This window comes from Diprion similis, chromosome 8 (genome assembly GCF_021155765.1).
Source record: "Diprion similis isolate iyDipSimi1 chromosome 8, iyDipSimi1.1, whole genome shotgun sequence".
NCBI classification, from domain to species: Eukaryota; Metazoa; Arthropoda; class Insecta; order Hymenoptera; family Diprionidae; genus Diprion; species Diprion similis.
Genome location: NC_060112.1, coordinates 27,285,741 through 27,397,500, shown reverse-complemented (window position 1 = coordinate 27,397,500; position 111,760 = coordinate 27,285,741). Strand labels below are relative to the sequence as shown.

At 39.7% G+C, this 111,760-nt stretch overlaps 4 protein-coding genes across 10 annotated transcripts; 2 read left to right on the top strand and 2 right to left on the bottom strand.

Annotated features, from left to right (window-relative positions):
- Nucleotides 1-13,381: 13,381 nt before the first annotated feature.
- Nucleotides 13,382-18,367, top strand: LOC124409894 (importin-13). Its single transcript, XM_046887838.1, has 7 exons — nucleotides 13,382-13,797; nucleotides 13,876-14,040; nucleotides 14,237-14,386; nucleotides 14,982-15,238; nucleotides 15,314-16,983; nucleotides 17,066-17,212; nucleotides 17,590-18,367. The coding sequence occupies exons 1-7, from the start codon at nucleotides 13,657-13,659 to the stop codon at nucleotides 17,838-17,840; spliced, it is 2,781 nt and encodes a 926-aa protein (XP_046743794.1). The 5' UTR covers nucleotides 13,382-13,656; the 3' UTR covers nucleotides 17,841-18,367.
- Nucleotides 18,368-19,691: 1,324 nt separating this feature from the next.
- Nucleotides 19,692-36,403, bottom strand: LOC124409893 (5'-3' exoribonuclease 1). 3 transcript variants are annotated; one of them, XM_046887835.1, is made up of 20 exons: nucleotides 36,185-36,403; nucleotides 34,382-34,822; nucleotides 33,761-34,208; nucleotides 33,340-33,590; nucleotides 32,201-32,334; nucleotides 31,326-31,708; nucleotides 30,085-30,380; nucleotides 29,678-29,952; nucleotides 29,311-29,587; nucleotides 28,934-29,209; nucleotides 28,034-28,197; nucleotides 27,543-27,934; nucleotides 26,804-27,207; nucleotides 25,972-26,073; nucleotides 25,812-25,898; nucleotides 25,658-25,678; nucleotides 24,134-24,283; nucleotides 23,626-23,859; nucleotides 23,074-23,547; nucleotides 19,692-20,008 (listed from the first exon to the last, which is right to left on the bottom strand). In XM_046887835.1, the coding sequence occupies exons 1-20, from the start codon at nucleotides 36,257-36,259 to the stop codon at nucleotides 19,847-19,849; spliced, it is 5,046 nt and encodes a 1,681-aa protein (XP_046743791.1). In that variant the 5' UTR covers nucleotides 36,260-36,403; the 3' UTR covers nucleotides 19,692-19,846. The 3 variants fall into 3 exon arrangements, with proteins under 3 accessions (XP_046743791.1, XP_046743792.1, XP_046743793.1); XM_046887836.1 differs by lacking the exon at nucleotides 25,658-25,678; XM_046887837.1 differs by lacking the exons at nucleotides 24,134-24,283; nucleotides 25,658-25,678.
- A 477-nt stretch (nucleotides 36,404-36,880) lies between these two features.
- On the top strand, nucleotides 36,881-42,218 carry LOC124409895 (WD repeat-containing protein 74). Of its 2 annotated transcripts, none has more exons than XM_046887841.1 (8): nucleotides 36,881-37,011; nucleotides 37,808-37,955; nucleotides 38,048-38,143; nucleotides 39,370-39,676; nucleotides 39,755-39,855; nucleotides 40,686-40,887; nucleotides 41,707-42,009; nucleotides 42,091-42,218. In XM_046887841.1, the coding sequence occupies exons 1-8, from the start codon at nucleotides 36,954-36,956 to the stop codon at nucleotides 42,163-42,165; spliced, it is 1,290 nt and encodes a 429-aa protein (XP_046743797.1). In that variant the 5' UTR covers nucleotides 36,881-36,953; the 3' UTR covers nucleotides 42,166-42,218. The 2 variants fall into 2 exon arrangements, with proteins under 2 accessions (XP_046743797.1, XP_046743796.1); XM_046887840.1 differs by having other exon boundaries at nucleotides 39,349-39,676.
- A 2,875-nt stretch (nucleotides 42,219-45,093) lies between these two features.
- LOC124409825 (dentin sialophosphoprotein) lies at nucleotides 45,094-110,826 on the bottom strand. 4 transcript variants are annotated; one of them, XM_046887701.1, is made up of 17 exons: nucleotides 110,186-110,826; nucleotides 109,209-109,447; nucleotides 98,949-99,788; nucleotides 98,130-98,668; nucleotides 93,433-93,526; nucleotides 92,642-92,970; nucleotides 92,208-92,450; nucleotides 79,606-79,642; nucleotides 64,508-64,641; nucleotides 63,302-63,350; nucleotides 53,054-53,191; nucleotides 50,698-50,850; nucleotides 49,890-50,068; nucleotides 47,144-47,347; nucleotides 46,895-47,041; nucleotides 46,705-46,798; nucleotides 45,094-45,999 (listed from the first exon to the last, which is right to left on the bottom strand). In XM_046887701.1, exons 3-17 carry the CDS (start codon nucleotides 99,775-99,777, stop codon nucleotides 45,680-45,682), a joined length of 3,489 nt encoding a protein of 1,162 aa, XP_046743657.1. In that variant the 5' UTR covers nucleotides 99,778-99,788; nucleotides 109,209-109,447; nucleotides 110,186-110,826; the 3' UTR covers nucleotides 45,094-45,679. The 4 variants fall into 4 exon arrangements, with proteins under 4 accessions (XP_046743657.1, XP_046743658.1, XP_046743656.1 ...); XM_046887702.1 differs by having other exon boundaries at nucleotides 109,209-109,316; XM_046887700.1 differs by lacking the exon at nucleotides 110,186-110,826 and having other exon boundaries at nucleotides 109,209-109,703.
- Between the last annotated feature and the right edge of the window lie 934 nt (nucleotides 110,827-111,760).

Below are 111,760 nucleotides of genomic sequence, written 5' to 3'. Positions count from 1 at the left end.
CCTAACCTAACCTAACCTAACCTAACCTAACCTAACCTACTCTGGAGCGTCGGAAATTTTCAAAGTTTTTTTCGAAATTTTCGTCACGGGGAGAAGTGTTTTCTAGGCGTTTCGGGCGATTCTGAGACGACCCAGGGTAACTTTCGAAGACGTTTTTTTTATTTTTGTACCTGTTCCAAAAATTTCAAAATATCAGTGAAAAAATCTGAGAAAATTCTGAAAAATTGGGCAAGCTGTCGCGGTCAAAAAACTTGATATCAAGTACCCCTGAAAAGTGTACGGTTTTGGAACTATAGATGTGCATTGTGGTTTCGGGGAGCCGAACCCTTCCTAACCTCTCGGCCGCCGTAGAATCCGGAAGCCGAACTTATTCCAACCTTCCGGGTGCCGCGACCACCTTTCGCGTTGTTCGTACCCCCGTGTGTGTTGTGGTTTCGGGGAGCCGAACCCTTCCTAACCTCTCGGCCGCCGTAGAATCCGGAAGCCGAACTTATTCCAACCTTCCGGGTGCCGCGACCACCTTTCGCGTTGTTCGTACCCCCGTGTGTGTTGTGGTTTCGGGGAGCCGAACCCTTCCTAACCTCTCGGCCGCCGCAGAATCCGGAAGCCGAACATATTCCAACCGTCCGGAATCCAACGTCTCGGAGGGCCGAACTTGTCCTAACTTTTCTGAAATCGATCCGATCGACTTGAAATTTGAATTACCGCGGGTCCCCGCTTGATTATGGCCATCTAAACGCGATGGTGGTGTCGAATCGGAAGTCGGTCGCCGGGAAAGCGGAAACGCCGGCTGTAAAATCCGAACCGTGAGATTTAGCGACATGCTTCTGAGGAGGTTTTTTCACCGCGATGACCGCACTGGTCCCCTGGAATTTTTTCGGAATTTTTCGGGGCGATTTTGAAGTTTTTGAGTTGGGCGGTGGAATTAGGAAAAAAAAAAAAAAAGTTCCCGACAAATAGGTACCGATCGGCTCAGAATCGTCCAAAACGCCCAGAAAACAAGTCTCTGGGTGACTAATTTTTTTTTCGAAATTCGATAAATTTCAAAGTTTTTTGGGTCGTGCGTTCAAAAAAAAAAAAAAAAGTTCCCGCGAAATAGGTACAGATCGTCTCAGAATCGTTCGAAACGCGTAGAAAACAAGTCTCTGGGTAACATTTTTTTTTTCAAAATTCGAAAAATTTCAAAGTTTTTGGGGTTGTGCGTTCAAAAAAAAAAAAAAAAGTTCCCGCGCGATAGGTACAGATCGGCTCAGAATCGTTCGAAACGCGTAGAAAACAAGTCTCTGGGTAACATTTTTTTTTTTGAAAATTCGAAAAATTTCAAAGTTTTTGGGGTTGTGCGTTCAAAAAAAAAAAAAAAGTTCCCGCGAAATAGGTACAGATCGGCTCAGAATCGTTCGAAACGCGTAGAAAACAAGTCTCTAGGAAACATTTTTTTTTTTCAAAATTCGAAAAATTTCAAAGTTTTTGGGGTTGTGCGTTCGAAAAAAAAAAAAAAAGTTCCCGCGACATAGGTACAGATCGGCTCAGAATCGTTTGAAACGCCTAAAAAACAAGTTTCTGTGTGACGAAAATTTCGGAAAAAAACTTAGAAAATTTCCGTTGTTTCCGACATAGGTTAGGTTAGGTGCAAAATAATTTTCAAAAATTCATATCTCCTGAACCGTTCTACGGAGAGGGTTCGTTGAGGGCTCGTTTTGTTCGATAAATCAAGCTCTACCAAGTTCATGTCTGGACCAATTAGGTCCAGCGACGGTTCCCCCCCCACGCCCCCCGCGGGGGGGGTTGTAAGGGGGGGTGTCAGTCTGACATCGGAAACGGGTGCGCAGAACTTTTATGCGTCCGACCATCACTTTTTGAGTTGGGTCGGGTCAGGTTAGGTGGGTGATATTTTTCGAAAAACGCCTATCTTTTGAACCAATCTACGGAGAGGGTTGGTTAGGGGCTCATTTTTTTCGATAAATCAAGGGCTGAAAAGTTCATGCCAGGACCAAATAGGTCCAGCAACCGTTCCCCCCCCCACCCCCCCCGGGGGGGGTCAAATGTGGGAGGGGGGAGGGGGCCGTGGGGGACATAACGGGCGGGGGGATCCTGCACCCGACCCACCCACCCCCCCTCGCCCCCCCCCATTTTTGCCCCCCCCCCCCCTCAAAATCTCAAAAACGGCCCGGTAGATTTTGGAATAATTAGCGGCATTGGAAAGAGCGGAAAAAATCCGAAAAAGTTCACTCAAAAACCGGAAGTCGACCGGTGGTCACGGCTATAACCTAACCTAACCTAACCTAACCTAACCTAACCTAACCTAACCTAACCTAACCTAACCTAACCTAACCTAACCTAACCTAACCTAACCTAACCTAACCTAACCTAACCTAACCTAACCTAACCTAACCTAACCTAACCTAACCTAACCTAACCTAACCTAACCTAACCTAACCTAACCTAACCTAACCTAACCTAACCTAACCTAACCTAACCTAACCTAACCTAACCTAACCTACTCTGGAGCTTCGAAAATTTTCAAAGTTTTTTTCGAAATTTTTGTCACGGGGAGAAGTGTTTTCTAGGCGTTTCGGGCGATTCTGAGACGACCTAGGGTAACTTTCGAAGACGTTTTTTTTATTTTTGTACCTGTTCCAAAAATTTCAAAATATCAGTGAAAAAATCTAAGAAAATTCTGAAAAATTGGGCAAGCTGTCGCGGTCAAAAAACTTGATCACAAGTACCCCTGTAAAGTGTACGGTTTTGGAACTATAGATGTGCATTGTGGTTTCGGGGAGCCGAACCCTTCCTAACCTCTCGGCCGCCGTAGAATCCGGAAGCCGAACTTATTCCAACCTTCCGGGTGCCGCGACCACCTTTCGCGTTGTTCGTACCCTCGTGTGTGTTGTGGTTTCGGGAAGCCGAACCCTTTCTCACCTTCCGGCCGCCGCAGAATCCGGAAGCCGAACATATTCCAACCGTCCGGAATCCAACGTCTCGGAGGGCCGAACTTGTCCTAACTTTTCTGAAATCGATCCGATCGACTTGAAATTTGAATTACCGCGGGTCCCCGCTTGATTATGGCCATCTAAACGCGATGGTGGTGTCGAATCGGAAGTCGGTCGCCGGGAAAGCGGAAACGCCGGCTGTAAAATCCGAACCGTGAGATTTAGCGACATGCTTCTGAGGAGGTTTTTTCACCGCGATGACCGCACTGGTTCACTGGAATTTTTTCGGAATTTTCCGGGGCGATTTTGAAGTTTTTGAGTTGGGCGGTGGAATTCGGAAAAAAAAAAAAAAAAGTCTCGACAAATAGGTACCGATCGGCTCAGAATCGTCCAAAACGCCCAGAAAACAAGTCTCTGGGTAACATTTTTTTTTCGAAATTCGATAAATTTCAAAGTTTTTTGGGTCGTGCGTTCAAAAAAAAAAAAAAAAAGGTACCCGCCAAATAGGTACAGATCGGCTCAGAATCGTTCGAAACGCGTAGAAAACAAGTCTCTGAGTAACATTTTTTTTTTTCAAAATTCGAAAAATTTCAAAGTTTTTGGGGTTGTGCGTTCAAAAAAAAAAAAAAAAGTTCCCGCGAAATAGGTACAGATCGGCTCAGAATCGTTTGAAACGCCTAAAAAACAAGTTTCTGTGTAACGAAAATTTCGGAAAAAAACTTAGAAAATTTCCGTTGTTTCCGACATAGGTTAGGTTAGGTGCGAAATAATTTTCAAAAATTCATATCTCCTGAACCGTTCTACGGAGAGGGTTCGTTGAGGGCTCGTTTTGTTCGATAAATCAAGCTCTACCAAGTTCATGTCTGGACCAATTAGGTCCAGCGACGGTTCCCCCCCCCACGCCCCCCGCGGGGGGGGTTTTGAGGGGGGGTGTCAGTCTGACATCGGAAACGGGTGCGCAGAATTTTTATGCGTCCGACCATCACTTTTTGAGTTAGGTCGGGTCAGGTTAGGTGGGTGATATTTTTCGAAAAACGCCTATCTTTTGAACCAATCTACGGAGAGGGTTGGTTAGGGGCTCATTTTTTTCGATAAATCAAGGGCTGAAAAGTTCATGCCAGGACCAAATAGGTCCAGCAACCGTTCCCCCCCCCACCCCCCCCGGGGGGGGGTCAAATGAGGGAGGGGGGAGGGGGCCGTGGGGGACATGACGGGCGGGGGGATCCTGCACCCGACCCACCTACCCCCCCTCGCCCCCCCCCCCATTTTTGCCCCCCCCCCCCTCAAAATCTCAAAAACGGCCCGATAGATTTTGGAAAAAATAGCGGCATCGGAAAGAGCGGAAAAAATCCGAAAAAGTTCACTCAAAAACCGAAAGTCCACCGATGGCAACGGCTATAACCTAACCTAACCTAACCTAACCTAACCTAACCTAACCTAACCTAACCTAACCTAACCTAACCTAACCTAACCTAACCTACTCTGGAGCGTCGGAAATTTTCAAAGTTTTTTTCGAAATTTTCGTCACGGGGAGAAGTGTTTTCTAGGCGTTTCGGGCGATTCTGAGACGACCCAGGGTAACTTTCGAAGACGTTTTTTTTATTTTTGTACCTGTTCCAAAAATTTCAAAATATCAGTGAAAAAATCTGAGAAAATTCTGAAAAATTGGGCAAGCTGTCGCGGTCAAAAAACTTGATATCAAGTACCCCTGAAAAGTGTACGGTTTTGGAACTATAGATGTGCATTGTGGTTTCGGGGAGCCGAACCCTTCCTAACCTCTCGGCCGCCGTAGAATCCGGAAGCCGAACTTATTCCAACCTTCCGGGTGCCGCGACCACCTTTCGCGTTGTTCGTACCCCCGTGTGTGTTGTGGTTTCGGGGAGCCGAACCCTTCCTAACCTCTCGGCCGCCGTAGAATCCGGAAGCCGAACTTATTCCAACCTTCCGGGTGCCGCGACCACCTTTCGCGTTGTTCGTACCCCCGTGTGTGTTGTGGTTTCGGGGAGCCGAACCCTTCCTAACCTCTCGGCCGCCGCAGAATCCGGAAGCCGAACATATTCCAACCGTCCGGAATCCAACGTCTCGGAGGGCCGAACTTGTCCTAACTTTTCTGAAATCGATCCGATCGACTTGAAATTTGAATTACCGCGGGTCCCCGCTTGATTATGGCCATCTAAACGCGATGGTGGTGTCGAATCGGAAGTCGGTCGCCGGGAAAGCGGAAACGCCGGCTGTAAAATCCGAACCGTGAGATTTAGCGACATGCTTCTGAGGAGGTTTTTTCACCGCGATGACCGCACTGGTCCCCTGGAATTTTTTCGGAATTTTTCGGGGCGATTTTGAAGTTTTTGAGTTGGGCGGTGGAATTAGGAAAAAAAAAAAAAAAGTTCCCGACAAATAGGTACCGATCGGCTCAGAATCGTCCAAAACGCCCAGAAAACAAGTCTCTGGGTGACTAATTTTTTTTTCGAAATTCGATAAATTTCAAAGTTTTTTGGGTCGTGCGTTCAAAAAAAAAAAAAAAAGTTCCCGCGAAATAGGTACAGATCGTCTCAGAATCGTTCGAAACGCGTAGAAAACAAGTCTCTGGGTAACATTTTTTTTTTCAAAATTCGAAAAATTTCAAAGTTTTTGGGGTTGTGCGTTCAAAAAAAAAAAAAAAAGTTCCCGCGCGATAGGTACAGATCGGCTCAGAATCGTTCGAAACGCGTAGAAAACAAGTCTCTGGGTAACATTTTTTTTTTTGAAAATTCGAAAAATTTCAAAGTTTTTGGGGTTGTGCGTTCAAAAAAAAAAAAAAAGTTCCCGCGAAATAGGTACAGATCGGCTCAGAATCGTTCGAAACGCGTAGAAAACAAGTCTCTAGGAAACATTTTTTTTTTTCAAAATTCGAAAAATTTCAAAGTTTTTGGGGTTGTGCGTTCGAAAAAAAAAAAAAAAGTTCCCGCGACATAGGTACAGATCGGCTCAGAATCGTTTGAAACGCCTAAAAAACAAGTTTCTGTGTGACGAAAATTTCGGAAAAAAACTTAGAAAATTTCCGTTGTTTCCGACATAGGTTAGGTTAGGTGCAAAATAATTTTCAAAAATTCATATCTCCTGAACCGTTCTACGGAGAGGGTTCGTTGAGGGCTCGTTTTGTTCGATAAATCAAGCTCTACCAAGTTCATGTCTGGACCAATTAGGTCCAGCGACGGTTCCCCCCCCACGCCCCCCGCGGGGGGGGTTGTAAGGGGGGGTGTCAGTCTGACATCGGAAACGGGTGCGCAGAACTTTTATGCGTCCGACCATCACTTTTTGAGTTGGGTCGGGTCAGGTTAGGTGGGTGATATTTTTCGAAAAACGCCTATCTTTTGAACCAATCTACGGAGAGGGTTGGTTAGGGGCTCATTTTTTTCGATAAATCAAGGGCTGAAAAGTTCATGCCAGGACCAAATAGGTCCAGCAACCGTTCCCCCCCCCACCCCCCCCGGGGGGGGTCAAATGTGGGAGGGGGGAGGGGGCCGTGGGGGACATAACGGGCGGGGGGATCCTGCACCCGACCCACCCACCCCCCCTCGCCCCCCCCCATTTTTGCCCCCCCCCCCCTCAAAATCTCAAAAACGGCCCGGTAGATTTTGGAATAATTAGCGGCATTGGAAAGAGCGGAAAAAATCCGAAAAAGTTCACTCAAAAACCGGAAGTCGACCGGTGGTCACGGCTATAACCTAACCTAACCTAACCTAACCTAACCTAACCTAACCTAACCTAACCTAACCTAACCTAACCTAACCTAACCTAACCTAACCTAACCTAACCTAACCTAACCTAACCTAACCTAACCTAACCTAACCTAACCTAACCTAACCTAACCTAACCTAACCTAACCTAACCTAACCTAACCTAACCTAACCTAACCTACTCTAGAGCGTCGGAAATTTTCAAAGTTTTTTTCGAAATTTTCGTCACGGGGAGAAGTGTTTTCTAGGCGTTTTAGGCGATTCTGAGACGACCCAGGGTAACTTTCGAAGACGTTTTTTTCATTTTTGTACCTGTTCCAAAAATTTCAAAATATCAGTGAAAAAATCTGAGAAAATTCTGAAAAATTGGGCAAGCTGTCGCGGTCAAAAAACTTAATATCAAGTACCCCTGAAAAGTGTACGGTTTTGGAACTATAGATGTGCATTGTGGTTTCGGGGAGCCGAACCCTTCCTAACCTCTCGGCCGCCGTAGAATCCGGAAGCCGAACTTATTCCAACCTTCCGGGTGCCGCGACCACCTTTCGCGTTGTTCGTACCCCCGTGTGTGTTGTGGTTTCGGGGAGCCGAACCCTTCCTAACCTCTCGGCCGCCGTAGAATCCGGAAGCCGAACTTATTCCAACCTTCCGGGTGCCGCGACCACCTTTCGCGTTGTTCGTACCCCCGTGTGTGTTGTGGTTTCGGGGAGCCGAACCCTTCCTAACCTCTCGGCCGCCGTAGAATCCGGAAGCCGAACTTATTCCAACCTTCCGGGTGCCGCGACCACCTTTCGCGTTGTTCGTACCCTCGTGTGTGTTGTGGTTTCGGGAAGCCGAACCCTTTCTCACCTTCCGGCCGCCGCAGAATCCGGAAGCCGAACATATTCCAACCGTCCGGAATCCAATGTCTCGGAGGGCCGAACTTGTCCTAACTTTTCTGAAATCGATCCGATTGACTTGAAATTTGAATTACCGCGGGTCCCCGCTGGATTATGGCCATCTAAACGCGATGGTGGTGTCGAATCGGAAGTCGGTCGCCGGGAAAGCGGAAACGCCGGCTGTAAAATCCGAACCGTGAGATTTAGCGACATGCTTCCAAGGAGGTTTTTTCACCGCGATGACCGCTCTGGTCCCCTGGAATTTTTTCGGAATTTTCCGGGGCGATTTTGAAGTTTTTGAGTTGGGCGGTGGAATTAGGAAGAAAAAAAAAAAAAAGTTCCCGCGAAATAGGTACAGATCGGCTCAGAATCGTTCGAAACGCGTAGAAAACAAGTCTCTGGTTAACATTTTTTTTTTGAAAATTCGAAAAATTTCAAAGTTTTTGGGGTTGTGCGTTCAAAAAAAAAAAAAAAAGTTCCCGCGAGATAGGTACAGATCGGCTCAGAATCGTTCGAAACGCGTAGAAAACAAGTCTCTGAGTAACATTTTTTTTTTTCAAAATTCGAAAAATTTCAAAGTTTTTGGGGTTGTGCGTTCAAAAAAAAAAAAAAAAGTTCCCGCGAAATAGGTACAGATCGGCTCAGAATCGTTTGAAACGCCTAAAAAACAAGTTTCTGTGTGACGAAAATTTCGAAAAAAAACTTAGAAAATTTCCGTTGTTTCCGACATAGGTTAGGTTAGGTGCGAAATAATTTTCAAAAATTCATATCTCCTGAACCGTTCTACGGAGAGGGTTCGTTGAGGGCTCGTTTTGTTCGATAAATCAAGCTCTACCAAGTTCATGTCTGGACCAATTAGGTCCAGCGACGGTTCCCCCCCCACGCCCCCCGCGGGGGGGGTTTTGAGGGGGGGTGTCAGTCTGACATCGGAAACGGGTGCGCAGAACTTTTATGCGTCCGACCATCACTTTTTGAGTTGGGTCGGGTCAGGTTAGGTGGGTGATATTTTTCGAAAAACGCCTATCTTTTGAACCAATCTACGGAGAGGGTTGGTTAGGGGCTCATTTTTTTCGATAAATCAAGGGCTGAAAAGTTCATGCCAGGACCAAATAGGTCCAGCAACCGTTCCCCCCCCACCCCCCCCGGGGGGGGTCAAATGGGGGAGGGGGGAGGGGGCCGTGGGGGACATAACGGGCGGGGGGATCCTGCACCCGACCCACCCACCCCCCCTCGCCCCCCCCCATTTTTGCCCCCCCCCCCCCCTCAAAATCTCAAAAACGGCCCGGTAGATTTTGGAATAATTAGCGGCATTGGAAAGAGCGGAAAAAATCCGAAAAAGTTCACTCAAAAACCGGAAGTCGACCGGTGGTCACGGCTATAACCTAACCTAACCTAACCTAACCTAACCTAACCTAACCTAACCTAACCTAACCTAACCTAACCTAACCTAACCTAACCTAACCTAACCTAACCTAACCTAACCTAACCTAACCTAACCTAACCTAACCTAACCTAACCTAACCTAACCTAACCTAACCTAACCTAACCTAACCTAACCTAACCTAAACCTGACCTAAACCTGACCTAAACCTGACCTAAACCTGACCTAAACCTGACCTAAACCTGACCTAAACCTTGCAACAATTTTCGAATGATAATAAATCCAAAAAATAGAAAGAAATAATCAAAAGACAAATATACGGAGGGGTTGATGAAAATGTGTGTTGGCAATTATTCATTCATTTATCAAAACATATTTTTAAGAAGACCTCACAATATGTGGAAAGAAAATGGTCACTGCTCGTCGCAAGCCCACCAACCGGACTTGTTAGTCCAACGAAGCACACATAGACGGCACAAAATGTATCAATTGTAGACCAAAGATAAATAATATAAAATCGGACAATAGTCGTAGAAATGTCAATTAATGTCTAGCGATCAAACGGAGATGAATGAATAAATTTGTATAATATTGAAGTCAGAGCGGTCATCATGGATTCTTAGTTGTGGGTGAAAATAACGTGATTTTACCAATTCTTTTCTGGAAAAGTGTCGTTGTCAATGAGTGGTTTTTTTTTATTGTTACCTGGCCAGGATTTACATTACATTATCACTCGTCCGAAAGTTACCACTACTCACACACCTACTCTATTCTTCGAGATTCGTAGGCATACTGCTTCATCCGCTGTTCTGTTCGATCCTTATACAGGGTGTCCCAGACTAAAGTGTAAAAATTAATAGGGGTTGTAGAGGAGGTCGAACTGAGTGAATTAACCCACAGAACATGTGGTCTCCGAAGTCGCGTCCGCGAGATACGACCAGTCAGAAAAGTCTCGCTAAACGCCGGCATTTAGGCAATCAAGCACACACACCGCCGGCAAAATTCAATGTCAGGAGTGTTTCTGTTTGAAACTCGTGAATTTGAACGCGTTATGTTTCGCGTTGATAGTCAAACGCGCATCAACAAGACCGCTAACCGCTGCCTGATGTACATTCGGTTGCCTACACGTCGGCGCTTAGCAGGTCTTTTTTGACCGGTCGTATCTCGCAAACGCGACTTTGGAGACCACATGTTCTTCCGTTTAATTCACTCAGTTCAACCTCCTCTACAACCCCTATCAATTCTTGCACTTTAGTCTGGAACACCCTGTATACAGTCTGTTTACTATATTCGTAATATACTACATCATCAAAACCTGACCTCAACCTGACCGGCGATTGAATTCGTCGACCGAAGGTGATATCTCTACACTTATTATGGCCGACGTGATTTTGATCCGACTCGGACTAACCTGAATGATTGATTTTCAACTCTGGGCTGCGACTATTTTGGGAAAGCTATCATGATTTCAACCTCATGATGCCATACTTCCAGAAAGGCTCTCCTTATGCAAACTTGTGCCTGCCATTAACATATTATTGTTTTTCGTACTCACGTTCGTGTTGTGCCTCAACCCCAGCTGGGTTGGTGGAGTCCCTGAGCTCAATTCAACCTTCTATGGGTCACTGTCACGGATGTCCGAACTTGTATTAAACATATGCGAGCCACGGCCACCGCCGCCGTTTTTTTTTTGCACCCACCTGTGTGTTAGCGTTTCGGAAAGCAGAACTCACTACACACTATACACATTCGAGTTTGCTTTATTTCGACTGTTGTTTATATTCTCTGAGCCCTGCGTTCCGACTAGGTGCTTCAAGACCCCGCTGACCTGGCATGTCATATATATATTTCTAGCCGTCAGAAGCGAGGTAATTAGATGAAACGCCATTACGAATCCTGCGAGAACGGAAGCACGAATCTCACTCGGAAAAATTTTTAATTGAAGCTTGAATAAAAGTGTACGTGGCTAACTGACTCACTGGTCATGCAAATCGCTGATAATTTTGTTAATAAAGAATAATGAAGTGAATAAAATCACGCAACAACAAACATGGCCGATCGGAGCTACCGCATGTTGAATATTCACTGATTGCACTGTTTCACAACTTATTTCACTCTCGCCAGATAGTTAGCCACGTACAAAAGCACTCACTTTATTCGGGAAAACTTATACTATCAGTTGTTTTTTTTGTAAATATGGCACAATTCGTAACGGCGATTTTCATGTGACAGCAGCCCGTTCATGGCCCACAAGAAGTATGTCTGGATCTGTAACTGATATCATTGGTTGGATCTAACAGAACAAGCCAATGAAATCAGCAGTGTTATTTTACCGTTTTATATTCAGACGCGCTGCACGTACTTATGGCGTCACGATTTGATATTTTCAAGTCAGTTCAGCGGCGCCTTAAAGGACATTTCTTTACCGCGGTGGCTGGATTTGTCTTCTGGATGTTTTGAAACTTTTTAGGGCGATTTTGGATCGATTCGCCTTTGGAGTGTCACTGTCGTGGAATAACCGAGCTTATTCTGACCTTCCTGGTGCCGCGGTCACCTCTCGCGGTTTCCCTACTGTGACATATGCGGCGGAAAGCGAACCGAATCTCTCGTGACGACGCATCCGTTTGCCGGGCTCCTCGCTCCGAACTTGGTTGCTCACTACTCGTGCTCGCTTTTCCCCCACCCAATCAGCCGCACGCTGCACGCTTACAACGCCACACGGGCACAGCGCAGACGCTCAGAACTAACTCCGCAGCAGCGCTCCGCTCGGAAAGCTGCCAGACTAGAGTACCTGACGCTTGGCCACGGTCTTACACACAGTTCTGGAAACTTATATGCTGGGAGCCACGATTATTCGTGTCGCTTAGCAAGGGCAAATTCGATTCTAGCGGCACCACCAGTTGTCGCTGCGGTTTAGTTACCAGGATAACAATAACCTCAATAAATACGATGAGTGAGCGAATACCACGGTCTGTCTGGACCCCCCCGGCCCTGCCTCGGCTGTTAAGCTGATAAGATCGCAGCGAACCCAGTGGTGACTAGTGAACTATCAACACGGCTTCAATAAGCGACCTACCCCCTCCAATGGAGTTTCCAGACCTGTATGTAAGACCGTGCGCTTGGCTTACCCCTTATTGTGCGTACGGGGCCCCGACCGTCTTCTCGCACCCGGCACTAATAAATCCCATAGCACAGCATACCAACCTAGTTTTAATTTTCAGAATAAGGGGAAGAAATGCGTTGTTGTGGGGTAATGCTTGAGGAGAGGATTTCACACCCCTACCGCTACCGATCTGAATAAATACGAGCACCCAGCGATCATTCACTCTCTTGGTTTTTATCTCCAGTAACAACTAGTACTCGCAGTAGATCCTTGCGGTAAAACCCTCTAGCACTTGCATTCCAACGACGAATCTCTGCCCGATTCATTGTCCAATTTTATATTATCAAAACTGTTCATTCATATTCTGTGTGTTTAATCAAAATATATTCCATTTTAAACCAATTCCAAATCTAAATTCAATGTTCATTTAAAACAAGTTCCTTCATCACACCTATCCAACGGTTCCAGGAGAAGCAATCTTACGAAAGGTAAAGAAAAACTTCATTCTAATAATTTACAACAATTTTCAACTCCCCGTTAATACCCATAATTATGCGAACTCGATCAAGTTGTCCATTTCACTTCAGTGATTAATCGATATTGGCGACCCACAACTACTGATTGTATGTATGTATGTACAGTAATGTTCATCGATGCATGCACTGTGGCTAACTTTATTTTTTCAACTTTTGTTTCTTTTCTACTCGTATTTTATGTGTCCATGCCCGGTGAAACAGTCGACAGGAGAAGTGGGAAAAACCACGACGACAGCCTCTCGGCGCTGTCATCCATGTAACCTCTGAGATCGCGAGGGCACGAATAACCTCTTTCACAAAGTGCATAAGCCGTCAATTTAAGATTCGACGAATGTATAAATATGATAAAATTAAATATTTATACTTAAAATGACGGGTTATGCACTTTGTGAAAGAGGTTATTCGTGCCCTCGCGATCTCAGAGGTTACATGGATGACAGCGCTGAGAGGCTGTCGTCGTGGTTTCTCCCATTTCTCCTGTGCAACTGTTTCACCGGCCATAGGCACATAAAATACGAGTAGAAAAGAAACAAAAGCTGAAAAAATAAAGTTAGCCACAGTGCATGCATCGATGAACATTACTGTACATACGTCCCAGTTCATTTCGCGACTACGATTCGAATCTAACTCGTAAACTAGTCCGGAATTGACCGTTAGAACGTCACATCTGGCAGAACTTTCGCAATAACCTCTAGTGGCAAACTTGGGGAATTTTCGTGGAGTGTCGCTCCGACGTCACACATAGATGGAAAGCGCCCGTAGCCTCTCTCCGAAATAGGAACGTATGCGTACATTGTAGACTGAGCCTAAAGGCCTAAAAAAAGAGGACGAAGCAGATGGGTTAAGTTAGATTAGGTTAACCTTTGGTATGACTCGGGCATACTTAGAGAGTATTTCCGTATCGTCAAAAACAATGCGTACTAAATACAGTTTAGTAACTACCGGAGCATCTGTCACCCTTTGCTGATGATGATGTACAATTGTTACAGAAGTCTCTTTCAACTTTCCCACAATCTAGAATAAGCCAAATCATAACCGCTAATGTAGGGTGCGATTTTCATTGTAAATAATCAGGAACCTGTCATCCGAAGTTGGGCTGCAATTGCTGTGAAATGGATCGTGCGCTCACGGTGGAAGAGGCTGTAAAGCGATTTTACGCTACTGGAACCAGTGAAACTCATTCGTGGCTCTTACAGATACAGGCATCTTTCGAGGCTTGGAGTTTTGTTTGGGACTTGATCGAACCAACCAAGGTGAATATATACATAACAGAACTTCCTTGCGTGTCATCAAATACCATATGTATCAATGTACTACATCCAATGATCCAGAGCTGGGAAGTACAATGTTTTGGCGCAACAACCCTCTACTCAAAACTTACTAAACAATGGGATCAGGTTCCAAAAAACGAATACCTGGTATTGAAGGATCGCCTGCTTGATTGCATCAAAAACACAGAAGCCCCGATATTAGTGCTTTCCAAACTGTGCCAAGCGGTAAGAGCCTTCCGTTATACCCAAGAGATCGTTCTATAACTTGTATCACCGGTGATAAAGATAGGACCCGTCACGTAGTTCTATGAAGAAGCAGCTTCAAATGAAAACTCCCTTTCATCGCTGGTGATAATGTTCTAATCTAAAGAGCAACTTTTGTTGAATAAGGATCATTCAACAATATATTTAATGACTTTAGCTGGCCGTGGTTCTCATTAATATTCAAGCATCGGAGGAAGGAAGAAAAGATGATAAAAGCTTGGTTGAAGATGTAGTCAGCAGTTTGTCTTGTGATACTCCTTTAATGTTGGATCTCCTACTACGAGTTCTTTCCGCACTTCCTGTAGAGGTAAGTATTGAACACGTTAATCAGCAGCCAGAGTTATCAGCCGTGCATGCCAAAGTAAAATATTGCAACACAGTTTTTCACCAACAACTCTTCAAAAGCACTGACTTTCCACCGAACACTTTTCTCTTTACCCTCTCTTCTATTGAGGACTGTGGATGCAGAATGATTTCCCATATAATTCAGATATTCTCTCTACATTTGCTGCCTTGACATAGAGGTATAGGATACGATGTACAGTGATACACATAGATTTCTCAAAATACAACTAGTTGTATTACTGATAGAGCCTGACGATTGACCCTAGCCGAAGCAGAAAAATTACATTCATTATATCAAATTGTAGAAAATACGTTACTCCTCTGTTTCAATAACCGGCAATTGTAAGAAGAGTGCATATTTACACAAGTACCGAAATCAAGCTTACATCGTTGCATCGTGGTGGCATGATTTCCAATCAGCTCTACTTTTCCAAGCACGTGTGCTGAGCCAGATTATAAGTATTCATGATTCTCTTGTGTAAGTAGGTACGATTCTTTCTGCATAATACTGTATCGTATGCCGACAATTTCATTCTGTGTTTTTCCATTTCTGTCAGTTTGAAAATTGTCACGGTACGACAAGGACAAAGATTAGGCAAGGACTCATAGCCAGTTGGCAAAGAGTTGCCCTGCTACTTCTAGATGTATTTTCCAACTTGGATCACGGTGTAGCTGGGAGGAACGACCAAAAGATATTTCTCCTTGCACTGGAATGCGCATTGTCTTGGTTGAAACTGGGTGAGATTCCTCTCGAAGCAACGAGTCATTTATTCAAGCATTTTCTACAAGCTGCCTTACATTATGCACCACGGAGGTACGGCGTCGTTTGATACATCATATACACTATGATAACAGTTCGTTCAAAATTTACATTCTCATATTTTTCTAGGGAAATTGATCTGGAAGCCAGTAGTGGATGGGAGGTTGTTCAAGAATGTTTAAATTTGACACTGAGAAACCCGGATTTAATCAGTAGGCCTGTTTTGTTGTGGGAATGGACTGAGGGGTTGATATGGTCGATGCGTCAGGAATGCGGTCAAGCTTTCTATGATATACTTGGAACATTTGGTAATGCGCACAGTAGGACGTTTCTCTTGGCGTTGAGCGGAGAAGGTGACGAAAAAAAGAAATGGGCTGCAAAGGAGCTGGTTGAGCTGTTACTAGAATGTTCAGAGCTGCCTGGTCGATATCCCACGGATGAAAGAAGCAGCTGTATACCATTTGGGTTCTGGTACAGTTTGCAGGACGACTTCTACATCCTGGATCCACCGGTTGAAACTCGGGCATTGCTGGCTTTGAAACCGGTATACGCCCGTCTCGCCCAGGCTTTATTGCGTAAAGCTACGCTTCCGTTGACAGCGGCGGAAGCCGGGGACGAAGACGACAGAGAGCTTCTCAGATGTTACCGACAAGATGCCGCCGATACACTGACCTGCTGCTACAACGTACTGGGCGTGGAACTGCTAGAGCTACTAGGTCAGAGGCTGAGTCAACCTCAGAATAATTTCGAAGAATGGAATCAAGTTGAATCCACACTGCATGCTTTCAAAGCTTTGTCGAACAGCATCGAGTCTCAGGAGAGGCGCTATATACCTCCTCTCCTCCACATTGTCTTGTCAGAAATACCCTATCACAGATATCCCGGCGAAGTACTTTCTAGTGCTTGTATGGCGATCAGTGCTTATGCAGAATGGATAGGAGAGCATGCCGACCCTTGGCTGGAAGGCTGCTTAAGACTAATCTCTTTGGGATTAGCTCAGGGTCCCGTTACCGCTACGTCAGCTAGCATGGCGTTAAAAGACTTGGCTCGAGAATGCGGCCCGCACCTAGCGCCGTTGGCTCCTTCGGTACTCGAAACTATTGGGTGCACATTGCCTAACGTACCACCGGGGGGTTGCGTAGGTCTTCGATTAATGTTTGCTGCTGGGAAATTGTTGAACTCGTTACCTTCAACGGATCTTCAATTACAACATCTTGATTCTACCCTTGGTCCCTGCGTGAGGCGATTGCACGAGTTATTACAGCTGCCACCGTCCAAGGCTCGAAATTCCGTTGTTAATCAATTGAAAATGGCGACAACCTTGTTCTCGACATTGGAGGGACATGTCGGTAAAGCAGTGCTAGACGGGTTGGTGCCGTTATTCAATCAGATTGTTACAGACAACGAATGGGGAAAAGATTACATGACTCTGGAAGCTATGCACATTTGTGTGCAAAGATCGTTGTCATCCCTCCCTCACCCGAAAGCTGAGGCACGCCCTATACTATTGCTACTCACTACCTCTTACAAGACGACACCTCACCCGGCGGCTCTAAATTTATTACGTCAGTTAATTTTATTATTAGCCAGAGATTCTTGCAGCATCGTCGCACCAGTTTTTGCTGAATTAAACGGTTACACTTTAAATGGAGTTGCCGCAATCCAAGCAGCTGGAGGTAACTTGTCTGATCTGTCGGATTTGCTGCAGGCGTATCTTGTTCTGCTTGCGCAAATATGCAAAAAAACTTCTCGATTGCTACTCGCCATCCCGCAACAAATTCCTGAAACCTTACGATGCGGTGAGCAAATATTTGATACCCATGAACTTGCGCAGTAGGGGGAGTTTGTTCCAAAGATACATTGAAATTAATACTATTGCAGGAATTGCATGCTTGTCTCTTCCTGAGGTGGGAATCGCCAAGGCTGCAGGGAGTTTTCTTAGTCATGCGATTGGACAATGCCCACATTTAAAAACGTTCATCGAGACCTTTGGTCAGGAGCTAGTTTGTACGATTCTACGTTGCGTTGGTACGAGGATCAACTGTTTTTTATTACTTAAACTATTATCCAGCCATTCAAATAGTGCGGTTTTTATCGCTCCCACCAGTTCACTCATTATCGATATGCAAACCGGTCTGAACAATAATTACTCGAGGTGATGAAAACACTTAACCCAACAAATGAAATACTCCGGGACAAGTCATCTAATTTCATTATTCAATTGTATGTTACACAATTTATCATGGTTTTTTGACCTACTAGGCACTAGATGCTGTTTGAAATGAGCCTAATATGAGGATGTACATACCCCTCCGCCTGCCATCATTATCATTATCATCATCATCATGTAACAACATACATGATTTTTAATCAGCGGGTTAATAATCATTCATTCTATACGGCAGGTGGAGAAGTCGCACGCTGTAGCCTGGAGCCTCACGCAGAAGTTCTTCTAGTATTATGTACATATTACAACGAATGGACTACCCGGTGGCTTCGAGTGGCTTTATCGAATGCAAGCTCACCTCCAGTTAGCCAAGAACGAAAGGATATGTTCATACGGGATGTGTTGCGCGTTCGTCGCAGTAAAGAACGCCTATGCAACATACTGAAAGACTTTGGTTTGGTTTGTCGCCAATCGACTCCTGGATTGTGATTCAATCGAGCTTGAAGTCATTTCATTTCAAACTGTCATACAGCAACTAAAGTGTAAGAATGATCAGTAAAATTGAGATTATTGTCATTGTTATAAGATGTTGTATCTGCTGAGTCAAATTGAGACATCATTTGGATCTGTTTGCCTGTGAGATTGGACAAGTTGTTTCCACGCATCATTTCTGTTCCATTTAACTCGGAGGCGTGGATGAATTCTAGTACCTGACTCATAAATATGTTCAGAATAATGACTTCTTATCCAGCGATTACAGCATCGGGTATTCAATTAGCCTGACCAATTTGACAGTTATACATACATTACCCTAATTAACTTATATAAACGATGAAAAGTTATCTGGTGATATGTATCTTTACACAATTATAGGATGCAGCCAAGTACTTGGGCGAGTGAATAGATATGTTTTGGTTGTGCTATCCTGTTGGAAAAAAAAAATGTTGTGACCAGCTATAATTATATCTGTACGCCCAAGGGATATATTTTGCAAATATACTAAATAGTCAATATTAGCCCCTGATTTCATGATTTTTACTTAAAAAATTGATCCAATTACACAAATACCATTGCTTGCTGAGCGTGACCCAGTCTTTTCTAAGGCCAAGGGCAATAGAATCATGGACCAAAGCCATGTAATTACCGTTGGTTGTACAGTAAAATATGGGTACTTGGGGTGAACATTTTCATCAATTTTCCAAGTAAATGGTACTGTAGAAGTCATTCCTGCTAAACCCAATTTGACAAAAGAAATTTCTGACCTGCCACGGTCCTCCATTGCGATTGCAGTGAATATAAAGTAATGTCCGCGATCGGCGAGCCAGGGTGGAAAAAAAGTTAAGAGATCCCTTTTCATGCTGGAAAATGAATTGTTAGTAATGAATTTGTATGATCAGCACTAATCGTCATCTGCAGAACGACTGTAAGTGGGATGAGATTTCTTTTTGAACTCGAACTGCATGGGTAGAACGGATTTCAGCTACGTCGATTCTCTGCCTCTGTACAAGAGAGACATATGTTCGTTCGATATTTCAAACAAATTCAATGACAACAGCTACAACGTTAATTATCAGGCTAGCGATCAATCAACTTTTTTCGTTATGCATAAATTGCAGAACAGTTTCCTCCATAAGTATCGGTCAGTCAGATACAATTATGTATCAGACGGCTTTCCATTTGATTCGCGAATATCTCAAACTGTCTGACAATGTTTAACAACTGAAAAAAATTGCAAATCGTTCAACTGACATAGTAAGTACAAACAATTGGATTCAACAATTCCCATTTCAATGGTTGCGTATAATTGTTGTATCATGTGCGCACCGTTATTATTGTTGCCAATTGTTGCTCCAAGATTTTTCGAATATGTGTATGAAAAAGAATCATTCAAATTACTATGAACAGATCTTAAGTATTTTCACATTGTCACTAATAAGCTGGAGACTGAATCTAATTTAAATAGGGCTAGTGCCTTAGCCAATAAAAATAGCAGGTGAATTAACCTCCACAACTCTTCCATATCCCTATTTAAGAGCCAAACTGCTGCGAACATTTTTGCGTATTGCTAAACGATTTTTGTGACATAGCCACCGTAATCTTGCTGTGTTACCTTAATAAACTCTGATTTTTAAATTTTGTTAATATACTTATAAAAAGGGGTTGCATGTGAATGATTAAATCAATTTAAAAATTAATTAAAATTAATTAATAAGGATTTAGCATGAATCATATACTGATACTTTTATATACACTTTGGATAACCGAATACTGAAGTACGAGTGACCTGAATAACTTAAGGGAGCGTCTTACCTTACTTTTAAGACATTCTTAAAAACCAAATATTGTAAAGTATTATTAATTGTTCGACAGAAGAAATCTGACATACAATTCATGTAAATAATTCAATATATTTTGTCTTACAACTATACACACGATGAATGAGTCCTAAAGAATTGAACTGCTTCTCGGCATCTGTCGCTTGTGTATTATTTCCGTTATTTTGATGCGGCTCCATTAGCAACTGAAACAGAGCCAAAATTGGCAGCGATTCGCGATCTCCTCTGCTTTGCCGATTTTTGTTGATGTTTCGGTTGATTCTGAAGCCCATTTTGTATATTTTGTGGCTTCGGAGTGTCTGTTGTTTTTGATCCGGTTACCTGGATTGAGAAAGTTCAATGCATGAAAAGCACCAATTACAAGAGAACATTCACGGTAGAAAAGGGAAATGCGCATCAAAGCTGCTTATGTTTGAATCGTCCACAAAATGTGATTATAGGCTCTCCAGGGGGGGAGGGGGAGGGGGAGGGGGGGGGGATCATTTTGGGTAGTCATGAAGCCATGAATTAACGATCATAATCCACAGTCGACACGGTAGTTTATGGAGCACCAAGGGCAACTACAAATTTTTTTGCGTCTTGTCTGATGATGACACTTAAACGGTAGATGAAGGTTTCTTTCTCGTCACAATTTCGCCGAACATATGGTAAACCTGTGTAAAAAATTTAGACCACCAACGGAATTGTATGGTCAAACTACGATAGCAAACATTTCGATACCAAAGGGTTAGATTTCGATTTAGCATTTAAATTTATCGAAAACGGTTTCAACATTTTTCAAAACTACACTCCCAAACGTCTTCCTACCTACGAGGGAAGACGACAATGTTCACTCTAAATGCAAGTAAATAACCTCCTTGCAACCCACAGTATGCACTACAGTTTGCCTTTGGTGATATTGGCATTGAATCAGTTAAATTGGGGCAAACCATTTTTAACAATTCCTTGAACTGCAGGACAGTTACTCTTGTTTGATACCTTCATGTGCATCATGTATTTAAGGATTGACTGGCCAAAATACTTTCTGGACCTGGCAATGACCCTCACCTTTTTCAATTCTATTTCCCTCTTTAATATGTTATAGGATGCCAAAGAACTTAGGGTTCGAGAAATTTCTATTGTCTCTATATATAAAGGAACAAGTACAATCAACGCACAGCCCAAACCCCTTGACATAGAAAATTGAAATTTAGGATGCATATTTACCTCGGAACATAAGGACCCACTAAGAAGCGATTTTTAGAAATTAGAACCCTAAGGGGGTGAAAAGTGGTTAAACGTGATTTTTAAGGATTCGAAGATATCTCCGCACACAGATGAGACATCGACTTGATTATTGATTCAAACAGTTCATAATATAAATACCTAAAAAGTGCTTTCTGCGTTCTCAGAAATTCAGACAATAAGGGATGGAAAAGCAGGTGATCGTGATTTCAACGGGGGGTGGAAAACCGTTAAACGTGATTCTTAAGGATTCGTGGATATCTCCACAACCCGATCAGATATCGATTCGGTTGTTGCTTCAAACCGTTCATAATATAAATACCTCATAAGTACTTCTAGCGTTTTTTTAGATTCGGCTCATAAGGGGGTGGGAAGGGGTTAAACGTTCCTATTGTAATGGATTCATCGATATCTCCGAGACACGATGAGATATTGACTTAGTATTTGGTTCAAACGGGTTCTTATCTCCATACCTTAATAAAAGTACTTGTAGCGTTTTTAGAAATTTGACACTCAAGGGGGTGAAAAAAGGGTTAGATATTATTTTTTTAGAATTAATTGATATATCCACAGCGAATTTTTAAATGATATCATATGTTGCTTTCCTCGATTCACAAAAAAAAAAATTAGACTGATTACTTTATCATAACAATGAGAAAAAAAAAAGATTCTTAGGAGGGTTAAACTGGAAATACTTTACATCAAGGATATACTTGAGTTCACTGTGGTATGCACATAAAAGCAACGGATAATGATTTTCATATCGTAGAAGAATATATATTACTAACACGAATTTAAACAAAGACAAATGATGATTACATAAATAAAACAATCTTCGAGGCGCGAAGCGCCGACCCGGGGTTGGCGCGTGAAGCGCGCAGGGGCGAAGCCCCTAGTATGGTATATAAAGACGTAAACAACCAAAGAATAAGAACAATGAAGTATCAAGACAATATGAGAATAGTGACAAACAGCAAGCTATACACAGAGAAGCTGAAATCAAGACAACAAGCAGATCATACTGTACAATAAACGAAATCTTGGTAGATTTACGAAATAGTAGCATTCAGAAATTAAGAATTGAACTCAAGAAGCTGGTACTCGAAGAAGGTAGGGATTATTGTGACAACATAATCAAATGAATGCACACATGTTCAGATACCCGTTACTGTACTATGCACAAACAAATAGTAACAAAACATCACATTTGTATTTGATTGGATGGAGAGCGAGGAAGTAGGACGGGACCTCTGTACTTTCCCTGCAACTCTCTTCTACCTCCCAAACAATACGAATAAAAATATTACATTATGTAGTAACACTAGTAAGAGTATAACATTAACTACAATACGATACCGAAAACCAAAATCCGCTGATATACGCAATAGATCTATAAGTGGAATTGAGAATATTGTAAGAAGAGAGAGAGAGAGAGAAAGCGTGTAATAACCCTACACTCGACCCAACTGAACTAGTAACCGCTCGATTAATGAAATCACTGTTGGCCATTATTAATTTTCGTAGTATTGACCAAGTGAATTCTTTCTGAAAAAATAAAGAGAACAGAATTGACCTTAGAGCGAATATGTTTTTTTTTTTTTGGGAGATACTAGCAAATCAATATGAAATAATAGATTCCAACAAAACCGGAGGAGGGACTGAAAAAATTAACAGCAAAAAGTCTTTCATTGTGATTGGAAAATGAACCGTAAAATTCCCACGCTAGAGGTTTTCCTTTCTTGGCTGATTATCTTTTTTGTCCATCTATTAACGGGATAAAAAATTTTTTCCCTTGTAATTATCAATTTGTTGTATCTTCCAGAGGAAATGCACGCCCATCCTCGCTCTGGGATCGAAATTTTTCTTTACACACTGAAAGCATGCTATGTAATTTTTACAAAAGTTCATTATTGCTATCAGTGATTTTGGTGATTGACTGACTACTACAATGCTCATTTCTTTTTTGGAATGTAATACGCAGCTGATGATGTCTTTTGTGACACCTTGAAATATACCAAGAGGAGAATGGAATTAAAAATGATGACGGTCATGGGGAGATTGAGATAGCCTGGAACGCTCTGCGTATTTGCCTAGAAAATTGTTTTTGTTGCTGGCAAAATACTAAATTACACAAATATTTAATAATAAATACTGTATCGAACCTTTGACGTGGATCCGTCACTAGTTTCAGTTTCTGTCCTCTCTTGTTGCTTGCGGTGCAAGTTGTCAATCAAATTTGCAGTAGCAGTAAAATTTTTTGGGTTTGCATTGCGATGTTGTTTCTGTGCTTGTAGCGGTACAAAAGCGGCACTTTTTCTCTGCTCAGACTTGTTGTTTTCTGTTCTCCAATTCTTAGAACTACTTCCAGTACCGGGATGAGATCTTTGCTGAGGTCTTGTCTGAGAAAAAGTTTGCAACAAACTCGAATTGTTTGAATTTTGCGGTACATTTGAACTACCATTGAATACGCTCATAAACGGATTCGGCACCATCATCGGCGGCATCGGAGGTGGACCATTTATGATTGGCCGAATATTTTGTGGATGTATTGCCCTGTGACGAGTGTTGTACCACTGCTGAGGAGGTGTAGGTAATATATTGACACCTGGGTCTGGTATATTGTTCATTTCCAATTCCTGAAATGGAATCATAATTTTTCGTTAGAAATTACGATTGGCTCTGAGTTTTCCTTTCATTGTTAATGTTTCACTGACCGTATACGCTCTCTTAGCAGCACTTTCAGCGGCCAGTTCCCTGGTCTGACTGAACTCACCACCAAACGTTCTTCCATCGGGTAAGAAGATACGGGCACAAACGAAGTTAGTGTCTTTATTGGGTGAATAACTGTAGCGAGGCATACCCATGCCTTTTAGTTGAAAGTATGTCAACAGTTGCGAACAATAGGATACTGTGTTCGATTTTTTAGTATTTTCCACTTGCCTGGCATGCTATAAGAAGCAGTTATATTTTCAATCTGTTGCTAATACCTGATAGAAAATTCAAATTCTGACATTGAAAAGAAATCTTTATATCTATGCAGGTTTTAGTTTTTAAACATTTTTGGTTTGTATTCTTTGGTACTTGATTACGAGAAGGCATTGCTTCAGATGATGTTTATAAGAGAGTCTTATATTTGTTCACAATTTTAATAATTTCAAGTTCAGACATAAATGCAAAGATTTCATTAAATGACAAACGTGTTGGGTGTATACCGAAACGTACATCGAATAACTGCTGTACCAGAGGTGGAGCGTCTGTAGATTTAGATAATTGTGGGAATGCAGGAGGTTTGTTGGATGATGCAGTATTGTTTTGCGAATTATCATCTGAGATTTTTAACATCGCTTTCAAAAAAGCACTGGGATCTTGAGGCTGTCGTACATAATCATTATTGTTAGAGAATTGGTATTGTTACCTAAAAAAGAAACTAAGAACTATGCTATGTCACAGGGTTTTCCACCATGTAACATCATGTGTTCGGGTTTAAAAGGCCGAACTTTGTTTCCGTGTACACTCTGCTGTATCTGTGAAGAGATGCGACACCTCGAATTCCGAGTGTTGTTGAAGCGTACCTTAATGAATTTGTTAGTATTGGAGAACTTCTGGAACTGACATACGGCGCATCGAATACCGCATCCACCGATATCTGACCCTGGCCATTTTCAATTTCCTTGCTCATTTTTCACTACACTCTACGAGGTGGAAGAAATACTCGACGTTGTTGCCAGTCTTGCATCCAATACAGTTTTTACAATACAAATTTTTCGAATTTGACAATATTAGCTGATAAACACATTTACGAGTGTCTCGCTTCACCTAATTGAACGCCAAATGCGGTTTACAGATTTGAAAACTCTAATAATTGTTATAATAAAAGTCAAGACTACTTCTGTTTTCAAATTTAGTCTTTGGCTGTCGCATGCATGTCTGGTATTCCATACTCAACCCAAGGATATGCTTAAAATCAACAGGCCTTAAAACCTAGTTCCGAGATTATTTAGACATCACTGTGAATGGAATTAACTTTCGAAGATACTTAAACTTTTCTCCAATCTCACCGGGGCAATTTCAGAAAACATATAGTCAAAGATCTAGCACTGATCGCAATCGCAACAGTTCAAAAATGCACCGATCACATTTATCATGGTTCAAAATAGTGTTTTATTGTATTTCACGAAAGTGTTTCGTTATTCTACTTATTTTAGAACTTTCACGTTCTCTTTATGAGATACTCTTGTTTATCAGGTCTAGAATTGTAGTGGTGTTACATTGAAAAATCTAAGGTATGATAGAAACAATAATAATAATACGAGTAATAAATAGTAGAGAATAAAAACAGATAATATTTGACTTTAAACAGAAAGCGAAAATTAAATCGGAATGGCATGAAGTTTTGAAAATTTGCTCGAGATATGAAAATCTACCTAGTGCTCTGGCGTGGATGATTATATCAAAGGTGCAAAAGGTGATATGTTGACGAGGATAATTTGTGACAATTCAAGTAAAACTGATTTTGGTGTGAAAGTTTGTGATTGAAAAAAAAATTGAAAATCGAACAAATTTAATAAAAACGGTAACAACAGACACGACGATGGAGAAATTGAAAAAAAAATTGTGACGTCTATTTAGAACAATATTGCGGTATAAAGAAATCTAGAGAAGTGGCAGCTTGGGTAAGATTTGGAGCGAAGTTGAGCGCATCTTGTGAAGCCGCTCACACGGCACTAATTAAGTTTTAGTATTTACCCAAGTATGAGCTTCCCTTGGCTGCTTGAGTGGCAAACAGAAATGGTTAGATTTTTCACTTACTTTGACGAATTTTATATATACCGTTAGTTGCCAATCTTCAACGAATAGAGAAAATTTGTATACAGAGCTTATAGAAGAAAATCAAACCCACCGAATTGGTCACAGTACTTGGTGTTTCCTTCGATTCACTATTCGGTGTCATTGGTAATTTCTGCTGACTGTTTGAACCACTGGACTTCTAAATAGGCGCATATCACTGATAAGATATTTGAGTGGTATCGTTAACAGTTGCACCTCGCGACAAAACTTACCTGTAACCGATGTAACTCGTTCCACAGTGCTTGAAACTCTGATGATCTTTCTAAAGATTGTCTTTTACCATCCTGTACAATCTGTGCTGTTTCATTTCCAACCTGTGTGCAATACGAATATAGGTGTGAATCTACATGTATAGTATCTATGAGCTTTTAACAACGATTGTAATGAAATTATTCTGGTTTCAAAAATTATAATCCAGTTTAAATATTGAACTCAGATTGAATGTTCTGAGCGACAGAATTCAACTTGCAATGGTAATTAAGAGCTTCTCACGGTTATTGACAAAAATTTTAGTGAAAAAAAAAACAATAAAAGTTTTCCTGTCAAATGTACAAATCTGTGTTAAAAGATGGAATGTCCAAATTTGCTCAAGTGTATATTTTGAACAGAGGTGGTACGATTTCCCACAACAAAGCCGGCATTGATCAATGAACATTACAGCTGACAACCTAACACCCGAAGCAGGAACACAAGTAGCCAGTATGATATTTACACGCAATGTCTGAACTATGGGAAAGGAGATGGGAGCGCTAACTCAGAATTGTCAAGAGACGTTAAATGCCTTCCAGCTGAACGTCAATTTTAGAACATTGGATACGAAATTGGGCAAGCTCAAAGTGCATCACTGACACAGGGACGACTGCTAGCACGACACGGGTAAAATGATAGTAATTCTCCGGAAGGTCCAGCTATGCGAGTACAGCGGATCCTGCGAGTGGTAAAAATATCTGACCCACATTCGATCCAACTTCAATGCAGAAGCTTGAAATCATGTTCCTAATCATTTCATACAGTTACTATACAATAAGCATCTATATTTCATACCTTAGAATTTGATTGTTCCTGTGATATCGCTCTGCGTACTTTGGTCTGAGTGTTGACATTGTCCTGGATATTTGGTTCAGCAATAATTTGGTGATTGAGTTGTGTTTGATCATTGTTTTTTTTCATTATTCTCATCGGCGATACAGGAAACTGCATTTGACCCTTGACAAATGCCGGGGCAAAGCCACCCTGGCTGTTGAAAGAGGCAAAGGCACTGGTATTCGAACGAGAGGTCTGTTTTTTGGAATTCGAGGGCGACCTCCATGATAATGGCTCAGATGTGTCTACATTTGATTTGCCTGACTTGACATTCTCAGCTCGGAAACCGTGGGACAAGTTTATGAAGTCTGAAGGAGCTAGTCTATAACCGCGATTGGCTGAGCACATGTTCAAAGATAAGCCTCCTGGAATCACAATCATTAAAACGCACCTAAATTAGGTATATTGAAAGGTGAAAAGGCTTCTTATTCAGACCGGGTCATCGTGTCCAAAGTGCCTTTGGGAACCTGTAGTAAACAAACCGGCGGAATCTGGTGTGGGTGGTCAAAATGCTTCGGCGAGCTTGCCGTGCTAATATTATTATTACAGCAAATACCCAATCCGCGTCTCGCAGCTTGTTTACAACAGCCCCTGTGGAGACTTTACACAAAATGACATGGTGTACGTGCAAAGTGACACATGCCTATGTCTGAAATAACGAGGATAACGCATTTTGTGAAACGACGGATGCAAATCTTACCTACGAATGCCTTGTCGAATACAATGTCGTACATTGAATCGGAAATTTTTTCTGTTCTTTGTATCGCAACAATTGTACCTCTATATCCAAGGGGTACGGTGAAACTTTCTCTGACACTGACAATCCTGTCATAAATTTTATGTCGAGCAGTTTCATCCGGAGGAAAGTTACCCATGTGAAGACTAGGCTTGAACAACAAATGTGGCTTGACTTGCATCATCACGGTCTTCCCGTTGGGAGCAGTTTTCTGGGATTCAATAAACGCATCCACCACTCTTTCTATTTCTTCAACATCTTCAAAATCCAGACTCTCGGTTCCGCAGCTGCAGCTTTCGACATTGTAAAACGGTTGTTCCTTCAACCAAGATGATACAGCATTCACCGTCATAGACCTACATTACATTGATAATTATATATTTTAGGTACAGCGAATGGTGTCCTTAATTCTTCTGAAATTGGAAATTGATAAATTTTTCAAAAACCCATCTCACTCTGGTTCTGTAAACAACTCATCCTCATGGTAGATGTCATTCGTCACGTTACTTGCCAGTTTTTCAAATAACAAAGGAAATTGTCGCATGTAAGCACGTATCAAGTCGACAGCCTTTGTACTGTATAACCACTGACCGTTAACTTTTTTCGTATAACCTGGCACCTAGAACAAAATTGGCAAGAGTTACAGAAATCGCGTTGAAATAAAAAATTCTCATGAATACAGCGTGTAATGCTGATTGCGAGTGCAGGATAAAATTTTTGCACAACAGAGATCAAGAGAAAATATTAATTTTTCTCTACTGAAGATAGCGTTGAAGAAACAGTTTTTCTCATTGTAATTCATAGATACAACTACAATCGGACCTCTCGGATATGGTGAAAGCCTTTGACCATGATATCCGATCGTACTCTAATCGAGGTCCGACTGTATACTGTATGATTCCTTCGCCATGCTCCGTTATCCACTCAAATTTATATTAGATCAGTCTATTAAAAACTAGTAACTGCACGATTGCTAGTTATTATCACTCACGAAAAGACTTGATTAATTTTTCCAAGACTGGTTATTCTTACAGTCTCTATTTCTATGGTAATTTTTTGTTCGTACAGCTAACCGGAATTAACTGCATTATGCACAGGGTTCATACCCATGTACTCAGTAAATAGGTAAATGAACAAATAAATAAATGTTGAAAAATGCAATGATTCGTATAATCGTATAGTATAAATGATTGTGTGTGACCAGCATCTGGAAATGCGCTATTTATCTACTGCAGTGAATTCAAAGGTCGAGAGGCTGAAGTGATTTGAAAAATCAACCGTTCGATACTTCAAAGTCAGTTTTCAATAGTTTGAAGGTAAATTTATCGGTTTATTATCAAACTTGAATGAAGTACCTCTTCATTTTTCTTGTTAAATTTCAAGTTGAGTCCCAAGTTACGCTTTGGATTTTCTAATTGCTCTCTTGGCCCTTGCATGACGTAGATAGAACCAGTGATGCGGCTCAGCAGGTGGCTATTAATTCCCAGTCTTTGAGCCGCTATACTACCGTGCATATAGCGCGATTTCGCGTCCGATTGTGATTGCTTTAACAAATCCAAGTTTGGCTCCTCAGTAATCCACATGGCTAACTTGACTCGGCCGGTTTTCGTACTAGTACCACCTTCCGAAACCTATTTGATAGTAACAATTTAATACCAACTGGTCATCTGAAGGGAGATGGAGTTATCGAAACTCGTTATGGCTTCATTTCATCGTAGCATTTTCAGCCTACCTCGCCCATAGCTCCGTAATGCGGGTGTCCCAGCATAAAACATATGCTCTTTGGTGTAAATATTTCACCAATGTTTTTGTACTGTACAAAGCTAGCATCGTGTACGGTTATATCACCAACGGTTGCCTGAAGCGCAAAGGTTGAGGGTATGTCGCTCCATTGTTTTTCCAACGACAATTTTCCTTGAGTGCCAAAAATATATCGTCTACCGGTCATCAAGCACGCATGCACTAAAACATCCGTCTCTCCTACATCAATTCCCAACCGATTCATGTAACTACAAAAGATACGATTAATGATACGTTGCGAATTAAAATAATAGTACAGGCAATGAGTATATAATACGTATCCCGAGTGCTGAACTTACTTCTCGCTAATCGCCCTCTTTGACTGGTTCCATTGGACAGAAAGAGGCCCCCTCATCTCTTCTTTTACTATAGTTTCATTTCGATCAGCTGACAAAGTGTATTTCACCTCACGATCAGATACAGCGACAACACGTGCCTCGACCAAATGCGGCCAAGAAACAAAAATACTCGTTCCTAATATTTTGCCGGCCAGGTCAGCCAAGTTCTGTTCAACGGATGGCACGATTTGTAGTATCATATTTTCACTTCGTGACGCTTGTTCGAAAACTTTCACCTAGAACAGGAATACCGTTTATTCGGACACATTGTGTATGACATAACAAGTATGATTTATCGTGTATTAATAAAGTGATTTCTATCAGATTTTCTTTTCACACGAAAAGCTCAAGCGGAAGGTTTTTAGTACCTTGGCTTTGCGTAATTCAGCTGTGTGTTTAATGTGCTTCAACGTTGGAAATCCTGGGAAGTAAACATCCAGTCTTATGCCGGGACATAATCCCTTTACCAATTGTTCTCTCCGTACAATGATATCTTCCCACTTGATCAGTTCAAGCTTTGCGTGGTTCGTAGACAATTTAGGAAAATACTGAGGAGCTTCGTATGAACCCAAATTTTCTGTGGTATGGTAATAAACGTACATCGGCCCATGGGAATTTCTTTGTTTTTCTTCAGATGTTAGCTTAGCGTAACACGGCTCCATTGCTGTTTTAACATTTTGAAATTTTTCATTTATTGATGTATTGAAAATTATTCAATCATTTATTTTTAATTTTATTCGATATATCCAACAAAATTATGCTTTTGAACCTGCAACTGTAAGATTGTCGTTTGCAAGTTTGGTTCACTCGAGAAATGCTATCGATAGCAATACATTTACTACATGGTTCTATAGTCAAAGTGGAGAATGAAGTTGTTAACGGCATAAAATGAACCTATCTGGAGGTAAAATCCTAATGGGAATTAGTATGTATTTGAACTGAAGGGTACATTGCAGCAAAGATTTTTGTTATGCAGCATCTACAGAGGCTCGGTAATTTGGCTTTGCAAATAATAGATGTTGAAATGCCCAATGGTTCAATCAAATTCAATGGTTTTCGTGGTTGCAAGGTTGACATACAAAAATTGAAGACCCTCGCTACAATTCCATTATTTTAAACTTGTGGGGTAATTAAATTGGATTATAATCTAAATCGCACAAACTGCAGAGCTATCGGCGAGCTGTGTACGTTTTCGTTCAGCGGTCAGAGTATTGTCGATTTTCAAGCTACACACATTTGCAGGATCCACTTTTTGACCATCACATTATACATTATAAGCAGTGTGCTAATGCAAGACTTGATGACCATCAAAGCTGTCAGCTTTTGTTGTAATTTCCTCCAACGTCATATTGCCTACTGTGAACAGTTGTTCCACAGACTCCTTCAGGTCACTTGAGATTGCAACTAGACCCTTGGGGTCCGATTCGACAAACATTTACAGCATCCCTGTGACTTATATTTCTAAAAAATTTCTCGTACCGCCCGTTTTGCATACAAATACGACATTGAATAATAATGACGTTTATCATTGTATATTCAATGTATCGGCTGAATAATTGGACCATGGATAATATTGTTACGTTCGGAGTATAGGAGGGTTTTTGATTACCTTCCAATAAATTTGTTTCTTCGATGAATGGAATAAGAACGACGGCCTCCCACTCCTGACGTTTGCCATTCAAGTCAGTTTTGAATTCAGCTGGATAATAATCTATGATTGGTGACTGTTCGCCGATCATTAACGATTCAAAGGGTTTTGGTAGTAATGATCTACTGGCTGCTGGCAATACTGCCAATAGCTGTTGAAAAGGTAGAAACGGTCGGCCCATGTCAAATTCCAATTTCAAATCTTTAAAACCTTTTATATCGGAAATATATGGCGCATAGTGATGTGGATAATACCACGACCAACTGCAACACCCGTTGTAATAATAATTCAGATTCCACTGAATTGCTCTAACGTAACATTCAGCCTGCGATTTCAATACATTCCTGAAATATTACAAGTCATTTATTCATCATGGTCATACGCCTCAATTGATGCAAAATGATCATTGATATTGATATAACAAGGGGTCCTAATAGAGTTACCCTATAGAGTTTACAGACCGACGACAACCTGCTGAGCAGGAATAATGAAACGCAACTTTTTTGTGAGTGGCACCTAATTTATTAAAACCCGTCAATATGAACACTCGATCAATGTAGAAGAATAGATGTTCTACGCAACTGTCGATAACAGAGTGCAATATGTCAAGATCTTTCATCAAGTTCGTATTCTTCTGTTCATCTAATTATTAAATTATAATTAAAAATAATGTAATCTGTCGTTCGATAATCGTATCATATGTCGCAATAAACTGTTATTCTGAAAAATTTTTAAGATAGTCGAATATAAGCATAGAGCTCAGAGTTAGTGCGGCGTCGAGAAATTATTATTAATCACCAGCAAATTTGTATTTCCAAATAAACAGATATACGTACGCGTCGACATTTTCATATTCCAACTTGTTCATATAATAGTCACGCTTGTGTTGGATAAATTCCATGTTATAAACGTCGCTATCAGAATCTTCATCCAAGTCTAATGGTTCTTCTTCATCGGAATGGCCCAAAAACTGTTTGACAATACATTTACAATCAACAGATGAAAGAAATAATATTCCTTTAATAATTACGAACCATCACCCATTTTCATCCCTATCAGGTATTTTATACTATTAATAGATATAAGTCTCGAAGCCAAGCCAACAGCAACTGTGCAATTGGGTTGGTTTCTTAGCAAAGGTGATAGAAATGCTTTTTACGTCCAGCCTGTTACCACGGCACATGCCTACGTTTTTTGTGGGGGAAAGCTATTTTTGTCTGCAGTCTGCTTAATTGTCTATTGTGATTCTTATTACAGCTGATTTGACACGCTTTCGAGCTATTATACTTACATTTCTACCTGACTTCAATGCGGTACTAAAAAACATAGTAATATGTTGTATCTTTCAAGTATTCCACCCATTTTCAATTTCTTTGTTTTCGCTTCTAAGATAGCCTGAAAATATGCGCAGCATATCACCCAAGTAACAAAGCCAAGTCATTCTTTGATTAGTGGGTACAAAAGGGGAAAAAACATCTAAATTAACAAAAGAAATTTAAAAATTCCTATTTTCATTTTCAAAAAGTTTTAGTAGCCACTGAACAAAACATAATCCCACTTTGTCACTCGGGGTATATATTAAGCATATCTTTAGCCTATCTTCGGCGAAAACAAAGAATCTCAAAATGGGTAGACTACTTGAAAAAACGAATATACAACTTTCAACAGCGTTTTTTAATACCTGTACGTAAAAAAGCACATGATATTTCACCAAATCTCACAGGGTTTACTTGTTAGAACCTAGCGTAAACGAGCCAGCTAGAAATGAATTCTGCTATTTTATAACAAGACCCTAAAGGTCAGTCCAATGTGATGGGGGAACAAAATATACGCTCGGACCAAATGTACAACAGTATTCTATGCAGTTACTCGTATGAAATTCCTGTGATGAAACACAGGAAAAAGCAAAACTGCATTCTTTATAATAATTAGCACCAATTTGCGATTGCACGTTCTAAGAACAGTTGTCACATACCATATCGTCCGTAGATTTAATCAAATCTTGCAAATCCTTATTTGCCAGATTTTTTGATGACACTTCTGACACATCTTCGGAATTGTGATAAGTGTGCCTTTCCGTTTCATTTGGTCTCCGACCGGTCTTGGATTCAAAATACTTTAAGTCTGCATAATGCTCTGCAAATTGCTCGATATCCACCCGACTTAGACGTTCCATGAATTTTTCAAAGCGATCCAATTTCAAAGTACCGCCCTCGTTTATGTACCCTGCAAGACATTGCATTGTTGTATCAGTAGATATGATTAAAGAAGCTTGATTACGATTGATTATTAGATCGGTCATAGACGATGAGGTCAATCAAGGGAACTGAAAATTTAATATCATATTGAGATAAACAATAGTTAAATTCACTGGTTAACAGAATTATTGAACCAACCATCCAGAGTAGGCAGCACTTCCATGTAGGCCAGGTATAAAATCGGCAGGGCACCGTTAGCGATATGTAAATTTGGCAAATTTGGAATAAAATCGTTTCCAACCAGGAAACCCATTAGTACCCAGTCGTCGATAATTTTCTCAATGTCATAGTCAAATGAAAGTTTATCCTTAAGCGAAGAAAACTCATGTTCTATATATTCTCGCATTACTGACAAATGAAGAAGAAAAAATGTGGTTTCCTCAGGCGTGGACACTCGCTTCTGTTTACTTCCAAACTTTATTTCTTCCCTTAGCAGGGAGAAATGAGGTTCGTGTGTGCACAGACCCAGCATTATAAGATCAGCATCCAAACCGTACAAGCAGTGCCTTGTATTACTGTCATAATTCGATTGAGATTTCATATATCTGATGTAATCCATGATTTTGTGCTCTCCTTCGCCTGGTGTCTGGAATAAATTTTTAGGTGAGGAAATATTAGATCTTGTCAAGAGAAGACAGAAAATCATAAGAATTCCAACTGAAAATATTTCAGCACAATTGCACTATACTATATGGATTATTTATTCGACATGATATCTGGTATGAAAATTTGTAGAAAAAGCTAGTAGTATACAGTAACCTCGTGTCCGCTCAGTATCACTTTGCATTTCTGCCAAAGTTTGTCCGTTGTTATTTTGTAAGTGACAAAATATTTAAGTTGCTCGTTAAGACGTGTCATGAATACGGTTCCTGGTGTTATGCAATTGGAGTCAAATCTTGCCTCCTTGGGAAGAACTTCGCCCTTTTCCTTCGCTTTGGCTTCTAAGACCTCAGCTTCTTTAGCCGAGCGAAATCTACGGCCCCTTTGTTGATTCATCTTAGCACGTGGCGCTACACCATCGACCGCCATAAAAAATAGCTTTTGTGGTTGAATCATGTGAAACAATATTTCAATGTAATGAAATATGTCCCGAAATATTTTTTCCTCCGATATACGAAAGTGGGGATCAAAATCATTCGGATGAGAACATATGTGAATAATGCCATTCATATCCAAGTACAAATTGTCATACTCAGGAATCTGAAAATTGAAAGCAATTGTTATAATATCAAGTCCTTTTTTGGTGAAACTGTAGTGTGTTTTCTTAGGTTAAACCCTGGATTGCCGACATCTCTACCAGAGTAAAATTTGAAACCTAGTATATTCCTGTCCAAGGACAATAAGTTGCAGCCATTCGTGGAATAAATTACATCACATCTGTTCTGCGTCTTCTTTACTCATCTCAGAGTACTTATGAAAATACCCGATTATAGGTGTAACATGATTTACTGACGAAAGCAATTACAAATTTCAGTGGTTTAATGTCTCGGAGCAATTTGGAAGTATCTCATGAATGAGCATTTAATTGCTATCAACTCGTTGTAGTTGGAGACAAATTTGTTATTCATTACGCTAAAATCAAACTGTAAGGATCTTGTGTCCGATACTTATAGTAGTATTTATTTTTTATTGAATCAAATTGTTATTTCTCGAAATTATTAATGGAGGATTATGATGAAAGTTGGATTTTTTGTATTTTCACGTTTACCTTTATAGTATAAAAATTTGTGAAGATTCGTATGATACAAAAAAAATTTGACCAGCGATAAAATTGTACATGCAAGGAATGTTTCAAAAAAACTCATTCTTCAAAGAACTGCGGCTTTACATTTCATGCACGTAAATTTTCGTCTTAGAAGGCTAATGCCATTTTTGTGGAATTCATACATATATTAGCCAATTAACATCTAAATTATATTAGACAACATAATATTTAATTTGAAAGTTCAGAATGACTTCAAAAAAGTTGCGTTTGTAACATATCTTTTACTTTATTACATGTCGCTGAATTTTTATCATCTCTCAGTTTGTAGAACATAGATTTTTCTACAATATTCATCGCTACGTTAATATTACGAAACTTCAACCTCACAAATCTGTAATATGCCTGATACAAACTTAATAGCTTCGATTATGAGTGACAGATTCTGTTGCAAAGGTACTCTAGGGTCTGCAGAGTATTCGATCGCTGCGATAGATTTCAAGCAATACGAACTTTCACATGACTGGAGTCAACAGCGATGTCTGATACATGAATCGTTATCGTGTGCAAGTGTCAGACCAATTTATTGAACCATGTATTGTAATGTATTTGTAATCTCGGCATTTGGATATGGTGTAGAATGAACTGATCATTAGTATGTGAAAATAAAGACCGAAACAATTTTTTTGGAAAATAGGCTCCTTAAAAAGAAGACTTACGATATTTGTGACAGCACGAGAACAGCTATGTCTCATTCATTTCGTTCGAGAGATAATAAGTATACATGTATAGATGTGGTTCAATATTGTGATTTCGTAAGAGCATCATAAACGAACAATTATAAACTTGTATGTACACACCTGATATTCCCTGACAACCTCGCTGAGACATGGATATCTTTCACTCATATACCTGAAGAATTTTGGTACGCCCATTTTTATACCTTACGAGGTACTAAATTAGTATCAATCGTGAACTTTCAGCTAGTGGACTTGAATATCACTTTAATGGTTCATATAAATGTATTTTATGTTGATAAAAGTGCAGAAGACGTGGAACATAACCGTGTGTTGACTAAATGCTTACTGTTTGTGAACTGAAGCTGGCTAGGGACTGAGGGTGCGTTCCGAAATTAGCTCTCAGTGCTGTCAACAATCTTTTATCTCTTTTGTGCCGGCGAGTTTGTGGGTCGCTTTGCCTCTGTCCTGGGGAGCTTTGAGCGCTGTAAGCTAATTTCGGAATGCACCCGGTTAGTTGGTACTAATGTTAGGGAATAGTCATAAGCAATGAAACATACGGACGTTCCGGTCGGATGCTATAGCCGCTCTGACGTCACACACTCTTTCCAAGATTCCAACATTGTAACAAGAATTCTCTACAGATTCTAGGGAATTCCAGTGATTGATATGATTTTTTATTCTCCCAATGGATAATATGAGAGAGAAACTTTTTTAGAGAACGAAGCAGTCGTTATAAGCACACCGTATATTCCTTCCACCATGGCGTGTACTGGCGTGTACTGACTACTGTCGAATGGGACAAATACAAGTTTGCTCCACAGTACAAACGAGAGTGACGAACTGATAAGGACTGTTAATTACTGCCAAATTTATACGTGATTTCCTTAGAATGAGCTACAGAGAAGACTTGAACGTTTTCGTTGGCGGAACGACTGGCGCCTTCAAAGGTATCGTCCAAACTACACCCGGGCCATGTTTACCGTAGACTAGGTTAGGATTAGGTTACGTTGGCTGTGATGAGAACATGTTATTAGCAACGTGCCTAAAAGTGGATTGGTTTTAAATAGTAAATGTCACATTAGTGTGCAAAAATGCTATCCATACTTTTTCCAACTAGCGAACACATTTTCTGAATTCTTATGGCTTGCCTCACACGCATTTGACACATTCCCTCGTAAAGTCATACGAACGAAAAAATTTGAAAATTATTGGTTATGCGGACGCATGCTAGCTTTTGATACTCATCTGAAAGACTTTTTATACTCGGCAATAAAATCATTCCAATGGCTATTCATACGGCCTCTTATTATGCTATTGCTAAAGGTATTACAAATTATTGTATCCTGTTTATATGGGAAACAAGAAATATGAACTATGCTGCGGGGTGTGTAGTACCTATAGAAGGTTCCTAAATGTACTAGGTATATGTGACACTGTTTGTGGAAAGCAAATTTGTTACTAGTTTTGTATCACTCGCATCCAGTCATAGAGCCTCTCGTATAAAGTTGTTCCGGTGCGCGAATACTTATCTGACTTCATGGCACAGCTCAAGTACCCCAGTAAACTGCATGGTACACCTTACGAAGGTGAATTTTGACCTAATCAAAGCTATCGAAATTATCTGTTACCATTCATTCATTATGCGTAGTAGACATCATGGGTGACCTTGAATCAGTCAAAAATATACAACTGTAGATGTACATACTACATTTTCAAGTAATCAGTTTCTTATCTTTTTTACAGGGCTGAAAGTTAATGAAAAGACATGTATTACAAAGAACATACAAAGTCTTATAGCTATAACAGATGATCAAGAAATTACAACAATGGCTTGGGGTGATCAGGAAGAAAAAGAAATTTTAATTGGGTGCGGATCAAAAGGAATTCCAAGGTTCGATGTGGGATCATATATAAATTCCAACATGTTTTGACCATCTTGCTAATCATTAGACAATCATTCATTAATTTCTCTTTCATTTGCAGTGTTAAAATATATGATACCGAATACTCGACATTTACAAGTTCGTTTAATTGCGATGGTGGAAAAGGGAAGATCAAAGGAATTTCCCGATTCAATGAGTAAGTTACAGAAAACCAAAGCATGCGTCTAAAATCCATTTCAGTGAAAAACTGTGCACATAAAATAAGTTCATTTCTATTGTAAAAAAAACCACAACCGTCAAAATTTATACAATGCAACTCACTTTTCACAGGCTTTACAGTGGTTTCCCTATTCCTGTAAAAAAAGCGAATTTTTTCCGTCTTACGTACAAATTGAAAATCATTTCCTCCCAAAAATATGCCCCCCCCCTCCCCCCACGCAAGATGATCCCCAGTTGACGGTGTGCATGATTTGAGTCTTTCCATTAATCCTGCGACAAAAACCCAAAAACATTTTGCTTTACACACATGTAGCTATCGTCCGAGGAAGTGAAAAAAAAAAAATGCGGATTCGGTGATGTTTTGAACTCTAAATATTGATTGCTCAAAAAAAATAGATCGTTCTTTTTGTTGTAAACAAAAAAATATCCAACGTATTGCTTTTTTTTTCATCAAAAGTTAGAAGGACGTCGACTGAGCATGCTTTCCAAATTTGAAGGCAAATTGTTGAATAGTTTTTTAGATATCTTGCACACCGTCAACTGGGGATCATCGCGCGTGGAAGAGGGTGGGAGGCGTATTTTTGGGAGGAAATGATTTTTAATTATTTTGTGAATAGATAAAAGATGAATAAATCCACATGTCAAATTTTGTATTGATCCGTTATACAGTTTCTTCATCAAAAAATTAGAAAAAAGCGATAAATTTAGTGAAAAAAAAACACCCCTTAAATTACCTGGGTTGCGCGCTGTGAAGTACGTTTTCACAATGTTCAGTCTACGTGAGTTGCGATGTAAATGAAAAAAAATTTATCTTAATGAATGAAATACACTGATTTTTTAATACCCCACAAAACTTCTTAACATCATCAGGTTACCTTACTTTCTGCGTTGAGTGGACATTCTGCTAGTATCTGAAATTTTATAGAAAACCCATTAAATCTTATAATTGTATAGGTATACAAATCAATGAACAATGATTATTATTCGTAAATGTCCATTGATCGGATTCCCAATTGGATGGTGGAGGAATAAAAGAATTTCGAAATGTTTATAAATAACTAGGATACGTGTAACATTTCCAAACACTATCATGCAAAAAATGTACCACAGAGAAATTCATACCTAACATTTTTATGCAGTACTGACTATACATATGATTCCTAATAATTATCAACATACTGGGGCGCATGATTTTATTTTTAGCGCTGTAATAACAGCAGTTGAAACAGGTCATGTAAAGTTATGGAGATATGACGAGAGTGAACAAATATCTATAAATGCTGGTGAAAACTTGCAGAGAATGAGGCATTCGATCGTGAATCAAAATATAATCGCCACCGGAGGTCGTGAAAATGCTTTAAAATTGTTTGATCTAGAGAAGCAAGAAAAAGTGTTTGTTGAAAAGAATGTTCCACCTGACATATGCCAGTTGCGAATGCCCGTTTGGGTTTCTGATCTAATTTTTTTACCAAACACCAGTTCAGTTGTTACAGCAAGTAAATATGGCCATGTGAGTACATGCTCATTTTACATTATTACTGGCACCTTAGGTTCGAATCTTCCATTTCATACCTCATTGATGTCTTAGGTTCGTTTATACGATCCCAGATCCACCCAGCGAAGACCACTAATAAATCTGGAGATCAAAGATGAGGCTTTGACAACTATCTCTGCCGCTCATAAGGAAAAGTAAGTTTGGAGAATATCCTTTTTCAAGCGCCACATATCTATGATATGAAAGTTGATTTTCCAGCATGATTCATATGAATGTGCAAATAGTTACACACCCGCACATTCAATGCACTGCCCATCGGGAAGAAATAAATGGCATTACCATGTGTGCGAAATATAGGGTGTCTACTGCTTTCTAAATGTCCTTAAGTTTTGAAATTATCCTGGAAAACAAAAATTGCATTCTTAGGATCTGGAAAAATTCTGGGATATTTTGATTTTTCCTGGATAGTTGGCATAATGCATTTTTGTTTGAAAATTGCAACATTTCATTTGTAATACAGGGCCTTGAAAGCGTTAAATTTTAACAGACGGAATGCAATCAACTTGTCCTATCCTTATAATTTCACAAGGAAGCAAAATTAAGGTTTTAGAATTTTTTAGTTATTCGTCCCAGAAACTACTGGAATAGTCCTGGAATCTAAATTCTCGATTACAGTAGACACCCTGTAAATACCGGTTCTATCCCTCACTGAAAAAAAGTAAGACTTCACTTTCGTCAGTTATGATAATCAGCTTAAATTGTGCGAAAATAAGTGTTGGATCTATAAAATTTGATGATTTTACCCTAGCTGCAATTTTCAATAAGAGTTTCACCTTTGGACTGTCGGTATTTTAATAGCTTTATTCCTTTTAGAAAGTCTGAAAATGTTGTGTCTGTATCTTATATATACCATATGTAAAGTTTCGATCAGAGGCAGATACTATATTTAGACTTTCCGGCAGTCTAAAGGTTAACAGAAAACAACCAATAGACATACATGATCATCTGTGTATAATTACTGCAGGCATGTAGTTGTCGGATCTGGAAAAGGAAGAATGAATTTGATCGATCTGCGCAGTCCTGGAAAAATTTTGAATACGTACAAGGGTTTTACTGGTGGAATAACAGATTTAGCTTGCAGTCAATGTCATCCGTTAATAACGAGTGTTAGCCTAGACAGGCACCTACGGATTCACCATTTAGAAACAAAACAACTGCTGAAAGAGGTATGGGAAAACAATTATGGCCATTACCGTAAAACTAAGGATGCCAAGTCCCACAGACACGATGTAGACTTCTGCTCAACTTCTGCTTCACTTACAATTATGCGTCACCCAATATGACACATTTAGAATGATCGAATCAAATTTTATGTAATCAGATGCATTATGAGCTGTCACATCTATGGCATACTTCTACAAGTCTGTAGCGACTCAATCTACTAAGCAATATTTTTTGATGGCACATAGCGTATCTATTCGGTTTAGGAGTAATCTGCAAGGTAGTTATTGAAGTCAATTTCAAACATTACGAAAATGACAGGAAGTTGTAGTTCTTAAAATTAAGTTCAGACATTGGCAATGTAACTCTTGGTGGTGGGCTTTTATTTTGGCTACCAATATTTTCAGCTAGCAATTTGATTTCCCGATACTATGTACTTCACTCTCTGCAACATAGCCCTCAATAGGTGAACAGTTTTTGAGGAAGTATTTATGTGTGACTCGTAATTTTCAGTATATCTTAGATTTGTATTTTGTACTTACCTACATCCCTCACACTATCAGAATTTTTGTTTCAATACTTGCAATTTCTAACCACATTTTATTCTAGACATGATATGCCAAATAGGTCCATAGCATTTGTGTGATATACTTTTGCAAAGAGAACCGAAGAGAATAATTTATGATATTAAATTATTTTGGACAAAATAGCTGATTTTAAGATAATTTCTCACAGAAACAAGCGATGACAACGGTGGAAGAACTATATTCTATTGCAATAATATGTTTGAGCTGTTTGGAAATTGGTCAATTGTTTGTTTACAGGTTTATTTGGTATTTTCATTGAATGCCATGTTATTGCGATCAAACTTTTCGTTAGAAGCCAACAGCCCATTATTGGAAGACCATGTCGAAAATACTAGGCCGATAAGTGGTTCAACTGATCGGCCAACCTTCACAAGTACCGCGACAGAAAATTCTGTCGGGCTACATTCAGAGTACGATGTTGAATATGATGAGATGTTTAACCGTATGCCAATCATTGACAACACAAGTGATGCAAATTTTAGACAAATTAAGAGAAACTACCCATATAAAGAAGAAGCAACCGTCATAGATGATACTTTGGTAACGCAAATACATTTACTTTAAACGATACAATGTCCAAAATATGTCCCACTCTAAGCCAAAAATGGTTTTCTATTTTAGGAGTATGACAGTGGTGGAAATAACCGAAAATCACTTGCAATGAAAAAAATGAGAAGAAAGACGAAAGTTCGTTAAGGAGGAGAATTACCTTACGGTTTTTTTTAAATTAAACAACACACCTTAGCTCTATATAATTGTATGACTCCGTAACCCTGCGTTCGTAAGATACGGAATTAAAACCAGTTCGCATAGCACATCAACTTCACCTTGGTACGTGCCCGAGACAAAGAAACTATTTCATTGGCCAGCGATTACTAGACTAGAATTATGATGAATCTGACAAGACGGAGGGCCTAGACTTGCCCTCCTAGGTTTGATTGATGTTCAACATACATCTAGTACATCGATCGCACTTCAACAGGTGCAAGTCATAGGCCCCACTTTTCAGCTGGTTTTCAGAAAATCGACTATGAACGTTGCTCACGGAGCCCATGGCGCAGCGAGCGAGTAAACCGCGTATACCACATCATGTCCGAGAATATTACTGCAGATAACGCAGGTCTGCAATGAAATCCTCCATTAAAAATGAAATATTGTTGATATAAGGGTTTGTTTTAGTGTGCCGAATCTAGATCTGCTTTCCATTTTTTGCTATCACGTATATATTTCATGTGATTTTTTCATTTTTATTGTTCAAAATTTAGAACTTTTTTTTTTTTTAAATTTTTTTCTCTTTTGCATTGACACTTTTTCTATTTAAATAATATCTGTACATACAAAACCAGTTCGAACTGATAGAACGAAAAAGAAAGATATCGCCTAACCTTGTTCTCACAACAATGCATGGCCCTGCGGAGTTCTCATTGTGACTGCATGTCACGCAGTACAAAAAGAAAGAGAACTACAAAATAAGTAGAATTATACTTATAGATAGGTTTTTTGAAGATTTTAGTATTTAACCTTTCAACTTTATAAAACCTCAAATCTATTACAATTACACACAATAATAAGAACAAAAAAAAAAAAATTTCGGCAGACCAGTGTTATTGCTTCACTTTCTTCTAGATAAATACCCCCCTGATTCATGCAGTAGCACATCAGGATAAGTTTGAGTCAATTACAAATACAAAAGAAGCGGCGAATTAGTATTCGGATCACTATACTATAATAAGGCATACAATGTGTACATATAAATATCGAATAAATTTTTTCGTGTATGATATTTTTACAATCTCGATTTTTTTCCCATTCAAATATTCCTCTTTGTTAGATCCAGCATAATAGCGTTTTTAAATACATAGGTATACATATTTAATTGTAGATGAGTAGAATTGACAGCGATAAAGTATAAAATACCTGCATTGATAATCTCGAGTTAATGCATGAGAGGTGATGAAAATGAAAAATTGGGTTCTTCTTTTCGTCCAAACAATGATTGAACACAGCAGCCGGACATGAAATCACAATCCCGCACTCATGAGACCGAGCGCTAGCTGAGCAACGTTCATTTCATAGCTGATTTTCTGAAAAGCGGGTCCAACGTACCGCTTGCAACCGTTGAAGTGCGATCGATGTACTACGCGTATGTTGAACATTGATCAAATCTGTGAGAACAAGTCAGGGCCCTCCTGGCCCTCCCCTTGTGAGGCTTGATATGCAGGTATATCTTCAGTCAACGTTGCCAGTGAACTATTCAAATGTTGGATATAAAGCAAGAGGATTTAAGATGGTCGCTGTGTTTAACATGCCAGATAACGTTGTCCCGACTGAATCGTCAATACCAAATGTGTTACATTTCATTACCTGTTGTAATCGAAGTACTATTTGTAAGCAATCGATTTCGACATAGTACACTCTTTGTCAGTGACACCGTAATGTTGTATTGTATGCTGGTGCACGACGCCAAGCTATAAAGGTTTTCAACCAACCTGGCCCATGAATTTTACCAGCACTGTACCTTCAATGTAAGTTCACCCGAGTAAAGTTGGTTCAGACCCCTGCCGTTTTAGTGGGTCAGATGTATATGGTTGGCTCTGACAGTCTGTAATCAATCGCAACGGCGAATTGAACAGAAGATACAGCGGGTGCTATTCAACGGCCGTAAGTAAGACGCCAGTGCTGCAAACCTTATTTCTGACCTGGTAGTAGATCACAATCAACTTTGTTGGAGTGAACGTGGAACGTGAGTTCTTGAAAGAAACCGGTAGTCAGAAAAAGGGAAGAGACGAAAAAGAATCGCAAGTCTACTTAGCCAGCTGACAACTATCCATGTATCTACACGGCTTTCTGGTGTTATATTTTCAATCGACTATCGCGGTCAATGCGGCAAGTGGACTTAAAAGAGAAACCGTGTTCTCTCTCTTGTACGTATGTGCTCAAGTTGCAACGATGCGACGATCAGCAACTGAATTGCGCTCGGTTGACGATTCTCCGATTTTGATTCCCACGCGCACATGAATCGCCGTTATCGATCAAGGAAATCAAATAACGGTAGCCAACGGATATTTTCATTTTTCGCCACGGTATTTTGAGAAATTGGAAAAAAAAAGTCGTGTCGGCACGGCGCCGGGATTATTATTAATGACACAACAAGCAATAACGTGCCTGAACTTGTTGGAGATCTAATTAGGGATTGACTTTCACTTTTGATTTCACAACAAATACTAGTAAAAAATTGTTGTACTTGGCGGCTTTATTGATGTTTATAATTTCTGCAATGTCCTACAAAACTGTGTGGCTTACCAGAAGCTCAGAAATTTTCTCAGAATCATTCCAAGTTGCCTGGCTTCTGACATAAGCTTCTAATCATATTTCATTATTTAAATTCATTTCATACTTATTAATATAGTAATTTATAATATATATTTACACATGGTGTTGTTATTCTTTGTTATTGTTATTATTATTATTATTATTGTTATTATTATTATCATCATTATTTGTGTACATGTATTCTAGGGGTATGCAAATAACTTCAAATCACGAACAATTGAAATTTTTCGAACAATTCGATTTTCATTTCAACACCCCGAATATATTCGTACGGTAACATTTTTTTTTTAAAAACCCGTTTCTGACTTTGAAAATCACTCGCGGAAGGCAAAGGTTTGCATTATTTATTAAGTAAACCCTCTCGAAGTATCACAAATTACTAGTGTTTAATTTCTTGTTTTTTCATTTACTTTTACCTCGTACAATCATAATGTTATACAATATTATTATGCATGTCAAATAATCATTTACGGTCTTTTCTAGATGTACAAAACAGTATGCTGATAGTTACAATTGGCGCGAGTTTCAAGCCTAACAGTGAAAATTAATCAAATCATTGAGTGTACGATGATAATTATACTATGTTATAAAATTAAACTCAACTGCCTGATGCGAAATACGAATTGAGTTGTTCAATTGGAATTGGATATAAAACGAATAACTGGACATATTTGTAGAATACATAAGAAACTTCACTCAGACTCTCTGTGATGACTCTCCGGAGAGTAAAGGTGTACCTACATTGTCGCAAAAGCATCGTGATCACTATATTTTTTTTTAGTTAGATATTCCTTGACGAGTGGGTGAGGTTGCTTAGGATGTAGAAAATAATGCTTTACATAAGTTACTTTACAACTCGAGACTAACTAGGATGTCGTTATTCGCCTCCGGAAACTGTTACTTCTCGCCACGTTGGCTCCTGAGATTGGGTTACTAATAAGTGGTCCGAAATATCAGATGCCGTTGGACTGAGCGGGGGGCTAGGTATTCTTCGGGTTACTACTTCTTTTGAAGCAGTAGCTGCTAATGCTGCTGTTACGTTATTATCTGCTTTATCACCCTCCTCGTCTCCCTCGGTTTCCCCATGATCAACGAGCGAGACCTCGGAAGCCGCTAAACTTGGTTCTTTCGACGTTCCAGAATCTTTATCCCGTAAGGACAATGAACTATCCTTGTTACTGCCACCGTCGTCATCGCCTGTGGCAAGCAAGTTGAAAATCTGGTTTAAACTATGCTAACCTATATGATGACTGTAGCTATGCACTTACAGTGGTAAAATACATGTATGTGCACGCAACGCTCTTCGCATCATGCGAATCACGCTTTCATCTTGCAGTCTTACATTTGTACGAAAATTGTATTAGGATACCCAGCTACCATTTACACAGATCCATACGTTCTACAAATATAATTGTGCCTATTTTGTAGACGTGTGTTAGACAAAATTTTGAGCATGAAAATTAAAAATTGTGGCCATTACGGCCATTCGAATATTATGTAACTTGAGAGATTTTATAACAGAACCTTGAATCACTAATAACTATAGACCATATGTAATGTGAATCATTTTTTTCAGAAAATTTTTTGTTACTCCGAAACTATGTAGTATAAAAAAATTTCATCTCGATATTCTGTGAGAAGTTTAGGATAATGTAGGATACCATGAGCCAGAAATAGTCTGCATAGCATGAATCAGCCTTGCTTCGTTAAATAGGGTTTGACAAATGGGTAGAAGAAAATTGAAGAACACACTTAATCACCCGTTCCAATAAATTAGCGGCAATAACTCACCAGAAATTTGATTGGAATAGAGAATTGTACTGTTAGTCAGAACACGCGATGTGTATGAACTTTCATAAGAATTATTGGGGGAAAAAAATTAGGTGAATGAACCATTATTACCACAAGGCCTGAGGACGATGTATAATAAAAGATCAGATAGAGAAATTATACCGATCACTTTATCATCGTCGTCTACAACGACGAGTCGATGGACCTGGAATGAAAGAAATATTCCAATTAGATTTCATATTGTCTACATACATACATACATTACAGTGAGGACTAATTTCAACACAATTCCACTATTTACCTCAGCTCGTACAATTTTTTCCATTACAGTAAATAACGTTTCATCAAGCTTGCAACTCTGCACCCCTTCGAACCACTCGTTTCTGTGTTCATTGGCATCTCGTAACGAAACATCTAGATTATTGTAAGTTTTTTCTGCCGCCAAATTCTGTAATAGAAAGCGATTGTGAGTGATGTTGAAAAATAAAAAGAATCTGGCTAAACTTGAGCAAAATCATGATGGAGTTAAATGTGAAAATAAATTGCTTACTATAACGTCGAACTTGGAATAGATGTTGACTAATTTTCCATCGTTGTCTATGATCGGCAACGCCGATACTCGCCTTTCGACGAACTTCTTGAGCGCTAAGATTATGCTAGTTTCTTCGGTAGCTGTTTCTATGTTCTCAAACGTACCTATCCTGAGCTCTCTCAGTGTTTTATTCATGAAGGAAGGCCGTGGGAGCTCGTGAATCTAGAGCGAAAGTCAGTATAAATTAGACATAAAAATCGTCCTACAGTACTTTATGGCTTTTCATATGATTCCCGATGTACGTATTTACGAGCATGAGAAACGGGTGGAATGCCATAACCTCTAATAGCGAAACACATAACATACAAACAGGGTGTCTCATTTTAATCAATCCAGTCCAATATTTCGAAAACCAAAAGTGTGAGTGAAAAACGTTTCAGACAAAAGTTGTAAGGTTCGAAGGGGAAAGAAGACCACAGTGTCAGATTTTCCGTAAGTGGTCCCGCGAGGGTCAGATGTAGGTCAACTGAGTGTTTTTTTTTTATTTTTTATTTATTTTCTTAGTTGAATAGTATATTTATATTAGTATATTTTTTTATTGACATACAAAAGAACCGCCTAAGCTCGAATGAGCTAGTGACGTTGCTACGGAAGGTTCCTGTCGTACTTGGTTCATGAGTTTTGCATATTAAGCTAAATTCGCAGAAGCGTGCATCTGACCGCGACAGGAACGCTCGCACTGTGGCCCCCGTTTCCCCGTTTTTTCTAAATATTAAAAAAAAATTTCAGTTTTTTCTTTAATTTTCTGAATTATTTAATATTTTAATTTGTATTTTTAATTGTTCAGTTTCAATTTTTATCAATTCCATATTTTCTTATTGCAACTATTTAAAAAAAAATGTTGAGTTCAAGTTTGAAACTTAAAAAATAAAACTTTATTCATAAACCGTATTTACGATAGCAAACAATTGAATTATTAACGCGTTTCACAGTCGGACAATTTGAAACGCGAGCTCAACGGCGCATTGAAGTGCGCGGAAATGTTTTCGAACATTTATTGAAGTGATTTATAATCGTACGTAATTTGCTATCGTAAATGCGGTTTACAAATAAAGTTTTATTTTCAGAATTTCTGACAAAATAAACAAACATTCTTTTAAGAATAGTTGAAATAAGACAATTTTGAATTAATAGAGATTTGAACTAAAAAATTTGAAAAACAAATTTAAAAAATTAAATAATATAGAAAATTAAAGGTAAAACTTGAAAAAAAATCTAAATATTTAGAAAAAAAAGGTAAAAGGGGGTCACACGCGAGCTTTCACGTCGCTGCCCCTGTGGAAGCGGGCCTCTGTGCATCCTGCTTAGATGCCGAACTCATGAACCAAGTACGACAGGAACCTTCCTTGGCAACTTGACTGGTTCGTATCTCATCACCAGTCAATTTTAGGCGGTGCGTTTTGATGTCCTTTCAAATGCCGATGAAAAAAGTATACTGTTCCATTTAAAAAAAAGCCAAGTTGATCTTCATCTAACCTCGGCTGGTTCACTTACGGAAAATCTCACATTCTCGTCTTCTTTCGCCTTTCCAACCTTACAGCTTTTGTCTGAAACATTTTTCACTCACACACTTGGTTTTCGAGATGTTCGACTGGAATAATTAAAATTAGACATTTATTATCGATGGGCTGGTCACTTGAGGAATCATTGAACCATTTCATCCGAAATCAGACAGTGAATCGCTAGAAGTTGCTAGAAATCGCTCGAATCGCATGATTTCTGATTTCTTCACGATTTCTCAAAATGTATACGAAATCATGGGGAATGACCAGAAAAATTAAATGATTTTGGGAATTACTGGAAATCACTCATCCACTTTCCAAGCAAGCAAGCATTTTTATTCATTTATCCGAAGTCTATGTATAAGGTGTCCGTTATTTCCCAAGTTGGCCTTTTTTTTTTAGCTGCCGCCCCATAAAGTTTAAGTTTTTGCCCTAAAAAAATATGATGCGAAAAAAGCTCCTAATATTCATTTTAAACCGTGCATGCCACAATCAGGTTACATTTCCCATTTAAATAACATGGGATTTTTGTACTTTTTGGAATTAATTTTTTATCTTCAAAATAAACAACAATACAGCAACGATCGATGCATATTCTTGTAGGAAATTAAACGCTCGACAAAAAAGGTCTCTTATAATTTTTCGATAAATCTACTAGTTTAAAAGTTATTCGAGGTTAAATTAGCGTTCATGGTGAATTTCATAGTTTTTCAAGTTTTACCATAATTTTCTTTTACATAATCATTAAATTCATAAAGTAATGTTCAAGAAACTATCTAAAACAAGCTTGACAGTTTAAATATCGTAAACAGTACCTTGAAATTAATGTTAAAGCAAGATTTATTATTTTCTTTTTAAAATTTTTTACAACATTTTTGCTAAGCAAGCTAAGGTTGCTCAGTAAAAAGGTTAATGAATAAGAAATAGAAATTGTTAGGGAAATGCGAAGATCACGAGCCAAATAATGTGTCTGTCATATATCTTTCTATATTATAAAATTTGTTGTGGTTGATTGAATCAAACGGTAGATTTGAAATCAGTAGAAATCATACAAAATCGCAGGTAATCTCATTGATTCGGAAATCACAGAAATCGCAGTCGAAATCACAAGAAATCGATTCCTTTTGGAAATCGTTGAGCCGCCGAATTTGCGAGTGACCAGCCCCTCGCCTTTTATTATATATTCACCAATGTATACTCACGTATAGAAAAAGAAACCTGAGTATTCTCTTATGTGTCAGTATATATAGGACGTTTCCAGTGTCAGGATCAATGACGGGCAAACGATGGATCCTGTTCTTGATGAGGGTGCGAATAGCATCGTACAGGGATGCGTCTGGCCCAATGCTGACGAGCGGATGAACTTGATCCTTCAGAACTTCTACGGTAAATGGATTGAATGATTTTGAAGGAATCTCGAAACAGGTTACTTGAAAGTATCACTTTGGTCAATCAGTAATACGCAGTTTGGTGAAAAATTTACCGAATGTTACGTGGAATAACGACAATTCTGGGCCATTTACAATTAATAACTTTTTCACACTTATTAAAGCAATTTCGAGAAATTTTACTGAATTGTTAAACATGGTATAATAGATCACGCGTCTCTTCAAATGTGTTTGACCCTTTCCGTCATGGTGGATCACCGAGTCACCCAGTGACCCACCTTGATCCTATTAGTTTTTGGGTGTTGAAACGTCTTTCCAGCAATTCGAATCAGGTTTTTTAGTCTCCAGGCTTAATGTACCTCCACCTTTGCTTAGAAACTTTATTTCACTCGAAAAATGTGTTAATTCATTTGTTATCAATAAACAATCACCAATAAAATGCTTGTTTTCTGGTAAAAATTCATTTTTACTTTCGAAACGGTACCAAATACTACGAAAGTTTGTTGGATTTTCAAAATTTGAAGTGGCGAATCCAATATGAATATGGTGGACATCAATATGCAGCATATGCAGATATATATATATATATATATATATATATATATATATTTATAACACTTACTTCTCCAAGTATCGAGTTCATGTTCTTCGAGTTCATCCATCGTAACGGATGGACTGGTGTAATACATTTGGAGAATTTTTATGAAATCTGTGATAGTCAGCATTCCTACGAACTCTTGCCGAGAACTGTCCCACAACGGAGCCGCCCTTACACCTGCGGTTCAAGTAATAATTACATTATAACTTACAACTTAATTTTAGTGAAGGTCTCAATAATTAGCTACATACTTTTAATTCTTGACACTGCACAAAATATTAATATACTATACCGGATTTCAGATACTAGAAACGAATTGGAAGAATCGCATTTTGCAACATATTCGTGTACCCATGCATACATATGCGATAATACGATATTCCAGGTACGGTGAGGCTGTTCGATCGGAGAGACGGTGGGATGAATTTAATCAGGTGTCAAAATAATCGGATTTGCAGTGTCTTTATTTTGAATATATATAGCATGATATAATGTAAAATGTTTTGAAAAGAGTCTTCATACTTCACAGAAACAACATACATAAAAGGGGCGGTTTCATACGGCCCATTCCACCAATTATTAGTAAACATTTCGGGGCCAAAATTCCGAATTTTCAGAAATTTTATTATATCATCTTGTAGTAAGTGCTAAGATGCGAAGATTCTGAAACTTTTAGACCTCTGGTTCTTACGGTTGAAGAGAAACATGTTCATAAATTTTTTAACATTGAAAAAATTAATTTCTACATTCAAATTTAGACTTTATCCTTAGCATTGATATAACTTATGATCCAATGAGTTTTAGATCTAGAAAAGTCTGTTGTAGGCTAGATCCTCACCAACCACCAAGCCAAAGAAACATTTTCTTTTTTCAATGTACAATAACTTCGGCTCTAATTTGATATCTTCATCTGGAATGTTTTTTCACATAAAAAACTCAATTTTTCGGAAGATGCTGGATATGGGATGATGGCGGAAGCTACAATTCATTTTATGAAGCACAACATGTTTTTGGTCTCAGCTACAGATTTTTAGTTTATTAACATACGTAACAAAATATATTCATATTATCTGAATTTGTAAAAATATATTTCTGTGCAAAATTAAGGCTGTCCGATTCATCGATTAATCGTAGACTTTGATCATTCGCACGGCCGATTAATGGATATTAATCGGATTTTTCGATCATTATTTTTTTCGATTCATCAATTAATCGAAAAAAAACATATGTTTCGTTTAATGGAAAAAAACGATTGATCGATTAATCGCACAACCCCAACTTGTAGCGAATTACATTTCTAGAAGTGTAAGAGGACGTCATTCTGTTGCAAGTGTGAATAAAGTAAAAATGATATAACGAAATAGAAAAACTGTCCTGCTTTAGAAAATAAATTGTATAACTCCTGCCATAATCTTATTATCAGCATCGCTCGAAAAAATGAGTTTTTGGGTGAAAATTTGCAAGCTTTCAGATAAAAATGTCGAATTTAAGAGTAAGTTCGGGAATATGGAAAAAGCCGGTTTGTTGTAAAGAAACAATTGTTTTTTTTGCCAGTTTGTGTGAGGATCTAGGTTCAAACGGATTCTATAATTGGAGAGAACAGACTGCTCTACATCAAAAGCACCTTAGATTATATTTTTCTTCCGTGATAAGGATACGATTAAAATTCAAATGTGGAAGCTATTATACATGTAATGCATGTGAAATAAACGTCTATTATAGCAGAGAAAACACCGATTGCATGATGATATACAGTAATTATTGAATCTCGACCGGCTCGCCCCCAAATCGGCTCTCCACATAATTAAAAAATAACTTTCTAATTTTTTCAGATTTTGATCTCAACTCAAACCCGTGCCCCAAGAGGGTGAAACCCTTTCAGGGGCACATCAAACCTACCCAACCAATTTAGATGAATTTTGGTAAGGAGGTTATTTTGCGTACCTGATTACGATTCTGAACTCAAAATTTGAAAATTCAAATTGCGGATCCAATATTGTGGACCAGAGTCCTAAAAGTCATTTGATATTTCCATATGGGATCCACCATTGTGGATTTTATAATTTCGAGTTCAGATTCGTAATGAGCGACCCAGAAAACCCGCCTGTACCAAATTTCATCTAAATCCGTTCGGTAGGTTTTATGCGCGCTTGAAAAGCTGGAATGGAATTCACCCTCTTTGGAGGACGGGTTAGAGTTGAGATAAAAATCTGAAAAAATTAGGGGATTATTTTTGAATTATACGGAGCCGAGAAAAATTCAAAAGTGACCTCTTCCAAGGACCACTCTACGGACGTACATCGCATATTGCACAGTAGGTATGTAGTATACTATGCAAAGCGTGAACGATAATAGATGACAGTATTTATCATTAACTCACCATTATAAACCAAAGCGAAGAAGGCCTTTTTAACGAGCAGCTGGGTGTCGAATACAACGAGTTTGGCACTGGTAGGTATCAGGTCGTAACATTTATGAAATTTGAAGAACTTTACAAAGATCTGTGATTCGTCTTCCTCTGAAATCCAAAAGATTTGATAATATAAAGCAATTGACTTTCTCTCATTACGTTGCAACATGTTACGTTTTTATATATTAACGAGCAATGACAGATAATTATGACAATAATGGTCATGCTGATGACGATAATTTGTCTTACACTGCGGAAAGACTGTAATGTAACTTGTGCCGTTATGTTTAACGGAATATAAGTTGGGTGGATTATTCACTATTAGACGCAGTGAACGGATATTTATGCAACACGTGTAATTGTACGCATATACATAATATTATACCTATGTTTATGCATTCGCGGTGCGCGTGGTAAAACTTGAACTTCAACCCGTAATTACATGGCAACCACGTTAGGTGGTGCAAATTTGCACTGGTGTGGTACTACAGGTTGAAAGCAAAAACGTTTCAGGTAAAAGTTTTACGACTTTGCGGGTGGCGTAAAAATTATAATATAAGTTGATACTATCAACAATCTTCAGGACCGCGGTGAGGAGAGGTCAAGAGGACCTTCGATTTCTCGATTGTTACGCTATCGTTCTATCATATACAATCGAAGCTGGATTAGAGACGGATACAGTGGAAGAAAAAATTGAAAACAAAATCCAACCGAATTACCTAAAAAAAACTGTGCATTTATGGCATTTTTTCAACTTCTTCGGGATCCCGTTTGAATTGTTTGGAATACCCAGAGAATTCTCAGGGAGTTCAGTGCGCTTTCTGGAAGGTGGTAATTATTCACTCTCTTTGACACAATTATCCATTATTCTCGTCTCGCGAATAGGTACGACATAAATACAAACTTTCATTTTACGAGAAGCATTTTATTTCCGCGGCCGTGGCAGATCTGATCCTCACGACCGATGCAATAGCGTGGCAAATTACAACAGCTTGTCTGCGCGGTATATAATGCATCGTGATAGCTCTGCTCAGTCGTCTGTGCACACTAACTAAACTACTTGTTGGAGCATTAGAGAGGATACTTTAACTTTTTGGGAAAAAATGTAACGGCTCACTGAAAAATCTAAAATTCTCAGGGATCACCGTGTTTCTTCGCTACGGCGCCGCTGTAAAACTCCCTGAGAATGCCATGGATATTTCATATGCATGTATAATAAGCCCTGTCACAGAATGCTTTGTAAAATGAAATAAGTTGTCTCTATCACCGTACACACGCATTACGAATGTCTCTCAGTAGCTCTGCGATGATATAGTAAAACTGCCTTCGGTTTACCGCGCAAACGATGATACATCCCAGGTCTCAGTTTGCCGCTTTTCATAAAGTGACTTTCTATACCATATTGCAAGGATCTCACTTTACCTTCAGAAGATCCCTATACCGGTGTCAGAGTATACGCACCTAATGTATATTGCGTTTTTCATTTATATACGATACGCACATTTGTAATTACATCCAGCGGCCGCTTAGGGAGCGAGTGACGAGTGGTCGCGTGTTCTCGAAAAGGGCAACAGCTAGTACGCTCTCTAGATAAGTCACAATCCGCAACGACTGAATGCATGGTTTAATGCGCATGCGCTAAAATTCTAGAACAAGAGCAGTTGTTTTCTCAGGACGACCGACATTCGTAAATGCAGATGTCAAAATTTTTTAGGTTACATTCATCGCGGTAACTCTACCAAAATAATACTAGGATGATAAACCATTCGGTCGCCGTCAATTCACTCTCTACGTAGGGGCAACTAGTTTGTCCAGCTTATTTTATCTTATTCTTAATTGGAACGGTGTAGTCGATTTTTTTAAATATTAGAATTGATTTTCATCGGACGGAGATGCGATAATTTGCATCGGCGCATTGCTGCAGTAGGCACAGAGTTTTCGCAAAGTTTCGTATTTACGTATTAGAAGTTTGAACGGCTGTATTAGATCGGGAGAAGACCGGTTCTACACGGATCAGTCCTCCAAGTGAACAATTGTACAAGTTTGTTCCTGCAAGCGGCGACGGTCCTATAGAACTTCGTTTTTGTACATTCGTTTCCGAAGGTTCGTTTCGACCAGCAGCGGCCCTACAACTTTGTTTCTCCAGATTCGTTTCGGAGGAGGAGGATCGATTCCACAGAAATCAGTTCTACAAAATATGTTCTACAGAAGTTTTTTGTAGGAACGAACCTTTGGAAGCGAATCGGGAGAAACGAATTTTTAGGAACGAACTTGTAGAACTGTTGACCTCCAGGACTGATCCGTGTTGGACCGATACCCTCTCATTAGATCGACGAGTCGGAAACACCGAATCGAATGATAACAACGGTTTTCATGCAACCAACTATTTCTTGCTCCGAAGAGGAAGGCATTAATGAACATTACTGTATATCCACTAACAGCAACGCTACGTAGTGGCGAAAATTTTTATATATACATTATATATATACGCGCGCGCGCGCGCGTGTGTGTGTGTGTGTGTGTATGTGTGGATCGATTGCGTGTGCCTACTATTTCGTTGCCGTCTCCAGACCTGTATTCACCATTAGACTTGTGACTGCCAACGGAAACTTTTGCATGTGTTGGCGCCGACGGTGATCGCGTGGCATGGTATGGTATGGTATGGTATGGTATACGTCACATATCGTAGTGGCCACAAGGTATGTTGTTTCCTAACTCATACCTACATATACATATGTATAGTGCCGAAGCAAAGAAGGAATAATGTACCCTTTAGGGATAACGGGGGGAGCTTTTGTCTAATACACTGTTAAATATTCTCCATTCACTATCATGTAACGATTGAGAAAAAAATTACAAAAAAATTTTTTTTTTTTTTTAGGCAATGCGGTTTTTACTCGGCCTTGCACGATCACACTTATAGTATACCTTTGAAGAGAATCCATGCAAGCTCGTCTTCGAGTGGTGGATTCTCTACTTCGAATTCTTTGATCAGGTCCTTCGAGTATACGGGATCGTCGTCTTCCTGACTCCACCATGCACTCGCTACCTGCCTTAACACCGCACGAACACCTTCACTGTCCGAATAATAATGCAGCGCCAGCATTTCTTACCAAATTCATCACTGATCACGTAAAATCCTTTTTATTTCATTAATAAACTTACTTTCCGTGGATGTGTAACTGTATAAGTAATAATCGTCCTAAATATAAACAATCGGTATAATTGGGTAAGGTAATGGATTAATGATTATCGTACGTTACTTTATTATGAATATTATCTGCATGACGTCTCTCATTTCTTACTTTATTATGGTTATTACTATGCTATATGTATACTATACTGTTTCCTCACGCGCACGCTGATATGTAGACCCACGTGCAGTTATTGAATATATATCCCTTACACATTATAGTTTCCCTATTAATATGTATTTTCGAAGAATTTAATTTGCATCCGAGTCAATAGAATTGACATTCTATGCAAACAAAAATGACCTCGAGATATCGGATTGAAAAGTCCAAGTCTTGCAGGCGGTCTGACGCATCAGTCGATTATTTGTGTAAGCAAATGCTGCATAATACATACATACATAAGTGCCACGCCCATCTCTATGCTACTTATAACATTGTAAAGGAGAAGTTGCTGGTAGAAATGTATGATTAATCTGAACCAAACAAACTGTTTTGATTGCTCGATGGTTTGAAACCGCGGCCAAGATAAATCGTACAATGACATTACTACTGTACTCACTTAATCACGTATAGGATATTCTCGAAATTCCCCTAGCGTTTAGTTTACTCAGCTACATTTTAATTAGTTCCGATATAATTTATATATTACTACTTGTAATCAGAGTTGTGAATAATGCATGACTGTATTCATTTCACATTAGATTGCGTAATGCAAAATGAATAACTGCTTCATATGAAATTACAAAAGTAGTGTGTCATGAATTAGTGCTCTATTACAGAAAAAAGTATTGTGTAACGGAATGATTTCCGTTACAAATTACTTTTTTTCATTTGTAATTTGTAATGGACCACTTATCAATTGCACATTACTTTCTTAAATTAGTAATGGATCATGCATCCATTACACATTACTTTTTGCATTTGTAATGGAGCACTTATCCATTACACGCAACTTTTTTTTATTTGTAGTGGAGAACTTATCCCATGCACATTGTTCAATGTAATGGGTAATGCCTGACTTTTACATCACTATCTTCACAACTCTCCCTATAATAGACAAATAAGCCATTTGCAGTAAGGAATTTTGAGTTGACTAATAATTGGGAATTCGATGAACTCGATCGAAGTTAATTAGTGCGTGACCCTCTGATTAACTCGTCGGTTCAAACATCATGTTTCAACAGTCCAATATAGTTTAATCAAATTGATTGTCTTACACGTCCAAGTTTGAAAACTTTTGAGCAGCTAGCCGATAAAGTATCTCGTTAGCGACTTACTCGAATAAAATTAACATATCTCAGTAGATCCAAATTTAGTCTCTATTTAACCTGGGATTCAATCATACATGATTTGTATATGTATGTAGGTTCTGGGTGTCATAGGTTTCCAATAGAAAACACTGTCAAATACCTACTTGACGTTTCGGCCGTTTGAGCCGCCCTCCTCAGAAGCTGATTAAATATATTTATAAAAAATACAAAATTAAACACAAAGTACGACCAGAAAAAAGGAGTTTAGCTGTTCTCCCTGACATGTGTATTCTTAACGTTTTTCTACGTTTCTGCTGTTTTTTCTATTTAGGAACTTGTTATGTTTTGTTTTTTAACCAAGTAAATGAAAATCTCGGATAATTCGAATTTGATATATATTTTTTCAGATTTAAAAAACAGTCAATCGACTCTGCAAGTGTCCATAACACTATCATGTGAATGAAAGAAGTATGATTCCATATTATTGGAATATATAATATATATTGATTGGATAATAATGATTGGAAGTAACCATTGTATCGCCATTGAATCAGTAAAAAGAAATACATATATTTATTTCTAGGCTGGTTTGAAAAAGTCTTCGAGTATTGGTCAGAATTCACTTTCTTACACGTACGATAGACTTCTTAAGTGTACATGCGGTCAATCTGTTGGTGGTAAAATGGATTCTCAGGAGTAAAAACAATTAAAGAATATTTCGCAGCAAGCCCGATTCATCCGCATTTCGAATGAACTGTATTTGGTTAATTCAGGTTTTACCGAACGCAATATTGTTCACAAGTGCCGCATTCATTTAGAGCAAATTTAATTTCAAGCCGAAGCTTGCACCGCAGAGTACCGTGTCTCTACTTTCCTTATTTTTCCATATAATTCGACCGAAAACTTGAGATTTTTGCACTTGGTACATCCGAGTAAGATCGATTATCAGTCACCATCGTTCAAGTGGATCGGAAATAAGATTGCCCACTGCAGCCTTCACCCAATCGTAGCAATACATCGAGCAAATGCGCAGGCGTGTTGTTCAATATAGGCCCAAGTTAGACGTTAGTGCTGCCAACCTTAATACAGCTGACCCGCTAAAACTGGGGAGGTGAGTGAGAATCGACTTTATTCGGGCGTTAGTTCTCTCAATGACTGTAGAACCAAAAAAGTAAATAATACAAGTTAGCATAAAATGTAAACCGGTGGAAGCTCTGCTAATCGGACCCTGTGGTAACCACTCTCTTGGGCCGCTGTTTGTACAGTTTAACCATGACTTGGATCTAACAACTTCCCTTGATGAAATTCCCTTATATGAAATAGGATGATTGTTATTGTTTAATGCGGAATCTCTGGCATATTAAACATATCGAAAAATCACAATGCCACTCTTACTATACGAGATCCGTCTTGACAAGCGAACCGATAGAACGTATCCCGCTCGAGCTCTAATATCCGTACCGCAAGTCAAGTAATATGCTCTAGACATATCAAACTAATTTAAATTATGGACTCTCGATAGCTAACTACAAATAGGTATGTAGCATAAAAATAGTGTCGGTGACTGACGGGTGCGAGATAATGCAAAGAAATCATCTATGCAGTGGCCAGTAATTGCAGGTTATGAACACAGCGAGTGCAATGATACTCTATGACACTCTATGTATATCTTTGCTTCTGCGATATACCAAGAAGTTCCTGTGAAAGAAAATACTCGACAATTACAACTCGTCTAGTTCACATGCGTAGCCAACTTCCTAAAAATGTAACTCTGGTGGGCAGAGAGACCGATGCATGTAGATCACGATGATACAACGTGCGTTTATCCTGGCACTAATTATGACATTCAACTTGGATACATGCGTTAACGTATTACAGGCATGAAACATTATCTAGTCGCCCGAGCAATCAGAGTGACAATTTTGATTTTTTCAAACTTAAAGAGCTAAAAAGGCGTTCAGTTTGGCGAGTGGGAAATCAAAATCGTCGGGTTTGGGCGTACGTGCATGTATGCGAATTACACGCATAGACACCCGCGTAGCTGCGTAGTCTATATACTTTTAACGGTGTAGCGGGTTTAGTATACGTACATCTCGGCTTGTCCCTGCACCCTACGAATTCTGCAATACGTCGCTTTTGCATACAGTACGTATTCGCTGGTATTCGCGTACAAGGTTCATGCTGTATGAGTGTGCATGTACATGCGCATTAGTACGACGCACCGCGCACCGGCGCAAGGCGTAACGCGTACAGTTACAAGTTTTCATCTGGTAAACGGCACGCATGTACGTATAGGTACGTGTTCATACATCCACCCGCCCATGCAGCATACTCAATTCTGATCCGGCACTGTACAGCGTCTTGTCCGTTTAGTTAGGATATCGCCAATGTGTACAGCATACGATATGGTGCTACAGTACTATTACACCTATGCATTGACCAGAGGCACAATGGAGAGATATACGTATAATTATAGGCATGTGCCAAGTACAGGCAATATGTATGTATGTATGTATGTATGACAAGGTAGTGATGAACGGTTCGGCCAGAGTATACATTTATAATACATAATATCGTGTGTGTGTGTGCGCGCGTGCGTGTTGGTAATTGGATACTCTCTCCACCATACTCTTCTCGCTCGTGTTACTATTCGCGTGTATTGGCGGTTGTCGCGGTATTTGACCATTTATCGAAAGTTGTAAATAAGCGAAGGTTCGCACTACATCTGTCACAACTAAGAAGCCTGCAACACGCGGCCGTTATACGTCGGGCACGAAAAGCAAAGCTCCCGGCTGGGCTTGCGAGTTGATCGTGAATGACTGACCGTCCCGACGCTAGGGCGAATAGGTAGACGATCCTCTCTTTTCTTCCACCGAACTCTGCCGAGAATAGCAGCGCAGTAGGCAGAAGCGCGGAGGGTTGCATGCCAAAAAATATATCCCAGCTGTTTAAGCCCCCTCCCCCTCCGCGAAAGTCTCGCTTACTACACCTATAGATTCGTCTGATGCCTAAACGTCCGATGCAGGGTCCAAATGGAGATTCCTTTGCCGAGACGGTTGCCTTACTCTTCGTTAGAAAACGGAAACTTGAATCCGAGTCGATTCAAGTGCCGTCTGCCCGAAGATCTAAACACAGACTGCATCTAATCACAGGAGTAAAATACATGCTGGGTTCCATCACGGATATACGCCACATTATGATAGTGGATTTTCGTCATTAATTGGTACTACGCTGGATGATACAAGTCGTCGTGCAGTAAAATTGTGCAGAGTATACAAGAATTGAAAAAAATTACAATTAACGATTTGATTGACTATCTAAATGTGCAATTCGATTATACATTATACCTGACTCGATGTCCATTTTTGCAACTCTTTATCAGTCGGTGGACGACCGTTAGGTACGCATGAATAATTATATTATGCCCAACTGTTAATATTTATTCATAATTTTCTCGCGTAGTAAGAATCTTTACAGGATCATTTACAGCCCGTATTCTGGATGGCTCTCTCCCGCTATAGGCTCATGCGTTCAGCATTCAATAAATATGTACAAATGACGAAATGCTGAATAATTTTTGGATGGACGCAAACATCCAAACGATATTGGGGGATAGGGAAAAAAAATCCAATTTTTGAGAGTGGGAAATTTCCTCGCACACTCGGGGGTGGGGTAAAATCTTAAGTAACAAGCAGAGTCGTGAGAAGGCTAGTTTGAAAGTTTTTTCCAGCACAATATCCACACCAAGTTTCAGCTTGATTTATACAGCCAATTCAGAATGGCAGTAAAACAAAAAATGATTCGAAATTTGTTTTGAGCTTCGTTCATTAAGTGCATCTAAAATGGTGGTTCTAAGGAAAATTCACCATCTGGATTCCCCCCTTCCCCCGTAAGACGTCGCAACTGCCTGTAGCTTGTCAGCTGCTCCACCGCTGTCAGTGTTTCTGGCAAGGCGGCTGGGTGGAATCGGGAAGGTGGATTTTGTATTTAGCAACTATTTTGCATGCGCTCCAGGATCCAGCACAAATTGTCTTTAAGAAAATTGACTTTTTTCTAGAACAATATTTTGGATCCGATAAGATCTACCAGCCCAACTGTCACCCCACTCGGCTTGTCATTTCATATTTTCCCTCTATCCCCCACTTCCACCGCTTGAATATGGGAGGGAGTTGCCCACCGTTTTAAAAGCTAGATTTTTTGATCCAGTAAATTTTTCCACAATTTCATTTGGACATCTGTATTTGTTTAAAAGTTATTCAAGGGTCACCCGTCCGTTTGACGCACTCTGTAGAGGTATCACCAATTTTGTCAAATTTCCCGAGGTTTTTCATCGCTAGAGAACCACTCGTATTCCATTGAAAAATAAGAAACACAAATATTTCAGACTCCAACTTAACTAGCATCGTATTTTTTTTTTTATTGCACATGAGCTGTCCCGCGGATAAGATTTGCTACTTTCACCACAAGACTAACAATAAGTCATAAAGAAAACTGGGCTTCGCCTATCATAACAAAACAAACGTGCATATCATGCATATTTCATTTTTGCATGAGAAAAAGCTTATAAGTTTGTCGATAAAAAAATTTCGCAATTGTTAACTTCTGTTGAACTTGGCCTGATTTTCGTATATCTCCAACAAAATGGTTTGTGAGCTCTGATACGTGAAGCCTAATTGCCCATTTGAGAGGAGAGGCGTAAGTCAAACATGCTACGTGTGTACCTCTGTACCGAAAGAATGTCAAACATCGACGCTTGCGCGGTGAACAAAATGGCTGTCGACTATTTTATAAATACATTTGGCCGGCGTATAAATATGTTATCCTATAGCGCTCCCAGGCAACTCACGAGAAAGCATTCGCAATTCGTGTATCAATTCAAGTTGTGGCGGTAATCCGGTGATATGACGACCCTGCCAAGGACTTACCTACTTAAATACATGACGATCTTTGGACGGTAAAAAACTATAGTCTTAAGTCTGCCGTGTGAAATTTATGGGGTGATTCGTCTCAATTTAGTCGATCCGAACGGGTCCTTACAGGATTCTCTCTACCATCACCAATTCCTCTTAAGACAATCAATACGAATTCCGAGTTTTATTGTTCTTTAATTTTTCTCTGTAAAATTTTTTCGAGAATGCAGGGACATCTCTGTCGTCATAGCAACAGAATTTCTTCGAGTTTGCAAATGTTTGCATAAGATTCTACAAAAACATACAACAGTGTAAAAACCTTGTACAGGATATTTTTACTTTTAGTTTAGATATTATCGTTCTTTTGAAACATATAGCAATTGACACGTATAAACATACAGATTAACAAAAAGAAATTAATATTCGTTATTGCACCGTAAATTCTATTGTTGTATCAAGTTCCTGCAACATTTTCAGGAAGTCGCTATACTCCAGTGTGCAGCTACGGTATTCCATACCGTTGGGAATAAAGGATGTCACAAGTATCCTACACAAATCGACAATGATTCTGAAACGGCTAATTTGTTCGCAAGTCGATTACGCTGGCAATGAAGAATTTTACAGCCAGTAGTGTGCAGCGCGCGATCGCGGATCGGCCGGCGGCGATGCTACAGACTTATATTCTCCATTGCCAACGTAATCGACCAGGGTAAAAATTACCTGTTTCAACATCATTGTCCAAATCCGTACTATCACGTTTAGTATAGGTATGGAGTAGCTGGGCTGGGTGATGAGAATTTCGACAAGGAAGGTACCATATATTCCATTAATTGTAATATCGGTATTTTATTCTGAAATACTCACCAAGATCGGAGATGGAAACTTTTTCTAGGAACGGATCCACCACAGGAAGCTAGAAAACGAAAATTTTCATTTTTATTAATCTCCAATCGTACACCTCCCGAGGCAGATTCTGACCGATTGAAGGCCACCGGTGTCGTCTGCTACGCAGGTTGAATATATGGTAGCAGACGACACCGGTGGCCTTGAATTGGTCAGAATCCACCTCCTTATGTGTACCTGAATCACCGTCGAATGGGTACACCTAAAATGAAATTACTGTTCTTACGAAACGGAACTGTAGTTACTGTTACCCTTTCGTCTTCTCGAGAATGAATAAATGGAGGTATTATGAGAAACGCATGAATTAAGTTGCGGAGACGCCGTGTTAGTAGTTACATGCACGGAAAGCAATTTGAATTGGCCTGTATCGAAAGTGCCGATAATAGAAAAGATGGCAGGGAATTAATTTATTTCGCTGCAGTCTAATTGAACGTTACATACGACCGACATAAAAATTTAACAATCAAATTTGATACAGCAATCAGTTCTCATCTTCAAATCTCTCGTATTCCGGGATCATGTGAATTCTGAGGCAGCTGCAGGGTCCCGTTAATCCTACCTCATTGTTATGTTAGCTGCAACCCTGCACAGCAAGTGCCGTATCGGTGATAACGAACTAATTGTAAGATTTTCAATCTCGCGCTCGCCAGTTCATTACCAACTATTGCCTCGTATCATATAAGTTATAACCTTGGTGGCTAACGCTGAAGCGTGTTAAGGGAATACAAGACAACCTTTGAAGCCTTGACAGTACTACTCCTTGAAAGTCATTTGGGAATTGCACAGTAGCTAATGATTTTTCCCTGACATTTCGTTACATCAACGTTACTAACTTCAGTCTCGTATACAATACGCCGGATCTCAATACCCATGCTGTATTCGTATTATACTCATCGTGCCATATTGATTTGCGCCTGTCAACACCGTCCAACTAGAATATACTTAAAGTAACGCACATCACTGCCTTCCACTTTTCGTATCGGGCAAAAATTTGAATATTCTTTCATCACTTTGTACGCCGGTCTTACGCCACTGCAGGATTCATGGATGTACCTTTCTTTTTCGACGAGTTTTAAGAAATCAAGAAATGTTCTGGAAACCTCCACGAGGTGTGTCAAATCGAAGTAGACGAAAGGAGAGAAAATTGAACTCTGTGCATATACTCACTCCTCGAGAATCCCTGAATAATATGGCAGCGTGTGCTGGATCCAAACAGGCATCAGACGCCCTGTGAGGTATCGCCGGCGTCCCGAGAGACAATCTTCTGGTCCCAGGGTCGAGGCTACCCCTTCTGAGAGCACCTGCGAAAAATAAACAAAAGAATATCACGTAGTATCATTACTAGTATATTATAGGTCTGCACTGCTATTATTATACGAATTTGCAAACACAATCCTAATAATGGGACAAGTAAAGAAAATATAATCAATATCATATTCTCAATATCATCCCCACAATGGATATTATATCATTTGTTGAATACTGGTCACCCGACTCTCAAGTTGAAAGAGAGCCACTTATGCTAGCCTCATGTAAAATCGGCTGCGTCAGTTGCACTCGTTGTCATTAATCAATAATTAACTCTATAGGTATATCAACAAAAGCACAGTCATGATAACGGGCCACTTATCCAATAATTTCACCCTTACTTCTTGGCAATATCCTTGACCCTGACGCTAGGGAAGTAATTATTTGTCGAAAATTTAAGGGCGATAACATTTATCTGCCCTACCTGACTGCGATTTCTGCTACGATATACCTATATGATTAACTATAGTGGGTCCTCAACACCTCGGGAACACTGAATCGAATTCCACAATAGTACCGACAGTTCGCCAAGAATTGGAATCACCACACCTGCCAAATATTGTACCTTGATGACTATGACTGAAAAGAATATAATAGAATACGGTTTATCTATTGCCCAAGAGTACAGGACTTTTGATATACATGATAAATTACATAGTGAGATGCGATTTGAAAGAGAAAAAGAAATAGTTGAAGTAAGACGTCAGTCAAGTATAACGTAACGCCCTCGAGGGGGGGGGGGGGGGGGTCAAACCGCGGCTATTCGTCAAAAAAGCATGTATCTACATCACCAAACAGTTCAACTGTGTCCACGGAGTTATAATCTCAATTTCTTGGAAATTTTCAGCATCCGTCATAATCTTAGCAATTCGTCGCGTAACGCAACATTTTTGAGGGTAGGGCGTTGAAAAAGGTCAAAAATAGCGTTCCGTGATACTTTAAAAACGTCCAACATAAATTAAATAAAGTTGAAACATATAGGATCAAAAGTAGTATGCGTATGAAATCACAGGAAGACTATTACTAAACATTTGCACTAGTAGACTTTCGGGTCCGGCAAGTAATTCAATGGTTTCTCCCTCGGTTTCTCGTTAGAGACCAGGGGCTTACTGCATTCATTAATCCGTTCATGTTAACCATTTCGTAATAGTGGCCACTGGTACTGCAGAACATGTATTGCAGATTACGTTCTGTGCAGTGGGATTTGGAATCCCCTATTTGAGACTCGGTCGGATCTAGCAATCACGTTTTATCTTCGAATGAATAATTCAGACAGATAGATCGGTCTATTAGTCCATATTTCACAGTAAAGTTGATAGTAGATGTGATATTGCCTACGATTCCGATAAGGAGTAACGTTTTGCGATTTAGATGTATAAAAGATAAATCTGAAACCAAGGTTCAGCAATCATTGTAGACTCAGGTTTGATGTGTCGGAGATATCGCTCATAGTCAGCACCGTAGAACAATAGTTCAAGCGAGGGGTAAATATTACTGTCAAAAGTGTGTACAGCACATTCATTTCCTAAAAATATCATCCGAAAATTGTGCATACGGTTTGAATTTATTTTCTTCTCTGATTTGACATGTCCGTTTTTCATATAATTCATATTCTTCGCGACTTCACGAAGTGTTTCACGACTTTGACCGTATCGGGACTCAAACCCGGGACCTTTTACTTGCAGAGCGACGGCACTGACCACTGAGCTATCCAGGACCGCTACACCCGACTAGTGAGAAATGCCATGTTACAATTATTCTACATAGTATTATATTTACATATGCATATGTATACTCTCAAGGTTATAGCCGCTCGACCGCCCACTATTCACCGCAAGATAAAAAAAAAAAAAAAAAATGAAAGCATCGTTTACTTTCTGTTGTGAATGGCTAACGGAATCGCCGGTTTCGTTATACTCCCGCGTTCCCATGCATTTTAATATATAGTCGAAACTCCAGACGCCGAAGAATAAACTGCGTCGCACGCCGAAACCCGAGGATCTTAAAAAGCTAAACTGCCTTTTTCAGCTGACTCGACTGGACGATACTCCGATAGACGAGTGTACATACTATACAAGCGTTGATACACCGGAAGGTGACATCAAGTTGTTGGCCGACTGTTATGCGAGCTGAATGTAAGAGAAAACATGATAACGATATCCCGCGCCTTAATGAAACTTCGCTTCCAACCGGCTCTCACAATAATTCATGCTACTAAAAATGCTGTGAAAATATTTTTATATTCATTTTTCATCAAATTTCTTGATAACAATGCAATCACTTATGCACGCTATGCAGCGTATCTGATTTATTTATAAACTAATAGAATTTCCGAAACCGACAATTTCACAGATCTGAGATCCGATATTTGACAGTGTTTCGCATGTAACCTACGAACAAATGTCGGAACAGAGCTTCAACCGTATTATCAAGTTGCGGCAGGAATTCAGATAAAGGGTCCTATACCGTAGTTATGCCGTGCATCGCTTCAGTTATACATTATATGTAGGTATGTACGCTACTGGGTTCCAGAGTTGTAAATAATGCATTACTTTGTTAATAGATTACTGTATTCATTACACATTACACTGCGTAATGTGAAATGGATAAGTGCTCCATTACAAATAGAACGATTGCTGTGCTCGCATGACGCTTTGCGCGAAACGAAGGCATGCGAATTATAAACTTGCACATTATTGCTACCTGATTATTTTATTTCACTCACTAAAAGTTTCTTCTGGGCAAATTTGTTTTTCTTCAGTTTATATAGGGGGAGGGGGGGAAAAACGGGGTACTTAAGGAAATATTAAGATTTTAAGGACCCGAAAACCGTGAATGGTCTTCATTTTGATTCTATTCGAAATAAATAGAACAAATTTTAGACTGCGGTTAGAAAAAAAAAAATTATTTTCGGCGGGCAAAATGGGGTACCCTTAAAAAAAGTTTTTTTTTTTTCCCCAAGTGAATAAAATTGGTGTTATAATTTCTTTCTAAATTAATGTGAGTAATAAAATTTACTCTTAAAATATCTTTAAACTAAATTTTCCTTGTTATTTCTTTTCTATTTTTACTTAATTTTTAGGGTACCCCATTTTGCCGGCCTACCCCGTTTTGCCCCCCTTCCCCTACATACAGGGTGATCAGTTTCAATCGCCCCCAGGCAAATATCTCGATACCGCAATATTGTTTCCTTCATCAACACGAGGTTTTATTTTCAAATCTTTTATGTACATTCAAATTCTTCAATTTGTATCGGCAAGAAAAGACTTTAGCGAGAGCAAGTGACCGACTGCGCGTGCGCGAAATGATGGAACTCTGATGGTCAGCGAAATCGTACTGTGTGAAAATACTTTTGTCTGCAAGATAGGTAGATGAAATTACTCGAGGCGGAAATGGGATGTTGAACACTCGCGCATAAAGTGTCGAATTAAAATGACGTCGTCGCGATGACTCAAAGCAGCCATCAGTCATTACTCACAGTTAAGAATAAGAAGTTTTACAAGACTTTCAGGACCACTGCATCAACTATTGGAGATACATGCTTAATCCAAAAGTATTGGTATCACTTACATAACCTCCATAAGCCGCGTTCGACAACTTGAAGCCTCAGGTGGCCTGCGTATAAAGACGCCGAAGCTCGCGCTGGCACGATCAGCCGTTCACAATCAGTCTGACATGTCTTACCATTTTCTCTCGGTAAAACGTACTTGGATAGAATATATCTCAGCAAACGTGGCTCATCTGTACTGCCAATATACCTGGCCGCGTCGCGTCAAGCTGAATGCGGAAGATTCACTAAATCGAACGGTCGACGCTCAGCTTCCGCAAAAGCCCAGTCTCGAGCGCAGGGAAACTGGGGGCTCGATGGGTGAATTTTTTATATACATATAGGTCGAGACCCGATGCAGAACGCACGGCAGTACGAATTTCAGTAGCACGGATCATCTTGAAAATATTTCGTACACGACTCACCTTGCTTAAGGATATTTTCGTAGATTCTGTACGTAGTTTCACAGTCAGCTACAGAGCTCTTAGCGTTGCCATCGAGACTTTGACTTCTGCTCCGAAAGTCTTCGTCCCTGTTCTTAGATGTTTCCTGGCATTCGCTTTGCCTTCGGATGTGTCCCAATCTGCGTCCAAAGTGCTTGATGAACTCCTGAATGCTATGATGATGATGATGATGTTTATCACTATCCCCCGTAGGGCTTGGACTTGTAGGAGAGACTGTGTGGCTTCGATTCTGATTGTGGTGTTGTTGTTGGTTAATATGGTGATGGTAGTAATGATGATAGTTTCCATGTTGAAGATGATGCTGCTGACCGCTCCCATGAATTGTATGATACACCGAATGATTCACTTGGTGGTTGCCGTAGTTTTGGGTATGATGAAGCTCGCCGCTTGAATAGTTCGACCCATGAGGAGAAGGACAAGATGAGGATGATCCGCGGGAATATGTCGAACTGACAGCACCGTGAGATACTTGCCTCTCATAACTGAATTTTTCTTCGTTTTTTTGTCCAAATAACTCCTGCTTCAGTTCATGCACGAACTTGGGGTCGTTGCGAGAAATTTTCCCATCACGGATGGATTTCGTTTCATCTGTAGAATCGTCGCCCGAGCCCTGATGGGATCCATGATGATGATGATGATGAAGAAGATGAGATATACCATGCATTTTTAAAAATCTTCAACGTTCTGCACACACTTTTACAAGTCACAAGTTGATAAGCCGATAAAATGCGTGAATGACTTTTTGCCCCTTATTTTAGAATGACCAGAATATTCCTCACTTCTGGAAGTTATTCATGTTTTATAAATATTTATCGAGCTATATTCGTGAAGCAAATTGAAAAAAATTATTTCAACGTGAACACCGTTGGTTCACGGATGCTCTGTTGAAATGGTCAATTTTAACGTGTTCGATTTCCAATAATTGTAATGATAATCACTCTGTTGTGCACTAGGAAACACATCGAACAGGCATTCACCTCTCGCGAGAATTGGCTAAAGAGAATCGGTTTCTTTTTATTATTCAATCGAGTGGATTTAAACGTACAGGAATAACTACTGCTCGTAAGATAAAAACGTGTGTCTGTTTCTCGAGAAAGATAACGTATTTCTCCTCTTCACTTTTACACCGAGACGAATCAAATTCTTCCTTTTTCCATTAGCGGCGACGGGTATTTCTCATTGTTTTCCAAATAATAACACGAAAATTTAGTTGAAACAAGGTATTCGTAACTGAAAGGTGAACAGTAGGTAACTCGAACCAAGTACAGCAATGAAGAATGAAAGACCGCTGTCAACGATTCTTTGCCGAAATGCGGTCTATTAGTTTCTTTAGTGAGAAACCTTACACATTAAACAAACATCCCATTTTTCTACCGGAATATATTGCAGCTTTCACTTGCGCTAACGAGGAGAATAATTTTTACTTCTATATATATGCGGTTGTAGTGAAATATTTGACGAACGTTAAATTTTATGAGAATGTAATTTTGAATTTCACATGCAATGTGTGACACTAATTTAAGTAAAAATTTCTACATTTTTGGACATGACGAGGTAGTATTCGAGGAAACTAGAGCGTATCGACCACAGAGAGATGGATATGAAGGTAACGCTACACATCGCGCAAGGCGCTCTTCTCTATCGTTCTCGTTGGACTAGCAATCAATGGCAAGCCGAGTTGCGACGCAGTTTCCGCCAACTAGTAACGTTGCAGTTCATTCACAAGCGAGATGGAAATACTTGATTGTTTCATTTATTCTTGTGCCACACTTCCTTCTGCTGCATACTTATTTGACCCACTGGCGCCGCTAATTGTTGAACTAAACCAAGTGCGAAAAGATCAGGGCAGGGATACGCGGGTTGCAAGTTATACCCGAAATTACCCGGCAGTATGATTAGCCGAGTTTACCTGCTAAATAGATTTGTAATAACTTGAGTATGTATCCGAAAATAATTAATGAATTTTATCAATGCGGGTAAGTAAGGTCGAAAAAAAATAGGTATTATTACCCTAGAAATTAATAGGCACGCAAAGATACGTATAATATACGGCATTTCATTAGACTCCGAAAGGGGTGGCACTTTGTACCAACTAATGAGACTTATACGATTAATTGCAGTTTTTCTATTTGTGTATGATTTCTTCTAATTGTAAATTTAATTTGCGTAGCGAAAACTGCGATAAAATATAGAGAGTAAATTTTAATATTTTTGTTGAATTTAGTTTACGAAGACCGGCCAAGCTTTGAGCAAGCGTAGATATGTATTAAACATGGTACCAGAAAGTAAAATGTATGAGTCAATGGAAGTCGAATCCTTGTTCTTATAGGATAAACTCGAGGATAAAGTTCTTGAAAATTTAAAAAAACGATTCATGGCCCTGTTCTTTCTTACTCTTTACCAATTTTGTTATGGAAATGACAAACAATTATATTTATCTATCCATCTACAGTACTACCTCGTTATAAGAGAATTTTCCCTCCGTTCCGCTTGAATGGGTTTTATAGCTTCCCCCACTCTACCTTCGTACCTGAGGTTTCCCAACTTTGGCATGGACACGGAATTCGTAGGCATGAGTGTGATTCTCTCATAACGAGGAGTGGTGATGATTGTCGACACACTCACACACGTGCGATTCCCGAACTCTCCAGGCAGTGGTGGGGGAATGCTCAGGCGACGAATTTCTTGGTATCCTATTTCCCCGACCATCCTAACACCCTCTTATAACAAGGTAGTACTCTACTTCTATTATTTTGATTGATTATACTTTCTGTTGTAATATCAATGATGAGTTGCAGTGAGGTAAGGGATACGAATGCAGACGTATTATGTTCTCTGTTAGTTTTTCTAAAAGCGGACAGCGATAAACCGTTGCCAATTTTAACAAACACTTCTCTTTTTTCTTTTTCATCCCATCAAAAATGAGCACGAACCAACACTGAGAAACTCAGTGTTGCAACAAGTGTAAATTTACGTGTATCTACATTTTCGAAGGTGTGAATATTCTACATGTATAGTGCCCCGATCGTATGTGGCCGACTCAAGAGAATATTGTTCTTTATTTTTTTTGTTTCCAATTAAATGAATCAATACTTATCGTTGTAAAGCTGGTGGTATGTAATATTATATGCGGTACCGGCATCTTGTAATTCTTTCAGGCATAGAGTTTGTTATAAAAGTGGACACGGCAGGGGTTGTTCATTTATTGTACCTCAGTTGTATCGTATTTTGATTTATATTATATCTTTGTGCTTCCAATACACATCAACCTCATTTAAACCGCATCGTTCAATAAAGGCAAAAGTAGCTTGAAGTTCTAGATGTAACTTATGCATGATAGAGTCGCGATCGATTTATGTTGCCTTTTTTCTATGAACCTGAAAGCTCGCTATATCGATCAATTTAGATAGCAGCATTGTTAATTTAACGTAAGTTTTCAACACGCTGGGACGAATGACATAATTCTCTAAAAATTTTCAAATTTTGCATGCTAATTGCTGAGTAAAGTATTTTATGAACACAGATATACAGAGAACTTGAGTTAATTAGCTTGCTGACTCAATGACAACGTCACACAGTTCTTCGATCCTCATTCTCGAAAGCATTTAATTTGATTCTATTCAAGTCTTCGGCTACGAAAATCGTCCAACCTGTTGATATGTTTTGGTATTTTTTCAAGGATTACCCCGTACTGATTATACCGAATTCGCCGGCGAACACAAAGTTAACTTGCGATAACGCGATTGTCAATATCTAATTTCAATTCGCACGTCCACTCTATTGATTGTGTGACAAATTTTGGCGGTTTCTTATAAACCATTGACATCGCAATTATACTGGGCGTGGATGTTACAGAATTAGTATTATTGATAGAAATGTAAAAAATCTGATCTTATAACCATCCATTCGTTTGTAGAGTTAACCGTACAATAAAAGTTAGCTACGCAGGCATCGTGAATACAACTTTATCGTTGAATAACTTTTAAACGGTAAATTTTATCGAAAAAAGCATTCAGATCTTTTTTGTAGAGCGTTAAATTTCCTACAAGAAATAGCCGTTGAAGTATTTTTAGCTACATTTGTTTCAGTAGAAAAAAATTAACTGCAAAAAGTGCAAAAATCCCATGTTATTTAAATGGGAAATGTATCATGATTTAGGCACGGGTTAATTTGAATATTAAGGGCTGGTTTGGGTCTGATATTTTTGTTTATGTCATAACCTAAAAATCTGAGGGGCGTTTGCAAAACAAAACCCAGTTTGGAAAATAACGGACACCCTAATGCATATTCTAATATTAAACTATGTTGTTAGACAAGGTGGTCTCGGAGGCCACAGACAATAAGAAAATGGGGCATCTTGATCATCTGGCAAAACCAGGATAAAAGTGTGGTAATTATGTTTTAACGAATATCCATCACCGAGAAGCTAAGGGGACATCAAGTGTGACCAGCACGATTGCAGGGTGTCTACCGATCGTTCGTTTCAAAATTCCCTGTCGTGGGTATTCCAGGATTTTCCGGACTATTTTTTTTTTTTAATTTCCAGGGTACTCATAATGATATTTGTAACGAAGTTTTCACAACGAAGTGTATGTATATACATTATACATATTATATCAAACAGGCATTTATTCGATTTTTATTTTAATGGCTTATTACACTGTGAAATTCTAAGAGAATCTCGGAAACACTACAGCAGCGCCATCACGTTAGAAATTACAATACGCGATAAACTTGAATTTGAATATATTTAATATTATACATATATACATATAATGAAACTTCAAACAGTTTTTTTTAACTCGGGGGGTTACCAAAAATTCCACGTAAGATCCGAAAAATTCCCTGGATTCGAGAAGTTTCCATGGTGAACAAAAAGTTCCATAGTAATTCAGGAAGTTTAACCCTCTGGTCTACAGTATTTTCTGTTGCAATCTTCAAGTATCGAAGTCCACGTATCTCAAACACGAAAGGGGCGTAACAGCGCCTTTCTGTACGCAATTCTGAAGAAATAAAAACTCTAATACACTTTCAGTTGATGCAGAAATAAAGAAATGGCACGAAAACCACGAAAGTGCAATAGTAAGTTCGTAATTTTTGTGCCATTTCTTTATTTATGCATCAAATGGAAACGTTTTGGAGTCTTTTTGTTCAAAATTGCGTACAGAATGGCGCTGTTAAGCCCTTTTTCGTGTTTGAGATACGTGGACTTCGATATTTAGAGATATATAGTACAAGAGCTCACGACCAAAAGCCTCGGTCATCGCTTCCCGGATAAAACCATATGGTATCGTTAGATTAGGTAACCCTGAATCCGACTAGGGGGGTAGCAACCCCCAAAAATCCAGCAGGGTCGCGGGGGGTGATTTCTGCTATGAAAAAAAAAAAAAAAAACTGACCTCGGTCATCACTTCCCGTCTGATATCGAAACTGTACATAGGTTTTGTTATTTTATTACTAAAAATGCTGTTTTCAGACATTTTGCGCGCAGCGTTCGACCTGAGTGCATTTCCAAAAATGTCAAACAAAAAGCCAACCTCGGTCATCGTTTCAGAGTTCTTTTTTTTTTTTTTAATGTTCCGTATTGCTACCAATATTACTGAAATGCAGTTTTCAGACGTTTTCAACACCGCTTATTATGTTAAAGATTTCATAATAAATATTTATTTCTCATATTTCATTAATTTTTTATTTTCGTAAATTTATTTGAAAAATCCCTCAACTTCGGTTCAACGATTACGGATAACAAACCCCCTGTACCAATCCCCCCCCCCCCAACTTTTTCCCCCTTCTTTAATATTTTTCAAACCATCTTAAACCAATACAATAAGTCGATTTTTTTTATGAATTTTTACAGTAGTGTTACCCTTCAATACGTCTAAAAGCGCCTTCTTTGAAATTTTTTTACCATCGAAAAGTTGTCTGATAGAGCCCATGCTGTACTCGATTTGTCTGAAAACGTTTTTTTTATACCTGGGCAACTCATTTTATCATGTCCAACAGTTTTCAGACGGGAAGCGATGACCGAGGTCGTCTAAATTTTTTACATTTTTGAAATGCTCTCAAAATGGCTGGCGGTGAGATTTTTGTCTGAAAATGGGTTCCTACGCATTCATTGACCCTATTTTACTAAACACGATGATTTTCAGACGGGAAGTGATGACTGTGCTGTTCTTCGGTCATTTTTTTTTTTTTTTTCCTGGGCCGCCGCTGCGCTATTTTTGTCTGAAAACCGTGTTTCCGGTATCTCAGGGCTGCCATTTAACTACATTTCGAATATCAGACGGGAAGCGATGACTGAGGTTGGCTTTTTTTTGACATTTTTGAAAATGCGCTCAGGTCAGCCGCTGCTCTCAAAATGTCTGAAAATGGGTTTTTTGAGTTCAGGGTAGTCTAACCTACCGATCTTATATGGTTTAATCCGGGAAGCGATGGGCGAGAAATCTTGGTCGTGAGCTCTTGTACTAATATGTATACGTCAACGTCGAAATCGACCAGGGCGCCCCCTTAATGACCCAGGTGTAGACCAGAGGGTTAAGGGTTTTCCGGGCTAGTAGACACCCTGAATTGGTATATTTGCACTGACACATCGGTACGCCCGAGTAGTGACAGCGGACAGCGAGCAAGTACGTGTGACACAAACTTGAGTCGCGTACTCTACCGGCTGGTCATCATCACTCCATCGTACTCGTTGCAAATGTTCCCAGCCCACGTGGATTGGGAAGACGGATATTAATATTCTTATTTTCGAAGCTGGGACTACGGATATTGTCAATCGTAGGTCAAAATTTCGTACATCAATGGTTATTTACGAGGGGTTTTTCACTCAAACTCTTAGCGTACGCGTGATTTTATAATTTCGTGACTTCCGATGATTTCACGTGATATTAAATGTGATTTTCGATGATGTCATCCGGTATCTGGTATCAGATAGGATTTCGTGTGTTACTTGAAAATATTTCACGTGAATTTTTCACGATTCTGTACGACTCCACCTGATTTCCTGTGATTTTACACGATTTACACCCAATTTCTCTCTGTCTCATTTCATTCTGATTTCAACTAGTTCGTACGATTTCGAGGCAATTTCTATTTCTTATTTCATTCTGATTTCAACTGATTTCGGACGAGGGTGTACAACTGATTTCAGGAATGAATAACCCATCGGTTATTTACCAATAACACGCCTGGCTTGAGACTGACAACAAACTTTGACTTCATCTTATAATGTCACTCGGAAACGATAACATTGGGCTTTCGGGAAATCTGAAGAATTGTGCACAATTCTACGTATCTTTTTTTCATTCTTGGTTGAAGGAAACGAGGTAACCTTATTTCTACCGGCAGTAACCGGAAGTTGGTCCACTTGAAAAATTTGGATTTTACGAATTCGACGAGAAGGTGAAGCATTGTCGCAGTATTTAACTATTTATCCAGTGGTCGGCAGGTCAAGTCAAATTTACAATCTCATCCCGTTTGACGCTGAACATTGAAAGTATCGAATATCACTGAGCTTGTTTTTGACGCATAAAGACATTACACTATTTATAACGACTACTAATAATAAAACATAATACACGATGACGTACTATATTTCAAATGAAAAGTAAAGTCGAAAACAATTTCAAAGATAGTTGAAAAGAAGTATTGTGACGAAATTTTAGCGTGAAATAGAATATGCAGTCACGAAAAGCAAATTCAGATATGTGAGGTGGGCGCGATGCTCGAGGATAAATAGAATTTATTCTGTAAAAGAATTATTGTATTATACCAAGTTGTCGCCCAATTTCATCGGGCGATTGCCGGTTTTACTCAAACATGATTAAACGCGTAGTAACTACACTCGCGCACTTCTAATTTGTTTCATCACATTCCACAGTTTATGTTATAAGAAGGTTGCACTGGCAGAGATTATTTTTGATAGAAACCGCCTTTACTTTCTAATCCTGACTAATCTCACTTTGCATTAGGCCTCATTACAGACAACATTGCGGATTATCGATGTCACAGGCACGTGCGCATTACAGTTGGAAATTCACGGAACCAGTGATAAGATTCACTAACGTAATGTCGACGCGAAGGTTATCGAGTCCCAACCGATACATTGCACGCACATAATGTTATATCGAGCAAACTCTTCCGTCATACTCGGAACGCGCGGAAGTCAGTAAATTGGAACGAAATACTGGTTTCGAAGTGTAAAAACAGTGAGGCCGAAAAAGTAACGACTGGCTGAGAAGGGCAGCAGAGGCCTGCGTTATTCTGCACAAAAGCCACGAGGAGCGTTTGATGTGTACAAGGCTGGAGAGCCGTGCAGTGCGACGCACCGCGGCGCCGGCGTTTTGCTGGGCTGCGCCCCGCGCCGCTGCGCCGCGTAGATTCTCCTCTTTATCCGCTCGCTTCCTTTCTCGCTCTCGCACGCTGAACGATAAAAGGCAGATTTCATTCCAATAACTATGGCCGTTGCATGTCGTACTACAGCGGAGCATGGGGAGTTTCTTAGGCAATATCCTTGCTTCCTTTGATGCCCATCTTCGCAATTATTGGGAGAACACGGTATTAGTCCACGTCGCGTCCCTGACGTCCCTGTTATCCCTGTCCTAGGTCCGCATTGAGACGAACGTAAGACGCGTGCTGTATGACAAATGCCATTCCATACACAGTGGTAAAAGCTCTCCCAGTTATATCTAGGATCTTGGCCGATGAGAACGATCTCGGTGTGTTTATTTAAAACTGGAAACTGACAACAAGTGTGGTCCTAACAGCGAAGGGCGGGGGGGGGGGGGGGGGGGGGCGAAGGCGAGTACGCGAGGTGAACGTCGGCCATATTGACAAGCAGTTTTTGCGCATGTGTGCGCGCGCAACTACGGACGTGTTGCATATTTATAGCACGATTATATCTAGGCGATCTAGGCGTCAAACGCAGGTACGCATACATCGGTATTACTAGTCAAGATGGCTGACGGTTGATCCAAGGTTGATCCACCATCCGTCTTTCGCTGCAGCCCTGTAGGGGATGGCTCGGCCACAAGCCCGTGGTAAAGTACGTGTTCTTTTTCACGTACGCAATACGCCTGCAAACCTTGTGAGTAAGCGGGGCCAAGCTACAACAGAATGAAGCATGCGACGCGAAATCCACCAATATACCGTACTTTACCTACAGGTAATTCAAAGTAAGCATATACATTATACACATACGAGTTTGACCGAGGCTATATCGAGTGGACGGCCTGTTAGTGAACTTGAAAACAGTCGCTGGAAAGTTGTGTATCTCCAGCCTAAGGGATCGCAGTCGCAGTTGCGCCGTGAGGGAAGGTGAACGCTGCAGCAACATAGCGACATCCTGTGTAAGTGCACTGAACTTACGACACGCGATTGGCTTCGCTGACGGCCGATAAGGTCGGGTGGTCGTCAATTGTATGCTGGTAACCCACTCGGGTAGAGCTATGAACCGTGAGCAGCTAGAGTCAGTTTATCATGTAATTACGGAGCGATATGTGGCGATATGTGTAATGGTTGAATGATAAAGATTTGTCTTCGATAAGTTTTGTAGGTTCGATAGTTTTGAAAGTTTCACAAACAATTCAAACGGCTGTAGAGTTAAAAACCAATTCTTGTTTCATAATTTTATTGCAAGACGACCGCGCGTATAGAATTTATCGAATTATTACATGCAAAACTACGAAGTTTCCCTTAATAAGGCACAAATGAAAAAAAAAATGTAAAATAAAACAAAGAAAATCAAACTGAAACCACGGATGAAAATTTCGATAACGATTATTTATTTCAAATCTCCAAACCGGTGAAAAATTTAGTAGGTTCGCTCGTTTTCAATTTGCCGTGAGTATTTTTACTCAGGTTATTCTTTCCAATGCCACCATCGAAATTTTTTTTCATCACATTAGTATTGTGGAAATACTTCATTTTTCAAGATTCCACCGATACTGACTTTGATCAACAAATAGCAATGCTGAATAGAGTATTTTGGGGGAAAAAAAATTGGTTTACGAAGTTTGTGAAAAATAGTTATGCAAAAAAAAAAAAAACGAGCTATCATTGATTTAAATTGAACAATCCCACAATATTTTTTACCATTTTCAAACAGTTTGAAATAAAAATTAGAGATCGAAGCTCTTATTCATAATTCAAGTCTTTTTTGCATTCCTAAGAAAAACACCAGAGCTTACGAATGTGATACTTTAATAAATACTTGACGTGCGACGATCTGGTGATCAACTGTACAAACTCCTTAATTTCTATTCGTGAAATGTGAATTCAAGCAATTAAAAATATCTGAAAGAGATTTGATAACAGAGAATTCCAAGTGATTCAAATTCAGGAAGTCCTCACATCAAGCAACTCAGCACAGTGCAATGGTGCCTGTATGCAAAATAGTTTTCGACGGTAACCGGTTAAGGATGTACAGACGTGTAGGTCGAAATCGTCCTTGGCCAATTAAAATCATACAAATTGTTTACACTGTCATTTTAAAAACGTGTGTAAAATGTCAAAGCGATTGTCTGCACTATATTGTTATTTTACTTATAAGTTTTCGTGATATTACATTGACCCTGACAATTTCCCATAAAAAGCAATGTAAAATCACAAAACATAAAACAAATAAAACTAATATAACTCCGATATGGTTCAGACAATCGCTTGTAAATTTCACACAAGTGTTCGAACCAAAAGTAATAACATTTTTAATTTTCATTTACCTGGCACGATTTTGAACCATACGCCTGTACATCCTTAATTTCAATAAATACTGACAGATCGAAGATGGACGTAGAAAACAAATCGCAAAACATTGCACTTGTAGAAACTTTTCGCGTAACACAAACACACATCAATTATACGTTCAGAAATAATCAGCTAGCGTCGCTATCATTAATTATAATCGATCGAATTAGTGGTCAATTATAGAAATATTCATAATTACTCACTTTGTGCTGCGATCTGATGATGCTGAGCAGCTGCTCTCTGTAAAAAATGAAGCAAGGTCAGCGTCACTTTTCTCACTTTCCGTGTTACATAAGTTTATAACAGACAAAAACAAGTGAGTCTAAAATGTTATCTCGTGAAGGTGGGGGTAAGGATAAAGAATTTTCAGAGACCCAAAAATCTATTTTTTTTAGAATTTATTAATTTAAAGTCAAAATTATGAAAAGTTAAGAGGTAGAAAGGTAAAGTGTGGAAAACCAAAACATAAAATCGTTGAAAATTTTCTATACTTTTATTCATTCGTCTGATTTTATATTTTGACTTTCCGTACTTTGAATTTCCTATATTTTGACTTTCTCATATTCAAACTTTGTATGGTCTGAAAAAATTTAAAATAGATTTTCGTGTCTTTGCAAATTTGATATTGCAACCCTTCCAGTATCTGATCTTTCTTAAACATTTTTAATTTTAGCCAACTCACGAATCAAGTGAAATGAATGCCAATATGACGAGGATACTCGAAGTACAGATAGTCTATGTGGGGGTATTTCTCAATCAACATAGCCAATTGTCACGGTTCTATTTATTTGATTACAATCTTATTTGCTGATGTTGTACGGCCAAAACAAGGGGAATGCTGTTGCGGAGATTCAGATTAAGATAACGCTCGGCCAAGATCCGAATGCTTCGTTTTCTTTTAATGTGTGGACGACGGGAATTAGGATCATCGCTGCCTTTTGGAACTGCACAAAGGAGCCACTATGTCTGGTAGTTTTTCGCGGACGTGTGATAATGAGAGCGGCGAAAAGTACGAAAAGTGAACTCTAGACGAATCAAAAAAAGAACGGCTATCTGACTGTGAGACGATTTCAAAGTAATGATCAACTTTTACTGGGAGCACGTTTCGTTAACTCATGTTGCCTATGTGTGGCCACCCTGAAACCAAGAAATTAAAAATCTGAAATAACCCGGTTGGTTAATCTCCTGGTTTTTTTTAGCTTTCCGCGTCCCTGTTTTCAGAGAAAAAAGGACGTTATTGTAATCACTCCAATCATGAAAAGGTGAGTTTTCACCAAAACTCGACGTTTTGAAGTCTAAAGAATCGCCTCCAATAATTTTTAGGCGGACGTCTGTGCGCGTATGTTTACCGGATTTTGATGTTTTTGGTCTTGACCGACGCGGCTTTTCCAAACTTCAAACTAATTAGATTTTAGCATTGATCGCTTCAGCACTTTTTGAACCATATAAATAACAAAATTATAAAGAAGAAGATAAAAATGATATGTCGAGAATGCATGAATGGATTCAAATGAAATTTGGTACCATGAGGTTTTTTGCATCACTGATTACAGACCTGAAATTGCCTTTACAAAATTTGAATTCGGCATACCTATTCAATATGTTAAAAAAGAACTAAAACTATTTGCACTCTGATGGAAATTGGTACTTGAAGGTTTTTTGGGTCACTCGTCATGAATTTGACATTGGGCTTCTCAAATTCCAATCAGATAATGACATTATTATCATTATTATCAGTACTATTATTATTGATATGATTATTATTTCAGCTTGAAACGATCTTGCAAACGCGAAGTTTACTGGCTGGCTCATCCGCCCAAACTCGCTTGTTTTCGCTGGGTTATCCATAATGATTTTTCAACTCTGAATTCACCATGCCCACGCTCGGGACTTATTGAGAAAACGAAGAGTGGAGAGAATGGACTTACTGATCGTAGTAACTTTTACCGCTGTTATTAAACGCGCGACTATATTAGTATAACAAAATTTTCTGGCATAGTAACGAGGGTACCTTCTGTAGACTGCCTGGCGGCTTGGGCCTTATTTAATTACCTGCACGTCAAATTAAAGCTTTCGTTTCTACATATAGAGTGAGTCGTGCGTGATGTGCGTCACTGATCAATTATGGGACGCATCATAATTTTCCCAGTGAAAATATACATATAAGTAGACTTTAAATGATTTACATTAGGTACGCTACCCCATGCAAGGACTCGGTAGCTTTGTAAAGCGGTATTGAATAAACGTATTTACTGCATTTCCCTCGGTATGGCTGCAAATTTCCTGCTCACGTGGTTATTCAAAATTTCTTGCAACGTTGCCAACCTTCTAAACTGTGATGCAGTGGCGTTATACCGAAGACCTATCTATAGGATGAACTGCGCACGAGAGGCGCCAAAGTAAACACTGGCCAGAGGGGGCGAAGGAGCGTGTTTCGGGGCTGGCTCTGGCTCTCTTTAATGCATATAAGCCAGTGCTCGGTAGAAGAGGATAGACCGTACGTCATGATTAAAAAATTTTGTCAATTAACAGTTCCTTTAACTATGGAAAAATGTGGAAAAGCAATCAAAGTTTACGCAACTGTGAAAAAAAATCAACAGCCAACATTGATAAATTTTCAATACTGCAATGTTCACTCGAAATTGCGTGTGAAATTTTTTTTTAAAGACGCTGTTATTTCCATTAACCATTTCGACTTGGACAATTTTATGCTCAAAACGATTGTACGAGGTGATGAACATCAAACAATTCGTGTTGTCCAAAAGTTGAAAAAAAGAATATACCACGTAAATAGACACGTCTTGAGATAGGGTAGTCAAAATGGTAAGCGTTGAGATCAGAGTCTCCTTGCGTTGGCCGCACTGTGACAGATGAAACTTGGAAGCAAATTCAGGAGGTGACAGAAAATACCTTATACTATGTAAGGATAAGTATTTAAGGGAGGGTAACGGTGGGATGTGGAAGTGGTATCAGTACTATACGTAGACTAGATGGGGCAACATAGGAAATGTTTCAAATTACATTTTGCAAGATCAGACGGACACCAGATGCTTCCAGACTCCTGGAATCCAATGACCGACTTCTCGGTTTATTGTTGACACCAAGATAATCCCCATCTTTTTTGCCACTTTTGATCCAACGGAAGTACGATGACATGTTTGTAATTGAGACGCGTACGTATACAGTCTCAGTTTATGTATCTGATAAAGTTCACAGCACTTGTGACACGTTGAAACCGTTTATCAAAACTTGCGTTGAAAGGTATCAGTTAGGTTGTTACAAAAACTGCGAGGACGTTGATGCTATCACAATCGTTTCTGCAGTAGCGTTTCGCGGTATGATTGGGGTTCATAAACCAGCAGTTATTCCGCAGTACAATCACATGGCGATTTTTTTCTTATACGCGGTCGTGTAACAATAGTGCTCTGTGAATTTAAACCATACGCACTATATAATTACAGTAAACTTTTTTCTTCTCCAAGAACTTTTGTAACCTTGAAAAGGTCGCTCTTACAATCAGATCAAATTCTGTCGTCTCTACATAGCTGCGGCAGTGTCTTCAACGGGTGAACGTAAGACAAATCGATGATAAGTAGCAATGTAACGTCGGTACATACGGGCGGGTGCCTTGAAGTTGAGAGTGAGTTGAAAACAAATTGAGAGTTGAGTACGCTTATCAATTATCACTGATGTGTAGTCAACACTACCGCAGTGCTGTCATAATTTATGTAAACAGGATTGCTTCAACGTTTTATGCCTATTCTTAGAACTTTGGTCGAAGTGTACGGAGAAGAAATTTACCTTTTAGTCAAAATTGTTGTAAAAACCGTGACATATTTATTCAGCAACCTCGTGAAGTAAAAAAATTGCGCGTAGGTACGACGTGAAAGACCGATGTCACAAAGTTCGCGCCAAAATGTAACGTCACTGTTATAATATAATGTATATAAGAAAGTATATGTATTGTATATCGTGAAATAGGGAATTGACAAAAAAAAAAAATCACGGTCGATTTGCCGTTCGTTCCAGGTTCTTTAACATTGGTACACGCTTTGTTTCCTCAGGATACGTATGTACAAATGTGTACTTGCCAATGTTATGTGCTTTCTAATTCGTTTCATAAAAGTCTCAGGAAGTGTGGAAAAGCTGGTATCAAGTACCTCTGAATTTTCAAAAATTTTTTAGTATTGCATTAGGAGTTTGCGCGTAGCGTGAAAATTTTCTATAGTTTGCAATACTGTCGATAATCACTTAGGTTGGGGATACCTGTCTTATTCAATAATAATTAAACATTTCCGGCGCTGAATAATTCCGCTATTTACGCAGTCTCGCAATTAAATGGAGGCCATACGGTCATACCCCTTGGACCATTTCTAATTCCTTAGGTTTCGGAAGAGGGTTTGATAAATGGTGAGAATGTACAGTGAAAAACTGCGGAAGGTGAAATAAGTCAGGAAAACGAAATTAAAGTGAAATTTGACCCATTTGAGGTTCTGGATATAATATATTTTTATCTTCCCGTTGTCACGTCGACGGGTAAACAGCTCGGTTATTTCCATTGCAAACATCTCATTGTTGGTAACCCCAGGTTACATCGTACGACCATCGCTAAGGTGACGGTTAACAAAAAAAGCAAGGCGCAGTAAGCGTGATGTGTTTACACCGCTAAATCTAAGGACGTAGGATGCAAAAATTCGTCGTTTCTTCTCGGTTAAATTCAGGATAGTCTATAACTCCGCTTCTTGTGAAATCGCGCTGATGAACTCGTCTGTGCAAAAGTAATAAATAAAACGTCGTTCCACTCAATCAGGACAGACTTTTCTTCTTCGTCCCAATCTCGAGGGATTGAGTAGACCGATTGCTCATTTATGAGTCAAAGTATAGAATAATTCATGATAATTTCCATCATTTCAAATTTTCATGTCGGTAACAGTCTCATACCTGATTCAGATCTAGTTTAAACTCACATTGAAACTCAGTGTTTAAAGAATTTAGGTTAATTTCTCGCTTATGCTTGTTCGCTTCTTTTCGGCTCTTGGGATACTCTCCGAAATGTTCGGCAAGTACGGTCGATCAACAGTCTTGTATATCTGATGCGCTGTAGGATTACCCTACATGCCGTTCGCGGTGATTATTATAAATCTTTCGAGGGTGAATTCCCTAACGGTGGAAAGAGTGTCGCTAGCCTTGCAAGTTTATATGTTGCTGAATCTGCCTATAAACCACGTCAGTAATAAAAACGGAAAGCCAGAATTTCAGTGAGAGAATTCAAGTGTCTGAGCTACGATAGAATATAAGCACGCATTCCATTTTATATGACAAACAAACCGTTCATTACCGAATGTTTCCTCATCTTTTCCGGAAGCTCGTTCCGTATACCATGCGAAAGCCTCTGGAAGATTAAAGCACTCGCTTTAGGCAAACTAATTTTCTTTGACGAGGGTATAAAATAAATACGTGATCTATGTAAGATTTACACAGGTGGTATCCGTACCGATGTTTCATGCATGATAGCCGAATAATTAACTAATTCGGTAATTTATCGAGTAATTTTTGCACCTCTACAGAAACGACAGATGGCTGCATTTGTCACAGAGCAGTATATTACTCACGAAAACCAAGTGTGTAACGCGTATTGCATATGTGTGTACAATGTATGTATAATGGGTGCATTAACTTAGTCTTGCTACTTCCAACATTATCGCTATTTAGTGTACGGACTTGTTGCCCATTACAAGACTCGGCCTACCACTATTCTAATTGTTAACGTGATACTGTTGTCTAGTCGTTGTCGTCGTCGTGCGATTGAACAGATGTGAAACAGCTGTGTAAATGAGACTTAAGGATGTCATAACCCTCCCCCTCCCTCCTCCCCCTGTTCCGCGTTGATGCTGACAATTTCCTACGTACCTAATAGCTACAACAACTGTATTTTCATAAATACTCGTGTTACTTTGGTTTAGTAACAGCTGTGCGTACCTGGTACCCATACAGGTACTTGGTAACTCGTCAACATACGTGTTCAGACAAGTCAAAGGTAAGAAAAAATCAAAATGAATTAGGATGAGTTCTTTGACGTAGCGCAAATTGCATTTAACGTCTGAATATGTGCGATGCAATTTCAAGACGCATATACGATGAGAAAAAATACCGCCAAACGTTTCACCGTCGGTAAAATATGCCTACTGGTAATTAAATTGTAGTGGTGGAAATCTGTAACGTTTTTTCTGATCTTTATACATTGACTGCACTCAAACGGATTTTCGTTGTTATTTGATACGTTTTTTTTCCACCGCTTCGACCTTACCCTGCGAAGAGAAGAATCAGGAATTAATGTAGACCTACAGGTCTTCACGGCCTCTTACCAAAGACACAGCGAGGGTATCCCGAAACAGGTGGTTCGCGTAAGAACCACCGTGCAGTGAGTGCCCTCCTATACCGTTAAATGCAAAATTCGTCAGATAATTAATCAGACGTCCCCAGACGGATATTCTACAATACCACGATATATAGTTACGAATTGCGGAAATTAATAACCGACGACATAACTATTGATATAAGGCTTTTTTCTGAATTACCGTTTTTATCAGTCAGCCTTGTCACTATTCTTACTCTTGATAACTGGCCACCGTTTCCTTGCACACCCTGGTATTCGTTATGAGTTTTTACACTTGTATACATTAAGAATACATTCGTGACGCGCTCGAGATGGTTTGATTTTTGCGTGCATAGGTGTACCGCGGTAGAGTCGGACGAGCAAGTTTCGGTAGAATTTCCAGACTTCAAGAGTTATTCCGACGGCCGCCGAATAAATTACACACTGTTTGGATGTGCGTCACCTAGCTGACGGGCAACGAATGCTAATTGATTTACCGCATACGTATCTTAATTATACAAACGCGCATACGCGTACACGACGTATAACCGAGCATATAACATATGCCATGTAAGTTTCAAGTTGAGAAGTCAGACGCTGAGAATATTTACAATATTTTTCGACACCTGTATGTACACCTAGTTAGTAATTGATAAGAAGAAAACATTCCTGCGACGTGAAGACTTTAATTTTCGACCGAGTTGCAGCTACCGTCTCGACGTGAGCAATGCATTATACATGCAAGTTGGAAAAATTTATATTCCGATAGAGAATGTACGGAGTCGAGCATTATCGACGATGTTTAGGTGCGACCTGTGCTTTAGCCGGTTCGCACCGAATTGTAACCTGCAACGATTCGCCTGATCGTACAACACGAGCGCTCGTGATTTAGATGCGGATGTGAGTGTAGAAAAATCTAAGCTCTTAGACGTGGCGCAGAGAAATTGCGGTTTTATATGACAAATAAAACAAGAGTCAACGACGACTTCACCGGCGAAAAGTTTTCAACCATTATCGGACGGGGCACATTTTCACTACGTGAAATATGAGTATTTACACTGACAGTGACGAGTGCGAGTCCCCGCATTATCAGGCTATTGGCTATGCGCATCACCTCTTGGCTCGTGTCAGGTGGACACTTGTTAACATGTACGTACTTCCCCTATCACAAGGAGTCTTTCAACAGTTTCCTCAAGTAGCACGACATACCAGCGAACCGGTAGCCATTTTTCAATATTACAACATGTTTAATAGCACAACGGTATGCGTAGAATCGCATAACATACGTGTAAAGTCTGTGTAATATAGCATATCTGTAATATACTGTATTGGGAGCGTGCACTGTGTTCTCGTATATCACTACTACACTATACCGTGATAGAATAAAACGAGTAAATTTCTAGTAAGGCTGAGTCGGTGACTGCGTTGTTGAAATAAATGCACATGCGAGCCCCGCACTCGCCGCACTCGCCGCACTCGCGCCCGCGTATATAATATATACCGAAGCTAACGTTGGAAGCGATTTGTCATTGAACAGTTTGTAGGTTCTGCGAATGAACAAGTCACCGCGTGGAGGAGAGTGACGCTCACGATCAGCGAGTGCCGCAACGCTCGAGCGACGACTCTGAACTGGAACTGATTGCGAGTACTAGACAATTACAAACTTGCGCTGTCTCCGTCGGCTTTCCTCCCACCGCAACACGCCACGCAATACGACACGCTTCAGCTCGGTAGCACAATTCGCGGACACCTATTTAACTTAACAAACAGAAATTGTACAAGAGTCAAGGTGTGTCCTTTATTCCTTTTTTACCGTTTCGCTTCCCCAAAGGCGCGCGAAGCGAGAAGAAGAAATCAAGAATAAGCTAACAAGTGGGATATGTGCGGGAGAACGAAAAACAAGAACAAAGATTTGACGCAGAATCAGAGAGAACACCCACAGTGGACGAAAGCTGTACAGCTCACGAGTTAATTTCGAGATTCCTCCAATTGTAATAAATTCTTGGTCTAGCTTACTTTTTTTTATATCTGCAGGCCAGCTCTTACTGTGTCTTTTTCACCTAGATATCTATCTGGCACTGTTTGTACAACTGTTTAACCGCATCAATTAACGCTAGCAAGATAACGATACGCGAGGATCTTTCGTCAGTTTTGGAAGGTAGAATATGCGCTCCGTAAGCGGATAAAAAATCCGATTGGGTGTTGTAGGGACGTGTATAGCACACACACTAACAATACGCTACTTGAAAAACAATACATTCAATGGTGAAACGTAATAATTCCATTATCCGGAAAGTCGACCAATTACATTCCTACTTTCGTTAATGCTTCAGAGAGCAATATAAGTTGATGTATAGGGATATTATAAAGCAAGTAAGTATTTTCGTCGCAGATACAGGAATATCATTGAATGTGGATATTCATTGTAGGGCCATTCGACAGATACGTTCGATTCGTTTTTTTTTTTTTTTTTTTTTTTTAATTTTAATCCCCCCTCTCCTCCATTAAAGGAATGATTCGTTCACTTAAACCCCTTCAACAACACTTAATAAAGCCCCCCGGCCCGGCGTTGCCGCCCAATGATCATGTCACGTTACCCAAGACCTCCTCAAAAGCGAACGCATTAGTGGAACAACCTCCTGTCTGAATCAAGGGTGTTGGCTACGAACATGAAAGTGGGGAGAACTGGATGAAAATTACACGGGATATCAACATAGTGGACATTAATGCAAGGGAGAAAAAGAAAGTGGTTACTTTGGAAAGAAAAAAGTGTGAAATACGAGTAGCTCACTTCATCAGCACTCCGACGTCCTCTTGAGCCACAACTGCAAGTAAGGGTTGAGAAGTTACCGGCTAGAGAGGGAAGCGCACAGAGGTGAACGTGGTCGAATGTGACCAAACTGTACCGAAGATGTACCCGTCTCACGGGTTAGTTCAGACCTTAGACTACCATAAGATTCAAACAATCGGTACGGACCATTGGAGTGGTGCGGATGCGCCAAAGCAATGAGACAAGGATAGTTTACGATATACACGTGTGTACGAAAAGGTTCGTTCGTGATAACCTTTGAAATCTTGTAGGCCTTTGTGATTCATTGTCAGTTTAGCAATTTTACACAGAGTTTAGGACACAAAACGTGGCAACGCTGGTCTCAAATTCGGCAACGTTCACTCTCCTAACGGCGCGTAGCTTCTTTCTCTTGCGCCTTAGTTAGCGTCTTTCGTCTTTTTCTCATTACTCAGCAGCAGACCTTCCAATACTTTAGCACGGGCAATGCCTGGTCCAACCGGTACGGCTTCAGGACGAATTCTTATCGAGTAAATGCAGGAGAAAGAAAGCGATAATGTGCGTGTAAGGAAAGGTGGGGGTTGAGTGTATCTCGCACAAGTGATGGGTTTGTAGGGTTCGTGGTCACTTGTCAGGTAGAAAAGAAAGTTCAAGGATCTCTCCCTCTCTCTTTACACCACAATCGGATACGCACGTTCTCAATAACAAGCTATTTTTCGTCATTAAGAATAGTATATTTCTTCCGATTCGAAATGGTATCGAATAGGTCTATATAAACTACTACACTTGTAGTTGATGCAATGTGAGCAGTTAATCAATAACGTTCTTCGTAGCCCTCTCATCGAGTAAAATGCCATGCACTTGAAGCACAAATCCTCACATATCATTTTTCACAGTGAATACCGCCAAACGTACTCACAATCTAGCATAGCTTACGTATTGAATATCGCATGATGTACTTGCTGTGAGTAGTGTGTAGGGAATCACTGCACTAAGAATTTTTCAAATGAGCGATAAAAAAAAATATACATAATATTTACGCCTACGTATACACGAATGCAGGTAGATACGCAAATAAATTATCGTTGGGAATTAATCACGCCTATATTTGAGCGACGCTATTTCGAGTCTTTATTAATTGCCAATTGAATCACTAATGGTCGGTTGGCGGCCACTCAAGGCACTCAATTTACTAGATGCATAAAGTAATCCTTGACTTATAATATTCTAGTATTAGCTAATTTTAATATCACGTAAACAAGTTTATATAAGTTTAAAATTCAGTGAGTCGTAAGGTACTTGGAGCTTTAATTTATGATTTACCTGGTAAGGCAGGAACGTCTGTCGGACAGTTTAACATTTTCATGAAATACATATAGGGGTCAATTATACATGTAATGTCATGCATGGCTGTGAGAATCACTTGATTCTATTGGTCTCTCCGCGTATGATATAAGAAACCAGTGTCAAAATTTCACATAGATACAGAATTCATTGCGTTGATTGCACCAATGGCCTTGTCACTATAAACAATTGTGGAAAACCTAGCGATATTGTTTATATGAATCACGTAATTTTTAGTGTGTATGTCGACTCTGCTTTATTTCGTTGTTGCGCACCAATCAAAAAAAAAATTGGCCCTGGCAACAAAATTTCAGGGTTAATATTACATCCGATCAAACATTATCTTCACACAATCAAAAAGTTTAGTCGATTCTGTAGTTCACAGAAAGTAAAATGTTTTAGTAACGTCTAAGAAAAGGTTTGGCACCATAATAATACCATAGATTCTGTTGCGATTGCGAAATCAGATCTACACAGTGAAATCATTTCCTAAAGCTTAAAAAATGATTGTTCAATTTTTGTAACTTGACTTATTATGATTTGATTGAAATTTGTGCTACGTAAATTATTTGCCACATCAAACAATGGCAAAAAAGTAGCCACTGTGAATTGACGGACTGATTCGATGGTATTAGACCACGAATGATTTGATTCTGCTGATTAAGTATTTTGCCACTGCGACAAACAATTGCGTAGACTTACGATGTAACATATTTGATAACGGTAATCGATCAGTAGCTCTCATGATCGAATCTCAAATTTCGTAAATCTTTCGAATCTCCATCCACTGAATAGATTTAGTAAACTATGTGAACCGATTTAGTTGAATCTATCAGGGTGTATCCAATATTTTGACAATAGTAGTCATCATAGATAAAAAACGCATAAAAGCTTTCACATGTTACCAAATGAATACGGTTGTTGCGTGAACCGCTATTATTATAAAAACAGTTTTTCTCTAGACGTTAACTTGAGATCACGTATTTCATTGAATATACGCATTTGCCTCGTATTTTATTTATTTTTTTTTGTGTTTCACTGCATTTACTTTATTATGGGAGAACCCCTTTATTTTCTCGTAACCTCAAGTTAAAATATCATGAAAAGAGTATTATTTTATTAAATTGACTAGATTAAAATCGAGGTTTCGTATTTGTAATTATATTAGGTTGAATAAAAATTTTTGCGATTTTGAAACAATTATTTCATCGATTTTAGCGTACACAACAAAATAGTATGTTCCAACGTCAACATTTTCTACAAAATGCGTCTAGATATGTTTTTTTTTTTTTTTTTTAACAGAAAGTTTTCTCCGAAGTTATTGTGTTATTACTTTAACACAAGGGAATAATCTATCAGAATCAAAACGGATTGGTCATAATCTGATTCCTTTCTTCTTTCCTAATGAATCGTGCACAGTACACACACGCGCTATGTTTACACATAAATAGCTCCAAGTGTGTTAATTAGACTCCCATTTATTTTTATTAAAAAACTTACTATATGATTTTAAATTTTTATCGCCAATAGCCGAACGTCTGAAATTCATGTTACTGGGGCCCAAACAGATGCTACCCGATGGGGTGTATGATGTCTACCACGCCAAGTTGCAAGTGTGTTTTAGCCAAGCTAATCGTATTTTCCAAAAGCTCCCACCCCCTCCGCCCACCCCCCGACACAATTCTTTGGTCTGATTCTTTTTAAACTAAATAATGCCATAAAACAAAATGTTGTGAATTTTCCACTGTTTGTGTTCTTAAGATACAGTAAAAATATCGGTTAAGGAACCATGACAGGGATGCGAGTGATCGATATAAGAAAATTGCTTCACGTTAATGATGGAATGCCGCAGGTCCACATGCGAAGTGGAGCTTTGCATGAAAGGACTCAATGGAATAGTGTCCGTAAAAAAATGCTCATCTCGCGAGTCAAGGCTATGCCCATGTGTTACGAACATCATTCATTGCTCGGACAATTGCAAAGAGACACTTGATCTAAGGCCAACGTAGAATGCGTTTAAGCATTTATGCAGTGGAATTCGTAACGCCACGATTTCATTCAGACTTGCTTATAGTGTGTAATAAGTGTAAAAATTAAACCATACCAACGGACGTTAACGTCGCCCGTCTAGTTGGTAATCGACCGAGCAAAGAGTCGGCAAGGCAGTTGCGTATACCGTGCACTTACAGGCTTGTAGGTAAGACTACCACTTTCGGAGTATTTCTGTTTATTTCCTCAATGCCTAACTCGAGACACGTATATCTTAAACTGATTTCACTCAAGTGCACTCAACTCACCGCTTTCCGCTTGTCTTCCGTGCTGACGACACTGTGACTTCGATGTCTAATGAGATCCATCACTTTGCTGACAGGATTCCGACTGCTCTCCGACCCAGCACGCGGCCTCGAATATTGCTCCTTGCCTCCCTCTTTTTGCAACTCCTTGCTTTCCTTCTGATCCTTATGATCTTTCTGATGATGCTCCTTCTCCGAAGTTACGTCCGAAGTGGAACTAACGTGGGCACTCCGATGCAAAGAATGCTGCGACAAATTGAATACAGACGTTTTAAGAAATAGAAACAAAACGAAGCTCGTAAAGTCTTTCAAGGATATTACATTACTCGGACCCACATTCACCTCGTACACTTTATCTTGAAACATCTATACGTTTATAGTCTGAAGTTGAAACAACATAAAAAAGAAAAAACACTGACGAGGATATATTATGTTACCTGTACGGCGTTTTTCATATTCGTAATGATACTGGGTTTTCTGGTTTTACTGGCGTCCGATTTACTCCGCGGTCGGAAAGCGTCGAAAAGGGCCGGTTTCCTCGTGGGGCTCGCTGTGTCATCGCCGCTCTTCCGACGCTCTGTACTGTTGCTACGACTGTTCGACCCTGATCGCGTACTTGCAGATTTTCGCCCCGAGGCCTTGACGAAGCCGGAAGAAGAACTTAGTTGATCGCTGGGTGGCTGAGGTAATGGTGTAGATTTACCCGAACCCGGGGCACTGCCTGTTGAGGCCTTTCTGATGTTCCTCGAATGCGATCCCCAAGTGCCTGGAAAGCAATTTTCACCTAGTCTGTTACTTCGGCTTTATTGCTGTTATTTTGTTCAATTCTCTCAAGCATTTGTTGTGTTTCATTTATGGGATCATTCTTTTGGTTCACTTTCAGTTGAACTTGATATGAAGGATTGCGATTCTTGCAATCGATATATTCAGCTTACGCCTCTTCTAGTCCATAAATATTTCAATTTGAACGTAATCAAATCATATGGAAAGTAGTATTCCCCAACGGTAGTACACTTGACTATGTTTATGAAAGAACAGTTGATACTGCAATCGGCGTGCGCTTGTAATACATCTTAGATTATATATATATATATAATCTATATATATATATCTATATATATATATATTAATAACAACATTTGCACAAAACAACAGAGTGCCATGGCATTGCCGAATTGTCGAATATGCAACTGAGCAAGTATATATGGAGCAAATACAGTATACTTGCCAGCACGTGGTCTCTGACCCTCGTCTTGTCCGGACTGACCAGATACGTCGGTATCTTCGGTTACGATTGTTGGCAATGGTTGCGAGCCAAGTTCCTGCAAGCATTGAATCGAAATTTTAAGGGCTGTTTTTTTTTTATGATTATATTTTCTCATGCCATGCCTCTATTTTCATCATCTATAAGACTGCATATAAATAGAATAGAGTGGAGGTTACTCTAATTGCCAATGATGGGATAATACTTATTTGGGGGATTGTTTAGAAAAACACTCGCAATTCGTTCAACGTCTGTATCTCAATCTCACCAATTAAATTCTGATGCCGAGATTGCATTCCCCTAACTTGGAAATATTATCTCTGTTTCGGCAAACTAGCGATGGAACAGTTCAAATCAAAGTATTGAATCGCGCTGTTCCCAATTTCATTTCACCTGCTATTTAATATCCGCCTCACATATGCACTCACACTCGCGTGCAATGTTTACCTGTCCGTCTCTACCTCAAATTTCGCCGCTTGCCCGTGTCGCGACTCAAAACAGATCAGCTGTACAATTCATGTACTGTCTCCTCTTGCAAAATCATATCTGCGCGTCATCTATGTATTCTCTTGCCTATGTAAACCTCGGTTGTCTAACCGTTCTCTTGCGATACGGTTCGTATCGTGTATCCTCAATAAAGAATCTCGTTTATTGTTAATTGAAAATAATCGTCATCTCTCTCAATTATCATTCCGACTCACTCACTCCTGTCCTTTATCGCTAATTCACGGATCCTACTTTGAAATCATGAGTGCCAATAAATCTTTGCTTCGGAAGTTTAAGGGAGGCAGTATTTTTTGATAAACATGATCGTATCCAAATTTTCAAACATACACACTCAAAGTATTTAATCGTAATGACCATCCGACGAACTTGGAAACAAAAGTGGGACACAGAAATTGGTTAATTAGCGATGACGTTGGAAGATCAAAAAAGATGACGTACAGTTTGGAAAACAATATAATGATCGAGCTAGACAACAACGCCTACGTCAGACTTTATGCACCGGCATTCTCAAGTCCGCTATGCATTGACTGAATACATGTATATAAAACATACATATATAGGTATATGCATGACAGGTTGATGAGGTTATCCATGAGGAATGACGATGAACACGATGATCAATACAATACTGCACTTTCAAGAAAATTACATTATCAATGGCACAGGTGTGACTATGCACGTTTCGTGAATTAATAAGAAGTGGAAAACAATCAATCTTACTTGAAGCTAGCGGATTCAAGGGCTCAATGCATATTTTCAACATTCTAGAACGAAGAGACTGGTTTGTTTTTCTGTACATTAAAATCTCTGGTTTACTATATAGTAAGACTGTAATAGCAACACCGAGTGCCAGATTCTGAGTATAATTTGAGTAATCATCTCTGCAACCGACGGTTCCCTGGTTTGTTTGGTCAGGGGAAGTTAATGCGTAGAAATGGAAGTTTTTAAGGTTCTGCGTGCCTGTTTATATTCGCACGGCGGTTGTTATAGCCCGCTTGCAGTAATTTTTGCTGTATCGTTTCTATATATCTTTTTGCTTTTCATTTTTGTTAGTTAATTGTTGTTCACCTACTGTATATTGATTGACCATTTTTCAATAAGATATTCTACCACCAGAGGGGAAGTGGATATAATTATCAAATAAATTGTATAAATATGAAAGCCGATCACCCCCTCCTCTTCCTCCTAGATTCGCACCTGAATTCAAAGGATGGCCCCCCTCAAAGGGCCGAAACGTTAAGCAATTTTATCTATCTTTTGATCTGACGCTCGACACCGAGAACAGCCTTCCGTTATTTCGAAAAGGTTAAGAAACTCTATCTACATTCTTGCTGCTATAATTTCTAAGCCTACTGGCTTGGTTTCTTTTATGTCCATGATTTTCTGACTCTTTACTGCTCCATTTATCTTATTCTGGCTGATCTACATGAATTTACTTCCCCTAGTGAGGTATACGCATACATTTCCCATTTCGGCTCCCGACTGCATTGCTGTTGATCGATCGTGATTCAATTTATTCAATGTTTCTACGTGTCGTCGAGTCGAATCATTCATTCGAGATACGCAATAATGCTTCCGCAATCCAAGGTAGTGACGACGCGTTTTAGAACTAACTTTACTAATCCCTAGTTTGGTGGGAATCACGTTTCTCGGGGTGCTTTGCCTATTTCCACGCGCTATAGTGTACGTTCCTGCTCTAACGCACGAGCCGATATTATTTGACACTTGCCTATTGTTCTAAGTTATCTTTATTTGGATATCCTAACTTTTACTCAACCTAGGATCTTTGGCGTTATACAACTTGACCAGTCAACGATAAGTCGATAAATTACATGAATTGAAAACAGGGTGAAGTATAATGTAACTGGCGAAAAAATCACTTTTGCTCCCGCATAACGGAACAATATAAAACTCGAAAAATATGTTCCTACCTAGTTTATTTATCGAATTCGTAATATTGAAGAGACTGGAGCGACTCCGGTGAGACAGTGTCATATAGACTGCGACTGTGCGATATTTTTATGTACATAATTTCTGTACGATAATCGAGAACGTATGGGTACGATTGAATATCGTACCGTATTACGTCGTGTTAGCTCTCAGCATGTATGTGGATTATCTTCTCACATCGTGATATGGTTTCAACATATCGTGATTTTAAGAATTTATCAGCACGATGTTATCGAGGAAGAATAAAGACTGATAAGTATTTAGTTTTCATAATTTCAATACAAAGCTATAAGCCCACAGATTTCTATCATGTATCGCAAGTCGCAGCTCGCACCTTTCATGCAAAGTTGATCAATAACAAATGTTAAGATTTCAGATATTTTTACTAAATGATAAATGATAATTACGATCCTAATCAACTAGCGAACAACCAGACTAAAATCAGATGACCTTAAAAGATAAGTTATACGAAGCCCGGCTATTTACCACAGAAAGAATCATCGGACACAAATAACAGTAAATTAATTCGTTTGAATGTGAGGAAAGTCAACCGAGAAAGAAAATGAGCACACTCGAGTGATTTGATAGTGTACACGAGCTTAAAGCCAAACTAACACTCCTGATAGACTTGAAGTTTGTATGTTTTGTACAACTGCTGTTCTCAGCGTTAATACGATCGAATACGAATATACGAGTATGAAAATGAAAAGTCAAGTTGCTCCGATTTTCAGAGCCGTCTGTTAACATCTCAAGGTCAATCGTCGACAAGTGCACAGTATTTTTTCGTTATTATTTCGAGTATTCACATTTACGAAAGGTACCCATACATGGCTTTGACAACAAAGGCCGGGAAAATCGACGAGTTGTACAGTAAAGAGAAATAAAAATAGAATGATTGCAAAAATGCACACTAAAATCGGACCAATACTATGACGATGCGATATAATGATTTTCAACCTTGATAAGGGATGAGTAAGCGTTAATCATTGCAGAGTAATGGAAGTTACGACAAAGAATTCAAACCTTGTAGGACTGTAAACTGTCCTGAGGATCGTCGCAGGTCATTAAAACGTATTCGCGAATTCTACCGAGACGGCCGTTCACCGTAGTAACCATCACTGACTAATTTGTAGTTTGGATCGTTATTTGCTACAAGGAATCCGAATATGTGACTGATGGACCGCTGACCAGTCGGAATCGGCTAAACTGTTCCGCAAATTAACACGTAGGAACACGTACAGCTCAATCAAAGTCTAAGAAGTTACTGATAAATATTTGAAACGAGGTTGCCGTCAATACCTGAATATCGACTGATTATGAAAACGTTTTACCTATACAATGGCATGTCGTAATAATTCGGTATAGATCGTCAAATGTAGACTATCGCGAATGTTCATATATTCATTTATCTTTTCACGAAATTGTGCACTCTTTGCAATTATGCACTAGCATCAGCTGGTTCGGAATTTTGATTTCCTTTTTAACAAACATTTTTCTCAATTACCAATCTGCTGCTCTTTCATTTCATTAAATCAAGAATCAGGTTCTTATACAGCTTACGTCAAAAAAGATCATTTTAGCCACATTTCTACAACTGTTTATACATCTTCATTTTCATTTCTTCTCTACCGTCCATGTTTCACGTATAGATAAGAGCCTACTCGTATCTCGTTTTCGGCTTAATTTACTCATTAAAATCGTGTTTGTCAGCCAAGTTGAAATTGTTATTAAAAAAATTTCAGTGATGGAAATCTAACTGTAAAACTATTGTAGGTATATATTGGCAACAATAATACTTCTGCAAGAAACGATTTTTAATTAGTGTTTCAAACTGAGAAAGCACAATTCCGTTCATTGTACGATTAGTCGGTTCAATGATAGGATTACGGTGTCGAGTGGACAGTGGCTGCGCCAATTTCCGCGGTGCCTAAGACACGCGTTAAAGTTCAAAGAAAGTATGTCAATTACATCGCAACGGTTTGGCTCAGTTTTTGATTTGAGGACGAATAATCAAAATATCCTGTACCTGGAATTAGAATTGGTCAAAATGCAAACTTAGGCACAAAGAGATTTCAATAAATCATCGAGTTAAGGTTGAAGTAAATTCTTATAAATGATCGTCTTCGGCCGCCACGCGAACGGTGGCCTCCGAACAATTCTAGTCTACTAGGTATTGATGATTGCCAAAGGCGTGCACGGCTTACCCGACGCTTTCGTTCCTGAACAAAATCCACCCTCCGTACCCATATGTCTTCGTTCGAGTCATAGTCGAGGGTGCTAGAGCTACTCGCCTGACTTTTCATCTCTATAAGGCTAGAGTCGAAGAAGCGTTTGTCAAGATGCGGACTAGGAAGGGGACTCGTCCTTGAGAACGTCATACTAGCCGAGTAACTTGGTGGATCCGTGGCTGGAAAAGTCATTCCAGGACCGGCGGTGTGCCGTCGTCGAAGCGGTGGCTTGCTGCTGGAGGTTGGAGACGTGACGGTAGAGGCGGACGGCGTCGAGGTCTGAGAAGTTGTGAACCTGCTAGTCGTTACAACTTGGGGCGCGGCCTGGGGCTCCGTGATCGCGTTACTTGCCGTTTGCTCCGTTTGCTCCGAGATTGAGTTTTCTGAGGTTGAGCTCGATGAAGATATCGTGGCCAGGCTGTCACACAGGGTCTTCGCCAAACTTGCGCCGTCCGATGATCTTTCCATTTTCTTTGCCAAAGCGGAACCGCTCGCCGCGCTCTCAGCGTTTTTGCCTGAAACATTTCGAGAGAACCTTTCAACGATTTTGCACCTTGTCAAGTGAAATAATGTTAGTTTTCATCGAAGTGATCCGATGAATTTATATTCAACATTATCAAGCCTTGGGATGATTTTGATATGCGGAATTCAAATAGTTCGGGAGGATTAAGGCATCCATGCATTTCAAGGACTAACATTGAGGATAATAAGAATGAAATGACAACACCCGAGGTATGTACATTATTGTACATACAATGTTATCATAGTGGGTAATGATAGTTTTGCTGGCCTCACCTTCGTCAGCTTCGTACTCATCCTCCTCTCGGCATTCGGAGAGTCGTCTTCCCCAGGGATAAGGGCTGTGAGTTTGATTACGGGAGGGGAGGCGATTAACGTGGGACAAGAAGTAATGGTGAAAGAAACTATCGACACCGTCGGAATCCTCGCCGGAAGACTGGAGCATGTCTTTGAGAGCGGCGAGAGAAGTGATCGTGTTGTAGTTGATTGCCGATATAAGGTCATCCTCGATGTCACTCTCGTCAGTGGTGTCGTCATTTTTTCCCGCATCCTTTGCGCCATCCTCGCTGAATCCTTTCGGCTTATCCTTTTCGTCGTGATCAGCGATTGTCGAAGCTTCCTCTTTTTTCGAAGGCGAACCCTTTCCCTTTCCGTCGGATGACTCAACTTTTTCCTCGGAGGTCGTCTCGGACTCGTCGTCGGAGGTCGAAGTTGACGATGCCGTTGTCGTTGTCGATGATTCGTTATCGTGTTTTTCATCCGGTTTATCCTTATTGTTCTCCTCGTCAATCTCGTCGGTATCTTCGGACACTTTTTTCTTAATCTTCCCACTCATGCCATTCAATATCCTGTCGGGGCGGGTATCGGGTGTAATTCCCTTCTCTCCGTTTTCAACTTCCCCGCTGATCGCAGCTTCGCTTTCGGTCGAAAACTCCTCATCTTTAATTCCGTCGCCAAGGTCTTCGTCGTTCCTAATATTATTCCGTCTCTCGTCACTTATTTCTAAGGGCTCGTGGCTGCGCATCTCGGATAGTAGCCGGTTATCTCGATCGTTATTCAGATCATCTGTGTCGTCGGATAGCCTTTTGTATTCCTTATACTCCATCTATGAATAATCTGTGAAAGAAGAAAACGTTTTGCAATTTCAGCAAGCGAAGTTGATCATGTATGGTGTTGCAAAGCGGTAATATTACAAATAGATATTACATCGTGCGCAAACAACAACTCTGTATGTACCGGGAGTCTCTGGTCAAAGTGTCGACTCGGAGCCACGCGGTCACCTCCAGCGCCAACACATGCACAAGTTTTACAAGTTGCAGCATTTGTCCACTACGCTCGGCTGACGTGAAAGTTGTGCTTGTGTTGGCGCTGACGGTGACCGCGTGGCTCAGAGTCGACACTTTCACCAGAGACTCCCGATATATGGGCCATCGGCCCGGCATCGCGTACCGTTATACAAAATTACTATAGTATAGATTCGCATTTCTGAGTAAACCATAAATCTGTCAGTAATCGTCCATTTTTCATTTATTAATTCTCAAAACGAACTTTGTTGTATTTATGAAACACCTGGTTGGTCGATCCAGAAGTTTTGTAAAATATTACAAGTAAATAAGCACTGAACTATCAACGTCAATTTTTTAGCGCACAATAGTATCCTGAATTGCGGAAGTTCACCCTGTACTGAAAGAAATTGTTTTGTTTTTTACAACTAGAGGGCATTGATTTCCCTGATTTTTTTCATTTGATTAATAATTTTTCGGTTCCAAATAAGATGTACTGAAATGTAATAAATTCACCAAGATCAATGCAATTGATGGTTGTTTGAGACTCAATCTTTCTCTTCTGACAGCAAGTAAATATTGGTGAAGAAGTATTTTAACAATTAAGGCGTTTCAAATTACCAAAATATCTACTTGGTTCAAATAAAAATTCGTCAATTTAGGTAAACTTCATTCGAAGCAAGTGATGATTCTGGGGATTAAGAATGCCTGAAATTATTTGAATAATTTCTTGTCTAGCTTGAAACCAAAAAATGATTGATCAAATGAAAAGGAATCAGGGAAATCAAGTAAATGCTATTTACTTGTCAAAAGCAATTTTTTCGGTATAAGACCAGCTTGCCAGTATTGGATTACTTGTATATGCTGTCTGTTTAATGTTTATCACAGGATATACAAAGTGTTAATTTGTTCAAATCTGTTTTCGCCTGTCATTCCCTTAGTTAGGTCATTTTTATATTTCTTTTTTTGATTTCCAAATTTCTCACTCTTGGAACAGAAAACCTGATGGGAGTAGATGGTATATACGAATAACATCCGCATCTAAAGGTGTCGAACTGGAAATTGTTATATTGCACTCGGAAGCAAATTGTAGCAGAGTATGAAAGTAAATGTAGTCAACTTCAGATTGTGAAATTTTACTCAAAACACACTTTTTTCAAGCTTTGTCAGATTTTTACGAATAAAGTGTATAAAGTAATGGGTTTTGAAGCAAAAAGTGTGAAAAATCAGTGAGCAGATGCACGAGGTTATTATATGTACATCTCCTAAGTTGGATTCTGAGCGATTCAAAGCCCCTGGTGTTGCCGGTTACCATTTAGGTATTTAACCTGCGTAGCAAACGACACGGGTGGACTTAAATCCGTCGGGATCTTCCGTAATAGGATTTGTATAAAGTTAAATCTGGTATAGTTAGAGCTAAAATTTTTGATCAAAGAATCAATTGATTTCCTCGCTGAAGAACGGCCACCATTGAGATTTTTCGCAAATGACACCGCGTTCAAGGGAACTTGCACTATTAACCCGCGAGGGCACTACGGTGCAAAGCATCCCCGTACCAATATTGCAACGGTTCTCTGGAGATAGGCGTGCGCACTACAGCGGGTAATTTTTACTTGCTTGGAAATCCTGACGCTTCGTTTTTTGAATATTCTATTCTACACCCCCAATTTTTCCATACACGCGCGTATTTTCCAGAGTAATTTTGACCGTAGCACACGCTATGCAATCTGCGTAACGCCAAGTTGTAGTAGGGCAGGGCAGGATAAGGTGAGTCAAGTTAAGTTGGATAAGGCTGGTTGGTAAGGTTACGTTACGTTACGTCGGAGGTAGGTCATATTGCAGTATAAAAACCGTTTGCACGTGACATTCGTTCGTCTATGCATATAAGTATAGACGTAGTTCTACGTCGAATACCTATATCTACCATATGACCACGAGTTTGACGCAATGCGGTGCTCGACTCACTTGCCATGTAGCCTTGCAGATGTTATCTCTATTCTACTTGTGCATATATATATATATATATATATATAGGATATGAGTATGGTCATTACATTACGCGATAGCTATTATTCACCATTATTCAGAATACTAGCTGGCCCACAGAAGGGACTGGCGGCATTCGCGTGAAATACACCAACGGAAAATTTTAATGAGCTCATATCCGCTGGCTGGCTCATTTAAGATGTCGGAAATGTCGAATCCTCAATCATTTTGAATCCGGTTGATTCACGCTGAACAGAGAGAATAGATCACAGTACGAAAGTTGAAAGCTACTCACAACTTTTCCTGTACACATACCTACACACTTTTAATAATTTTCCTGTATCACAGATTTCATTCAAAATATACGTAAAATCTGCACTACTTTTACAGGTGAGTTGGTGCAAAATTTCACACGGGATATCAAGTGTAGTGAAATTTACCGCTGAAAACTATATTTAATCCACAATACTATGAGTGGAATCGTAACTCGAAATCCTGCATGTATGAGAGACAATTGCCAGAGAATAGGCTCAATATACATATTACAGTTTTCAAACCGAGTAGCAGCGGGTTCGCGAAACAAAAAAACCGGAGGCAAGGGACCGAGGTGGCCTGATAAAAGATGGAATCGTAAGTAGCGTAATCCAACAACGTGTTCACGTCTCTTTCTCACCTGATCGTGCAACACTGTTCGCCTGGGGCTGTCGAACAATCGACAGAAGAATGGAACTGAATACTTGGCGTTCGCCCAAAGTCCGGCACCAAAACTGACCACTTCGGGTTCGTGTTTACCGTTAGCTTTTCATCGATACGTACACGCATAGGTATACTTCTATCTATACAAGTATCCTGAATGATTTTTAGGGACGGTATGTTGTTTGCTATTCTCTAGGTGCCCCCCGAACCCCTGATGAGTAATACTTCCTCAGAAATTTTCGGGCTCGCTCGTTGTGTTAGGGTGAAATCTATACGGTAATTTGAAAAACAGAATGGCCGCATCAATGTAGTGGTGATTTTGGAAATATTGTTTCATTTTGCGGTAAAAAAATTTTCAACCAATTGCGACGTAAATTCAATTTAATTCGTATGAAATACGTATAGCCTTATAAACAGTCACAACCTTGCGAGGCTAGTTGTAAAATCAAAATGGAAATGCTCAGAGTGCTCAAAAATTTAGCAACGGCGTATATAACGAATTGGCATGATCTTCATATATACTTATATGTATATATATGTACAGTAGGATGGTTCAAAAAAATCAATCATTTATTTTCTTCACGAAGTCACACGTTCAATAGTTGCAGGAAGAGGAAATAAGACGCCTGTTATACTTTGCGCCCTCAATGTTAATATTTGGTGGTTTCTGAACGCAATTTTGCATTTTCCATTCAATTAACACGCGAAAATAATTTTAGTTCTCAAATTATAGCAGGCGTCTTAATTCAGATTCCTACAACTGTTAAACGCGTGAGTTTGAAAAAAAAGTCGATTTTTTGGACCTCCCTAATTACACGTACAAAATGCAAGTATGGGGCGTGCGTAAGCGCGTGCGACGACGCTTATTGTTAGACTGTAGAGTGTCGAGTGAGTGTACGTGGTGTAGTACAAGCCGTACCTCCGCGACTTTTACATTGACAATGAGTGGAAACAGCTGATCCAAGGCTGCCCCGCCTACATACTTCAGTTCTTATATCTACGCACTACATTTGAAATACGCTTGTGGAAATTTCACATCAGGTGCGAACATTTGCGCGTGCCGTATTGTCGTAAGCGATTATATTCTTCGATTTCGCAGCGAATTTAATTAATTTTTCATTGCAATTGCTGTATCCGTGATTTCAATATTCCAGCTTGGTTTGTTGCAGCGTGTCATTGAGATCTCACTATTGGTTATCGTTTCTTAATTTCCTTTACTCAAAATGGGTAAAATATTCGGAATGGATATTTTTACATGCCAAGTCGTAAATCGCAATGGAGTATTTTTGATCACTGATTTCCTGCTCGCACGTGTTCAGCGTGACTGTTCTCATTACACTTACAATTTATACTATTTCTGATCGGTTGACTTTCTATGAGCCAATAGCTTTTCGAACGGCCATTTGAAAGCACATAGTATAATCATCTTGGAGCACACTAATTTTCTGGACGAACTATTATAAAAATTATAATGCAAATGTATCAATTAATACTAGAAATTTTGAAGAAAATTCTTGTACATTTTGTCAAACAGCGAGAGTGGTATAATTAAACCTGTTTATGCTTTCGCACATAATCAGGTGAATATTCAGGACCCCATGGTCACGTCGCGGTTTTCCCACAGTTGCCTTCTTCGTTGAAGATAAAATATAATTGCAATGCAACCCGCGGTCGTTCACGTTTTCCGCGAGGTCTCAATAGCCGATAAAAAGTTACTTCGAGTATGAGCTGGTTTTTTTCAACGTCCGAATGCTCGCGAACGCTTTGGAATGGGAGTGGTGAAGAAGAGAGGGAAACAGAAGATCCACACATGGTGCATTTGCATTTTTACTGTAATTATAATTTTATTACTATCGCGGTATTTTTTAATGCACAATGAACAATGTGTATATCATGTTATTAGCAATTATAAATGCGACAGCTACAGCACTAGATGAAGCTTTGCCCCAACATTTGCTCGCTCTGTGTACATAAAATAACTCAATATATTACTGTGAGAATGAAACTACGGTGCAGAAGTATGAGGAGGAGGAGGCCACTTGTAATTAAAACAAGAACGCCATTCGTAATCAACGCGGTTGCGTAGACCTCGAGAGTTTTCCTGCGATGATGTCATACCTTGACTCGAGCAACTACGCGAGTATACGAATAATATAATACCACACGTAACATCTCCTCACTTGATCTGCATAGACAGTGACAAGTCACACGCGTCGAAGCCAACACCTATTATACACATAATATACCCACACTTTCGGCCGTGTAAGTCACAGAGGCTTCGTGGTTTGACCGCGGCGATTTGAGGACTTGTCGATTGTAAATACGTACTTTGCGTATGTCTGTAAGCGATATCAATGCCGTTTCTCACGGAACGAGTGAGGCCGTTATACTTTTTCAGGTACTCACGGCGGTAACGTGAGGTCTGAGTAAGAACGCGTCAGCGTTATATAGGGGTCGCGTCGGAGAGAAACACGGTCGCACAGATGCTCGCGAGACCGGACACTCATATACCACTAGCTAGCTCCACTGGCGGTATGTCTCTTGTTGTTGAGTTATATAGTTTTTATTGTTAGTTTAGCATGTGATCTGAAAGCGACGCAACTACAGAGTAGGTAACTTATACCTATACAAGTATAAGAAACGTATAGATTGAGATAGTTTTTGGCTGAATACAGAGTGGATATTAACCCGAACGTAATTAAATACATTAAAGATGTAAGATTTTTAAATATGCCTTCCTCTTGCGTGATGGTATAAAAGTAAATCTGGTTTTAAATTACGTGGCAACATCCTCCGACTTTTCAATAAGAACGCGAAAGCCTCCGAGGGGAAGAGTTTTTTCGCAAATTCGAGTACCCCCATCATGCGCCCGCCCCTCGCTCACTGACTATCTCCATCTCTCTCTTTCTTCTCTTGTAGACAGAGCGTTCTTATGGATTAGTCGCAGGCGAATAATTGGAGCTTTGAGGTTGAGTCGGAGTGGGGGAAAGTGTGCTAGCGAGAAACTGGGGAAGCGTTCTTATTGCGGGCGTTCTTCGTGAGAGGCTCTATTCGTACAGAGAATACGTTCCAACGTGTACGTTGGCTCACTTGTAGTTTTGTTTAGCATTAAAAATGCTTCTATAATGGGGGTACTGGCCAGGCTGAAGCCCACGTAGGGGGGTTCTGGCAGAGGTGTCACACGCACGAAAACGACCGCGCTGTGATTTGTCGAGCGCCTGCCCACCAGTCACCCAATGATTCTGACCGGTGCGCCGTCGTATGCTATCTTGTCAACGCTAGATTGACTTTATATGACATAAATGCAAGTGTCAGTTTATTCTGCTGTTCATATTCCTGCTGAATGCAGTGAAATTAAGGTCGAATTTTGCGACAATTATGACTTCTAATAACGATATTTTGCATAAACACTTTATTTTCTTCAATCGTCGATTTCATTGTGTTTCATCGGCATAGATATTATACATACAGTGTGTCCCTTGATTAATAACGGAAGAGAAAAGTTTTCGATGTAATGTTTATCTTAAAATTTTCATTTGTATTTATGTCGAGTCTGTTACCAGTGTAAAATATCAATCTGTCTGTACCCTGATTACTAATAAATGCAATGGGTCTACATTTTCAATGCCGACTATAATTACACCCTGTGTAACATCGGTAGATTTTTCATTTTATTTCTACTCTTCACTTTCTTGAATTCACTAACAAATCTAAGAGTCGGTAGTTCAACTGAAGCAAAAATAATAAGGCTTCGTAAGGCGAAACGCCGAACCTTTGATCAGTTTGTTACAAAATTCACCCCAGGATTCACATTCTGTTTGTATCTTCCTTTCACACGTGCTCTATTCCTTTCTCTCGCGTACATTCATTCGATAGCAACATTTACGCGTAGCGGTGGTGAATAAGCGAAACTGTCCCGATAACAGCGCACCCCAGTACGGAACGTGAAGTTTCGTTGGTTCTGGAGCCCTATAGAAGTGTACAGCTTATAGGCCACTTGAAGCAAAGCTTTCGGCGACACGTAGATTCGTATGGTGGCTCTACTGTCGAACGACACGCACCCACAGTGTACGCATTAGTATAGAGTGCTGTACGTGAGCCGAGCAAGCATAGAGTACCTTATTGTTTTGTAGGGACTCTACACACAATCAAAGGCACCACTAGCGACACCTAGGTGTCGGGGTGATAGCTCGTCCGAGCACCCCAACTTTTCTTGCGTCAAATAGCCTGCAGGCCGTATACTTGTATGGGACTCCAACTTCGTTGCTACTGGCGACTTTTGTCAACCAAAATTCATACCCGCAACGACACCAACAAGTATTGAGATGCTAGTATTTGCGATACCTCAGGAAACTGTTTCAATTGAAAGGCGTCTTTCATCGTTTGATGAACAACAAATTTGGTCGGAAATTTTTTGGGAAACCAGCCTGCAAAAGAATGTAATGTGTGGTGGTAACAGATTCGACATCGTCCAATACTAATTGTTTGTATCATTACTTTATCATCAGAGCAGCCAACTGTGTCACATAAATGTGAGGTGGAAGCTTATAGGGTCGACGAATACGTGGAGATGCTCTTCATTTATGCCTATATCAATATTAATGTTGTTGCTTCAATACGATCCGTCTGCTCACTTGTCAGATTGACTGCGGGGCGGGGTCTATTGATCACCTAAACTCCTCCTACTCTCGGGGTTTTCACCTAATCACCCTATATAATTCAATTAAAGGCACCTGTATGGCATTCGGATGAAACGATGTTAGTGTAACATCCAGGGCGTGACATGCAATTTGCAAAACGAAAAGCTCGAAGCATAGAGCTGTGACCACAAACAATATTTCTTATTGGGAATCGGTCCAACTTTAAAATTTTCCAACCCTCGGCTTCGATTGGAGAACTGTTTCTATGGACATAAAATTAATCCAAACTGAAGAGTTTAGTCAGAATCCAGAACAATGACCAGACTTGAAGCACGCTGGTTCCATAGCTAGTTGCAGAAATCTTTTACAAATATATTTTGCTTTTCATTTTATTTCATTTATTATTTTATAATCAACCTATATACGAGAGTTGTATTAGGCTCAGTCCCGGGTTCAGTGAACCAAAGTCCAACGTAATAACTGTGAGTTTTCGGTTCAGAGAAAAACGGAGGGTCTCACTTGTCCACAGCGCAGATAATTGTTATTTTTCAGAGTTTTATCGTAAATAAGCCAATTTTTTCGTCTCAGTTAACTCAGTTCTGCAACTTCACCACGTGGCTTAGGTTTTCCCGAAATGAATTTGATTTTCAGAATTGAAAAACTTATCACCCTGTCTGATTTCCGTGCAGGGTCATGTTTTCTAATAACTCTTAGCATAGGTATTAAACTGTTGCTTATTACTATAGTTGTAGGGATTAATAATGATACACGGTATGCGTTGTATATTACTGAGAACGTGTAGTGCTGTATCGATATTTTTCGAAGAAAACATATTGTATATATATAGCCAACGAAACCACACGTCGTGCGGCCACAGCGACAAAAATAGTCTCGTAGTCGCCTTCCCCATTCACAAAATCAACGTGTTGTTTGTCGCCGTACGATAATCATATCTATTGAAAAACTTTCCGATCAATTATTAATGCCTATATACAGCTAATTATTCGATTCATCTCGTTTTGATTCGTATACTTTCGAGCAATGTTTACGCAACGGAACATGAACTATGTTTGTGATCTCTTTGTAATTAATTAAAATAATCTATGATACTGATACTATTAATACTATACTATAGCAGTATATAGTATGGTATACATATATACAAAAACACGAACTGCTGGACAGATTTCGATCGGATTTTCGCAGATGTCTTGTTTCCAATACCCCGAGTGACACTTGCTTTATATTGTAACTCTACTAGGTACGTTAAATAATTAAGTGTGACGCAAAATTGGCGAATCTTTTAGTTGTTTGTGTCGTTGTCGCACAGAGTATATCTGTAAGCGGGACAAGACAATTTTTCATGACCATCGTTCGATTTCAGATTTTTCATTTAATCGTTTTTGATGTCATCGCAGGAGTTCGTCGGGACAGACAGTAGACAGATATTTTTTTCTAAGAACCTGTTTGTCGAACACAGAGGTTCGAAAAGGTGAAGATTCATTAAAATTAGTTTACGACTGAAACCAATACTTGGCTTATATCACCCTAGGTAATGATAAGTAAAAAGATTAGAAACAGTTTCATCGACCAGTTCGTTAATTCGATGAAAAAAAATCGAGTCAGGCGACTCGGTTGGTAACTTGTAGGACTAGACTGTTGGTTCGCCTCACTGACGATGCGTCCACCTCTTGTTCCACGGCTTGTGAAAACCCATCCATCGCGAACGCATACGGCGCGCGGCGTACGTGCGTACACTTTGTGTCTATACCTATAGCTTTACTCCCTGCGGTAAAAACAAAAGCAAACTGATTTTCGACACGAGGGCAGCAGTCGAATGGAGAAGTAGAATTGCGCATCCAGTCTCGTTAATAAATACCGGAGAATTAAAATATACGAAAGTGTGTAAAGTTTTCGTGTAAGGTGCTTACCTTTATTCGGTAATCCAAAAACTCCTTTCATCCGCCAGTGGTGGTCTCTGGCTGGGAGCGATCTACCGCCGGTGACAACGATGTATGTATCTCTATATTCGTGTATGTCTACAATTATAAACGTTTAGCGATGAACATTATTCTAGCCGCTGAACAATGTCCATTCTTACGAACCGAGCAATTTTTTTTCTACATTATACTATTACGGACATACTTTTATGCATGATTAGTATTGAAACCTGTAGAATTTAATTCAAACATTTTACCAATTATTTATTATTTAAATTAGTTTATCACAGCGCACAGCGATTGACCACCGGATATGATCTATTTAGATGCACGCGCGCGCAACAACCATGGGATGACAATATCGCAAAAGCGCTGGTTTTTTCAAACTACGCCAGTTATTATTGTTGAGCTACTCGGAGCTTAAAATGAGTTCAGTTGTACGAGAAATAGGGAGCAGAGCTTCTATAGTTTCGATTTTCAAATAACAGATTGTAAATAAACGTTAAGCTGGACGAGCACGTATGTACGAATGCGTGCATGTATGTATGAGTATGGTTACGTGTGTCGCACGCAGTATATTTGCATATACCGATGCATCGAAGCAAAGTTATAACGTCTCGTTAGAAAATTGGGGACCCGGAGCTTTAGGCTTTAGAATACTAGTAAACAGTCGGCTTCGATGACCAACGATACTGAACTCTTTTTCCGTTCAAGCATATAATGCCCCGCAGCCCTGTATGCATACACCGAGTCGTCCGCACTCCCACACACACATACAAACGAAGTCACGTCACTACGCGCAAATCCGGACATGAATTCATGGTAGGCACAATGCGGTTGGTTATGCATCTCGTATGTATGTACATGCGTATGTTATACAATTGCTGATAACGGACGACAGACAGCGGAAAAGCTAAAACGAAGGAAACAAGCGAATAATACTGACAACATAAAAATGCACTCCGCACCTCACGTGATTTCCTTAAATTTTTGTCTACTTTGTTTTATTTTACACGCCAAGATAGCGACGAAATTTCGAGCTATACCCACAAATCGGGACACGCTGCACTGGGTCGAAACGGCGGAGGGTGGGGGTGGGATAGGGGAAAGGATAGGAAAAGGGTAGGGAGCTCTATTCTACCTCTCTGTTGCCCCTGTTTTCGATCTACCGAGCTAGGAGCCCGACAAATTGACAAACTTGAGGAGACTTGCTCTGACAGAGACTAGAACTGGGAATTTGACAGCGGTACACATCCTCGATTCAACTTCGGCGTGTGCCGAACGCGTGCGTGCAGCGTAGCGGGACGTCGACAAGTTGCCTTGCGTAACACTGACGAATCGACGGACGGACCGACCGACCAACCGACTAACCAACCGACCGACCGACCGACCAACTAAACAGACAGCTGACTGATAATGCCAAGCCAAGTTAACGACAGGCGGGTAGCCCGTAGTCGACCGAGAGAGAGGGGACAAATGTTTTATCACTTCATTCACTGTCACAGTATTAAACGAAATGTCGTGGAGACGACGCCGTACGAATAAGAACTCCGTAGATCGATACGGAGGAAGCTCCCGAATAAACACCCGCAAATACCACCTCAAAAAATAAGAAACTGACTCGAAATAAAATCTGGTAACATGGAGTCAGCCGAGAGCGGCGTTCTGTACTTTCCGTGTGTCCCGCAGAACGGCAGAAGCCTGTAGCGCCTGTAGTTCGGTGAGTTGCCGCTTTGCCATTGGCGCCACTCTTGATCCACACGCAGGCGTTAGAGACCCTTTGAGAGAGGGAACTGCGTAATGCGCCACCGTCAGATATCGAACCAGAATATCGTGTGTATGATTATACTATAGTGGCATCGTCGTAATTGCACCAAGGTATATCTTGTGGCACGGTGAGGTATATGCTTCCATCATCGGATTCGTCCATGACAGCTCGAGTTCGGATAGCCAATGAGAAAGAAACGACACTTTTCAATTGGACCTAGAGAATTTAGCTTCACCTTACTCACATAGGACATTCAGTTTGAGCTTGAGGTCTGGAAACGAAGCCTCATTTCAATGAGGTCGTGTGTCCCCGTCACGAGCTTCGCTATATTCTATTCGTCGCCACATGCATCGCTGCAATCTAGTGCTACCTCCCACCCACGGTCGTCTGTGCTCCCCTCTTCCCTCTTGGCTATTACTACTAAGCAGCAATGCTACGTAGCGGCGAAAAATGTAAGAACATTTAGATCGGCTAATGGGTACTATGCCATTTCATGTTCGTTTCCAGCCCTGTATACCGTGTTCCCGTGAGGAAATTGCGCAGCATATGCGCGTGCAATTCAAGTCAAGTCATGCAAATTTTATTGGCCGACAGTTACCGCCTGATTGAGCAGCCGACGCAACGCCTAGCTGTGGACACCTAGGGACATTTTCTGACAGTCGCGATTGGTGTTGCGTCGGCTGCTCAATCTGGCGGTAACTGTCGGCCAATAAAATTCGAACTATTTGACACACGTGCATAAACTGCGCACTTTCCGTGGTTTAGACCCTCCCAC

Excerpts from the sequence above, each read along its gene's own strand:
- LOC124409894 (XM_046887838.1), top strand. The coding sequence starts at position 13,657 with ATGGATCGTGCGCTCACGGTGGAAGAGGCTGTAAAGCGATTTTACGCT. Across the intron at positions 15,239-15,313 it reads TTACATTATGCACCACGGAG|GGAAATTGATCTGGAAGCCA; the intron begins GTACGGCGTCGT and ends ATATTTTTCTAG. Across the intron at positions 17,213-17,589 it reads TACGATTCTACGTTGCGTTG|GTGGAGAAGTCGCACGCTGT; the intron begins GTACGAGGATCA and ends TCTATACGGCAG.
- LOC124409893 (XM_046887835.1), bottom strand. The coding sequence starts at position 36,259 with ATGGGCGTACCAAAATTCTTCAGGTATATGAGTGAAAGATATCCATGT. Across the intron at positions 33,591-33,760 it reads AGTGCTGCCTACTCTGGATG|GGTACATAAACGAGGGCGGT; the intron begins GTTGGTTCAATA and ends AATGTCTTGCAG. Across the intron at positions 27,935-28,033 it reads GAGTTGTTTACAGAACCAGA|GTCTATGACGGTGAATGCTG; the intron begins GTGAGATGGGTT and ends AATGTAATGTAG.
- LOC124409895 (XM_046887840.1), top strand. The coding sequence starts at position 36,954 with ATGAGCTACAGAGAAGACTTGAACGTTTTCGTTGGCGGAACGACTGGC. Across the intron at positions 39,856-40,685 it reads TCTGCCGCTCATAAGGAAAA|GCATGTAGTTGTCGGATCTG; the intron begins GTAAGTTTGGAG and ends TAATTACTGCAG. Across the intron at positions 42,010-42,090 it reads CCGTCATAGATGATACTTTG|GAGTATGACAGTGGTGGAAA; the intron begins GTAACGCAAATA and ends TTTCTATTTTAG.
- LOC124409825 (XM_046887701.1), bottom strand. The coding sequence starts at position 99,777 with ATGGAGTATAAGGAATACAAAAGGCTATCCGACGACACAGATGATCTG. Across the intron at positions 64,642-79,605 it reads TCATCAGATCGCAGCACAAA|GTGCTCTCAGAAGGGGTAGC; the intron begins GTGAGTAATTAT and ends TATTTTTCGCAG. Across the intron at positions 50,851-53,053 it reads CTTCGCTTTGGTTTATAATG|GTGTAAGGGCGGCTCCGTTG; the intron begins GTGAGTTAATGA and ends CTTGAACCGCAG.